Source organism: Nuphar pumila, chromosome 3 (genome assembly GCF_984573655.1).
Source record: "Nuphar pumila chromosome 3, dmNupPumi1.hap1.1, whole genome shotgun sequence".
In the NCBI taxonomy this organism is placed as follows: Eukaryota; Viridiplantae; Streptophyta; class Magnoliopsida; order Nymphaeales; family Nymphaeaceae; genus Nuphar; species Nuphar pumila.
The window spans coordinates 38,645,754-38,789,932 of NC_143251.1; the positions used below are offsets into that span (position 1 = coordinate 38,645,754).

Consider the following 144,179-nt stretch of genomic DNA (forward strand, 5'->3'; position numbering starts at 1 on the left):
AATCGATAGGTTTCACTTTATACTATTCTGTCTGCCGTTCGTTTTAAACTCAATCAATTTTCCGCATATTTCGTCGCGTATTACCGGAATATGTTCCTGCAACAAAACAGGTAATGTGAAATCCAATATATAACAGGAATACCCAATAACATCGGATACGAAGCTCATACAGCGTGGAAACAAGGTTGTTCTCCATTGTATATTGCTTCAATATGCTTCATTACGAATATGCCACAATCGACCCCATTACTTTGTAACGGAGCATCGTCAGCACAGAGCAACATCCACTCACCAATGTCGACACCCATTTGCCCGTTAAGGAATCCCGCCTGTGAAAAAGGGATAATATATTACAGTCCGGTCCACCTCGAATAGCTACTTCACCTTTGGGTACAAGCTTACCAAATGCATAGCATCGCGTTCTATGCCACTGTGGCAGTCCAATGAGTTGTAGCACCATAGTTGTTTTAGCTGAACATTCATCTCGTATAGGACCCAATGGTCTGGATGTTGTCAGAGTGTAGGAAGTAAAATCTGCGAATCGATAAAATCATTTTTCGTTCCAGAGACTTATCGTGATGGGGATGTTACGAATAAACCTTGGATAAGAGGTTTGTTCACTTACCTTTTCAAATTTCGAAATGTCTATGCACTCATCATCGTTGTTCCAACAAGGTAGTGCATCTTCGAATCCTATGCCGTATGGCTTTCGCCGGACGTACATCTGTTGCACGAAATAGCAAGGTTTAACCACCAAGAAACGTGAGTACGTCATGAAAGCAAACAGAACAACAGCGGCACAGACATACCATGAAATACGGGCTGATGATGCGTACTGTATTGCTCGTTGGGTTGCTCTGAATGTAATTGACAAAATCATACATTGTCTAGTTGCACAAAGTTACGAACTTCAGAACATGCAAACCGATGACCTAAAAATTGATAGTGGACAAATACTTACAAAATTACTGATAGTGTTCCCATCTGCAAATTCATCTTGCATCTGCTCGATGTCATCTACGAACTCGTCAGGGCGTTGCCGCCCACCCGAGACTGTGGATGTTGCACGGAGTGCACCATGAGCGTGGTATTCAGGATTGGACATTGAAATTATTGTATACAGTAAACAACACTAGTCCAAATACGACATGAAAAGCCAAATGTTCACTAAACCGCTCAGGCGTTTCAAAGAATATACCTCTTAAGCGCTAGTCCTGGTACTGTGGATGTGGTTGTCTTCTTGTTCAGAGCCGTGCGTGGCCGTTTTGCTGCCATCGTCCACTCCATTGTCAACGTGTCTGGTCGTTTAGCTCCCATCCTCCTATCCGTTTGCTCTGTGCCTGGTCGTTTTTCTCCCCTCGTCCACTCCTCTGGCGCCGTGCGTGGTCGTTTTGCTACCATTGTCCTCTCCGTTGCCGCCGTGCCCGGTCGTAGTGCTCCCATCGTCTTTGGCGTCGTGCCGGGTCGTATTGCTCCACTAGTCCTCTTCTTGTCCGCCATGGCTGGTCGTACTGCTCCGACTGTCCCCTTCTTCGGCGCCATGCCTGGACGGAGATATCGATGACACCTTTGCAACGGAGATACTGAAACGCCGTCCTCACCTACAAAGGTAAAGTCCTTTAACATGCAGCCATTTTTTGAAAACAGCCCGTTAATTAATTGATTGCGTTTAAAAAAAATATAAATACGGCTTTTCGCATGCCGCCTTTTTTTGATAACCGCGCCAAATTAAATGCTTGCGTTCGAAGTATTCAAAAATACGTCTTTCCATGCCGCTCATTAAGTTTTAAATATTCAAAAATACGTTTTCCACGTGTGATTAGACATTCGAACAATACCCACAAATCACTATGTTGCGATGGCACAGATCGCTCTCTGACTCAAAGCACAAAGCTAATTAATTGATTGCGTTTAAAAAAATATAAATACGGCTTTTTTGTAAAAAAAATGTAGTTATTCAATCATACATATATGTGTTCTAAGGCTGTCAAAAAAAATTTATAGTGACACAATCATGCATATTTGTGTTCTAAGATTGTGATTTTTTTTTATAGTGATTCAATCATGCATATATGTGTTCTAAGGTTGCCAAAAAAATTTATAGTGATTCAATCATGCATATATGTGTTATAATGCTATAAAAAAATTTCATGGTGATTCAATCATGCATATATGTGTTCTAAGGTTGTCAAAAAAAAAATCATAGTGATTCAATCATGCATATATGTGTTCTAAGGCTGTCAAAAAAATTTCAATCTGCCATATATATGTTCTAAGGCTGTCAACAAAACTTCATAGTGATTCAATCACTCATATATGTGTTGTAAGGTTGTCCAAAAAATTATAGTGATTCAATCATGCATATATGTTTCCTAAGGTTGTCAAAAAAATTTCATAGTGATCCAATCATGCATATATTTTTTCAAAGGCTATCAAAAAAATTTCAATCATGCATATATATGTTCTAAGGCTGCCAAAAAAAAATCACAGTGATGCAATCAAGCATATATGTGTTATAAGGCTCTCAAAAAAAATTCACTATGATTCAATCATGCATATGTGTTCTGAGGTTATAAAAAAAAGTTCATTAAGAATCAAACATGCATATATGTGTTCTAAGGCTGACAAAAAATTCATAGTGATTCAATTATGCATATGTGTTCTAAGGCTGTAAAAAAAAGTTCATTTAGAATCAATCATGCATATATGTGTTCTAAGTTTGACAAAAAAAATTCATAGTGATTTAATCATGCATATATGTGTTCTAAGGCTGTTAAAATTTTTTTTTGGTGATTCGATCATGCATATATGTGTTCCAAGGCTTTCAAAAAAATTTCTTTTGAACTTATGCACTCGGATTTATGTTGCAATGCCACAGATCGCTCTCCGACTCAAAGCACGAAGTATCCAGCGATGGCAACAAATCCTTTCCTTATCTATTGATTATTTGCATCGCTGTAATCAGCGATGGCAAACAATCGCTGTATTTGTCTTCGCCAATACTTTGTGTGCTATTCTTTCGAGGCGAAGACAAATACAGCGATTGCGAAGACAAAGATCTCTGTAATAGTAATTTCAATTGTAATCATTGCATTTTTGGAAAAATGAGAAGCTTGACTTTTGAACAAAGATCTACGTTTACAAACAAATCTTTTGAACTTGTGCACTCGGATTTATGCTGCGATGCCACAGATCGCTCTCCGACTCAAAGCACGAAGTATCCAACGATGACAACAAATCCTTTCCTTATCTATTGATTATTTGCATCGCTGTAATCAGCGATGGCAAACAATCGCTGTATTTGTCTTCGCCAATACTTTGTGCGCTATTCTTTCGAGGCGAAGACAAATACAGCGATTGCGAAGACAAAGATCTCTGTAATAGTAATTTTAATTGTAATCATTGCATTTTTGGAAAAATGAGAAGCTTGAATTTTGAACAAAGATCTACGTTTACAAACAAATCTTTTGAACTTGTGCACTCGGATTTATGCTGTGATGCCACAGATCGCTCTCCGACTCAAAGCACGAAGTATCCAGCGATGACAACAAATCTTTTCCTTATCTATTGATTATTTGCATCGCTGTAATCAGCGATGGCAAACAATCGTTGTATTTGTCTTCGCCAATACTTTGTGCGCTATTCTTTCGAGGCGAAGACAAATACAGCGATTGCGAAGACAGATCTCTGTAATAGTAATTTCAACTGTAATCATTGCATTTTTGAAAAAATGAGAAGCTTGACTTTTGAACAAAGATCTACGTTTACAAACAAATCTTTTGAACTTGTGCACTCGGATTTATGCTGCGATGCCACAGATCGCTCTCCGACTCAAAGCACGAAGTATCCAGCAATGACAATAAATCCTTTCATTATCTATTGATTATTTGCATCGCTGTAATCAGCGATGGCAAACAATCGCTGTATTTGTCTTCGCCAATACTTTGTGCGCTATTCTTTCGAGGACCGACACCCGTAGTATCTAAGGGAGGATTTGCTTACTATGTTATTTTTTTTATGATTATTCAAGATTTTGTTGGATATACTTCCTTAAACATAAGCATGAAGTCTTTGCATCGTTTAAGACATATCATATGATGATTAAAAATCAATTTAATGATAATTTAAAAATCTTTAGAGTTGATTCCGGAGGAGAGTATCTTTCAAATGATTTTAAAAACTATCTTGAAAACCATAGAATAGTTCATCATAGATCTTGTCCAAAAACACCACAACAAAACAGTCTAGCTGAAAGAAAACATAGGTATATTATTGAAACAACTAGAACTTTACTCATTTCTCAAAACATTCCAAAAAGTTTTTGGGCCGAGGCGGCTCTTACATCCGTTTATCTTATAAATCACTTTTCTTCAAAAAATCTAAACAAAACTTCAGCTTTTAAAATTTTATACCAAAAGGAACCCGACTAAAATAGGTTAAGAATCTTTGGATGTAAATTCTTTGTCCTTACCGACAAAAATGACAAACTCTCACCAAAAGTCATTCCTTATGCATTTCTTGGATATTCTGAAACTCAAAAAAGATTTAGATGCTATGATGTTAAGAACGACAAACTATATGTTTCTAGAAATGTGACTTTCTTAGGAAACATTAGTGGTTTTGAGAAGGATGAATCCCATAAAGAGAATATGGATTACTCTTTCTTGTTTAAGTTACTATCTAGAAATGATGATATTTTTAGTGATGACGAACTCAATTAGTTTAGTAAAAAAGAAAATATAGATGAAGACAATCATCCTCCTTATCAACCTACTAATCCTCCCATAGAGGAAAGTTTATTTATTACCGAGACCCAAAGTCGGAAAGATGTAATAATAAAGAATTAAACAGTAAAAGAATTTCACGTTACCGCAACTCATTATACAATTACAACAAATGTATAGCGTGAAAAAAATGAAAATCTAGGATTTATTCCGAGTCACTGGACGAATCTGATGAAATTTTATAGACTTGTCTCTCACTTTTTATTGGTGGACCGTCTATCCTGGGTTGCCTCCTCGTTCCCAAACCTTGCCTAAGAAGACTGGTCATCATGTCCACCACTGCATTCAATTGGGTCCCCATAGTGCTTACTTCTGTCCTTAATTTCTTATTCTCCCTCTCAATAAGTTCGAACCTTGCGGCAGAGACAGTCTTCTCTTTTGGAGCAAGAGTTCGGTCTTCCTCGTGATTTGTTACTGATGGACTAGTCGTATTAACCAGATCGAGGCGACATTTTGGTTGTAGAGGCTGGGCTACAACATGAGAAGGGACAGTTGGGAGGCATGGGTTGACAATTTTCTCAATCTTCCGATTTCGCCGCATTGGTTCCCAATAGCTTTCGAAATAGAAGGGATCAAATTGTCGTCCTTCAGGATCATACGGTACGACAGGAAAACCACCTGAGTTCCAATTAAATAATTCGTCCCTGTACCGATCGCTCCAATTCACGTGTCTGCCCCCACCATTATTCATCTTCCTTCTCACCTCCAAAGGCTTATTTGGGATAGACTGCCCCAAGCCAGATTGTAGGAGAACTCGACTACCTTGCTGCATCTCGGCTTCAAAATTGCAGAATAGCCACAAATCGCGCCCAGACAATCTGGCAGCCTCCGCAACAACGTCTTCATCATCGCCCCCATCTCCATAAGGTCTCCACAAAACCTGTACATTGGTAATTCTTTTTAATAACGAATGACAAATATATTAAAATTTATTTACGCATGATATGGCAACAACGATATGCACTACGGAAGACAATCCTGCAGCGATGTATACTTAAGAATGCTGAACATTACAACGACTTATAATACTCAATGGTAAATGCTGACGCGATTGTAAACAATTTTAGAACGTTTACCTTGTTTAATTGCAGCCCATCTAAAATGGACTTAGCATTATAAACTGCGACGTTTATTCTGGCCCAGCGACCGATCTTTGGAAAACCACAAATCGGAGGGCCACACCGTGGATGCAATGGGATAATATGTTCCAACGCCCAGGCCTAACAAAAAAAATATTATTAGCAACGCCACAGACTGCAATGAGATTTGTCTACAAATACTAAGAACAAATACCTGAACAAATGACCAAAATCCGCCAACTGTTTTCGTACCATTACTCGCACGGTGGAGTTGACTGTACAGGTGTGCGAGCATAGCGGCACCCCAGGCATAGTTGTCGACTTCGTCTAAGTCTGCCAGGTACTGCAGCCACATGGAACTTATTCTTAAACCAGAACAATCAGAAAATAATGTAAGAGCAAAAAAATATAGAAGGAAGCCGTGCAACTCTTGGTCAGCTGTTTCAGATGCACAAGTAGCGGAGTGGCCTTCCCATTTATTACGAAAAACTAAGACCTTCATTGATATAGAATTGCTTCCACCAGAAATACATTGACTCCATTCGTCCATCGACATTCCTAGAAGGGCAGTGCAGTTTTCCCTTGTGTTATAGTTTGAATGCCGTAATAGGATAGCACTGCCATCGCACTTAAGGCCAGTGATCCTCGCCACATCTTCTAGAGTCATGGTGATCTCAAAAGAATCAAACTGGAATGTGTTAGTCTTATCATTCCACTTATTTACCAGGTGAGTCATGGTATTCCAGCAAGTTTCAAAATATTGCTGGTCCAAAAGGCCACCGAAGTGCATATTTCGTAGTCGGTCCTTCTGATATGCACTCAGTTGACCATACCAAGACAGAACTACAGGCCATTGACAGCGACCTCCGAGCTTTTCACCTGGTGCTCTACTTCTCCTGTGACCTCCCTGTAACACAAAATAACATATTATTCCTACAAATTATAAATTACTTCCATTTGTACTTATAAATACTATTCTACTAACCGCTATAAATAATATCGGTTGCAGACATACTATCGCAGTAATCGCTATAAATATCAATACCTAACACAGTAATCGCTATACCAAAATCGCTAAACATATTATTAAATCTTCGCAGACAGGACGAATATATTTACCTTGGTCGCTATTTTCTGCTGTTCTCGCTCCAACCTGGGACTTTCTGGTGGGTCCACTGCCTCGAACTGCCTTTCAATCTCCATCTCTACCGGCTCCACCGTCGCCTTCATTTTTCTCCCCTTTCTTTTCTCATCCTCCTTCTGCTTCCTTTCTTTGTCCCTATTCTCCTCCTCCTCCTTCTGCTTCCTTTCTCTCTCCTTTTCCGCCTGCTCCTTCTGATTCCTTTCTCTCTCGCATTTCTCCTCCTCCTTCTCCTTCCTTTCTCTCTCCCTTCTCTCCTCCTCCTTCTCCTTCCTTTCTCTCTCCCTTTTCTCCTCCTCCTCCTTCTGCTTCTTTTCTCTCTGCCTTTTCTCCTACTCCTTCTCCTTCCTTTCTCTCTCCCTTTTCTCCTCCTCCTCCTTCTGCTTCCTTTCTCTCTCCCTTCTCTCCTCCTCCTTCCTTTCTCTCTCCCTTCTCTCCTTCTTCTTCTCCTTCCTTTCTCTCTCCCTTTTCTCCTCCTCCTCCTTCTCCTTCCTTTCTCTCTCCCTTTTCTCCTCCTCCTCCTTCTGCTTCCTTTCTCTCTGCCTTTTCTCCTCCTCCTTCTTCTTCCTTTCTCTCTCCCTTTTCTCCTCCTCCTCCTTCTGCTTCCTTTCTCTCTGCCTTTTCTCCTCCTCCTTCTCCTTCCTTTCTCTCTCCCTTTTCTCCTCCTGCATCATTTCTCTCTCCTTTTTCGCATCCTCCTCCTTCTCCTTCCTTTCTCTCTCCTTTATCTCCTCCTCCTTCTGCTTCATTTGTCTCTCCCTTTTCGCCTCTTCCTCCTGCTTCTTTCTTTCCCTTTCCTTTTCTTCCTCCTTCTTCTCCTTCAGCCGCCTTTCTTTCTCCTCGATTTCTTGTTTCCTTCTTTGCAGCAGTTTTTCTACCTGCTTCTTCCTTTCCCTTTCCTTTTCTTCCTCCTTCTCCTTACGCCGCCTTTCTTTCTCTTGCAGTTGTTGTTTTCTTCTTTCCTGCAATTCTTCCTCCTGCTTCTTCCTTTCTCTTTCCTTCTCTACCTCCTCCTCCTCCTTCCGTTGCCTTTCCTTCTTTTCCTAATTCTCCTTCTGCTGCCTTTGCATTTTCTTAGCTTCCTCGAACTCCAACTCCCTCCTTCGCCTTTCCTTGTCTTCCTCAAACTGAGGAATATTCTGTTCCTTCTCTTCCTCCTCCTTATTCATTTGCCTTTGCCTCTCCCCCGCCTCCTTGTGTCGCATTGATCTACTCTCCAAGTTTCTTCTATGAGCCTCCGCCATCATATTGCTAACATCCCTTTCCCACTCCTCTGCCTTCTTCTTCCTCTTTTCCATCTGCTGTGCGTTAATCCTCCGCCTTCTATTTATATTCTCATCAATATTTCTGGCCTTTGCCTTCTCTTCGTCATCCTTGTTCTGCATCTTTCATTCTTCAGAGTTCTTTCTTTGGTCCGCAACCTCGATATCTGATGGATAATCCTCCGCAAAATACGATTCCAAGGCTTTTTCTCTGTCTTCATCGTTCTCAATCTTAAGTATATTTTGGTATCTTTCAAAAACTTTAGATAAATGGGACTGGCGGATCACTTCTCTAATAGACAACCCATAGAACGACGGGGTATCTTTAATCTGATGAGGCGCAGACATTGCTAACCTGCACAACACAATACACGATCATCATCATTAGAAATCGTTGGAATATTTGGGTTCATAATACAAATCCTTGTATAAGAACCAATCTTCAGATTGAAGAAAGAAAACTTACACGAAACTCACCGAAACGATGGGAATTTGGATATTCCAACTATAGAGTAAGCAACAGTAACAACTAATACGCAACAGAAGGTGGCAACGATGCTGCGACTGCGCGTAAGACGGAAACAGATGCTCTGGTAAAAAGGAAAGGATGCTCCGGCAACTGGAGATGAAAGCAAAGAATCTCCGGTAGAGTGCTTAGAGCGAGAAAGGATTTTTTTGAACTATTTGTATCATACAACATAACGCTTGCTACATACGCAAACTCTGCGGAACGTTTTCCCGCGATATCGATGGAGGGCAGTTTTGTCATTTTCACGAACCGACGATTCAGTTTTCTAGAAAGAGGGCATTTATGTCTGTTCGAGGAAGAGGAACCGACGATTCAGTTTTCTAGAAGGAGGGCATTTATTTATGTAAATTTTCAGCGATATCTATTGTCATTTCATTCCCCATTTTAACTTCAACGATACATTACAACCACCTGCGGAACGTTTTCCCGCGATATTGATGGAGGGCAGTTTTGTCATTTTCACGAACCCGATGATTCAGTTTTCTAGAAGGAGGGCATTTATGTCTGCCCGAGGAAGAGGAACCGACGATTTAGTTTTCTAGAAGGAGGGCATTTATTTCTGTAAATTTTCAGCGATATCTATTGTCATTTCATTCCCCATTTTAATTTCAACGATACATTACAACCACCTGCGGAACGTTTTCCCGCGATATCGATGGAGGGCAGTTTTGTCATTTTCACGAACCGACGATTCAGTTTTCTAGAAGGAGGGCATTTATGTCCGTCTGAGGAAGAGGAAGCGAATGGCGGTCAAGGTTACTTAAGTCTTTGCTGCGGCACCAAATTACGATGCAATATGATGGCGACCCACATGGGGATACATGTCGGTCTGCATCTTATACGTGGCGCGGTTTGGAACCCCCGAACATGAGATCTCAGTACCGGCTCTGTAAATAATTCCGCAAATCGCTATAGCGATTTGTAGTGTCTTCTGCAAATCGCTATAGCGATTTGTAGTGTTATTCAGTAAGCAAATCGCTGTAAATCCCTACCCGAATTAGGACCAACTTGTCAGGGCCATATCTCCCTAACCGGAGGTCATATTCCAAATCCGTAAAAAGTGGTGTCTTTGTTATTGAGTCTAGTTTATTTCTGTAAATTTTCAGCGATTTCTATTGTCAGTTCATTCCCCATTTTAACTTCAACGATACATTACAACCACAATCATCAAAAGAAAGATTGCCCAAGCCTTGCCGGATTCTGCACTGTTGCTTTTGAAATTGTTGGGGTCCTCTCGAGCGAGCTCTCCAAGCAATGGGAGTCCCATCATCGCCAAATCTTCCAAGGTGATCGTCATCTCTCCCCACGGAAACACAAAGGTGTTGGTCTCCCAGCACCATGCTTCAAACAGAGCCCTTATCACGTTGGCCTGGCACTTTATGTTCCCTAAGGATGCCTTCAAAGCCCCGTAGATCCCAACCTTGTTCCAACCTCCTCCGAACTTGGGTTCCAGTCGCCGGAACCAGTCGGACAGCGGCCTCATTGCACCTTCTAACCTGCAATTTCCGGACCAATCTGCCCTGCCGGACTTGATTTCGGCTTCGAGGGGTGGCATTTCCATCGACGTCTCAAACGCTGCAACCTCCTCTTCTTCTTCCACCTCTCCAACGGTTGGCTGCAACAGTTGGGCTTCACCCTTCCAAACAGCTATGCTCAGAGCAACATGTCAACGTCCCACTGATAGGGAAAACAACATTTAAATAATGAACAAAACAATAAATTACATATGATCAACTCACACGAGGAGTTGGCAAAACCCGAGCAGGACAAGTAGCAAGCGCATTAGAAACACTGATACTGAACTCCTTCGCATATTTGTCATTATTATAATCATTTGAAGAAACAACCTGCAAATGTAAAGAGTTAGCAGCAAGGACTACGGATCTTACTGGAGAAATCTCAACCCTCTAACTCTCTCTCTCTCCCTTCTATTTCTGCTTCTGTGCACATCCATCAGAAGATCCTACATTGCTCCATCAAGCACCGACTGACCTGCACATTGACTGTTGTGGGTCCTTACTGATGAGCTGCCTCTAAATTTATTCGACTCTGGGTCCTTACTGCACTTGAAGTTGAGTCGTTGTATTTTTTGTTATTCGATGGGTGGTGAGGCCCTCCTCTACTCTCTCAAGACTCTTAGCTTGGGCAATCTTTCTTTTGATGATTGTGGTTGTAATCATCAAAAGAAAGATTTTCCAAGCTAAGAGTCTTGAGAGAGTAGAGGAGAGCCTCACCACCCACCGAATAACAAAAAATACAACGACTCAACTTCAAGTGCAGTAAGGACCCAGAGTCGAATAAATTTAGAGGCAGCTCATCAGTAAAGACCCACAACAGTCAATGTGCAGGTCAGTTGGTGCTTGATGGAGCAATGTAGGATCTTCTGATGGATATGTACAGAAGCAGAAATAGAAGAGAGAGAGAGCGAGAGAGGGTTGATGAGCCCCCGGACCGCCCTCCTGTAAGGGCAAAAGGCCATGAACACGCTGGGAGGAGCCCTCAGACCCCCCTTCTGTAAGGGTAAAAGCTCTGAATCAGACTCCATAACTCTTCAAGTTGAATAATGCTACCCACACTGGGAGGAGCTCTCAGACCCCCCTTTCTGTAAGGGTAAAAACTCTAAATCAGACTCTACAACTCTTCAAGTTGAATGATGCTACCGACGCTGAGAGGAGCCCTCAGACCCTCCTCCTGTAAGGGTAAAAACTCTGAATCAGGCTCCACAACAGTAAATGTGCAGGTCAGTCGGTGCTTGATGGAGCAATGTATGATCTTCTAATGGATGTGCACAAAAGCAGAAATAGAAGGGAGAGAGAGAGAGTGAGAGTTGAATGATGCTACCCACGCTGGGATGAGCCCCCAAACCCTCCTCCTGTAAGGGTAAAAACTCTGAATCAGGCTCCACAACAGTAAATGTGCAGGTCAGTCGGTGCTTGATGGAGCAATGTATGATCTTCTAATGGATGTGCACAGAAGCAGAAATAGAAGGGAGAGAGAGAGAGTAAGAGGGTTGATGTTCATGGCCTCCTCCACGGGAGATTTCTTTTTCGGATAATCCTCCAGTGCAGAGACTGGGTCTTAAATAATCATCTTCGGGGCACTTAAGTCTTTACAACCACTCCTTTTCAAGAATCGTCATTTTTTTTTGCACCAATGGAGGAGAGGGTACTTAAGTCTTTGCAATCGCATCAAACTCCAACGCTAATTAATGCTGACAAACATGGGGATACGAGACGCACATGCTTACATACGTGGTGCTCTTTGGGACCCCCGATCATGAGATGTAGCTAACTGCCCTGTTCGGGGGGGGGGGGGGAACATATAACCTGCTCAACTGAAAATTATATACATAAAATATGTTCGAGCTCGGCTCATTAATAGCAGTAGGTTGAGTTCGTGATTGAGCCTTTTTTTTTGTTTAGCTGAGCCGAGCTTGAGCTCGGCTTGCCCCTGAACGACGAGCTGGCTTGTGTAAAAACATTTAATGTTATTTCGTATGGATATATTTATATATATTTATGTTACACTTAATAATTCATATTTTATGTATATAATTTTCATGCATTCTTCTGTTTATATATTGTAGTTAAAATATATATTACATATAATATATTTTTTTATTAAAATGAGCTCTCTAACCGAGTCGAGTCACAAGCAGCTTGGTTCGTTTACCAGCCCCACTCCTAGCTAGGGTTTTAATTTGAGCCAAACCAGCTGAGCTTGAGGTGTTAAAGCTTTGGCTCAAACTAGGTCGAGTTAATCGAACCTAGCAAGAGTTGGCTTGTTTAAAAAAAAAATTACATTGTTTCAAGGCCAGGATTTCAACTTTAGACCTTTGGAGTGGACCTTGAGTTGGCTTGTATGAAAAAATAATGTATTTCAAAGCTTAAAATAAATTAATTTTGAATCTAAACTTATTGCATGAATGTGATGTAAAATATATTAACATATGTGGATTGCTTCTTAATGAGCCTGCACGAGCAAATGACCTGATCTTTGTGTTTGGTTTGCAGCTTATTAATTAACTAGTTAGGACGAGCTCTTTACAAGAAAAAGGAGAAGCTCTTGTTTTTTCAGCCTTGCTCCTATACTAAGAATGGTAGCCTAGAAGATCAGGTAATCTATCAAATCATTGATTGTTGATGCTATGGCATCTTCACTATCCATTGCATCCATCTCTACGGCTGATTGTGAAAATGGTAGGACTCAGCACGATGATGCTCGTAATAACATCATCAGTGGCCTTCCCGTGTTGTCCTTTATCGTTCCAATCAACCGTGGCAATGTCATAAGATGGGGAAGTTGTGATTTGGCAGATCACCTTATCAGTTTGCACCTGAATTTCTACAAGTGCATTTGCAAAGAAAATGAACTCCAACATTTAGAAAAAAAAATTGGATTTTGAACTAAAAGATTCATCTGAGTTAGATCTAATACAATTGTCACCACCGCCCCTACATACACAACATACATAAAACAACCCAAACTGACCTTGACCCAAGCAACATTGACCAACCAACTTCCAAAGCCTATTGACAGGAATGGCAGTGGACCAGGGGAAAATGGGGCCCCGCCTCGCCTCACCCCGTTTGGACCGAGGATGGAGGACATGAAACGGGGATGAAGGTTAAAATCAAAACCCATGCGAGGATGGAGGTGGAGATGAACTTATGCTTTTTCCCGTCCCCGTCTCTGATCTCCACCTCACACCAAGCTCGACGGGAGATGGAGGACATGAAATGGGGATGAAGGTTAAAATCAAAACCCATGCGAGGACGAAGGCGGGGATGGACTTACGCTTTTTCCTGCCCACGCCGATCCTCGTCTTTAATCTCTGCCTTGCCCCATCTCATCCCCTATCCTTTAAGGGTGACAGTGGACTGAGGGAAAACGGGCCCCACCCCACCTCGCCCCATTTGGACCTGAGATGGAAGACATGAAATGGAGATGGAGGTTAAAATCAAGGCCCATGTGGGATGATGGAGTGGGGGATGAAAAGCGGGATTTTGAGACAGAGCAAGGGTGAAGACCTGTCCTCCCCCTCTGCCTTTGTCCACTGTCATCCCTATTTATTGCAACCAACACTGAGCCAAACACGCGGACTTAGCTCACATCAAACATCATTGACGAGAGGGTTGTGTATGTTCGCCCCTGATGATTCACTGAATCCCACGTCTGTGTTATGGGCTTTGAATGAGCACCACGTATACAAGCACATGGGGCTCGTATTCCCGTGTATGTTGACATAACTTTGCATCGGACTCTGGTGTTGTTGCAAAGACTTAAGTACCCTTTATTGCTATTCTTCTCATAAAGTGATGGTTTGAGAAAATGACAAAAATGCCTTTCATTCAAAAAAGAAAAAACAAATAGTTCAAAAAAGGACAAACATGTCCTCCATCCAGAAAGTCGAGGATGATGTTGACTCTTCAAAGTCTTCTTCTTTTTCTGTTCAAAAAAAGGACAAACATGTTTTCTTCTTCTTTCTCCGTAAAACACTGTAAAACCCTTTCTCTCTCTAGAGAAGAAACATGTTCATCTCGTTCCGGTGACGGGTGTTCTACGAAATGTAAATCCCCCCTTCTGTAAGGGTAAAAGCTCTGAATCAGACTCCATAACTCTTCAAGTTGAATGATGCTACCCACACTGGGAGGAGCTCTCAGACCCCCCTTTCTGTAAGGGTAAAAACTCTAAATCAGACTCCACAACTCTTCAACTCCAGGGAACGAGATGAACACCCGTCACCGGAACGACGGCTCCGCTGAGACCTCCTCGCTAGGGAGAAGAAGACGACGTGGTGGAGCTTCTGCTGGCCATCCTCAGTGCGACTGCACCGACTGGGTTGCTGTCGAGGAGGAGGGCGAGAACAGTGACTCTTAGCTTGGGCAATCTTTCTTTTGATGATTGTGGTTGTAATGTATCGTTGAAGTTAAAATGGGGAATGAAATGACAATAGAAATTGCTGAAAATTTACAGAAATAAACTAGACTCAATAACGAAGACACCACTTTTTACGGATTTGGAATATGACCTTCGGTTAGGAAGATATGACTCTGACAAGTTGGTCCTAATTTGCGGAAGACACTACAAATCGCTATAGCGATTTGCGGAAGACACTACAAATCACGGATTTGGAATATGACCTCCGGTTAGGGAGATATGACTCTGACAAGTTGGTCCTAATTTGCGGAAGACACTACAAATCGCTATAGCGATTTGCGGAAGACACTACAAATCGCTATAGTGATTTACGGAAGACACTACAAATCGCTATAACGATTTGCGGAAGACACTACAAATCGCTATAGCGATTTACGGAAGACACTACAAATCGCTATAGCGATTTGCGGAAGACACTACAAATCGCTATAGCGTTTCGCGATTTACGGAAGACACTACAAATGCTACAAATTGCTGTAGGAAAGCCCGATAATACTACAAATCATTGTTGGAAGGCCCAAAAAAATTTTGGTCCGGAGGGCGCTGCCCCCCGAGCCCCCGCCCGCTGACCGCGCAGCGGGATCCGCGCCCGGGGGGAGCCCCCCGGACCCCCCTCCTGTAAGGGCAAAAACTCTAAATCAGGCACACAAGTAGAGAGAGAAGGGAGAGAGAGTGAGAGGGTTGGTGTTCATGGCCTTCTCCAGGAGGAACCCTTTACCTCTCTTGATTTCTTCTCTACAGAGAGAGGGTTTTACAGTGTTTTACGAAGAAGGAAGAAGAAGATGATGACGATGCAGCAATGTAGGATCGTCTGTTGGATGTGCACAGAAGTAGAGAGAGAAGGAAGAGAGAGTGAGAGGGTTGATGTTCATGGCCTTCTTCAGGAAGAACTCTTTGTTTTCCTTGATTTCTTCTCTAGAGAGAAAAAGGGTTTTACAGTGTTTTACGAAGAAAGAAGAAGAAAACATGTTTGTCCTTTTTTTGAACAGAAAAAGAAGAAGACTTTAAAGAGTCAACATCATCCTCGACTTTCTGGATGGAGGACATGTTTGTCCTTTTTTTGAACTATTTGTTTTTTCTTTTTTGAATGAAAGGCATTTTTGTCATTTTCTCAAACCATCACTTTATGAGAAGAATAGCAATAAAGGGTACTTAAGTCTTTGCAACAACACCAGAGTCCGATGCAAAGTTATGTCAACATACACGGGAATACGAGCCCCATGTGCTTGTATACGTGGTGCTCATTCAAAGCCCCGAACACAGACGTGGGATTCAGTAAATCATCGGGGGAACATATAACCAGCTTTGATCATTGACCAACCACATCATGTAGACACTTGAGCCCCAATAAGTATGAGTTTGGGCACTATCTGAAAAAGCAACAAAATTCATCCACTCCCCCAAAAAAATGCAACAAAATTCATCCACTCCCCCAAAAAAAATAAAGGTCCCAACCGAACCCTCAAGGGGAATGGATATTGGACACCTCATTTTTCTTGACCTAAGATGATATTGATACGAAAAAGATACGAAGAGAGAGAGCAGGCCGGCCATGCTTTTGGACAAAAAACACTCAAACAAAAGGTGTACGTGTCCACTGCAATCAGATGCTAACAAAAGTGATGCAAAAGCAACAGAGAACACGCGTCAGCTAACTGACGGCTCACGTAGTTAAAGTAGGGGAGGGGCCCACCTTATCCCCATGGGAGGTGACACGTTTACACGGGGCCAAGTTGGCCTTGGGATTCCAGCACCTGGTCACTGTCATTGTTGTGGTGACACACGAGAGAGAGAGAGAGATGGTGGAAGCTTTCTTTCTTTCTTCTTGATGGGATGATTTAAGGCAATGTAAAAGTGGAGAAAGAAGGGTGAAGAGAGTTGTTTTTATTCGTTTGTTTCTTCTACCTTTCTTTTCTGATTGCTCAGAGAGAGAAAGAGATGGTTGAGGAGAAAGGAGCGCATGGTGGAGCAGGCATGGAAGGACGGCATGTTAATGCCACAATTGCATCTCTCTTGGCATCCCCACAACGTGACTTCCTTACTTCTCCCCATGGAACCCAGGTTCTCTCTCTCTCTCTCTCTCTCTCTCTCGTACACATACACATAAAGTTGGAATTCATCTCCTTGGACAATAAGTACCACCCACCATATAATTTTTCTCTTTTTTTCTTTTTCGATTTTATGCTTTTGGAACTGGGGTTGGCACAACTTCCATTTGCAGAGAAGATAACAATGAACACTTCAATGGTTTCATGACTAAGTTTGCGTGGAAGCATTATTATCTTGGTATTAGCATCAAAATACCGAGCCTACTAAACAACCGTATAGCTAAGGAACAGTGTCATAATGATTCTTATACCCCCAGGACAGAAGAAACATTAAATCTCCATGGAGATCTAAACTCTTGAATCCCCTTGCAAAATCTAGCTCCCATGGCCAACAATTCATCTTTTATTTCCTAGTCCATTTTTTAGTTATCTCTACTTATATTCACGGAATAAGCCACTATTGAGAGAGAGAGAGAGATGACTTAAAGTCATTAAGGGTCATATATTTTGGAAATATGGATTGACATCCTTGGATGCATATTTTTCCAGGGGATGCTCTCAAAGGGATGAGGGTTTCTTGAATATTGTTGTTTGGGTAGGGAGGAAGAAAAGGCCAATCTGCTTAGATATATCTCTCAAGGGGATGAGGGTTTCATGAATATGGCTCATAAAACCATATCTCATGCATGGTTTTAGTTGGTCGAAGGCATTAAATCTCCTTAGCTTAGAAGTTTTTGGAAAAGGACTCGAGGCATGTGTTGGCTATTTGTCTATATTACTTTGGATTTCAAAAAAAATCCTGAAAGAGGGTAATGAAAAAATCTTACTACTACTTGGGGAAATGCTTAGAAGAATCTTAGGTAGGACAACCATTCTTGCTGGGCGCAGTTGAATGGTAACTGTGAGTATAACTATTAACAGTGCTACGGAAGTACTTCGTTTAATTGTTTGTCTCATAAAGGAGGAGGCATGTGCATATTTCTAACATAATGGTACATCCGATTGTTATATAATATATAGTTCTAGAGAATTTTTTTTGGTATGTTAGAGAAAAGGTCATTATGCGCCTTTATTTCGTAATTAACTATTAATGAAGTGATGATTAGGCATACGGAACAAGATCCTTAGGAAAAGTTTCATCTTTGCTACTGTCATTTACTGTTTCAACTCCTCAAAACAATCAAAGCATTGTTAAAATCCCACTATGAAATTTACCAACTTTTGCATTTTCTCTGTCCTTGTAAACTTAAAGAGAGTCTATAGTAATGAAGCATTGGTTCAGACTCTGCTTAAAGAGATCAATTGCTGCAATAGATTAAGAAAAAACCAAATAAATAAAATTGATAGTTCTTGCTTCAGAACAAAATAGTTCATCCAAATTAGACTACTACATTAAAAAAATCCTATAGAGATAACCTAATGAAGAAAATTTTACAAAGCAAGCATTTATGATAATTATGTTATGTCCTTTTTCCTTCAAAAGAAAATTATGTTAGGTCTGTTAGACAGAAAATAAGGAGGTTTCCAGCTCTAAGCTGACTCAATGTAACAACTACAAGTATCACATTTTAGTTGTCGACAACTTTATGGGGTAGGTTGGATGCTAGTCATTTTGATGGGCCCACGTAAGGATAGAATGATGTGTAAACATGTGATTGCCGGCAAACGCACATGACCTCCGTGTTCCTTATGCAACCCTATGTGGGGCTACCAACCTCTCTTTTATGGGGTTACCAGGTATGTGCATCCCTGTCATAGCATTAAAGTTACTTAGGTGGTCTCACTTGAGATTAAGGGATCCCTTATGTATCACAGCCAATCACATTACTGCATTTTGATTGGGTCTGCATTCTGTTGCTGTGGGGCCCATGGAATGCTCTCAGGTGATTTGTTGGTGTCACATAAAGAGTCAATTAGGATATCCCTGGATCCCCTCTATCCAAGGAGGCATTTGATGGATTTGCAACATCAACTCCTCAAATTGCATTATGCTAGCAATGATCTACTGGTTATCACCACCAAAAAGATACATACACCATCTGACTTCCAAAGCCCAAGGGGCAGTCAGGTTGCAAAATACAGAGGCAGAGTACTACATAATGCAGATTGCAGGGACGGTCCCCATTAGATAAACACATCTTTTCTGTGCAGGTGAAAGTGGAGGAATTGAAAGGGAAGATATTGGGCCTTTACTTCTCTGCAAATTGGAATGCTGCTTCCCAAAAATTCACTCCAGTCTTGGCTTCCCTCTACAACACACTCAAGGAACAGGGTGCCTTGTTTGAGATCATCTTCATCTCCTTTGATGAGAACATGGTTTCGTTCAACGAGTACCACTCATTAATGCCTTGGCTTGCCATACCATTCTCTGATTTAGAGTCGAGGAAGATGCTGAGTGGAAAGTTTCAGATTGAGGGAATCCCTTCCCTGATTTTCTTGGACACTGATATGAAGACAACTCAAACAGAAGGTGTTGATCTTGTATACAGATACAGTGATGAGGCGTTCCCCTTCACTGCTGAGAGACTAGAGGATCTAAGGAAACAGGAAGAAGAGAGGCAATCAAAGCAGACCATTGTTTCTCTTCTCTCAAATCCCTCAAATGGTAGGGACTTCTTATTCACACACTCATCAATGAAGCAGGTACAGGTTGCTTCATTAGTAGGGAAGACTGTGGGACTCTACTTCTCTGCTCAATGGTGCCTTCCATGTTTGAAATTCACCCCAAGATTGATTTCTGTCTATAACAAAATCAAACGAGTAATGGGTACCAAGGATGAATTTGAAATAGTGTTTGTATCTAGTGACAGAGACCAGACTTCATTTGATTCATACTATGAAGTTATGCCATGGTTGGCTGTGCCTTACAAGGATGAGATAACAAGATCACTAGCGAGGTACTTTGATATACAACGAATTCCTTGTCTTATGATTATTGGACCTGATGGTAAAAGTGTAACCAAAGAAGGAAGAAGCCTTATAAACTTGTACATGGAGATTGCTTATCCATTCACTCATGACCATGTCAAGTCCCTAGAGAAACAAATGGATGAGGAAGCAAAGAGCTTCCCTATGTTCAAGCTGCACTCAGGCCATCATCATCAGCTTAAGCTAGTGTCTGCTTCATCTGGGGGTGGGCCATTCATATGCTGTGAGTGTGATGAGCAGGGCTCAGGCTGCGCATACCAGTGCATACAGTGTGGATATGAAGTCCACCCAAGATGTGTTATAGAAGTAAAAGAGGAAGATAGGAGAAACCCCATATAGCTAACCCTGTTATCTTTGTCGTATGGCTTGATTTGAATGGTCTAATATGCTTCTCAACTTGGTGATGCATAAACAAATGCCTCACCCTCTCTTTAACATATAAACTTTGGAAGGGGAAAGTGAAAAATATTTTTATTTCTTTAATATGTGCAAAGAGTTCAACTTGGTACAAATAATATTTGCTTTGTTTTCTTCTCTTTTTGTCCAGTTCTTACCTTTTCTCTGAGGAAAAATGCTGGAGGATAAACGCCACCTTCCATTCAGATAATCAATAATAAAATTTCATCTGATCTCCCTCAAGTGGGAGCCAATCCGGGAGTTTATGTTTCATAATATAATTGGTCATCCTGCCCTTAACATAATATAGAACGTCATAATTTGATGCAGTTTGTCTGGATAATAACATCATGAGCCGCAGAATCTCTTTGAGAATATAATCAAGAGAACCTTTTCTAAACCCATATGGTCTTTTAGAAGATAATCAATAGCACATTTTTTGACCAACCAGGGATTTCATCCAGTGCACAAGCTCAAGCATAGTCTTTTCTGATAAGCAGAGGAAGTACTCATGGAGTTTTATACTAACAGTGTCATAATAATCAAGGTCAAAGCTGCCCCCTTTTTCCCCCATGACCTTCAATTGCGGCATGAACAGTAGCCTTTCATTTGATGCTGAGTGTCGCAACCCGGAGAATCTCTTTAAGAATATAATCAATAGCACCTCTTTAACCATACAATATTTGAGAATATAATCAATAACATCTTTTCTGAACCGTAAAGTCAATAGAACTAATCTCAAGATAAATGAGATCATCTGTGAAACACGCTCCACCTGCACAGGTGAATGTGTTGGATCAGACGTGAAGAGTAGTACAAGGCACCATAAACACAATACAAAAACAGAACTATAAAAGAAAAAACACTTAAAACTAATTTTCATTTCACACCCAAAAGACATCTTAATTACATTATATAAGAGCAAATCATAAAACGTGGCTAGGCCACTTCCTTCTTTCTGGACAGCTTACACATGCACTTTACCACACCTCACTACAAGAAAAAAAGAACAAACTTGCGCCAGAAGTAGCGCCAATAAAGGTCTCCCCGGTACTATATTTTACTGGCGCATCTTACATTCACCAGTAAAATAATTTTTTTCTGGCGCAATTTTGGCGCCAGTAAAGAATCATCACTTGCTCAAACTTGCGCCAGTGATGATTCTCAAAGATAGAAAAAGGATTTTCACTGGCGAAAAGCTACGCCAGTGAAAATAATTTTTACTGTCGGACTTATATAGTGCGCCAGTAAAAGTGGAATATATATATATATATATATATATATATATATATATATATATATATATATATATATATATATATATATATATATATATAACATTTTTACTCAGCTTGAGGCACTCCTCACCAACAAGCACAATATTGAGTAGTGTTTTATGCATGATTGAACCTGAGATTTTAAAACAAGTGTTTTATGCATGAAAAAATTTTCCAGGGTTTGTTTATGCACAGGATTATATGTTAAAATGACCCTACAGACTCCATATCTTTGGTAGGATCGTGGGAACTGGGTGCATGTAATTGAATGGCTATGGTGGCTGGCCACTCACACAAGGTTGGCAGTCACCAACTTTGTTCACACTCAGCTAACCATGACAATCTGAACAAGTGATAAAACTTCACCTCTCAATATAGCCACATACACACACAGTTGTTACATATCAACCAAATAAACTTATATAATAATACCTGTTAGGCCAGATACTGGTTTCATCACACCTGCACTTTTAACAATAGAGATCCGGCTGCAACACTGTCTTCTCTGAAGCATTTAAGGTATCACAAAGCAATATGTAAGTGAAATGAAGTTCAACATTTTGTAGAACCAGAAGAGGATGAAGAAAGATGTAGAAAGCATCATGTAGCTGGAATGTCCCCAAAGAAAATAAAACAGTTCAATTCCTTTTCTTGTTTGTATTTGGTCTTGTTCTCCTTGATCTCATAACAACTGGAAGGTTGCAGTTATAGCAGAGCTGATGCAGAATGTGATGAAAAAATCAATAACACATTCTTGAGAACCGAGCGTTGTAACATATATTATGAACACTACACAACTGGATGCAATTTAATTGGATTCGATTCGGATAAGGATTATCTGACTGCTAGCACTCCCAGGCATATGTAGGTTCTATAAAAACATTTAATAAATTTGAGGAGCACAAATAAATTCAAGATCATGCTAACAAGCAGTGGAACAAGACAATATGTAAGCATTTGAAGATATCTTTATCGGTTAGATAATATTTTTCAGAGAAATTTGGAAGTACAATAATGTTTTAAAAACGTGCATCAAATTCCTTGACAAATAAATCCAAGAGCAGTAACTTACCCATGCTGCCTCTGTTAGATTAAGGTTCAGCTCCTCACTGCATTTATCATCAAAGGTTTTAGTTCTATAAGAAAAAGAACCTCACATGTAAACCAAGTTAATTTCAGATATAGAATTCAACATCCTAGTAATTGCCATCATGATTAATTTTACATAGTATCACACCAAAATAGCTAATTTTTATCTGCTTATTTAGTTATTGCCAAAACAACTCCCATTGATAATGAATACCACACTCGATAAGCAAGAGAATCTCCAGCAATCTCAGCTTATCAAAATCACCCTAACCTTAGTTTCCATGTATATAATTACCCACATCAAACCCCCCAAAGCCAATCATTTATATTCTAACCCTAATTTTCAAAACAAACATTAATCACTCCAGTTGTGTCAACCAAACAAACATTAATCACTCCAGTTGTGTCAAACATTAATCATCCCAAAAGCCAACCATTCAAAACAAACATTAGGAAAAGTCTGGCCACAGCTACACTTTATGCATGACACTAATAGAAAAAATACACCATATTATGTCAAGGCCATTACTAATTTGTCTTACGAGTAGTTCAATAAGACTAACAAGGACAAGTTCTTATCAGAAATCCAGAAAAAGCTATGGTTCCCTCTGTCTCTCCAGAAAATTGAATGATTTTCAATAAAAGTAAAAAGAAAATTGTCTATTGACAGGAAGGCAAACTACCACAAAAAGACAAGTCCTTTCCTTGTATGTCACTCTCCTCCTATGAACAAGACAACAGGACACCCATCTGTTGACTAATTGCTAAATATATTATTTTTTTCTCATGGAGCCCACTGTATTGCGATAAAGGAAAAAACCAAAAGGAAATAGCGGAAGGAAACAATTGTTTTTTTGTTTCCATAAGACCATAATGCCCATCAATAACCTACTTTAGCCTATCCTATATTTTTTTAAGTGTTAACAATTTAGAAGGAGAAATCTTTGCTAGCTAAACATTGTTCTCTAGTTTCAAATATAGAGCAATAAGAAGAACAATCCGCTCCCTCAGTACACACTGCAAAATATGTTCATCATGCCTAATGAATGTCCATACTTTGATGTCAATGAAGACAGGAAATTGCAGAACAAGTGGCAGATGGGCATCACATTAATGTTTCTCTATAAATATGATTTACCTGAGTGACTTGTAGTGCACTCTCGTGTTGTATAACTTTATGTTGTTGATTAGATGAAAGCACACCAAACTGACACAATTCAATTTTCCAGTTTTATGGCACTAAAGGATCTAATCTAAGAATGGACATCGCAACTTAAATCATAATACCGAAGCAGTGTTTATTGTTACCTTTATATTTGCATAAGATAAAAGATTGGATATCAGATCAACTAAGCTCACATGAGTCTTCTCAGTGGATAAAGAATCTAACAGTCTCAAGCTGATCTGTAGGTCCTTGCTGTCACATTGGGTCAGTGTGATTCAACTGTTTTATTTTTATTGATTCACCTGCTTCATAATTGATTACCATGAAGGCTGTGTTCAGAATAGACACAGAAAGCTATTGCAAGTACGGGAAATATACATCATCTCTGTTTGAGTGGTGGAGCAGAATTATATTCACAGGTTAGCAACGAGATAAAAAAGGAATATAAGTAAGAATCCAATTTTCATACATCTTACTACTTCAAAAGGAGAGAGAGCTCCACATGTTGTGGAGGATATCTGGATCATTCTGATTCATTCATATGGTCATTCTAACAGACACATGCAAGCATCATCATAAAAAAACACACACAAATATGACCCTTATAAGGAGAAAAGGGCATGTACTCATAGTGTGGGCACCAGACAATGCAACAATTTCCTACAGAAGGGTGCATGTTAATGAGAAGCAAATTAAAAGATAATGTTCAATACAATATGCAATTTTCAGTTGCAGAAATAATGATAACCTTATCACTGAGACCCATCTTATAAAAAACATCATGTAGATGATCTGCAGGTGAAGGAGGCCCAGCATCTACACAGAAAAAAAACTCTAGTTTTTACATATAAAATTAAATAATAACAGCTTCAACTGGTTCTTATGAACAAAAAATACATCGGAAAGTTTGTTTTCCTAGCCATCCCCATGCTTAGTTCAGTGAAAAACAAACGAAAGCTAAATCTACTAAGCATATAAAAACAGGAGCATGAAGGAATGAATTGGCAATCAAATTACTCCTTATAGATTTCTTACAGGAAGAAAAAAAAATGCATCCCAACTCCAACCGTATCATGAAACTTTAGTTTAATTCATAGCATAAAAGCTACGAAGCATATCCTATGCAAACGGCATGTAGTGGCAATTCAAGAAGCAAAATTTATTTGCAAGCCAGTTGGTATGTGGAAAGCAACCAAGATCATTGAGTCAGAATTTTCAACTAACATCTACAAGCTAATAAAAATGAAACACGGCCAATTATGCACTAACTTGGAAGCCTTCCATCTTCTGGACATTGCTCAGTTGGTATGGGATTGCTAAGGCACATATTTCAGAAGCATGTTTGGCAGCCTGCTGTATTTGACTCATACTCGGCCTGATATTGTGTTTGCAGTCAATTTGGTTTTCAGGTTCATGCACAACTCATCAATGCATCATCTTGGAATAGCAAAGTGAATCCTTTGCTATATTCTGATATTGGAAATTGGTATAAACCTATTACTAATCTCAATTTTCATGGTTTTACATATAATGATTGGGGCAGGTTCAGTAGATGATAAAAAAACACAAGTGGGTTCGTGTTTACTCTTGTATCGTGTGTTGTATCCTGGAGTTAAAAAAAACAAAGCTCCATAGCCTTGTCTTCGTCATAAGCTAAGTATATTGTTGCAACTACAGCAACCTGTCAAGCAATCTAGATGAGGCACATCCTGGAAGATATACAGTCCAAACAAAAACTAGCAACATAAATTTTTTGTGATAACATGACAACAATTTCAATGGTGAAGAATCCAGTGTTCAACGGGAGGACAAAACATATCGAACCCAATCATCATTTTATTCGAGAAGCTATGTCAAATGGCCGGCGAGGTTGGAATCAAGTATTTTTTTCACCAATGATCAATTAGCATATGGATTTTACAAAAGTATCGTCCTAAAAAAAAAAAAGTAATTTCAGGATGTCATTAGGAGTGTAAGTTTTTGCATAAGGGGGAGAAAGTGTAGGTTGATGCTTACTTTTTGTGAAATGAGCCTATTTTTGTGCTTAAGCATCCATCCAATGAAGGGTATGGGCTTTTGATGATATCCAATGTGAATGAGTGTAGTTGGGATTAGAAACAAGGTGGTAGTTATTCTTAATGGGGCTAATTTGTAGCAGTTGTGTAATTATGTTTAACTAAGTTTTAGGAGGCCTTCTTGTGGTTACCACTTTTGTCGATTAACTTGTTCTAATTCGTCTTCTCCTGCGCGATCGAAGATCTTGGGCGTGCGGTTCACTCTACGAGCAATGACAGTGGTGTAACTTGAGGAAGGGCAGGGAGGAACATCAAGCTTCTTTTGAAGACCACTTACTGCCACCCGATTCTGGTATTCCTTTTTCAGTTATTATTATTTTTTAAATATTTTAATACCCTTTCTCTTCTGGTTTTGTTTGGGAATGTGATCGAGGTGCTTGTTGATATAGATGATTGTGCGGAGAGTTTCTTCGTAGAAATGTGTGAATTTTCCTGGTTTCTTTTATTAATATCGATTTTGAAGTCCAGGAAGGTGAGTTGATAGTGATCACCATCATCGTGCTGTGAGTTCCTCAGAGAATTTTGCTGACTCCTTTTGGGTGAAATGTGTGAATCTTTGTTGTTGATCTACTCTTTCTCCCCCCCCCCCCCCCCCCCCTTGTTCGTTCATGTTTTTTTTTTCCCCTCTCCTTGCGGATTATAATGCTCATTTGAGACATTGAGGGCTTGGAGATATAGCAATTTTGAATGCTTATTCTGGGGGCAAGAAGTTTCAATTTTCAAAGTGAAGATTTTAGTGCACCCACTAATGCGTTACGATTGCCATGGGAATAAGAGTTCGGGTGCATGCTCTATCTCTCATGTTTCCAAGTTTTGTGAGTTTGGAAGAGTGAACGTGAAGAATTAATATAACCAAGTTAGGGTGAAGTATGTTACGGCAGATTTCGAAACATGTTGGTTTGACTTGGATGGCACGATGCAGGTACCTGCAACAAGAACATTGAGGAATGGCCACGATGGGGCGGAGCTAATGGAAGTTTAAGATTTGAAATAGAGCTGAAACATGGTGCCAATGCGGGTAGACATGTGCTACTATGAATGTATCGCGTTTTGGATAAGTGTTGTTGTACGGTATCGTGATTTACAAAAATCACGTAGCCCAAAAAAAATGACAAATCGCAAAATCGAGTAGCGATTTATGAAAATCGCGTAGCGAAAAAAAATAAATGGCAAATCGCAAAATCGAGTAGCGATTTATGAAAATCGTGTAGCGAAAAAAATAACAAATCTCTAAATCGAGTAGTGATTTACAAAAATTCTGTAGCAAAAAAAAAAATAGAAAATTGCTAAATCGAGTAGCGATTTAGGAAAATCGTGTAGGCAAAAAAAAATCATAGAAAAGGGTGTTACAAAACCTCGTGTAAGAAACAACCGAAGGAAACATATGAGCGCCATGATCAAACAAAATACTTTATTGATCTTTTTCGACAGTTACAAGAGGGGAAAAAAGAAAAAAATTATACAAGACCTAAAAAAAAATCCGAATCCGGCTCCACAACTCATCAAGTTTAATCATGTTACAGTCAGTGTGCAGGTCAGTCGGTGCTTGATGAAGCAGTGTAGGATCGTCTACTGGATGTGCACAAAGACAGAAAGAGAAAGGAGAGAGGGAGACGGTTGATGTTAATGGCCTTCTTCAGGAGAGATTCTTTTCTCGGATAATCTTGCAGTGCAGGGACTGAGTCTTAAATAAGCATCTTTAAGGTACTTAAGTCTTTGCAACCGCTCTTTTTCTATAATCATCGTTTTTATGGCACCCATGGAGGAAAGGATACTTAAGTCTTTGCAACTGCACAAAACTTCGACGCTAACTGATGTTGACAAACATGAGGATACGAGTCGCATGTGCTTACATACATGGCGCTCATTGGGACCCCCGAACACGAGATGTAGCTAACGACCGTCTTGGGGAGGGGGGGGGCATATAACCTGGGCATATGCAGACTTGCTTCACTTCAATTGGCCAGTGCCACAACTATTGAGGTCCTCCTTTCTACTTCACATTTTATGGTTTATTTGAACATTTTCCTCTGTTGCCATCATTTCAAAAATCAGTTTTTTTTTTCTTTTTTTTTTATCTTTTAAGAGGCCAAAGGTCCCAAGATCCCCATGAAGTATGGGAGAGTAGATGTTACAAGTCCTGGGACATGTCCTAGAAACTTGTCTATGTGTGGGTACGACCAATATATGATTAACGCGGTGTGCTTCTACAGAGATGTTCAACAATTATTTAGAAAGTTGAACGCTCAAAAAGATTCAGATGTATAACCACAATTTTGAATTGATTGAAATTTATTGTTTTGTTTGCTTTCCACTTGAAGAAGTCACCACCCGGGTTTGGGGAGGACACGAGTAGAGAGGGTCAAACAAGCGGCTTACACACATTTAAATGGGTTCAACTAAGGGGTTCTAATACGCTGGAATTTAGTGTTCAACAATGGGACTTTAAACCAGAATTATTAAAGTCCGAACAACCCCAAATCTGGTCAAGATGTGACCGGTTAGCTCTTTGGGGTGTTTCACCAAACAGTTGGTGAGTGTCCCAAGTAATTTTTGAACAATTTTTTCTCCTGTCACACTATCCAACAACCATATATCTTTTTTACTGTCATTTAAATGAGTACAGGTAAGAAAAAGATTGTTATCTTCTTCTACAACATTGGCTTCTTGTTTGGCTTTCTCAAAACAATTCACTTCAATGTATCCAATTTTTTTTGCAAAAATGATATTGTTTACCTTTATGGTTCTGAGTTCCCTTGTCACCATTCACATTATTTTGATAGTTAGGTCTCTCATGACCTCTTCCTCAACCATGATAGCCACCATATCCATGACTTTTTGTTTCCAACTCTTAGCTCACTTTCTCCATGCTTTCAACTTTAGCTGAAAAAGTTTGCTCTCCAATATTCTCTACTTTCTTATTTATATGCTAAAAGTGATTTCATTTATACATTAAGTGTGTAAACCGAGAGATCCTTACATTTATCAATTGCAATGACAACATAATCATATTTAGAGGGTAAACTTCACAAAACTCTTTTAACTAACTTTTGATCACTAACAAGTTTACCAAATGTTCTCATCTGATTTACGACAACAAAAAGTCTTGAAAAATAATTTTAAATTGACTCACCTCCTTTCATAAAAAAATGTTTCAAATTCTCTACGTAGAGTTTGAAGCTTTACTGTTATAATCTTCTTATCGATGTGAAACCTTTGCTTTAATATGGTCCACACCTCTTTCAATTTGGTAGCATTTGTAATCCTCGAAAATATGGAATCTGTCATTTTGCTACACATTAATAAAGCCTTTGCATCTTTTTTTTTGATATTCCTTAACATCAACCTTTTCTATGAATTTCTCAGCAGCCTTAGTAGGAACCTCAACTTCTGCATAACCATTCTCTACCAAATCTAATAAATCTTGTAAAATGAAAAAAAGTTTTCATTTAAATGCTCTATAATTCATAATTTTCACTATTAAAAATTGGTACCAAATATTGTACCAAATTCAAAGTATTTGAGTTGAAAGATATATTGAAATATTTCACAATTTTACCTCTTTATAATGCTTCTTAATACACCTTTAATTCTAATTCTAATGAAGATCACTTACTCCAGTCCGATCTTCATCATACGGATTTTACACCCCTTTTGATTACAACATAGAGCTCTGGTACCACTTATGTTGGATCATAAGTGAAGAGTAGTACAAGGCACCATAAACACAATACAAAAAACAGAAGTTTAAATGAAAAAACACTCAAAACTAATTTTCATTTCACACCCAAAAGACAAAACTTAATTATATTATATAGGAAAGCAAATAATAAAACATCACTAGAACACTTCTTACTTTCTAGACAACTTACATATGCACTTTACCACACGTATAACCCTTCCTCAAGAGACTTTGGCCCCCAATGGCCCTAAAAACCAGCAAGCCACTTCCTACAAAAGTGGTAACCACAAAAAGACCTAAAACTTAGCTAAACACAATCCCACAACTGCTAGAAATCTACCCCACTGGAAACAACCACCACCTTATTTTTAGGCACAACTACACCCATTTATATTCGATACCATCGTAAGCTCATGCCCTTCATGGGATGCTTCAACACAAAAATAGGTCAATTTCACAAAACGTGAGCATCAACCAACAGAATGATCCTTGATCATTGTTACTAGCAACGGTGGAGTATGGGGCTCTGGACAATGTTATCAATAATTGGCTTGCATTGATTTGTATCATATCGGTAAAAAAATGATAAAAACCTTTTTGGGAAAAATCACTCAATGGGTTTGACATTGATTTTATGTTGTATGTGTTTGTTATTGATTTTAGTAATTAATTTGCATACTATATAGTTTTTTATTTGGGGTACCGCCTAGTCTCACCTAGTCCCCAACTAATCTTTTTAGGGCTCATGACTCACTTTTGACTACTTAGTACCTGGCCTAGCTCATTGAAAAAAAAATAGGTCAATCTTGGACCTGATATAACAAAAAGTATGGATCGAAGCCCCGATTGCCTGATTGCTTTAGTGTGTCAAGTGAAAGGGACTCAATGCGATCTACGAGGTTTGAAATCAATCGCTCTATACATTTCCAGCGGTTACCTTGCCCCACACTCATTTGATGTTGCTAAAAAAGTTTGGCTTGCATTTGTTAGACAATCACCTTAGCCTGTTTGGCATGCTTACAAATTTATTCCGTAATATCAATGTTAGAAGGCATCATTTGCTCCATTTACACAATTTCACTATGATACCAATATGTTAGATCCTCCAAAATATCTGAGGTAGATGGTTCAGAAAAAGACTTGAAAGGTAGATCCGAATTTTCAACAAACGAGTATTGTAATTTGAGCCTGAATGATAAGAGAATTAAACTTGAGATTTTTGGATCATGAGACCTATGGTACACATGTCGATGGTGTTGAACTCTGTTGGACATGGTGGAGAAGAGGCTCGAGGTTTCTCGTGGTTGCAGTTAGGGCAAAACAATGAAAATTGTCAAACGATTAAATCAAGTAAGGGTTTTGGTCTAGAATTAAAAGGACTTGGTCCAGGGTTTAAATGATGACCTAGGAACATGTGTAAGGGTTTGATATATGTTTTAAACATGAAGAAAGGTTGTTGATGGTAAAGGTTATCAATTTAGAAAAATCAAGTATTTCAGATACCAAGTAGGATACAATTTTGGATTTTAGGGTCTATAAAACTAATAAAAGTTATTCTAAAGCTATGGAGAGGATGTAAGAGTACTTTGGAGGTCTGTAGCAGACTAAGATGGAGTTCTCACATTCTAAAACTCGAATACACAATCTGTAATACGAAGATGCTACTCGACTCACCGAGAAGGTAGAAATGCATAGTACGAGATGTTGAAAAAGCTAGAGCTCCTAAAGAAGGTTGGACGGCTAGCCCTTAGGGGTTTGGTCCACTGTGAAACAAAGAGGATCAGAAGGGGTGTGAGAGAAGAGGGAGAGTAGAGAGAGAAATGTGAGAGAGGGAGGAGAGAGAAGAAGACGCCTAGAGAGGGATGGCTAGAGGGAGAGAGTTCTAAGAAGAATACCTCAATATTATTTAATGCATAAAGAGGGGTCCCCAACCCTTTCTTTATAAATGGAAGGTTTGAGATAGAGTTCATACTTAATCAACTAATACAGAAGTCAAAGAATTCTACTACAAAACAAAAACTCGACTAGAGAAATGATTCTAGAGCCTACCTCTGTCAGGACTCCTACTCTAATGAAAAGTCCTATTAATTAAGAAGAAAATATCAAATAGACTTTCTTCTAATTAACTTGAGAAACATCTAGAGAAGAGAGTCGTCTCACCATGTTCTTCCAATTAGACCTTCTCATGTGGGCTTCCTTGAGTGAGAGTGTGACTCTCTTTAACTCTAACGTAGACATGTGTCAGACTCTCTTTTCTTTTAATATAGACATGTGCTCCATGATTTTTTCACATGTGATCACAGCATGTTCCGAGCCCCACCTTGATATGAGAAGCATTCTCTCGTAGTTGAGGTAGCGTTTGGATCTTGAAAACTCAGGAGTTTGTTGGATCTAGAACTGTAACAAAAACTGTCCCAAGATCATACACTTAGCGCTCTACCTGCCATATTTATGGTCACTATCCTGACATCGTAAAACCCTGCGGGCTTTATCCTTGCTGTTAAGAAGTTGCCACGCTTTTGCTTGAGCAACAGAATTTGAACCTAGATCGCCTGCCTAACCGCCTAAGCCCCATCCCACTACGCCAAACCCCTTGCAGTTATAAGTTGCAACTCTGCAAGACGATAAGCTTTCTTATATTATTACTCCTAAAAGGAGAGGAAGTGCGAATCAAAGTAAAAGAAGCACGACGGCTCTTCTTCTCCAACTACCTTGTCGTTGAAATCCCTAATTCCGGCGGCCGAAGAGAAGAAGGAGGTGGGAATATTCCGGTGATCCTTTTATTCCTCTTTCGACGAGCAGCGTATGGACGCCGGAGAGGAAGCTCGGGCTCCGGCGATGGGATGGGGCGAGGTCGTCTCAGAGACTGTGTTGCGCCGATACGGTTCGCTCCCGAAGAAAGGGAAGCCTCAAGGAAGGGAGTCTACCGTCCTCGCCGCCTTCCTCCTTTCCCCTCCCCTTCCTTCTCGAGGTAAAGGACATTTTCGCCATTTTCAGTTTTACTCTCGGCTCGTCGCCCTAGCTTCTTAAAAAATAACGTCCCAAAAATATCGGAAGCTCGATTCTTTGACGCTGATAGTATTTTTCTTAGTAGTTTAAGTTATTATTCAGATTCTCTTTTTTTTTTGCTTGTTTATGTGCATTATGTATGCTGTTGGATTTGTATTTTTCTTAGCTTTCAATTATATATGTTATTGGATTTCTTATCATTTTGTTTTAATGGTTTTTTCTTCAGAACTCAGAGTTGTGGCATTGGGCACTGGAACAAAATGCCTTGGGGGCTCGCTTTTGAGTCCACATGGTGATGTTCTCAATGATTCACACGCAGAAATTATTGCAAGACGAGCGCTGATGAGGTTCTGAACGTGCTTATCCTTATTTATTTTCACTTTCAAAATAAAACCTTCAAAATATTTTTCCTGTCTCTGGTTGGTTGTCGTTGGAAGCGTACTGATAGTTCCTGGGCTCTGTTATCGCTTTTCGTTGTTATGTGAGCTAAATTGATTGCAACTGGGGGGAATCTTCATGGGCTAGAGGACTTACTCCAATCCCATATTGACTTGGCTATGTCACAACCATATACCAGTTGAGTTCTGTGGACAAATCACCAAGTCCCAAGACAATTAGGCAATAATAGGGCTTTGCTGAGTCCAGAGTTAATGCTCTATCCAGTTTTCATTTGTTGGTGTAACTATGTCACCCCTGCGATTCAGGTTCTTCTATGGGGAGATAGCACGCCTCAACAACTTGCATGATGATAAGATTTCTGACACCACTGATCTGCTCTTTGAGGTTGCAACTGATAGTCATGGAGGCATGGAATATAGAATGAAGGTTGGCTGGCAATTGCATTTATATATCAGCCAGTTGCCATGTATGTTTTTTTTTGGTTTTATATTTCTTTATTTAATTATTATTACAAGCCATACTGGAACTACTAGTTATGGTTTCTAAGGATATGCTTCATTTTCAATGCTCTCCCTCATTTATAATTCTCTTGCTTTTTAATGCTTTCAATTAGGTATTAGAGTAAAATTATCCACCATTTGCTATAAATCAATTTTTAATAGCGGCATTAAGCCAAAATTCAATCCATGATCAGGTTATTGGCTTTGAGAAGCAGATAGTGTTGACTAGTGGTGACCCCTATGTTACCTTGACACTTCTAGAGGTCAACGTGTTGGACACCGACACTCCTAGACACTTCATTTTTAACATAAAAGTGTTTCAGAAAAAAAATGGACACTTGGTGTCACGTGTCCAACACTTTTGAGTATCTTAAACATAAAGTGTCTAATGTCGAAAACTTTGTGTCAATGTTGTTTAAAGTTTAAACCATATTTTCTCTCCATATATTTTATTGCAGCCTAACTTCACGAAAATGAGTCAACATGCCCCTTTTCTATGCAAACGGGCTCTCCCTCTTTCTCTCTCATAATTGTTAAAGGAGTCAAGCCAGTTAGGAAAAAACTCTCTCTCTCGCTTAGTCTCATTTATGAACTAACTCTCATTTTTCACAATTTTTGATGAATTATGTGGTGCAACAAAGAAGAAAGAGAGAACCGAGCATGAATCACCTAGTTCTTTTATTTTTTACTGAATTACTTTTTTCCCTTTCTTTTCCCTGTATATATATATATATATATATATATATATATATATATATATATATATATATATATATATATATATATATATATATATATATATATATATATATATATATAGCCGTGCCCACATATCTAGTTTTTCAAAATCTGTCGTGTTCGACACTTCGTACCTGTGTCCAACACTGACACCCGTGTCAGTGTCCAAGTAACACAAGTTGGCACAAAAGAGGCTGCTTGGATTTGATATTGAATGTTGGTGATCTATCTTGTATCCGGACCTTAGTTGTCAGACGTGGCCTAGGTGATCTAGGCGCAGCTCCGTCGCCTGGGCGATGGTGGGGCCCTATATTGCCGCCTAGGTCGCCTAGGCTTTTTAATTTTTTTTTTTTGAAGACATCATTTGTTTTCTTCTTCGAGAAGAAGAAGAAGAAAGAGAAGACAATATACATGTTTCTTATTATGTTTTTTTTATTTTGGGTACCGCCTAGGCCCCACCTAGGTTTTTTTAGGGGCTCACCACCTAGGCTCCACCTAGCGCCTATGACAACTAAGATCCGGACTATCTCTCATCAACAACGCTACAATGCTTCCATCAAAGAATCTCCAACATCTATGATTTTATAATTACACTCAGTGGTTGTTTTAGACAGCTACAACATTCTATTAAAATTGTTTGTGTAGGCAGAGATGCCTTGGACATGGGGAATGCGTTTATCTGTTCTAATCCTAAACGTGGAACTAAAAGCCATACTGGAAATACTACAAATTGTAGTTTTGAAGCGTATTTTTAAGTTTCAGTGCATTCCTTACAGTAACTGTTCTCTTCATTTTCCATGCTCTCAGTTAGGTCTCCGGGTATAATGCTTTGTACAAGACAGAATTTGCAATAATACATTTTTCATACTGGCATTAAGCAAAACATGAGTCCATGATTAGGTTATTGGTTTAGAGAAGCAGATAGTGTATACTTGTGTTGGGCCAGAAAGGCTGCTTTGTTTTGGTATGGAATCTCGGGTGAGACATTTTGTACCCAGACTCTCTATCAACAACACTGTAATGTTTCCATCAAAGAATCTTTAACAATGATGATTTTTAAACTTAACTCAGTGGCTGTCCTAAAGAACTGCAATATTCTAATGAAATTGTTATTTGTGTAGGTGGAGATGCTTCGAACACAGGAGTTGTGCTTATATGCAACGATAAATGCAGAGCCAACTGTTCAACTTCTAAAGAGAATGGTGGGGTAAGAGATTCTTCCTCACCAGTTCAAGATATTAGAATAGCTCGAAGGAAGCCTGGTCGGGGTGATACAACTTTTTCTATGAGCTGTTCTGATAAGATAGCACGTTGGAATGTTGTAGGCATTCAAGGTTTATATCTCAGTTGCTGCATTAGTCATTATTTTCTTTGTTGACGAGTCAATATTTCAAGGACTGAAGTTGGAATAGTTGGCACTGCTTCCATGTGTGTACCTTATTGAGCCAAAAAGGAGAAAAAATTGTGCTCTCTCCATTGAATTACCAGTACTTGTGTACCAGTTTACAAGTTGTGGCTGCTTTGTCCTGATTTTTCAAACTTTTTTCATTATATTTTGGAAATCTTTCTGTTAGACAACATGGTCAGTCATGGAATCATTTTGTGCAATTTGTCAATGCAATTCAATCTATGTCAATGCAATTCAGCCTGGTCCAAGCTCTAGCCAGCTTTTATAAAACGGCTTCTAGAAAAAAAAAGAAACTCGCTACTAACAGCATTTGAGAAATTAAAACAAATTCTGACATAAAAAGTTAGCGAAAAATAATTCTGCTTAAAAACAAACCATTAAGATAAAGTCATTGGTAATGAATGTAAAGTGTTAAAATATATTATATATACACCTAAATATGTATATATAATATATATTCTTGATGTTTAGCTCTACGTAAATCAAAATACCCTTAAAGGGTATTTTGGTCATTTTATTCTGCTGCATAGTTTGTGCCTAATATGGTCATACTTGTAATTGTTATTTTGATAATTTTTATTTTTTATTATTATTGTAATATGTACACTTGTCATGGGCTTTATTGGGAAGACAATAGAGCCCCGGGGCTTTATTGGGAAGGCAAATATAGTTGTGGGGACCATCTCAACAGCTATATTTCTAGCCGTTGGGGAGGCCCAATCTCTATACTGGCCTCCCCACTTCATTATAAATAGGGCATTTTAGCCCAAGTGTAAATCATCTTTTTGAAAGGATTATTTGTTAATAAGATTTTGTTTTTTTAAGTGTTCTTGCCTTTTGTGGCTTTTGCGTTAGCATTTTGAGTGCATTTTATGTGTTATCCTCTTGTTCCTTTGTGGACTTCAAGTGTATTATTGTTGACATCATCAAACATCAACTATCTCACAAGAATAATGCAAAATATTAAATATCATGCAATTAAGAACATGCCACAAGACTCATACTTTCACATTACATAAACAAAAACAAAATAACCAAGTTTGTGAATACTTAAGTGTTATTAAATAACCATATTTTTAAAAAATATAACCTCAATCATCATCATCATTATCTTGTTCTTGTTTTTTTTTTCTTCTTCTTCAACATTCACATTGTCTCCAATATATGTGGGTTTTTCATTATCTACCTCCTGTGCTCCTTCCATGTCGATCTACTGAATGTCCTCTTCATTCAAAATGTCTGTTTCTTCTTAAACCCATGCATCCAATACATCAAAAAATTTTAAACTAATGAGATCAATTTTTTTTTGTCTCCTTGATATAACTTTTCTATTTGCGTAAAAAGATGACATGAAAAAATTAAAATTAGTTGAGTTTTCTATGATATAAAAAAACTTTAAATAAACACATGAAATGATAAATAAACTTTATAATTTTATATGCCTCTGCCTCAGTCGTAAGTTGTCGTGAACTTTGACAAGGTCATTGAGCCTTTTGTGCTTCAATCTATTTATTCTTTTTGTATGGATTTGCTCAAAGATGCTTCAATTTCTCTCGCATTCACTTGCACCACAAGTTTGGCCAAGAATGTGAATGACAATAGTTGCACTCAACTTTCATTCATTTTCACTTGTTACTTGAGTGCCCCTCTGCTATGCTAGATCATTTGATGTTATCTTCCCCAAAAAACTCAAGAAGAAGCAAATAATAAGGTTTTTTACCTTAACCCACTTCCTTGAGTGGAAAAATTGTGAGAATGCACTCTTATTTGAGCAAATCGCAAAATCCCTCTCCCTTGCGCACGGATCGGCTCCCGAATCGTTCTCACGACTCATAAGGTGCGTAGATTAATAGCCTATACATAAATGAGAGTGTTAGACCTCAAGAGGTCTTTAAAATCCCCCTAAAAAAATGATACGACCCTTTTTAAAGTGTGTTGAAGGTGTATCATACGATATGGTACGATACAAGGATGTATCATACAATACATACGATACACACTCGTATTACGATATGAGTGTGTATCGTATCATTATTTCTCATAGTATCGTACCGTACCGTATCGTAAGATTAGTATGACACTTACAATATTAATTTTTGGAACATTTACCTTATTTTGAGTTTGATTGTGTTGAAATAAGGAGGAGACATAACCTTCTTCATGCTTTATTTAAAGAAAGGAGGGTTAAAACTATTACTATCAGAGATCACATGCTCCACAGAGTGACATTCAAGTGCAAAATTGTGAGAAATCAGATGTGGGAGTCACCTTACTATCGTAGCAAGAGATAGAGAGAGAGGTAAGAGGGAAGAGAGAAAAAAAATGTTGGGCGGCAATGATGTCTTCTCTCCTTTCCATTGATATTTATATGTTGTACGAGTGGTACAATACAGTACAATAGTACAATACAGTACAGTATGCTGTACAATACAGTACAATACAGTACAATAGTACAATACAGTACAATATGCTGTACAATACAGTACAGTAGTACAATACAGTACAGTATGCTGTACAAGTGGTACAATACAGTACAGAAATATATTCATTTACATATACATATTTAACAGCCTCCCTCAAGTTGAGGATGATCTTCAATCATGCTCAACTTGCCCTTAAGTAACCAAAATTGATGACTAACCAATCCTTTGGTGAAGATGTCTGCTACTTGGTCTTCTGATCTGACATACGAAGCCTCAATTTCTTCTGTTTCAATCTTTTGTCTAACAAAATGCTGATCAATCTCAATGTGCTTCGTGCGACAATGATGAATAGGGTTAAAAGAAATATTAATGGCACTTTTATTATCACATAAAAGCAGAGAGGAAGAGATAGGTTCATTCAACTCTTGAAGAAGATGCCGTACCCAAGTGACATCAGCTGTCCCTGCTGCCATTGCCCTGTACTCTGCCTCAGTGCTGGATTTAGCAATGGCCTTTTGTTTCTTACTACTCCAAGTGACAATATTTGGGCCAATAAAAACACAATATCCTGAAACCGACCTACGCTCATCAGGGTCCCCACCCCAATCTGCATCACAATATGTAAGTAAACGGTGTCCTGTAGTGAAGCTTTCATCTTTGTGATAGAGCAATCCATCTCCAATAGTCCCTTTCAGATATCTGAGAATACGCTTAATACATTCCATATGACAATCAGTGGGAGCATGCATAAACTGAGATGCTTGATTTACAGCATAAGCAATGTCAGGTCTTGTAAATGTAAGATATTGCAACATACCAACAATGCGGCGATATAAAGTGGAATCATGATATAATTGTCCTTCTTTTGCACTAAACTTATGATTTAAGACAGATGGGGTGTTGAGAGGTTTACAATTAATCATACCAATGGTGTGAAGAATGTCAAGAGTATACTTGTGTTGACTTAGAGTGAGTCGATCATCTTGTCTATCGACTTCAACTCCCAAGAAGTATCGCAATGGGCCTAAGTCCTTCATCTTGAATTTGGCCATGAGTAAAGACTTGACCAAGGCAATATGTGCATCATCACTCCCAGTGATAATGATGTCATCAACATATATAAGAACCCAAGTAGTAACATGATCATTCTTATACATAAATAAAGAATGATCAAGTATACTCTTAGAAAAGCCATGCTGCTGAATTTCCATGGAGAAACTCTCAAACCAAGACCGAGATGCCTGTTTTAAACCATAAAGAGACCTTCTCAATTTACAAACCCATGTAGCCGCATCATGTTCACTATATCCAGGAGGTTGCTCCATATACACCTCTTCCTTCAAGTCCCCATGTAGGAACGCATTCTTGACATCCAACTGGCTAAGAGACCAACCATGCTGAAGTGCCAAAGTGAGGATCACACGAATGGTGCCAATTTTGACAACAGGGCTAAAAGTTTCCTCATAATCTTGCCCATATTGTTGTGTGAATCCGCGTGCAACAAGGCGAGCTTTATATCTTTCAATGCTACCATCTGGTTTACGCTTGATCTTGTAAACCCATTTGGAACCAACAACATTTCTATCAACAGGTCGAGGAACAATATCCCATGTATGACATTCATGAAGTGCTGCCATTTCTTCGTTCATAGCTTCAACCCAAGCTCGAGAATGGGCTGCCTGATGGAAAGTAGACGGCTCTTTCTCTTTGGCCACATTGGTTAGAAACAACTGAAAGTCAAGAGAAAAATTGTTGTAACTAACCCAACGATGGATAGGATGCCTTTCACGTGTGGATCGTCGAAGAGGGGGAGCCTCGTGAGATGGAGTTGAAGGGGCTCCTCGACGGGCATAAACCAAACCTGAAAACCGTGAAGGTGCATCCTGGATGATGGAGTTGTCTGCTTCAAACTGAATTGGTTAATCAACAACAGGATCTCTGATAGAGTCATATAGCAAAGTATCACAAAGCCATGGATCATAAGTAGTTTGCTCATATACCTGAGAAGTATCACAAGTGCTGAAATGGTCATCATCAAAAACAACATTTCTAGACACCTTAATCTTACCCAAAATAGGATCATAACATCTATATCCTTTATACCCATCGGCATATCCCAGAAATCTGCATTGAACTGCTCTGTCCTGAAACTTGTTACGTAAAGAATGATCCACATGGACATAACAAATGCATCCGAAAGCATGCAAATCATCATAAGAAGGGTGAGAACCGTGAAGCAAATAATAAGGAGACTGATCTCCTAATAATTCCATAGGCAACCTGTTAATGATATGCACTGCAGTGTGAAAGGCCTCAGTCCAAAGAGAGAAAGAAATATCAATATTGTGCATCATACTTAACGCGGTTTCAACAATATGCCGATGCTTACGTTCTGCTACTCCATTCTGTTGTGGAGTGTAAGGACAAGAGGAGTTACGTGTGATGCCATGGTCCTTTAAATATTCACTAAAATCATGAGATATGTATTCTCCACCACCATCACACTGGAAATAAGTGATATTTGAATTGAAAAGGTTCTGAACAAGAGCATGGAATTGTTTGAAAAGTTTGAACACTTCAGATTTAGATTTCATAAAGTAAATCCAAGTGTAACGAGTGAAAGAGTCAAGAAATAACACATAATAACGAGAGCCAGATAGAGATGAAACAGGAGCTGGGCCCCAAACATCAGAGTGAATAATTTCAAATGGCTTGGAAGCTCTTTTATTGATACTTTGAAAGGGAAGTACATGACTCTTGCAGACATTACAACTAGGACACTTATGATCTAATTTGACTTTGGGAATAAAACCCTGAGAAAACAATTTGTCAAGGAACCCTTGACTACAATGACCTAACCGACGATGCCAAGAAACTGGCTTATTACATTGCATAACAGAAGAAGACTGACTCAAATAAGCAGGAAAAGATGGAGACACGGTAGATGACGTCTTCAAAGTCCCGGGGGCTGCTTCGAAGACGTACATGTTTCCGCGTCGTTCACCCTTAGCGAGCATCTTCTTGGTTCGAAGGTCCTTAAGACAAACAAAAGACGGAGTAAATTCCATGGATGAATTTGTTTCATCAACCAATTTAGAAACAGATAAAATGTTTTTCTCAATGGCAGGAGTGAGTAAGACATTTTTCAATGGTAGTGTAGATTGTGACAAAGAGAGAGATGCATTTCCAGTATGAGAAATAGGGTGGTGGGAACCATCTCCCGTGACAATAGTGCCAGTGCCAATATAAGGAACCATGTTGGAAAGTTTACCTGCATCAGAAGTAACATGTGCGGCTGCTCCAGAATCAATATACCAAACTCCATCATTATTCTGACGCAAATTCATGTTGTTAAATGCAGTCATCAGAATTTGTTGCACATCATGTGGCAACCCTGCACTCTGTCCCTGATCAGTACCCTGATGTGCTCGAAAATTTCCCTGCGGCTGCCCCTGAAACTGTCTAACATTCATCTGTCCAGCTCTTGGTCCTGGCCTCCCTGCCTTGTTGCGATTCTGTGGGTTGTGCCAACAATCTGCTTTCACATGGCCACGCTTGTTGCAATGGAAGCAAGTAGGGACACGGGTACCTCTAGTGGCAGGTGGAGCAGTAGGAGTAGGAAGGAGTCCTCCACGGCCCATATGAGCAGCAGGTGGACGAAATGAGGTAGACCCAGATGTAAACATGACAGGATGAGGATCATCAATAAGATGATCTTGAGTCAAACTAACTTCATACTGTAGGAGTTTGGCCTGTAAATCCTCAAAGCATGGAAGTGTAGAGGCAACCTGTAATGCAGTGCAAAACATACGATATTGGGGCCCAAGGCTTCCCAATACCTGCTGAACAACATCTCTGTCAGAAACAGGATATCCAATAGCGGCCAACTGATCAATGATAATTTTGATATCCCCTAGAAATTCAGTAATGGTCTTAGTTCCCTTTCGCATAGATTGGAACTGCCATTTCAGTTGAAGTGCACGTGATTCAGAAACCTGTGAATAAGAGTGAGCAAGATGTCTCCATAGTTCTGCAGCAGTAAAATGGTCAGAGATAGTTTGTAATATACGATCAGATAACGTGGCAGTCAAATAGGCAACCACAGATTGGTCCTTCTGAAACCAAACATCATATGCAGGATTTGGAATAGCAATGCAACTCACCTTCCCATCATTACCAGTTACCTCTTGCGTAATAGTCATAGGTGGGGCGGGTGATCCCCCATCCAGATGCCCGGAAAGACCATGACTTCGGATAAACGGCAGAATTTGGCGTTTCCAAAGTAAGTAGTTATCATGAGTTAATTTGTGAGAAACAAGTTGAGAAAGAAATCCGGGGCTGATTTTAGAATCCATAAGGAAGAAGATCAAAGATGAATCAAACAGCACGACAGAAATTCGTAGGTTGTACGGACAGAACCGTACGGACAGAAATTTTTGAGTTTTGGAAATCACGATTTTTTAGTTAATCGTGCAGAATGTACGATTTATCAACTATATTGCAAGAAATAGATAAGAAATCACAAGAAGTTTGAGAAAAGAGGCACTTTTGAGAAATGAGGGTTCCCAAATTTGGGGAAAACAGAAATTAGGGTTGATAAAATTGGGGATAACAGAATATGTAAGAAGGAAAAGATGCACGATATGAGGAAATGAAGAAACGACGTCGAAATATAGTGATTCAACGGAGAAACAACAGAGAAAAGATGAAAAAAAAACACTTTCCTTGAGAACGCCCAAAAACGCACGTCAAGGTCCTTAGGGGCCTTCCAGATGATCGTGATTACCACGCCCTTGGCTTTGATACCATGTGAGAAATCAGATGTGGGAGTCACCTTACTATCGTAGCAAGAGATAGAGAGAGAGGTAAGAGGGAAGAGAGAAAAAAAATGTTGGGCGGCAATGATGTCTTCTCCCCTTTCCATTGATATTTATATGTTGTACGAGTGGTACAATACAGTACAATAGTACAATACAATACAGTATGCTGTACAATACAGTGCAATACAGTACAATAGTACAACACAGTACAGTATGCTGTACAATACAGTACAGTAGTACAATACAGTACAGTATGCTGTACAAGTGGTACAATACAATACAGAAATATATTCATTTACATATACATATTTAACAAAAATGACAGATTTGAACCAACATATTCAAGGAGACAGGAAGGAGTTGTAAATATTCCATTTTTAGAAAGAATTGAGCAGGAAGATATTGATCATGTAGAGGCTAATCCTGATTCCCTTCTAGTTGATTCTGTTGATGCAACTCAAGCCATCTCTCCTATCCTCTTGGTGTGTTGTAGTTCCTGTATCTCTATTCCTCCCACCTGCTTTGTGTCATATGAAACATTCTTTCCAAAACATCATGCATTTCTAGCCTTAATCTATCCCTATGTTGAGCCTACCTCTGTAGAGGCAACTTCTTAAGAAGAATGACAGAGGACAATGTCTGAAGAATTAAGTGCATTGAAAATAATGCAGACTTAAGAGCTTGTGAAATTGCCTCGTGGGAAGAATGATGTAGGACGAAAATGGGTCTATAAAATTAAGACTAAGGCAGATGACTCTATTGAAAGGTATAAAGTTCGATTGGTTGTAAAAGGATATAATCAACAATATCGAATAAGCTCTGAAGAAACATTTGCTCCTATGACACATATGACATCTATTAGGACGTTGCTTGTTGTGGCTGTTCTTAGATCTTAGAGTTTGTGGCAACTAGACGTAAAGAATGCATTCTTGAGAATGTAATGTATGGAGTAAGGCATGTAATACTCAAACAGGTCATAGTAGAATCCAAAAGGTGGTGTGTGAGTTGGGTAAGAACTCAAAAAGTCACCCTAACCACACGGTTAAAGGTGGGGTCTTATTCTATAAGAGATAAATTTACTTGCAGCTGGAGAGCGATGCGATCCGAGATCTTTTGCCTAAGGTTAATGACACTCCAAGTGGAGGACACAGAGTTGTGTTCAAGACTTACCAGAGGTTAAAAACCTTCTTTTATTGGTCGGGCATGAAGGGATATGTCTATGAATATGTGCGCCAATGCATGGCTTGTGAGGCCAACAAATATGAGGTGATGAAATCGCCCGGGTTGCTATGACCTTTGCCGATCCCCGAGCGAGTGTGACAAGACATCTTTATAGATTTCATGGAAGCTCTGCCCTTATGTGAGTGGAAAGATGTCATCTTGACCGTGGTGGATAGGTTTTTCAAATACGCTCATTTCATCAGATTTCCACAAGAATTTTCTGTCGAATTGGTAGCTGAACAATTCATGAGCCATGTGGTGAAGCTCCACGGTATGTCCAAGAGCATAGTGAGTGATCAAATTTGATCTTTTAAAGTCAGTTTTGGACCACCTACTTCAAGTTGAGTGATACCAAACTGAATTACAGTATTGCTCACCACCCACAAACGGAGATCGTGAATAAAATGATAGACTTATTTTTGTTGTTTCGTAAGAGACCATCCGAACAAGTGGCACCACTTCTTGACGTGGGCAGAGTATGCCTGCAACACAAGTTATCATTCTTCTATAGAGATGACTCCATTCGAGGCATTATATAAGTTTTCTCCCCTGTCTGGAGCTGCATATGAGCATGGGAGTGTTGCATCTCTCGAGGTTGATCATGACTTAAAAATGCAAAATAAGATTCTCGCTACCTTGAGGCAAAATATTTCGAAAGCCTAATAGTGCATGAAGTAGATCTATGACAAGGGTCATTCCAATTACGCATTTGAGGGAGGAGATTGGGTGTGGCTGAAACAGAGGCCTAGAGGTCAAAAGACTCTCTTAGGCCGAGACTATCATAAGCTACTGCCAAAGTACTACGGACCATACCAAGTTGAAGAGCAATTAGGGAAACTAGCCTATCATTTGACACTCCCTGAAGAGGTGAAAATCCATATTATTATCTATGTATCTCGCCTTAAACCATTCCATGGTGAGCCTCCAGTAGTTGTGGATGTGCCCCATGATGAAGACTTTGAGCCTCAACCCATTGCCCTACTGAAGACTAAGAGGTTGCAGACGTATGATAAGATGATGCAGAAGCATCTCATTGAATGGGAGCATGGTGGAAGGGATTTAACAATGTGGGAATAGGAATTCGACTTAAAAAGGAGGATCCCAAATTTTGGACCTTGGGGGCAAGGTGTACCAGAGTGTGGTGGAATTATTATAGTCCGAAATCTATAAGAAATGTTAGATACATTTCTTTAGGATCCAAATGCCACCTAATCCAATCAAGGGGGTCTCCCAAGTAAAAGTGAGGCCAATATAGGTATTATTTTTGATAATTAAGTTAAAGGTAATTAGGATCCGGTTAGGGAGAGATCCCTTTTAGCCTAACTAACCCCTTTCTAGTATAGTTCTGACTATCAGTTAGAACCTAGTTTTGGCAGTTAGAGGGTATATAGAGTAAATAGGTTAGATTATATTTTTTAGATTGGAGCTGGACCTAGACCCAAGACACACACTATAAATAGAGGCCTAGGGTCCCCTTTTAAGAGTTGTGCAATTTTATGAATTGATTTTCTCTCTCTCTAGTCGTCCCTCTCTCTCTCTCTCTCCCTGACACGTTTGGCATCACTCTCTCTCTTTCTCTTTTCTCCCTGTCCTCCCTTTGAAGAGTGCAAATTATAGGGGGAACTGCATGGTCTTAAACAAGCTCCAAGAGCTTGGTTTGAAAAATTCAGCTCAACAGTCAAATCTCTTGGTTTTGTACATAGCCAACATGATCCAAAGTTGTTAGTGTCATCTACAAGTCAAGGCAAACACATACTTCTTTTATATATAGATGATATGATTGTCACAGTCGATGATGCTAAAAAAATTTAAGATATAAAAAGGAAGGTGGCTAAAATATTTGAGATGAAAGATTTTAGAATTCTAAAGTATTTGTTGGGTCTTGAGGTGGCATACTAAGAAGATGGATCTATTTGACTCTGCACAAATATGCTACTGAGTTAGTATCAAAATCTAGATTGGTGGATGATACTAAGGTGGACTTGCCTATGGAAGCCAATGCGAAGTTAAGAGCAATGGATGGAGAAGAGCTAGATGATCCTGTTTTATACAGCAATTAGTTAGAAGTTTGATTTAACTATATTCAGGCCAGATATTTCTTATGTTCATGTGGTTAGTCAATTCATAAGTGCACTAAGATCACTACATCTTGCAACTGTGTTGAGAATAATTAGATATGTCAAGTATACCATGCAGGATAAGATGTTCTTTTCCTCATTCACTTTGTGTGATCTTTGAACCTATTGTGATGCAAATTTTGGAGGCCCTACCAGAGATAGATCGTCTACCATTGGATTTTGTGTGTTCCTTAGGAGCTCATTAATTTTATGAAAGAGCAAGAAACAACAAAGGGTAACACTATCTACAAGAGCAGAGTACAAGGCTATGACTCAAGTTAAAACTGAACTCATATGGATTTGATGGTTTTTTTAAAAGATTTTGGTGTTCTTATTTATGAAAGGACCCCTCTTTTCTGTGATAATATGAGTGCAATTCACATTGCCAAGAATCCTGAATGTCATGAGAGAGTAATGCATATTGAGATCAATTGTCACTTTACAAAGCGGGCTTATGAAGATAAAATTATCTCTCTCATGCATGTGGGGTCTAAGGATCAAATTGCCGATGTATTCACAAAAGGTCTTCCTCCAGTTCACTTTAGAACATTTCTTATCAAACTTGGAATGATTCCGTTAGCATCATCTCAAGTTTGAGGGGGAGTGTTGAGATGTATTATGTAATATGTTTCTTTACATTCATTCTTGATATACCCCTCTCTTATGTACATATCATTATTTATATGGGTATTTTTCATCCTTGTACAAGTTAGTTGTAAAGGGTCAACAAGTTTTGTCTTTTTGTGCCTTGAGGGGTCGACCCCCATACATCTTGTATTCTCCTTTTTGTAGCTAATGGAATGAGGTATTCCTCTATCATCTTTTTTCTTGCTTTCTCTTCTTGGATGTTAGGGTTTCTGAGGGGGGGGGGATGTTTGGGTGCAACAAAAGAAGATTACATTGACATAAAGAAAGAGAAAAAGAATTCAGATTTTAATTAAAAAAAAGAATGACCATAAAGTATGCTTACATCAGCTACTTAGAAGGTTGATATCAGCAATGGACCTACAGCTACATGCAGGAAGAAGCAAGTAAACAAAAGCAAAACAAAGAAAGGAGAGGAAGAAGAAAAGAAGGAAAGAAAGACAAGTGAAACAATAAGAGGACGAAAGAATAAAGAAAAAGATAATAAAACTATATCAGAAGAAAAAAAAACAATGGAACAGAAAGACAAGAATGAAAATTCTTGAAAATAATAGAGAAAAGGCAATCTTGAAGAAAAAAAGAAAGAGTGAAGAAGAAGAAAAAAATATAGAAGAAAAGACATAGAATACCTAAGACCAAGGAAGAGCAAGCAACTGCTCCAACAGCCTGCAACCAAAAAAATAAGAGAGAGAAGGGAAAACACAGCACTTGTAACCCCAAAAGTTAGGCAGGGGTACCCATACTTAACAGGTGGCACCAAGAAAATGAGAAAGCTGATCTCTACATGATTATGATTCTTTGAAGGGAAAACAACGATATAGATATTTCAAACTGCATCTTTATTTGGGTTAAAAGTATTGTACTTGAGAAAGATATTTGTTTGATCTTGTGCTTAGGTTTGTCATTTAGCAGTTGGGGGAGTAGGGAAGTAGTTGCTAGCTTTACTGTCTTATATTATTAGATGTCAAATAGTTATAGTATAATGAAAATCTAGATCTATTATAATGAAAACTTGGATCTATATTTGAATCCCAGAACAGTCCTGGAGTTCAATTCCTGCATCATTATATTTCAGTCTGCATTCTGATGGTCTTCTTAGGTTCAAGCTATCATGTGTTCTCATAGTCGTTATATTTCCATCTGTATTCTGACGGTTTTCTTAGGTTGAAGCTATCATGCGTTCTCATAGAATCCTTTCAGTTTTCAAAACAATTTACCTTCTGCTTATCTCATTTTTTATCTTTTCTGACAGGGGCTTTACTTTCTCATTTTATTCTGCAACCAATATATTTATCATCCATTACTATAGGAAGGTCACCTGGTTGTATGGACTCATCATGTACTGTTGGTTTTGAGTCAATCAACTTGCAGAATCTAAGAAGGGCTATATATGATTGTGTTCTTCCATTGTCCAGCAAACTACCAAGCCCATTTCAAATAAATAAGGTGAATATAATTTTCTGGTGAGGTTTGGAGAGATGAACAAAGTTGAGCTCTGACATCGTTGCCATTGCAGCCTATTATTTGGGAGGCTCCAATTCCACCTGAGGATTTTCAACAGTCCTCCACTGATGCATCCAACCTGACATGCGGGTAGACATTTATACTTGATTTCTTATTACCAATGTCAAATGTGGCATCTATGGCAGTAGCTAGAGTTTACTGTAGGTGATGATTAATGCACTTTTCAAAGGCTAGTGATTTCATGCATACAAGTTGATATTCTTGCCACTAGCTGGCTCTGATATTATGTAAGATTCTTGGAATCAGCTAAATGAGGCCATGTTGACTATGGACTGACATTGGGAAGTCCAAGGGTACATTTGCTTTATCTCATGTTATTGAATTGCATGTGATTCCATCTCATGTGATTTGGACAAGGTGATTTGGAATCACATAATCAGTGTGTAAAATGTGATTTTGAATCTCCCTGTTCTATTTTTCTCGTGTTTGTTTGCACGTGAGAAATGAGCCAAATGAGAATCATTCACTCACAACTGTCAGAGAACTATTCTCATTTGGGGCCAAGTAACATGCCCCAAATCTGTATGCAGCTAGCTCATACATTTGAAAAAACAGTTACTCAACTTTAGTTAGTTTTAGACTTTTAGTTAACTCAGCTTTAGTTTCTTAAATTGCTAGTCCAAGTTCCATTGCTTAAACACTTGTCAATCACCAGACTCGACTGGATGCTATTTGCATTTGTCTCCCATTTACTTGGTGTGGGTCAGTTAGTTTACTTATTTCTGCTTGTTAATGGACACAATAGGTGTCCAATCTGCAGGAAACTTGACAGTGCTCACCATTTTTTCAAGTCTTGAGTTAAGGTTCTCAAAACAGGTGTTTGTTAAGCACAAAAATCTCACTGTTCATGTTTTCACAGTGCATAAGTTATTCTTTGACATGCAGATATTCTATATGCTGGAATGCTTCTGGCTTACATGAAGTCATTCTTGGAACAACCGGAAGAAAGCAAGGCACCTCAGCAAAAGGGGCACTCTTCCGATCTACTGAGTCATCTTTATGCAAGTAGGTAAATTTGCCATTTAGGGTATGTTTGCAATACCTTGTGATTCTTGGATTTTCTCAAGATGGTGTGATTGTAATTCACAATCACAACACTTTCACAAGGTTAATGAAACATGAGAAAGTCCAAGCTGAGACTATGATTGCCAGCTGTGGTTGTCCTGCCTTGAATCTTGTGAAAGTTGGTCACAAGATTGACCTTGTGTCCAATAATGACAGCTTGAACTTTCTCAGCTGTGATTGTTCATCCCACTTGTGACTAAAGAAAATGTTCCCTTAGTGTTTCATTTTGGATGAACATGTGCAACTAGAACACCCAATATCATTGTTCTATGGAATTTATGTAAAAGGACATACCATTATTTTTGTCTGTTGTCTTGTATCATTGAATGCCACAAAAACCTGTTTCATCTTTATAACTGCATTTATCATGTAGGAGGCGTCTGTTGGAACTCTTTGTTTTGTTGGGACATGAGTATTCAGGTGGACTTCAAGCTAATAAAATTTCTTATTATGAATTGAAGGTGAGATATTTCCCTGTCTTTAGGTGCTCCAAAAGCTTCTCTTCTCCATTGTTATGTTTTACATACAGATATGTTACACATGCAGACATACAGTGTATGCATGCATTAAACTTCTATTGCTTCATGTGAATGTTAACAAGTTTGCCACATTGTTTCCCTCAATGGCCCAAATCCATCATGGTTTCATACATTCAATGTTGCCACAAAGGTAATTGCACTCTGGAACAGCAATACATCTTGCACTCAGGAAATTCAATACATCCTATAATGTTCTCTTGATAAAGTTACAAATATGAAAATTGCAGTGGCAAATAGTGCATGAAACAGCCATGAGATTTTGAAACGTGTTGGAAAACCTTGTTAATGTCCACATGAAACTATATTGGCACTTTATATATATATATATGTATATATATATATATGTATATATATATATATATGTATATATATATATGTATATATATATATATATAATGTGTGTGTGTGTGTTGTTGGAACTTGATATGGGATATGGACAGTATTGGATCTGTGATTCAGATCCAATACATTATGTTTATGCTGTAACTGATTTGTGTTATTTATGTTTTACATTATTGCCCTTTCAAATGTATATGTTAGCTGTAACTTATTAAGGGCATTTTTGTAATGTAACCTGATGTAACTGTTTCTCTATTATAAAGAGGGAATAGATTCATTTTTCCCTGGTTGAGGAAACGTGAGGTTGCAGCCTTATCTCTTCTTCTCTATTTCTTGCTACTTTCACATGGTATCAGAGCAACGTGGAATCGATCTGCGCTCATTGGGATTGGCCTGAAGGTTAGCTCCGTGTCCTTTCTTCTCTTCCTTTGTTCTTCTTTCTTTCTCTTCTCTTCTGTTTTCACGTTATATCAGATCTGGGTTTCCTCCAAACCCTAATCTCAAAATTCAAATCCTCTTTCTCTCTCTATTCTTCTTGTTTTCTTTGTTACTTTTAAGACAGATCTGATCACATCAGATTTGGTATATCGTTCTTCTTGAGATTTAATCTGCTCTCTGTCCTCGCCAATTTCTTTTAGATCTGATCTCCTTTGATCTAGATCCACGTCACTTACCCTGTTTAATTAAAAGGTCATCCCAAAATCAGATCATGTTAGACCTGATCTGTTTTTCTTGATTATCTTGGTTGATTAATATCTATTTTTCTGACTCTTTTAAATCCACATTCAGATCTCATCTCTGATTTGATTTTCTTTTCAGATTGTTTTCATTCTTCCTCCTTTAAATACCCACATCTTTCTTGATTTCTATTTTATGATATTTGGTGTTACAAAAAAAAACCTGATATGCATTCATATCGTTTTGGAGTTTAAATTGCTGCTGTAATTCCTGTTGCCAGCCCTAAAAAAAACGTGGCCGAGTAATTCAAAATTTGCAGCTTACTTTTCCTAATATAGATGTGAACTCCTCTTGGTCCATCTTATCTTCCAATTTTCTCAACTTATTTATGAAAAATTAACAACTCCAACTTTCTGATGTGGAAACATCAAATTGTTCCTTTCATTCGGAGTCACCATCTCTCAGGTCATCTCAGTGGGTCTGTTCCGATTCCACCAGAATACCTCATGCAGGAAAAGAAAGATGAGAAAGGTGTTGTACTGTCTGCTACTGCTATCAGAAATCCTGAGTATGTTTCTTGGATGAGAGGGGACATACATCACATCTACACTGTCCCAAGGGGTCCTTCTTGCCATTCCTGATGACGCACTACCAGACAATTGTGATCACATCTAGCATATACCTACTCCCTGGGCTCGGAATCCAGAATAATGTTGTTCAAAAAGGAGTTTCATAGTCTTAAGAAAGGGACTATGAACATCATGAAGTACCTGAACAAAGCGAAGTCAGATACAGATCAGCTGGCTCTGGTGGGGTCAGAAGTTCTGGAGAAGGAGATTGTGCAGCAGATTCTTCTTGGATTAAGTATCATGTGTTGTCTACTACCCAACAAAACCTTCCCACCATTCCTACTCTGAATGATACAAGAGCAAAACTCTAATTTATGAGAATACCCTTAAGGGTTTGGCTGAAGAGACAAATACATGAGATTCACATGAAGTGTTTTTTGTTGGTATGGGCAGAGGCATGGACAGAGGAGGTCAATGAGGAGGAAGAGGACGTGGATGGGGAGAAAATAAAGGAGGTCGTGGGATAATACCTTTACCTAATACTCCCCTAATTAATCAAGGTAGAGGTATTCCCACTTGTTACATTTGTAAGAAACTTGGTCGCATTAAAGCAAATTGTTGGTTTAAAAATGATCTCAGGTACAATACATAAATGCCTCATAACAGAAATCATAATAAGCCTCACAATTCAGGGCAACAGATAGATGCATAGCAAACTTCATCAGAGCAAGGTAGAGCAAGGTACTGTGGGCAATCAGTTATTGTTGGCAGCCCTCTCTGGTCTTAATCTAAAGCAAAATGATCGAGTATGGCATATTAATTCAGATGCTGCAAGCCACATAACTGGAGATGAAGGTAAGTTCATAAAATTGGTCCGTTATTCGGGTAACTCAAATATTATAACTGGTGATGGAACTCGACACCACATCACCCATATTGGAAGTGCGTCAATTCTTTTTTCTAATTTTGTTTCCCGTAATCTTTCTAATGTCTTAGTTTCCAACATAAAAAAAAGTTACTCTTTGTTTCCAAGCTCATTGATGATTCAAATTTGTGTGTTATCTTTACACCTGTTTATGTGAAGGACCTTCACATGAAGAAGACATTCGCTGATGGAGAACGTATGAGAAACATGTATGTCTTTTGAGATGATCCATTCTGGAAGCCTGTTATTCGTGTTTCGAAGCCAGAACTGCAGTCTAAGATGTCTTGTCTCTTGAACACGTCTGATAAAAATAAGCCAAATGTATGGCATAGTCATTTGGGTCATTGTAGTCGGTCATTTGTTGAAAGACTGGTTTCTAACGGTCTTATTCCTCATTCTAGTTTAAGTTCTGAAACGAATAATGTCATTTATCCTAATTGCCAATTGTCTAAGAGTCGTGTACTTCTTTTCAATATTTTGAATAAAAGAGCTTCAAAACTCTTTTATATTATTTATTCTGATGTTTGGGGTCCTGCACCCATTGCTTTGCACCCATTGCTTCATCCATTGGTAGTTGATATTATGTTTCTTTTATTGATGGTTTATCTCACTTCACATGGATTTACTTTATGAAACATAAAAGTAAAGTGTTTTAAATTTTTTAGAAATTACATGTTTTAGTCATAAATCAATTCTCAATGTCTATTGTTAACTTCCAATGTGATGATGGTGGAAAATATTCCTCTATAGAGTTCATTTAGTACCTTGAGAATAATGAAATCAATCGAAGAGTGTCTTGTCCTTCCACTCCACAACATAATGACATTGCTGAAAGAAAGCACTGCCTTGTCCTGGATGCATGAAGGAAAGGTTCATGTTTATTTATGGAATGAAGCTTTTCATTCAGTTGTGTGTTATAAACAGACTTCTAATGAAAATTATGGATTACAAATGTAACGACCCCAACTCCTACCCGTGAAAAAGTGACATTTTTTTTTTAAACAAGTGTGAAAATATTCTCAGAGACTCGAGACCTTTACAGTTACAACACCTCCACAACCACAAGGGATCTTATACTCATCTTTCAAATCAAACCAAATTTTATTTAAGTGATATAGTCTGAGACATAAGCAAATGAAATATGAATAAAGCAGAAAGAAGAGTCATGCTGTCCAAAAGAAACGTCTGCCCAGAAGTTGCACAACCTTCGTAGCTTCTCGCAAGGCTAGTCACCTCACTGGGTCTTTGAGGTTGCGAAAAACACAAAAGTAGGGGTGTCAGAATCCCAAGAATTCTGTGTATAAATCCCTCTAATGAAACAAATAAGTAAAGAAAACATAAATAAGATTCATGCAATATTTTAGAGGGATGCAACTATGATAAGTTCATAATTCAAGTAATCATTTAAGCAATAAAGAACAATTGCAAAGTAAGAGAAAACAATTATTATCAATAAAGACATGTATCATGCAATATAAAACATATATTATGCAATCACCCATATATCATAAGGGAACAAGTAAATATGCATGATCTAATGCATAGCAGGAATATGCATGATTTTTATGCACATGTATGAATAAATTATTATCTTTTATCAGAGTATTCTTTCCATATACATGCTAATGCACACAATTTAAGTTCCTCTTTTTATTACCGTTGTCCGCAGATATACCAAACAGATAAAAATTCCCGATGTCAAGTAGGGTTCTTAGGGTAACTTAACACACGTATTTTATTACTTAGTTCCAAACTTAACCCTCGACCGAAACAACCTTCGGAACATTAGACCTCTATATCTAATGTCGGGAGACTAAGGACCTTCATATCCAATAGTATCACTTCCTTAATATACCAAAACAACAAGTGTGTCTACACACCACCCTCAGGTAAAGTGACAGATTCTCCTTAAAATCATGGCCGAAAGAAAGAACCTCAATATCGGGTTTAGGGGTAACAACAATGCACACAAAATTTTTGTATCTTCACGGTTCTCCAAAACCGCAACTCTAAGAGTCCCATTCTAACGACGAGATATCTCAGAACGTATATTACACTGTTCTCTTTCTTTATTTTTTATTAATAGTCATTCCATTAATTTGCAATTCAGTATGCTAAATTAGTAATATAAGTTCGCATATCCAAATGCGAAACTCATCATGGGACCACAACTCGCGGGAAAACATGGAATAATGCAATATAGTGAAATAGTATCAATGTGACTTTTGCGATGCATTTAAACAAGTAAAGAAGAAGCAATCCACGCTCGAAGATCACACAACCCGCAATGATTTATTATTTGATCAACAATGCATCATATGCAAAAATCATGACAACATGCAATGATGTTACATGCTTTTTGATGCCTATTTATATATTCTAACTTAACAATGTGCATGAAACAATAATAGTCATATGCATGTGCATAAGTTCACACATTCATGTTAAGTGTATGCTTCCATTCAATACACATATTCATGTCACATACATTTTTTCATTCATGAATCATTCTCATTAAACATGTGCGCATGCATGCAATTATGTACAACTTTGTAATTATACCTTGAATTAAGCATGGCGTACTCAAGTCAAACGAGTAGAAACTTCATGCTTAACACACATAAGACCAATGTCATTATCACATTCATTTTATGTGTGCACATGCACTTGAAACAACTTTGAAATAATATATTGCTCAAGCATGTCATATCAAGCCAAAGCATGTGGAAAATTTCATTCTTAGCATGTATTAAAATCAAAATACCTACACTTAACAAAATTTGGGATTTAACATGCATGTTGAATTTGAATTCCAGATTTAAACAAACATAAAGTGTTAAAGAGTACATTTTTTTTTGAAGTAGGTCAATAGCTTTGCCGACCCTGTCGGCTGAGGGTTCAAATCCAACCCAGCTGAACCCCAAACAACTGGGTGTAACAGGCCACACGCTTGTCACAACCCTCAAGAATGTTTAAAACTTTTTAGTTTTAGTTTTTTTTTTGAAGGGCACCAACCTACCCAGCTGAGCCCACTCGGCTGGGGCCTACAAGGCCTGACAGGCTTGCCAGCACCTATTTGGGTGCTGGTGCTGTCCAGGTCTGCCTGACCACCCACTGAGTCTGCTAAAAAAGAACTCTTTTAAAACCCCCTTTTTTTTCTTTTTTTTGTTGTATAAAATAGTCCAACACCTAACCTAGCCGACCCAGTCGGCTGGGGCTTGGCTCCAACCCAGTCGACTTGGCTCGGCTGGGCCTGGCAGGGTACCATACAGCCCAAGCTGGGCCTGTGCACCACCTGCCAGTGCCTGGCAGTCAGCCAGCCGCTCTGCTGGCTGCCAGCCAGCCCAAACCACAAAGAAACTTTGTTTTTTTTTTCATGCCCAGCTAACATATGGCTGGGCTAACATGAGTGGCCAAGGCCTCAGTTTGGCTGGGCTGCCAGCCGGCCCCAAGGTAGCAAATAAGTACCCAACCTACTGGCAGTCGGTTGGTTTTTTTTTTTTCAAAACCCTGCCAACACCCTGCACAGGCTGAACCTGTGCAGGTCTGCCAGGGCCTGACTGACCAGCCGAGTGTGACTCGGCAGCCCAGTAATAGCTGAAAAACATGGGCAAAGAAAAACCTCATTGTACAGGAACGTAAACATGGATATGCATACATAACAATTTCATATGGTCAATGATCATATAATTTCAGGCGTTATGCTCAATAGTCATGTATTATCAGAACTGCCATCAATAACACACCTATGCTGATTTTTGCATTCAAGACTTCACATGATTCAAAAGAGTAAACTGAACATGCAGACTTAATACATTCTTTTTAATATAATTCCAGAAACACGATTTCTATTTTAACATGGAATTAAACTTGCTCATAAATCATTTTGGAAGCTCAAACACCCTAGATCGGCGGCTCATCCAATGTATATATATATATATATATATATATATATATATATATATCCCCAAAATAAATTTTGAAAGAGATGAAAATCCATTAGTTTTAACCATGGATCTTAGGGTAAACATTCAGGTTTACTCATTCTCGTGGATTTCTACTAAAACATTGCATGAAAATTCAATCCATGCTCCTTTTGTCATTCAAAACAAGAGAGAAACCCGTACATTGATCGTGGATCAAAAAAGAATAAGAAAATAATGATATAAAACATGGATGGCTGGAGAAATAGATCTCCTCCTCTTCTTACTCCTTCCTCTCTTTTCCTCTCCTTCTCTCTCCTCTTTCTTTTTTTTCCCTCTTTTTTTTTCTTTTCTTTTTTATTTGAGGTTTAAATAGACCAAGAGGAGGGTGACGCCCCCTGCTTCTCCAGCACTTTTTAGATGGGCTGGAGATGGAGAGTTTCCTCAATTTGCGACTCTCACTCTCTAGTTTTCAAAAAATTTCAAAACTCTTATTTTGACTTTTTCAAAGTTTTCAATTTTTAAAAGTCATTTCTCAAATCTTCTTAAGTCTTCTTAGGCATGTATAGGGACTCTATTAAGAAGTCCCAAACAACCATAAAAATAAAATTCGGAATTGAATAAAATTAATTTATTAATTATTAAATATTAAATAATAAATAAATATCCGAAAGCTTCCAAAAGTTGCCATATTAACTTGGGAGGCTTCTTAACACTAATTAACTTCAATTTAAAGCTACAAAATGAATTTAAAGTTGAAAAATCGTTGGGCATGGGTTTGGATTTGGATCGAGGATCCAAATCCATTTTCAAAAATCCAAATGGGTTTTGAGCTGGATCAATACCAGATTAATATGGGTTTTGAATAAAGTCTAGATCCATATTAATTTGGATCAAATTCGATCCGATCCAAATCCGGATCCAAAGCGACAAACAACTCTTTTTTCGAAAAATGCGATTTTCGGATCAACCGGAGCCCAAATTCAGAAAAGTAAAATATCATTGTGCTCAAAATTCTGAGGCACATCCAACGATATATGACACGAACATAAATCCTGAATTTCGCCCGAAAATAACTCGAATTTAGCTCGAATTTCACTTGAATTTAAAAGTAAAAAATAAAACTTTTTCTCACGTTTTAAGTGACTCGTTTAAGCCTTGACAATGAGACATGGGCCAAGCCCAGACTCAGGCATCGGCCTAAAATCGAGAATCTAACGATTTTTCTTCTATACTTAGCCCAATTTTTGAAAATCTCAAATTTAGCTAAGCGTGAAAATACATGATATTACAACAACTATCCTTACTACGTTCTATTTGTTTATCATCCAGATTACAACATGCTACATGCCTATGGTTGTCTTTGTTATGTTCATGTTGACGGTACATTGAGAAATATGTTTGATCCTAAAGCTTATATGTGTAAGTTCATTGGTTACTCTGATGATCATAAACGTTTCAGGTGTTATGACATCAAGAAAAAGAATGTTAGAATATCCAAAAATGTTATTTTTGATGAAACTTCTTTTTAGCTGAGTGAATCCCTAATCTCCTTTGCTCAAGGTTCGGCTAGGAAAGGGTATTACACACCTTGGCTAAGTGATGAGTTGTACTCCCAAGCAAACAATGATGTAAGCATCCAAGAGAAGTTTGTTGAAACCCAAGGACAACATGCTGATACACAAGGTGAACATCAACAAATTCAATAAATTCCATAAGATTGTGATCATGTCATGGATGGCAGATTTAAAGATGGGTATGTCTATCAAAGGAAAAACACTATCGGTTCACAGTCAGAAGAAGATAAAAACCCCCAATTACCAAAGTGATGAAATTCATATGATTCACAATCAGCCTGAAATTAGAAGGTCAAACAGAATTCAACATCTAGTTCAGAAATGGGTCAATTATCAAAATTTCAACATTGAGCATGAAGCATTTCTCATAGGAATTTAAAAGCATGTTGATTGTTCCTATACTCAAGTAGCCCAAAGTAGGTGTGTTAAAGCCATGAAGAAATGAATCCCTGCATGAATGCAATACTTGGGAGATAGTGAAATGGCCTCCAGACAAGAATGTAGTTGAGTCAAAATGAGTTTATAAAATCAAATATAAACCTGATGGGAGTATAGAAAGATATAAAGCTCGATTCGTCGCCAAAGGCTTTACACAATAACATAGTTTTGATTATGATGAGATCTTCAGTCCCGTTTTCAAAATGAGGGCAATCCGGGTAGTGTTATCTCTTGCTGTTGACCATAGATGAATTTTAAATCAACTGGATGTCAAGAATGCATTCATACACAGATAATTGAAGGAAGATGTTTATATGGAGCAGCCACCTGGATACAATGAGAATGATCCAAAAGTCTATGTTTGCAAATTAAGGAGAGCAGTTTATGGTCTTAAAGAGGATCATGGTTTGAGAGTTTTCATTAGAGATACAAAAACATTGGGTTTTACAAATCACATTTGGACCATTCATTGTTTATTCACAAAGGTAAAGGTTACATGATTGTTCTCCTTATATATGTTGGTGATATAATTATCACAGGAAGTTCTGAAGAACATATTGAGGAAATCAGAGGCGTGTTGGGAGAAAGATTCAAGATGAAAGATCTTGGGAACTTAAAATATTTTCTTGGAGTAGAAGTTGATTGAAAGAAAGATAAGATGATCTTGTCACAACAAAACTATACTCTTGATCTTTTGAAGAAAACATGTATGCTTGACTGCAAACCTCTATTAACCCCAACCACAGTTCACTAGAAGCGGAGGATGGAGAAAGGAGAAATATATAAAAATCTATGTCACAGGGATTCGGCTAGCAGGGTGCCGCACCCGCGTCGACGCGACTCGACGCGGGTGCGGGTGTAGGTGCGGCACTGGGTGCGGTCAACCCGATCCTGGGTGCGTTGACCGCACCCAGGATCATTTAGGTCCTTTTTTTTGGATTTTTTTTTTTAAAATTTGCCCTCTAAAATGGGCTGCGAAATTTTTTTTAAAAAAAAATCAGCTGACAGCTGTTGATGGGCTGCGAATTTAAAAAAAAAAAAAATCTGCTGACAGCTCCTGTCAGCTGCTGACAGGAGCTGTCAGCAGAGAAAATCGGATTTGAAAAGGCAGCTCCTGACAACTCCTGCGAATTTAAAAAAAAAAAAAAATCTGCTGACAGCTCCTGTCAGCTGCTGACAGGAGCTGTCAGCAGAGAAAATCGGATTTGAAAAGGCAGCTCCTGTCAGTCTTGGCAGGAGCTGTCAGCAGCTGACAGCTCCTGGCAGGAGCTTTTCAAATCCTTTTTTGCGTAAAGGATTTTCTCTCTCCCCTTTATATATATATATATATATTACATTTTTGCCCCTGCCGCACCCCCGCACCCGGGTTTTTTGGAAGTGCCGAATCCCCGCACCCGCACCCGCGCCCGCACCCGCACCCATGTGACATAGATAAAAATCCTACAGAATATTGGAGCATTGTGGGAATGCTGCTATTTTTTGGAATATCTTGTACATTGCTGGATCAACATCGTCCTCATCTGAATCATGTTTCCGGGATAATCTGAGAGAGTTCACTTCCTCCACTTCGCTGTCATTGCCTTGCTGAGCTGCTTTCCTTCCTCTCTCGTTTGAACCATGATAGAAAGCCTGATGTTTTTTTGTAGAATAAAGGAAGGGTTCAGACCTTGGGGAATTTTTGAAAAAAAGAGAGATGATGAAGGAGATTTTAAAAGATTTGAGAAGAGGTCTCTTGATAAAAGAGATCTTTAGATGAGAAAATAAAATTTTGAAGACATATTTGAAGATTATTGTTTGAATCAACTGAGTCTTGATCAAAACTTGTTCTTATGGTGGCTCTTTGATCAGGAGAATCTCCAGAAATTTGGAATTCACCTGTCATGACAATACAGCTGAGTCTTTTTCCGACTTGTACAGGTCCTACCTCACTGGGCCAAATAAATGCAGGCCGTCTGAGCCAGCATAATTTCAAGTTTCCATCAGACCCATGATCATGCATGTATGCTTTTGCTACACAAGATGGCAAAAAATCCTCTGGTCAGGATTAGATAGGAACTGTACGTCATTTTGTTCATGAATAAGACTCTAGCCATTTTGCATGTGCAGTAGAACTTCAATATAATACATTTGTAGTTTTTTTTTGTTTTCTTAGGAATCAGCTTCAAGTGTTGATGTTACAAATATTGTGCTAAAATGCTTAATTTAGTTTCCACTCCTAGAGAAACGAGTTTGAAATGGCTTTTTCCTGAATAATTTCAATATGCAACTCTTTGAGGTGTCTAGATCTGGAACACATAAATTGATAGATATCCATGTACCTACTTTTTGTTCATTGCTTATGCTGTAATATTCGGTTGTGCAGTCTATGGCTTGTCTATACAGATCGGCCTTGCAAGTTTTGTATGACAGCGCACCTTTCCAAGATTGGACCAAGAAACTTGCGGAGCTCGAACTGTTTTATCTCTGTAAAATTTGAAATCTGGGCAATTCAAAATCCAAAAGTTTTTAGAATTGTAAGGGTTGGAGTTGATGGTTGCATTGACCGATGCCGATCTAGCTTCAGTTTAGCTGATAATGATTTGTCAGAATCATGGCAGGCAGAGCGGTTAAGCTTACTCTTCATAGAGTAAATATGTAGTTAACATGGCAATCGAGCTTTGTTTTCTTTGTTTTTCATCAAATTTCATGTTATTGTATTTTATTTTCTCTTTTGTGCCCTGGAGGGGAACCTCAGTCTTTCCTCAGTGTTGTACATCCAAGAACCTCAATTATATGGTAACGTTTGGTGGCATAGTATCTTTCTTTATGCAAAATTAAGATGTCCACAAATCGCGATGCATGATATCAGTCATTTTATAGTTCAGATAATTTAGAGATTATTTACATGAAGCTAATGCCCTGCATGCGGTTACTGATTTTTACCTTGAAGCTTACTTCAACATGAGACCAAGATTTTGAGGTGTGCCCTTCAACATGCCAATTGTCAATAATGTGCTCTTAGGGGGCGTTTGTTACACTCCAATTCAAGGGAAGCTTCTTCCCTTTGAAATGCCACTTTGGAGGGAAAGTGCTTCCCCATGAAGAAGAAAGGTATGAACCCATTTTGACAGAATCTTTTTTTTTCATTTATTATGTGGTCCTATCACATTTTTCATGAACGTGCTTGCTTCATTCATTTTAAGAAAGAGGTCCTATTTTCTGTGAAAGAGAGCCTCTTTGATAGGAAAGGGCATGAAACAAACACAATTGCCAGACTTGGTGCTTTTCCTTTTCCCCACGTTTGGATTCATGCTCAATGTGTCTTTGTTGGAGCCTAAGTCAAGTTCCAAACACATGGGGTTTATTTGTTTATATCTGTTTTTTGCTGTACGAAGAAGACTGTATATGGAGTTTCCTTAATTGATCCATTATTATTATTTTTTCTTCTCTTTCGGCTAACTCATTGAAAAGATTCACACTTCCTACAACCTTTTGTTCCGATTTGTGCGGATCTCCCAACATTTGCACAATTATCATGCGGACATAATCATTGAGAAGATTCACTTGATAGTTGTGTCGACATTTATCCAAAAAACCTAAAAAATTATAGAGTTGGAGGATAACATATAGTTAGGGTTCTCTTGAAGGGCAAAAAGAGTTGTGAAAAGAAAAACACAAGTATTTATAGTCTTAAATCATGCTGCTATAAAATTTTGGAGGTTCATAAGATATTTTATGCGAATGTTGAAAAGTTTTGTAAATATGACGTGAATCTCCTTAGTTTGATTTTAACTATATTTGAAAGTATGTTGCAATTGTATGGGGTTCCATACAAATATGTTATAAAGGGTAAAATGGTATTAAATAAGTTAAAAATCAATAATTTTGAACATGTGCAAAATTTTGACATATTTCTATGTACATGTTTGTCATCATTTGATGACAGCTAACCCTGGATCAATAGCATTCATTAAAATTGATACTGACAATATATTTATGTACATGTTTTCTATCCTTTTAAGCATGCATCGATAAGTTTGTCAACGGATGTCCACTTTTTATGGTAGATGACACCTTAAAAGAAAAATACATGGATATTTTGGTGTTTGCCAACATTATTGATGCTTTTGATGATATATTTTCTGTAACATTTGGGGAGGTGGATAAGGAGTCAAAGAAATTATGAAAATAGTTTTTGAGGTATTTGAAGAACCAAATAAATATCTACGATGATGATAAACCCAAGATTAAACAATAGTTGACAATTATCTTACACAGACACAAATGGCTTTTGTATGTTGTCTCTCGCACATGGCATAACTATCATTATGGATATTGCATGAGCACCTAATTGAGAACTTTTTGAAGAAATTTGGTGCACCACTTAATACATATTGGTGGTGCGCTGCCAAAGCACCCACGAGACAATATTGTCATTTTTATATTTCAAAGATTCATGAGCAAAGTGAAGAAGCATACAATATGTTGCTGATAAGATAAAACCGATACACTGATAACAATTAATTTTTTGCTAGAAGGTATGAGTGCTTAACCTCTAATATAGCGTAGTGCTTTAATTTATGGATTTTTTACATACGTGACAAACCCTTAATCCCACTTATTGAGAAGCTACACCTAATGTTGATGAATCTTTAGGAGAAAATGACTAACAGAGAAAAAATGACTAGTATTTTGGTGCATGAGGTAATTACAAAGATTAAAGAGCGTCACATAGAAGCACAAAAGTTACGTGTGGTGGTAGTGCATTGCCTTTACCATCGTTACAAAGCCCATAACCGGAAGCACAACTACTATGTTGATCTTGAGAGTATGCAATGCTCTTGTTAAGGGTGGCAAGTTAGCGGGATTTCTTACGAGTGTACCATCACATGCATTTTATATGAGGGTAATCTTTTAGATGATTATTGCACCAAGTTCTATACAATTGAATCATATCGAGTTGCATATTATATATATCCATTTTATCTGATGGTCGATAATGTTTCACACGTCGCTTCTCTGACTTTTATTTTTATTTCACCACCAATGCCAATTAAGAAAGCAAGGCGACCTAAAGTGAAGAGACAGAGAACAAAACATAAGGAGGTGGTGTCATATAAGTGCAATGTATGTCACGCGTTTAGTCACAACAAGCGAAAACATGATTAGAAAGTAATGTATTCGATGCATTTACAAAGTAGTTTATGATATGCTTCTTTGTAGTTTACATAATATTTTTTCAATATTGTGCTTTTTTTGTTCAAGTACTCATTCGGTTTAATGTTGTATTACAGGTTAGTTTGTGGTAATGAAGGGTCTAAGCCAGAGGAGGCACTTGCACTTGTGTATAAAAGCTTATGAAGGTGACCACTGCACGTGCGACAATAAAAGTTGAAGTTTGATTTTTGTTTTTTGAGAAAAATAAATTATATACATATATAATAGAGAATGCATTTGTGTATATAACAGTAAATGCATTTGTTTGATCTTATTTTTGGTTTGATATGTGTTGTTTATGTAATGGGTGATTGCTTTGTTTATTAGAATCAATTATGTATAATGTGTATATAACAAGGAATGAACATGTTATGTAACTGATGATTTTCGCATTAGGAAGGAATTTTGCAAGGTATATGTGAATTTTACTTTTTTTTTTATTTTTTTTTTAAATTCTTAAGGTTCATGTGAATTTTAGTTTACTTTTTTAAAATCATAAAAGAATTTGGCTTTGGTATTGTAAAATTTCTTAATCGCATCGCGCCAGTATTGCGAAAAGTCTTTTTCTTATGAAATCTCAAAATTTTTTTGCAAGAGATTCGCTGAAAAAATCACTGGAGGGGGGCCAAAATTTAGGGTTTGCAAAAATATTGCATCCAGATGCAAAAATGGGTTGAGAAACAGAGCATACACTTTAACAAAATGAAGTTGCTCATACATGCATTCATTCCATTTTTCACAAAATGAAGTCGCTCATACATTGCATTCATTCCATTTTTTCAAAAAATGAAGTCGCTTATACATTGCATTCATTTTATTCTTTTACAAAAATAAAGTTACTAATACATTTCATTTATTCTATTCTTTTACAAAATAAAGTCGTTCATACATACAAAAATGCTAGTTCTCAATGCGTCATTGATTGAGAGATACATAGACTTTGTGTTGATAGAGAGAAAACAAATATATCCTGCTATCACAATTCAGAGCGGATGGCCTCAAGAATGTTAAATATCTCACCCATACCACGTGATCAAATGCTGATTGCGAATTTCATTTCTTATCTCACCCATACCATAAAATGCCTTTACCGAAAAAACTCATCATCAATAAAACGTTGTCAATCTTCTCACCGCCAATGATTGGCCATGAGAAAATGACAAAATTTTCACTGGTTGGAGAGCACAAAAAATCTAGTTTTTGTGAAACCCTAGCTTTGCTTTTATACTATTTGTAGAGAATTTTGCAACAAAAAGGAATTTTGCAATACTAGTGCTATAATTGTTCTAAAATTTGCAAGATATAAACTTTTGCAATACTAGAAAGGATTTTTGCAACGTGCATTGCAAAACTCATCACAAGTTTCACAAATTGTTTAGAATTTTGCAATCCTTTTTGGAAATTTGCAACCTCATATGGGATTTTATTGACAAGTTTTGTGGGTGTATTATTTTAGTATCATGACGTACGAAAATAAAAATTTTGCACTTACGAGGGGTAAAAGCGACAAAAAAAAATTGAGAACTTGCGATATTGTCTATTTGGCAGATTTGGTAAATTATGAGGTAATTTCAAAAATACAATTTCTTACCGTACAATATAGTCATCTTTCGATATATATATATATATATATATATATATATATATATATATATATATATATATATATATATATTTGCTACTATTTAGAGTACGTGTGATCTAGCTAAAAAATCTTAGGTGCAAGTTGTATCTACTCATTAAGACCTCACAAATGTGTTCAACACCTTTTGTGTGATAGGAAACACACTTTAAATCATTTTTTTAACATAAAATACTATTTTTGGTTAATCAATTTTTTTGCACACTATGAGCCACTTGTTCTAAAGGCCATGAAAAACCTACTAAAATGTTGCAAGCACAAGAAAGTTGAAAAAGTGGTGTTTTCTACTAAATTATTTGTACAAACAATACTCTCTCTCTATATATATATATATATGTGTGTGCGCGCGCGCGCGGGTCGCGCATCATTGAATGACTCAACCATCAAACAATCGTCGAAAGTGAGTGGTGATGATGCGTGTCCACCAGCTATAGAAAAAAAACATTTAGTGGTGCAAGCCATTAGTGGCGTGCAAAAAACATGCTAAAGCCTCCAAACCTCAAACCTTTAGTGTCACTTTCACGCACCAGTAAAGGTTTTTTTTTTATTATTTTGTTTAAACTTGCACCGGCCGTACTCACGCCTGATGGAATGTCAAACTTTTTGCAGTACGATGTTACACCCTTTTATATATATATATATATATATATATATATATATATATATATATAGAGAGAGAGAGAGAGAGAGAGTGTGCAATGTATCATCCGCCGATATATGGTCGGACAACCTGTCGAACTGAGGTTGCCGTTCGATCAAAATTGGATGACCAACTTGGGTCGTACTTAAAGCTGTCCCGTCCCCCCTTTGGCACCCTCTTTTCTCTCTCTTCATCCCCCACTCGTCTTTCCCTCTCCCTCCCTCTTTCTCCTTGGCTGAGCACCCGAGTACGCAACGGCGCCAGAGCACGACTGAGACTCTCCTTCTGTCTCTTTTACCCCCTTTTCTCTCTCCTCACCTCCCACTTAGTCTCTTCCTCTCCCTCTCTCTTTCTCTTGTCTGCTGAGGAGCCGAGCTGTAGCAGTGTGAAACCTACTCTGGAAAGAGATCGAGAACATGACTGGAACCCTAACACAATCGGAGCAACAAACAACCCACCTTGTAGCTCTCTTCTCTTCTCCATTGGACCAATGCCGATAGCCATGCCGAAGTGAAAGCAATGTCGTAGCATGACTAGAACCCTAGCACAGTTCCACCCCATTCTACCGGTTGTACAAACTACAAAGAATACCTTCAGAACCCCAACTCCACCCGAACTGCCTCATCTCATTGAGGGCATCTACGCACTCTACATTCTACGGTGACAACTATACTTATTTTCTACTTAATGGACATTTCAGATTGGGTCCAACCGGAGGTGACTAGGTTTGACACAAGGCACACCAAAGGACAAGAAAAAGTGAGGGCTGTTGCGGAAATGTGAAGAGTTCACATTCATTATGAAATGTGAAGGGTTTTTCTTCTCCCCTATACAAAGAGGTCCTTGATATCTTGATGGGTTTGGTTGATCTCTTTCGCACATTGAGTTCAAGGGCCATATTCACCTTTCGACTTGATGGCCTAGGCTCATTAAGGGCGTCGATAGGCTAAGGAAAACACCAACCACCCATGTCTATGCGAGCTTCGACCAGACCAACAATGTTATCTTTTGATAAGTTGTGTTTCCCATTTGACTGTTCACCAAAATTGGGTTATGGGCCGACTCTTCACGCTGTCGCTGCGTGTGTGGGTGCATTGGCACACTCTGCCAATGTGTAGAGTTGCCGGAATCTAGTTTTAGCCGGGGTTTTTCTGGTGCTCCCACGAGGTACCCTCCAACCATCATAAGCAGACTACCATCGACAACGATTGGGCTTAGTAGGCGGCGAACGCCGCCAGAGCCCGACCATCGCAGTCGGTGGCAAAAGCCCGCCGCTGGTGTCAACTTCTGTCTGTTGTCTACAACTGGATTGGGGGGGGGGGGGGGGAGGGAAGAGGGGGGCATAACCCCATCCGCAATTGACGGTTCTGACATCGCGACCATTGACGAACAACCCTACTGTCGGGGGGCGACCACTAGTGGTTGGCCGACGCCAGAATCTCCCTGGGCTGACCCCGTTGGTGACGGTTGGCGACGAAGGCTGGATGTAGTTGGACCATTGGGGGTCGGTTCCCAGAAAAAAACGAAATTCATTTGGTTTGGGATTCTCCCCCCCCCGACAGCTAGCGAAGGGATGCTGTCACCGGCGGCATCTCGGCTAGCCGTCAGTGGTTGAGGTACCTTCCAGGGCCTCACCACCGCCGAAACCGCCAGCGGTGGCTGGCGGCCAGGGGTCGGTCATCTCCGGCGGCAACTGAGGCTGCCAGCCGGTGGCGGCTGCCAACGGTGGAGGCGGAGGGTGGTGCGCCACCTTGTGAAATTTAATGCTCTACGATTTTCTGACAAGGTGGGCATTGGGTTCCACTATAGAAAACTACAATGGATCTTGCCCCTCGGGGCAGACCTGATCCAGATCCAAAACCTATTTTTCGGATGGATTGGGTTTGGGCCCACTTTGATGGCCCCGATCTAGGACCTGAACCTAGTAAATGACTTTCGGGTGGATTGGTTTATAAATACGATTTGGGGACCCAATCCGGACCCAGACCCATTACAAGTTTTGGGTGGATCAGGTCTGTTCTTATCCCTAGTATACCTAATTCAAACCTGTTGGGTGTGTCGGGTTTAGGTTTGAACCTGATCCGATGTGATTCAGATTTGACCCGGTATCCAGTTTGAGACTGTGTCTGGATCCAAACTATGTCTAGATCATGGGATCCGATCAGGGACCCATTTTAGATCGGATCTGGATCAAGTCAATATCATGAGATTCAACCTAGGATCCATTGATACTAGATCTGGATCTGAACCGAATCAGATCAGGTTTGAAACCGGGTAAAGAGATGAATTGATTCTGTGACCAATTTGGGGCATTCTAGGACTGGTTCAGAGCCTTTTCTGAGCAGTTCTAATCAGGTTTTCACTGGTTTCTGCATTATAAGACCCCATTTTCTTATATTTGAGAAAGAACAAGGGTTTTCTCATTTGATTTTAGGGGTTTATAGGCTTTAGTACATGTTTGAGACTGGTTTGGTTGTTGGGACCGGTTCAGGACCTTGGTTGTCCAATTTGAGGTTGTTTTAGACCGGTTCGGGGTATTTTGTGACCGGTTTCAATACTTGAACCCCCAAGTATTACCTATAAAAGCATGTTTTTATCATTTTCTCATACTTTATGTGTATTTATTATCATAGATGCATGACTCATGCATGTATTTTATGTTGTTTTCAGTTATCCATGATATTTAAGCATGAATTATGAGTAAATTCATGACATATGTGATATGTTTCATCAAAATTTTATTTGTGCATATGAAATGAAGCATGAATTTGTATTTTTGATGTTATAATACATATTTTGTCATGAATATACATGCATTATCACGCGTGCATGGGCATGCTCTATAATACAAATATGTTTGTGGTAAAAGATCTCGATTAACTGACTCATGTAATCACCAACGTGATTTGATTTATATTGATTGACTATTCTTTAGACCATGTTAAGATTTGATATTGCGATTGTGTGTGACTTTATGAAACAATATTTCTACCTAAAGGAAGGTCATTGTGTTCCAAATTCATACAGGGTGTAATAGTAAGTATGTATACTAGCCTATAAAGCATGTTCACACTCAAATGTACAATATTGAATTACCTCTGGTTACATGATCTGCTAGTTTTACCAATTGAAATCAATTCCTTGAGAATTAAGGAGATAAAACAACTTTGAGTGTTATCATTTTTGTTAAAGTGAAATGATAATGACCTTATTATGCTTGTCTCAGAAAAGGTGAATAATAAAGGGTCTCAAATTTACATTTTCAATATGAGTCATGTTTGAGCATTTATATGATTTTTTTCTTTAGTTCTTATAGTATCAGGTTCTTTGATCATTAACTGTTTTAATAATATTCCCATATTAGACAGATCATTTTTTTTGGTTTCGAAAGAAATAGTGATATTCACTCAGAGTTACATGGACCTAGATTTGACTCTTAGAGTTAATAAACCTCTCGCTCTTATAAAGCAGAATACAACCGATCAGAAGGCTATATCTGATAAGTGAGAGCGCTCAAATAGACTTAGCCTATTGCTTTTACAATCAAGAGTGACTAAGAACATTTGAGGCACCATCCCTCACTATAAGATAATAAAATTTTTTTTTGGAGCCATTGAGGCTCAGTTTGTCAGTTCTAATAAGGCTAGGGCTAGTATCCTGATGTCCAAGTTGGTGTCTATAAAATATTTTGGTGATAATCACATTCGATAACACATCTTGAAAATGAGAAACATTACATCTAAGTTGAATAACATGAAGTTCTTCATTTCACTCTTTTCTAGTTCATCTGATTTTGACCTCGTTGTCTATTGAATACAGACCCTTTAAGATCTCTTACTACATACATAATGATGAGTGGTCCTTCAATGACCTCTTGACTAAGTGTGTTGAAGAGGAAAAAGATTGAAAAACGAGAAGGTGTTCAGTCCATATATGGCTTCTTATAAGGAAAAGTCTAGGCCGAGAGAGAAGAAGAGTTTATTCAAGATGAAGAACAAGATTTAAACCTCTGAGGAGAGTTTCAACTCTCAAGCGAAAGCCAAATCTCAATCAAGCGGTTCTTCTATAAAGTACTTCTTTTGCAAGAAGAAGAAAAATAAGGTGGACTGTCTGAAGCATAAGAAATAACTTGAGAATAGAAATAAGGAGTCATTCATTTCTCATGAGTGTAATTTAATCTATGTTCCATTGCATAGTTGGTAGATTGATTATGGTGCCATGGTGCACATTGCCAACTTTTACAAGTATTTCTAAACAAAAAGGAACCAATGAAGCATGGAGAAAGCATTTTATCAGGAAACAAAATGTGTTTGCATATCAAGAACGTTGGGACCTGCAAAGTTGCGTTGGACTTTGAATTTATTTTGGATTTGGTTGATACTTTTTATGTTTCATCCTATAGTCAGAACCTCATTTTTATTTCAAAACTTGATAAGTTTGGGTTTGCATTTAAGTTTGAAAACTCCAAGCTTATTATTGTTAAAAAATTTATTTTTATTGGTTTGGTGTGATGGTTTATATCGTTTGAAAACCAGATTTCAAATCCGAGAATCTCACTTCATTGAGAATACAATGATTGACAATAAACGTGGTTTAAAGGATTATCAATTATATTTGCTTTGGCATCAAAGGTTAAGACACATATCGACTGATAGAGTTAAAAGACTTATGAAAGAAGAATTTTTTGGATCCTTTGATTTCATGAAAACTGAACCATATTTTGATTGCATAAAGGCTAAACAATTCAACACATATAAGAAAGATGTCAAATGTAGCAATAAAAAATTAGAGATTATGCATACGGATGTTTACAGGTCTTTTTCTCCGTGTTATATGGGTGAAAAATATTTTATCAACTTTATAGATGATTACTCACAATATATATATATATATATATATATATATATATATATATATATATATATATATATATATATATATCTACTTATTATTTGAGAAATCTAAAGTCTTTTGAGTTTTCAAGGACTTCAAGAAAGAAGTAGAGAAACAAATTGGTGAAGTTATTAAAATAGTTAGGTTTGATAGAAGTGACGACTATTATGGACATTTTACTAAGATGAGACAAAAGGAAGGGTCATTAGCATGATTTCTAAAAGTTGAAAGCATTGTACCCCAATACACCATGCATGATAGTGCTTACTAGAATGATGTAGCTTAAAAGAGAAACTATATGCTTAAGAAAATGGCTCGAGCGATGTTAAATCACTCAAACCTTCTCTTGACTTTGTGGAGTGAAGCTCTTAGGACAACAATTCACATATTAAACAAGGTTCCTACGAAGGTTGTTCAAAGGACTCCTTATGAGTTATGAACTGATAGAAAACCTTTCTTGTCATATATGCATATATGGAGATATCCAACTGAAGCTAAATTGTATAACCCACATATAAAAGCCTTTGATCTTAGGATGACTAGTGATTTTTTTATTAGTTATCTAGAAAGATCAAAGGGCTTTAAGTTTTGTTGTCCAACTCATACACTCAGATAGTGAAAATAGATAAAACAAAATTTCTTAAAAATAGTTATATTGGGATAGATACATCTCACAATTTTGAATTTGAGGAATTACAAGATTCAATTTTCATACATGCAAAGAAAAAAGACCCAATTTTCTTGATCATTATCCCTTTGAATAATGCTAGAGAAAATCTGGTCAATAAACATCAATCTCAAGCAGAATAAGTTATTGATAAGGATATACAGCAACATGATGCAATTCATTTTGAACCGCTTATAACACCTGTATGGAAGTCCATGAGGACTAAAAAATTTGCTATCCATCTAAATTAATGTTGTGTATTTACAAGAGCTCAATAATTTTGTAGCTATTGATGATTATCCTTTAACCTTATAGAAGCCATTGAAAGTGAAAGATCGACACATTGGATTAATGCCATGAAAGAAGAGCTTCATTCTATGGCAAAGAACCATGTGTGAGATCTTCTACCTTGACCTGATAGAGTAAGACCTGTTGGTTATAAGTGTGTCTTTAAGATAAAAAAAAAACTCCAATGGGCTAATGGAGAAGTACAAGGCTAAGCTCATTGCAAATGAATTTACATAGATGAAGGGCATTGATTATAATGAGACTTTTTCTCCCATCTTAACTAAAGAATCATTGAGAATAATTATGAATCTCATAGCTCATTTTGATTTAGAGCTAAATCAAATGAATGTGAAAACAACTTTCCTAAATGGGGATCTTGAAGAGGAGGTATATATGCAATAATCTCCTGGTTTTAGTATAAATGACTCAAATAATTAGTTTTCAAATTAAAAAAATTAATCTATGAACTTAAACAAACCTTCCACCAGTAGTATAAAAAGTTCAATCAAGTAATTTTGAACTTTGAATTCACTAAAAATATTGTTGACTAGTGTATATACCTTAAGGCTATCAGGAATAAGTTCATAATTTTGGTTTTATATTTTGATGGTATTCTTCTTGCAACTAATGATTTGAGTATGTTATATGAGATAAAAGAATTTTTTTCTCATTTTGATATGAAAGACATGGGTGATGCCACATGTGTCCTTGAAATTGAAATCCATCATGATAGAACTAAGGGTGTCCTTTGTCTCTCAAAAAAAAATTTATATCTTTAAGGTTCTTACAAGATATGGGATGAAGAATTATTCTCCTTGATCAACACCTATAGTGAAATGGGATAAATCGAGCCTAAAGAAATGTCCTCAGGATGATAATAAAAAGGCTCATATGGCAACTGTCCCGTATGCTTCAACAATTAAGAGTTTGCAATACACACAGACCTACACATGACCAGATATCACATTTGTTGTGAAGATGCTTGGTAAATATTAGTCTAATCCAGGCATTGCACACTAGAAAGCAACGAAGAAGGTTATATGCTATTTACAAGGAACGAAGGATCATATGTTGTACAAAAAAAGTTGACCACCTAGAGGTCATTGGATACTCTGATGCGGATTTGATAGGATGTCTCAACAATAGAAAGTCTACTACTAGATATATTTTTCTACTGACAGATGGTGTCATCTCATAGAGAAATGAAAAATAGTCTACAACTGCAGCTTATACCATGAAGACATAATTTATTTCTCTATACGAGACTTCATCTGAGGCCATTTAGATAAGAAACTTTATTATGGGTCTTAAGATTATGGACTCTATTGAGAGACTACTAAAGATCTTTTGTGATAATGAAGTTGTGTCCTTAAATAACAACAAGAGCTTTACCTCGTGTCGATACATGAAGTTAAAATACTTTATTGTTAAATAAAGGACAAAGAACCATTTAGTGTGTATTTACACAATCAGTACGAAGGAAATGACTGTGGATCTCCTTACTAAAGGGTTAGCACCAGGATTATATTTTCAACATGTAATGGGGATGAGTCTGTTTGATTTCTTTTTATGACAATACATTATAGTTATATGCACTCACATTTATGAAACTAAATTGATTCTCTATGGTTTTGTGCAATATTGACTTTATGTAAAATATCTCTCATTTGGGTAGAGAGAATAACAAAATAACAATATTAAAAAAGACTAATAGAGTGGTTTATAGACCAACCCATTCATAAAGGTAATCTTAACATACTAAAATACTGAAAATAAATAATATTGTAGTGCATGAAAATATGACATCTCGTATAGAGGTGTTCATCTCCATGACTCATATGATTCATTCTTGTGATATAATGTAGCATGTGAACCTACATAAAAATTAAATTGAGATAATGGTAAAAAACCTTAATTATGTGCTTTTCCATGTCAATGGGTCAAGTGGGAGAGTATTTAACATTTCAGATTGAGTTCAATCGGAGGTGACCTAGTTTGACACAAGGCACACCAAAGGATAAGGAGAAGTGGGGAGGGTTGTTACGTGAATGTGAAGAGTTCACATTCATTATAGAATATGAAGGGTTCACATGCATGAATACCATGCATTTATCCCCCACTTCTTCTCCTCTATATAAAGAGGTCCTTGGTAGCTTGATGGGAGCAACCAAGGGGTGATCTCTTTTACACATTGGGTTCAAGGGCCCTGCTCACCTTTTGACTTGACAACATAGGCTCATCGAGATTGTCGATAGGTTGAGGAGAATGCCGTCCACCCACATCTATGCGAGCTTTGATCGGACCAACAATGGCATCTTTCGATAAATTGCATTTTCTATTTTACTTTTCACCAACACTTCCTTGCTGATATCTTGTTGAAAGTTGGAAAGAATATCAAGTTTAATTTTTGATGTATTTCCCTGGTTTGGATTTGTATAAGGGTAAAAAGACGATATACTCTCAAATTTGACATATCAATGGGTTCTTCAACTTTACCCAAAAGATCCATTATAAGTACTTTTCTTGGTCAATATGAATGTACTTTTTTTTAATACAAATATGAATTTATTTTTTTAGTTCTTGAATGAACCTGATTTCCTTTGCATTGCCCTTGCATCAAAAAGTTTTTGAGTCAAGTTTCCAACTTTCCACTGTGTTTTAATATTGTTAGAGATCAAATTATACATCTGACCCAAACTTTTTTGGGTCAAAAGAGCTGCACATTTTCCTTTGAAATATATATCTCAAATCCTCAAAAATTGAAAATTTAAGAGTCTTAGATTTGGGCATGCCCCACACCACATCTAGCAGCTCCTCATGCTATCTCAAATCCTCATATTTGAGATCCACACCCTCATTGGAGTCTACATGGCATTGTTCCAATGGAATCTTAATTTTCAACCTCCATCAGTCTCTGAACCTATACCACTACTGTAAGGGCCTCCCCTGTGGCCAGTGGGGTGGTTGTGAGGATGTTGAGATGAAGACATTGGATCAAACCTCGCTGGCTTACGGATGTGTTCGTAACTTTCATAGGTGGGCCACATAAGACAGAGTGGTCGTAGGGCTCCACCCAATGTTTTTCTCACTTCAAAAGCCCTATGTCACATACAAATAATGTTTTGAACACATTCCTATTGACACAATAAGACATGCACGAGCATGCTAATATGGACACAATCATGCACTACTATTATTTTAATCCTACATGTCATAAAAGCTTATGGGAGGGTAATAGGTGTAAAAAGTTAGATGTTTCATGAGCTTTTTTAAATTGACATCCTTACCACTTATTCTAACAATATCATTAAAATTTTCTTTACCCAAATTTTATATAGTTTTCCAAAAAAAAGTCTTACTTATATGACCTTATATAAATTTTCAAAAACTTTTGAATTATTATATATAACTCTCTTTTTTTTCTTAATTGCCATAGTAAAGTTGTGTTAGAACCTGGTCTTGGAGGGAACATATTCTACAAAAGGTTCCCAAGAGGACAACAAGTTTAAATACAAATAGGTAAAGGAAAGAAAGGGACGACTGGCCTGGGACACAATTCCCAAGGCAAGGCACCTATAGGGTAGGAGGGAGAAGCTTAATCCCACGTACTCTGTGAGCTATGCTAAGATGTATAGAGAGCGACTCTTAATCCCTCAAGCCGTAAAGCAAGATCAAGAATGAAGAATAGATGAACTCTCAATAATCTTCATTAATTACAAAAAAAAATACAATATCTATTTATAGTGTCCTATTAAAAAATATAACTAAATCAAGAAACCAAAAAGATAATAATTCTAATCCAAGAAACTCAAAAAACCAAGATACATAACAATCTGTTGTAACATGAGCTCCCTTTGATGATGCACTCTTTGTTGTCGTTTGTTGTTGTCAGAGCACCTTTTGTCGTAGTCTACTGCCGCCAGAGCACCCTTTGCCATTGTCTATTGTCGTCGGAGCACCCTTTGTCGTTGTCTGCTCATGAGAAATAGTTGAACTACCAAAGGAATTAGCATTTTGTCTATTGTTCATCATGATACTAGGGTGCAAGCGTCAAACTGAGTAGACAGTGAGTAGCGATTTACAACAAAAATCAAATCATAAAGTAGCGATTTGTAGTAGAAATGAGATCAGAGAGTAACGATTTAAAGTAGAAATCAGATCAAAGAGTAGTGATTTACAATAGAAATCAGATAAAAGAATAGCGATTTACATTAGAGATCAGATTAGAGAGTAACGATTTACAATGGAAATCAGATCAGTAAGTAGCGATTTACAGTAGAAATCAGATCAGAGAGTAGCAATTTTTACTGTAAATCGCTACTCTCTGATCTAATTTATACTGTAAATCACTACTCTCTGATCTAATTTCTACTGTAAATCGCTACTCTCAGATCTGATTTCTACTATAAATCACTACTCTCTTATCTTATTTCTACTGTGAATCGCTACTCTCTAATCTGATTTTTATTGTAAATCACTACTCTTTGATCTCATTTCTACTGTAAATCACTACTCTTTGATCTGATTTTTACTATAAATCACTAGTCTCTGATCTGATTTCTATTATAAATCGCTACTCTCTGATATGATTTATACTGTAAATCGCTACTTTTTAATATGATTTCTACTGTAAATCGCTACTCTCTGATTCGATCTATGTTGTAAATTGCTGCTCTTTGTCTACTTAGTTCGACGCTGCCATCATTATCTCTTCTGTAAATCGCTATTCTTTGTCTACTCAGTTCGACACTTGTACCTTGATATCATGATGAACAATAAACAAAATGCTAATTCTTTTGGTAGTTCAACTATTTCTCATGAGCAGACAATGACAAATGGTGCTCCAACGACAATAGACAATGGCAAAGGGTGCTTTGACAGTAGTAGACTACTAAAAAGAGTGCTCTGACGACAGTAGACGACGACAAAGGGTGCTCCGGCGATAGCAGACAACAATAAAGGGTGCGTCGTCAAAGAGAGCTCTTGTTACAATAGATGGTGCATTGTCAAAGGGTGATCTGAAATGTTTAGGGCAAAATATTGCAAGGAGCTCCTGTTATAGCAGAGGAGTTTACTACTTAGGGCGAAAACATAACATTTGGACTTTAAAGAGTTAAGATCATCCTCCATTTTCTGGATGGAGGACATTTTTGTCCTTTCCTAGAATCATCGTTTCATGGCAAGAATAGCGAGAAAAGGTACTTAAGTCTTTGCAACTGCAACAAACTCTGATGCTAACTGATGTACTCGGACCCCCGAAGACACATTTGCGTGGGGGGAGGGGGACATATAACCTGCTTCGACATTGTCTCCCCCTCTCAAAGCTCTCAACACCCTCTCTCAACTCCCACCTTCTCCCTCCTGCATGTGCCACCACCATCCCCACCGAAGGCCGCTAACCGACACCTCCCTCTCTGTTGGAACCCCCATACCAGGAATGGCCCCCCTCCTCCAAACCTTCTTCTTTTTTTTGTTAAGCTGCTACCACTACTGTTGATCGCAGGTGCTGGCCGAAGGCCACCCAAAATCTAGGTAACTCCACCACCCTCTGCAGCCACTCCCATAACCCTTCCTTCGTGGCTCTCTCTCTCTCTCTAGCCTTTTCGGCACCGCCTAGCGGTAGCAGCCATGGCTGCTGCCAATCTGGATTAACTCGAGTAGGGCTAAGGTTCCCTAGCCCTCTGCTGCATCACTTGATGCCTCTCGAGCACCTTCACTCCCTCCCTCTCTGTCTTTTTTTAAGCAGTGTTGCTGCCTCTCAAGTATCACATTTGAGCTTATCTCGGCTAACACTGAGCCTAGCTCAACCCCTTTCTGTGCTTGGCTAAAACTGAGCTCAGCTCGTCATTGACCCTAACCACCCCTCTTGGGTTGATGCGGCTCAACCGAGCTGAGCTCAACTACAACCATGCCCAGCTCTGTTCCTTCACATCTGAGCCCTAGGATTAGGTCCAACCAAGCTTGGCTCGGTCAAAGATTTCAATCTTCCCCCAGTTTGGCTAAGGCTCCTCCATGAGTGTTGAGCTCATCTCGAGCTCAACCAAACCTGGCTTAGTCGAGACCTAGCCGGGCCACTCACCCCTTTCTTCGCTTTTTGGCTTAAGTCGAGCTCAGCTTGGCTTAATCAAGTCGAGCTCTGCTCGAATAACATAATTGACTAACTCGATCCATTCCAAAATTGAGTTAACTTGAGTTAAGCCTCAACAAGCTTAGCTCACTCCGGTCAACTCGAATAGGATTCAGGTTTGACCCCAACGCTGCAATAGTCGCCTCTTTCTTCAAAAATAATTGTTAACCTTTATTCTTTATGCAATTCGATAAAAATCTTTTGAGCGCTTCAAATCGATGCAACTTACGAGATTTCATAGCTCTGGCATGAATGCCGAGGCACGAGCAAGCTAGTACCTATGCTCGGAATTGTTAAAAGTTTGGACTATCTTTGAGGTAGAGAAAGATAGATGCGATGATGGTGATTGTGCACTTCTAATATATGTATTTATATTTATGTCAAAAAGTATACATATATTATTTATTATTACATATATATATATACATATACATATACATATACATATACATATACATATACATATACATATACATATACATATACATATACATACGACTTATTTAGAGTACACAATTTTGTGATACTCATGCTTTATTTAAATTTTGCATGAACTCATTTAAAGTATGTAGAAGAAGACCTGATAAACCCATTCATCCTCATTTTCTATCAAGAGAGAGGATATGAGGTACAAACTCTTATAGACATTGTTGTTAACAACTATACTCCTCGAGTGACAGTGACTCGATGTCCCCAGTCATCGGAGTTAGGGAACAAGGCTACCAACCATCCTAGGTAGCAGATGTCACAACTTCTGCATAAGTTAGGATGCATCATCATTTATTTCTGCCTTTGAAGAATTCTCTCTCAGTTGTTAGACCATCCGCTTTGGATCAGACTCAGCTTGGCATTTGGGTTATCAATTTACTCAAAATAATAAGCCCCAGGAATGGTTTCAGTTGTTTCTATGATTTCATCTTGTGAGTATTCACATGTCGGTAAATATCAAAATAAGACACGATGCACAAACTCATTATCCGAAATAGAAAGGATACCATGCTTACACCAATTTGTGGATCGTTCAGTTACATGTGATACAATATTTCTGAACCATGATTAATACTTGTATTATCTTTGTACAATTGTATAACCTCATCGTACCTACCAGACTTTCATGAGTCTAACCCATTTCATGGAATACAGGTGATGAGTAAACAATTGTTTCAGACGATGGCATGATGACACGACGGTATCAAGAATCCATTCTCTCTATTGTTCATACATGAGCATATTTTGACATTTTGTATAAAGACTTTTATATAAAAATATTTCTATCCAAATCTTTGTTTAAATATTTATAGTTTTGAATGATTTTGTGAAAATATGAGCTCAAATCTAAGACATTTGGGGACCGAAGCCATTTGTTGGATTTTTTGTCTGTGACCTGCCTAGGGTTCGCTAACTTGGTCTTTTTGAACTACTATTATGCTAAACAATCATTTTAACTCTGAAAAAAGATTGACTATAAAATTTTTATTTTTTTTAAAATTTTACTAAGTTAAAAATTTTGGGATCTTATAACTAGCCTTGCATGTCTTTAACCTAACCCAATTTACCTTAACCCTAAATTCATTTTCAGTATTGACTTATAGTCATTTTATCATATCTTACTTTTCAATGACCGTAGGAATTTAGTTCCGACACAAAACAAACCAATATAATTTAACTAATTATACTTACCTAATCCTTGCCACAATTCACCAAAAAATTTCAGAACCTAGCTAATTCACATACCACTGTGAATAAACTCAAATTTGGCTTAAACCTTGTCTTAAATCTACGAGATAGTAGCATAACAATTTTTCTGCTATCGAAAATTCAGGATTCACACTTGTCAAGCACATGGTGAATTGAAAATTACTGTCATTCAAATCCACATTGTGTGAGTTGGAGTACAATTGTGGAACATGAATTTTGAATTGAGTATCTAGAAATCTAATGTAGAACTTGAAAAAATCAAGGCCCTTGAAAATAATATTTGGGTTCTCTATAGTTATGTGAATGAATAATTCAACACAAGAGTTGAACCATGAGAATTTAAGTGTTTGAAACTTCTTAATAAAGCAATCAAACATCTCTACTACACACTTTGCAGTGCAAAAGTTTTAGAACAAAATGCATTCACTTCATTACTCATGGAGGACTGAGCAAAGATGATAAATTTTTTTTTGACATAAGAGCATGCATGGTATGATTGAAAATGGGAAGATAGGAAGGCATGAATCGTTGCAGATCAAATTTTTTAAGTAGACATTTCATCCTTATTTGTGGGACCATACCATATATGCTTATCTATGGACCGGACAATGGATCACGTCAATCTTAATTCTTTCTTTACGGATCCAACTATGAAAGAAGAAAAATCATTTGAGAAGTCTTCCCAAATTTGTAAAATTAAAAATCTTATAGATGTAAATGAAAATTGTAGTGAGCATAAAATGTTTGACCTATACTTTATAATACAGAGTGACAACCCAGCCACAATTGTAATCCCACGTACACTATATTGAAAGACAAGAAAGAAGAGAGGAATGAAGTGGTCCACTTGGAGAAACCAAAACTCTCCCATGCCCATGTCAAAAAAATTATTTGTCTAAGATAAATTAATATGAGCAAAGAAATCGGAATCCTCATCATAAAAAAAAAAATAATAAATGTATTTTTTTTTTAAAACTGGGGTTATGCAGACCCCCACCAGTTATTATTCAACGTACCACTAGGTTTGAACCTGCAACGTCCCACCAAAGGAGACGTGCACTGACAGCTCCTACCAACCACCCTTGTAAAAAGAAAAAATAAATATTCATCAGCACCATGAGATGAGGGCTAGTTGACTACTGTATTTATGTGCGTAAATGCAACGCTGGAAATGGGTTTGGAGCTTGGACTTTGGTTTGGATAGCTCTGACCTTTAGATCCGTACAGCTAACTGGACCCCTGAAGCCTGTCGGTGGATTCCACCTTTCTCTTTTTATCTTTGTCATCATCGAATTGCATTCTTGTTGGAATATAGCATATTGAGATGCTTGATAGCTATAGCGTGCGTGTGAATCAAGCTAAGCCTTACAATGCAGTCTTTTCATGGACTACCGTGATATGGTGTAGCTGGTTTATAAGGACTAAAATGAGTTGGATCATGTTTGAACTAAAACTGTATTTAGTTTTTGCAGAAATATATTACTATAATTGTTTGTAGTACAAACAACTAAGCAACTCTCTTTTTTCTTATTTTTCTAGAAAATTTGACCCCATAAAATGTGATTACATGGTCGTTTAGCAAGGATCAACATTTGGATTTTTTTGGATTCAAACATTGGAGCAGATTTTTTAAAAGATTAAAAAATCAATGACTATTTGTTTTCTTTATAATCTAAAGGGCCCTTCCCCTAATCACCCACTACACCTATAGCCGATCATGGAGGAGATGAAGCAATTGAGAGAGAGAGAGGGATGAAAGTCTGCTATGAAAAAGAACAAGAAATGAGAAGATTGAAGGAGAATTCTCATTAAAAAAACCCAAATGAGCCAATCTCAAGCTTCGAGAGGCAAGACCCACATCTAACATCTACTCTACAAAGAGAGAGACCAAAGAAAAGTAATTCTTATTAAGAAAAATCAAAGCATATAAAATAGCACTAGTATTGTGGTATTTATAGACTCCATGACCTTAAATGACTAAAGCACTTCTAACTAAACCCCCAAGTAACCCCATATACTTTCCATAAATCCTTTGGATCCAAATAAAAAAAATGAAGAGATCCACTTGATAACCCACCCAATTACAAGAAGATCCAAAACAAAAAAGGTTGCCAAAAATAGTATGCTATCACTATCACCCTCTTTAAATTTACCTTGTCCTAGGGCAATGCATGTGTGTGTGTGGCTGGTCCCCTTCTTCGTAGCTCACTTTTGGCTATTTAGATCTTCTTTCATCTATTTGCATAAAGATGTGGATCATCTCAAGTCTTAATTATCATGAGTGTACATTAGGCCCCTATCTCAATTATATTTAAAAGAAATTTCTACCAACTTTATTGAAATTTTATTCATACTATGAATCATATCTATGAGTCTTTTATTACTCTACCCTACTAGAGCAATCATCATCTCCATATTTAGTGAAAAAAGGCATTGATCTTGACTCTAGGTGCATAGAAAAATCTCTCAATCTAAGGTTACGTTTGGCTGATCCTTTCAAAAAAACATGACTCTCTAATTTTCTTGAAATTCACAATCACATGGGGTCTCGTGTGTCTTAAGCAAATTAGAAAGTGACTCATTTGCAAAGGCAAAATGAGATTCACTTTCTCATGGCTTAACTTTTTTAACGTTCGGCTGCTTACACAAATCAGATACAATTTCTCATTCAGATGAAAAAGTAAATCAGAATGATCCAACCGAACGTGCCCTAAGTGTGCTTTCAAAGGCAGCCATATATGATTTCATCAACAAGGAATAGGGGTGTCAACGGGTTCGACCCTGCTAAAATGGGTGGGTCCAAATCTAGATTTAACTAAGTGATGGGCTATCGAGTTTGTATTGAGATCTGACCAAAATTTTATAAGAAAAACCATACTCGATTCTGATAAGAATTGCATAAACTAAACCCAGCTCATATTGACAAAATAATATTTTTTAAGTTTTTACATTGAAAAATTAGGGATCTTAATTGGAATTCAGGTAGGACTTAGGTTTGGTATAAGATTTCATAAATTATACCCAACCCATTTAATAATTGGACCTCATGAGACCCCATTCTTTGTAACCAAACCTTGACCCGTCGTACCCAATCCCTTCACCTAACAAGGAAAATGATTGCCTCCATATGTCACGTGGGCACGTTACATGGATGACATGACACACGCCATGACACGTGTCAAACACCACATGGGTACCTTTAAAATTTGAATGCCATGTTGGGTCCATGCTAAACCGCGTGCTAAATGGGTTGTTCGGGCTTCTTAGGTACTTTTTATGTGGTTTTTGCCCCCATAAATGTGTTGTCGATTTACTAAGAACTCACATCTTGCTTTTTATGCGGTTCAGGCCCCATAAATGTGTTGGGCATGGTTGATTTACTAAGAATCCACACCTGAATCATGTGTTTTCGATGAAAAAAATGATGTTTGGACAAATAATTTTGACCGTTGATTCTTTAAACTTTATAAAAACTGACCAATGTGTTGGAATCAAACTCTTCAAGAGTTTGATTCCTCTAAAATCAAGTACATGGATTACATTTGTACAGTCAGAATTTAAAAATAAAATGAAAGAAGCCCGAAAAACCCATTTAGCACGCGGTTTAGCACGGACCCATTACTCTATTATATATATATATATATACATAAATTTTTTCTCTCGTTCACGTGTGTGTATATAAAAAATGGGTCCGTCCTAAACCAATTAGGGGTTAAACCACATGCTAAATGGGTTTTTCGGGCTTCTCTGATGCTTTTTATGCGGTTCCGGCCCCATAAATGTGTTGGGCATGGTCGATTTACTAAGAATCCACACCTGGATCATGTGTTTTCGATGAAAAAAATGATGTTTGGAGCCTTGAACATTTACAAAGATTGTGGACCGTTGATTTTTTGAACTTTATAAAATCCCACGAATGTGTTGGAATCAAATGCTTCAAGAACTGATCCCTCTAAAATCAAGTACATAGATCACAGCTATACGGTCAGAATTTAAAAATAAAATAAAAAAGCTTGAAAAAACCCATTTAGCATGACATTTAACACCAAAATTGGTTTAGCATGGACCCATATATATATATATATATATATATATATATATATATATGTATATGGGTCTAACCCACAGCCCAACCTGTGTGAGCCCACTTCGGGCTGGTCTGCCCCAAAGGCGTGGCTCCATATTGGTCCGGCCAGCCCATGTGCCGCCTAGTTTATTGCCCACCTATAGACACGGGGACCTCAAGGGTTTTACCAACAGGAGGCCAGCCAATTTGCGGTTGGTGATGGGTATTCCCTTGAACTGTCAAAATTAAAAAAAATAGAACAAGTATTGGCAAAGATAAAAAAAAAAAAAAAAAAGTATGGATTATGGAAACGCTATCTTTTAAAATTACACGTTAGCTGAGAACCTTACTTGGTAATAACCATGACCGTAAACAAACACAAAGATTGATGCTAGTACATTATTACTACATGCAATCAAGAAGATATATAGCGCTCTTTTTAGGAAGCAAAGCAAGGAATACGGTGGCACTAGAAAGCCAGTTGTCAACTTTACAAAGTGGCGGGGCTCTGCTTAAATCTAAAGCATCTGATCTCAAATCTGTCTCTACCCATCTTCCTTCCTTGCTCTATACTTCATATTCTCGTTCCCACAGTCCCAATATAAGACCAACAAACTTTCTCTCATCCTCTCTGTTTTCTGAACCATACTCATCAATCCAAGAACTGAACATCTCACTAATTTGCTTCACAAAAAGATGGGTCTCTGCTTCTCAAAATCAAGTGGTGAAATTCCAATCTTCTCAAGCAATTGGATGCCAAATGGCGCAACTAGTGGACAATCTCAAGCTCAAAACAACAAAAGACCAACCACCAACAATCCTCAACAAGATGAAAAACAGAGTAAGAACAGTCAGAAAGAAAGTTACCCAGTTGCAAGGAGCATGTCTTCATCTGATGCTTCTAAAACCATTCTGGGTAAGCCCATGGTGGACATAAACACTCTGTATAAGATGGACAAGGAGCTAGGAAGAGGCCAATTTGGTGTTACCTATCTCTGCTCCGAGCGATCGACCGGCCTTCGTTACGCCTGCAAAACTATAGCCAAGAGCAAGCTGATCAGTAAGGCTGATGTACAGGACATGAAGAGAGAGGTCCTCATCCTGCAGCACCTCACTGGGCAGCCCAACATTGTGGAATTCAAGGGGGGCTATGAAGATAAACAGTCTGTTCATTTGGTGATGGAGTTGTGCTTGGGCGGCGAGCTTTTCGATCGGATAATCGCCAAGGGGACCTATTCGGAGAAAGCGGCGGCGATTATTTGCAGGCAAATTGTGAATGTGGTGAATGCTTGCCATTTCATGGGCGTCATTCATAGGGATCTAAAGCCAGAAAATTTCTTGTTGGAGAGTAAGGACGAGAGTTCTCCTATTAAGGCTACCGATTTCGGGTTATCCGTGTTCATTGAAGAAGGTCAGTTTCTTCTGATTAAAATAGGAATTTGATGAAAAGTTATTTTTTTTATTCTTGCCACTGATAATTTCTTTTGATATTCTGCACTTACTTTCATATGTTTCTCCTCAGTTGTGCCTGCTGTGAACTCTGCATACGTTATGCTAAAATGATTTTTACCTTCTCATCATGGCTGCATTCTGTATGATGGCATTCCTTGCAATGGATGTTAGAAAAAGTAAATTCTGCTATCTAAATTAGGTAGAATACCAAGATTTTGGATATCCCAAACACAGTCTGTCCTCTAACATCTCACAATTATGTATCAGCTGCTTCACATAATTAGTGAGTAGATTTCTCAATAATTTCCTCTGTTGCCAATAAGTGCTAGAGTCTGAATGATGTCTTGGGCATTTTTCTTACAAATTTTAATGGTTCACAAACTCAAAATGGCCTTGTTTTTACATTTTCCCTGTATCAGGGCTAGGAGGTATGTTATGTTCAAAGTAATGTGAGGGGAAAGGATTTGAATGAAAGGAGTGCTGTTTCTGTCAAAATAATGATGCGATAGCAGGTGTTGAGGCAATTTATCCTTTACTGTGGTGGTTGCTGATCAATGGAGAAGAAACCTATAACTGCAGGAATCTCACAACTGCATTTTAGATCTGTGGTGTAATCTTTGACATGTCCTCAAGCCTGTTATTCTTGTTCATTGTTGTTGGTGTCAAACCATGGAATTGAAGATCTTATATCAATGACTTTTTGAGTTTTTGGCTCTCACAGGAAGGTGTCATTCATGAACAAATGCGTTTTGAAACAATGTTAAAAGATCTGGATAAGTTGCCATATATGACTGGCACAGATATAAGTTAATAGGGAACAGAGGAAAAACCAGGTTTCTTCACAATCTCTACAAGGCACTTATGGATAAGCATAAATGTGGGCATTTGCATGATCTAGCAAATTAACAGGCCTGCTTGAGAAAAAAGTTTACACTGCTTGTGATACTCCAGGAAAATCAATTGGAGTATGTTGGCAATAATAAGTATATAATTGAATATTTATATTGGTTAAGTTTTGAGGAACTGATGACGCTTTTACTTTCATGTTACATTGGAATGCTTTCGCCTAAGAGTACATTCACCATGATCAATTATATTCTGTCCTAATGCTATGCCATGCCAGATACATGACATTGAAAGTACAGTAGGATCAAGGCAACAAGGAGGGGGGGGTGAATAGTGCTTTTAAATATCGTCTTTGGAATTATGACGTATTTTGAAATTTGCAAAGCAATCACATATAGAATACAAGAATTTATCCTGGTTCGGTCTTTCTCGACCTACATCCAGTTCTCAAGCAAAAGCCGCTTAAGATTTCCACTATCAACCTTATGTAAACAAAAGAACATACAGACCAAATCCGGTCTCACTTTCAGTAACAATCCTACTGAAAGCAAACAACTTCTTTAAACCAAGGAGTCCTTTTTTTTTACAGAAAAATGAAATAATCAACTTACAATCAACCTACGAGCCCTTCTTATGAATGCAAATGGAATGCAATTGCTTTTGAGGTTGTTGAAATACTCAACTCACGAATTCATTGTCTCTCAAAGGAATTTGAGTGAAAAACTGGAGTGAAAATATCAAGTGAGTGAGAAAACAAATATGAGTGAAAAACAAAGAATAATTCAATGTAATTCGATTGGATTTGATTCAATTTGATGTTTTTGAGTGTGGAATGCACTCATATTTATAGTTGAAAGATTCCATTCGTTGAGGGTATGAAAGGTTGTCAAAACAGTCTATTTTGAATGATCAAAATGTTTGAAAAATGAAAAAACACGCATTTGAAAAGTTACAGAAAAATGACAAAATTAGTCGACTGAAACAATAGTCAGTCGACTGAAATCAAATATTAGCAGACTGATAGTTATCGCCAGTCGACTAATGTATTTAACAGAGCCGTTTGAAAATCTGAAGTTTGAAACTTAGTCGACTGAAGAAAAAGTTAGTCGACTGAAGAAAAAGTTAGTCGACTGATAATATCATCAGTAGACTAAAAAATCTTTCAGTCGACTGCTGCTAAAATTTTCTGAAAATACATGTTCTGTCTGGTTGACTGATAAAATCGTTAGTCGACTGCTGCTAAAGTTTCCAAAAAACAGACATTCTGTCCGGTTGACTGATAAAATCGTTAGTCGACTGCTGCTAAAGTTTCCAAAAAACAGACATTCTGTCCGGTTGACTGATAAAACCTTCGGTCGACTAATTTTACAAAAATAACGTTTTTGCTTTGAAAATTTGGCGTGAAGAGGTTGGTCGACTAATAAACATGAAAAATTAAGTAAAGAGTTTTCTAAAATGATTTTCATGAAGGGTTTTTTTAGAAAAGCTTTTCTAAAGATTTTTTAGGTGAAATGCAATTGAAATATGCACTCTAAGGCTCTTACAAGAATCTAAGACTTTTAATGAATTTTACATTTGTACACTAGTCTTCATAGATTCTTCATCGAATTCTTCAATTCTTGTCATCTTTCTTCATTGCCTTAGCTGAAATGCAGTTGATTCACTTGTTTATCATCAAAACCTTGTACTTGAAGTATCGTGTACGACTTTATTGTCGTAACAGACATATGGATAGATTTGATAGTTGTCTGGATGATGGTCATGCACTTTTGACTTATCTAAATAATCTTCTAATATTATAAAAGCAGAAGCATCTCTAATATTATAAAAACAGAAGCTAGTGGAAGCCAAAAAGTTTTTCCTTTATTACTTTTTCTCAAATGACATCCTTATCATGAGTTAATGGAATTATAAATTTCTCTGGGCATTTGTAATTTTCTTTTTCAAAAAATTAATGTGTTACATGGTATGTAATTTTTGCATAAAAACTAATAGTTAGATATCTAATTGGGTAACTTTTCATATATCCAAAACGTCTCTCTCTCTCTCTCTCTCAATTTTCTGAATCCCCGTGTCCTACTTTTCATTAAAAACTGCCTAACCTCATGTAAAAGTAAATATTGAATGACTCTACCAAAATGTCATGCCCCTCTCTCCTACAGGCTAGGTTTCTCTCTCCTTCATAATTTCCCAATGTTATGCTATTTTTTTCTTTACACATTTTACCATTTGTTTTCAAATTAACTATTTTCTTTGTGGTTCTTTCTCTTACTAGATGGATGGGTAAATAAGATGTTGGTTAAGTTTTTAGAGCTTTCTTCTTCAACTGCAAGTGGCATAAAAGGGTATTTATTGGACTTAATAATTTTCATATGCATGCTTCTAATAAAAATATTTAAGTTTAAATATATACCTATTATATATCTTCATTAATTTTATTTTTTCATAATAAATTTTTTAACATAAACCTCATTCATCTAGAGCCTGGCCATATGGTCGAGCTGCTATACCATGCTGGTACCAATAAAATTATCTATTTATGCTCAGGGATGAAATTTGGAATGCCAACTAAACTTGATTATTGCCCCAAGGGGGGTTGGCATAGTGGGGTGGGGCCTTAGCTACTAGACGTGCAGTTAAAGTTTGATTCCCGTGGGCATCGTCCCTCTGCTTAAGCCAACGCCCAACATAGGCCCCGGGGGTGGGCGTCCTAGCCTCGGAGTTTTATGCCACTGACATGATGAATGAAGATATGGCAGGATGAGTCAGCGCGACCAGTTCTTCGTGTCGGGAGCAGTTTTTTCAGGTTATAAAAAAAAAACTAAACTTGATTATCAGTACCTTATGTGGGGATGAATTGATCCTATATAACACGTTTGGTTTATTTCGTATGGTGTGTGCCTCAGTGTTGGACATAGGCAGGTGTTTTTCTGCTGTAACAAGGTTTATGTGTCAATGTGATTGCTTATGGTCATATACTCAATTATGGGAGGTTGATGTACCACGTATTAGCCCACATTCTTGTCTTCTCAACAATTTTGGAACTTGTAATATGAATGGTGCTTGCATGGAAGTCAGTGATTCTTTTATGTAATCCATCTCATAAATCAATGTCAACTAGGTAACATTTCATGCAATTAATGGTAGTTTTAGCTCTAATACCTGACCATTTTATTGGTTTCTTCCAGGAAAAGTGTACACAGAAATTGTTGGAAGTGCCTACTATGTGGCTCCGGAGGTATTACGTCGAAACTACGGGAAGGAAATTGATGTCTGGAGTGCTGGAATTATACTGTACATCCTTCTTAGTGGTGTGCCTCCATTTTGGGCTAGTAACCACCTTTGCCTACCCACAAACTTCTTGAATCTTTCACTTTCATGTGTGCTAATTTCAGATTTCCATCACTAGATGTGAAAATTCAGATGTTAGTATTTTTTTTTGCCAGAGGCGGACAGAGACATTTTTGATTTGATCTTAAAAGGTCAAATTGATCTTGAGAGTGAACCATGGCCTTCTATATCCAGGTCTGCAAAGGATCTAGTGAGGAAGATGTTAACACAGGATCCGAAGAAACGCATTACAGCTGCCCAAGTTCTTGGTTAGATCTTTCACTTCACTTGTAAGCGTCAATTGTTTTTCCTATTCGGTTTATTGCTACCTGCAATAGTTTGAAAATAAACTAGTAACATCACCAAGAAATTATTTTTCATCAGCGTTTACATGTTTTGGTGGTTATCCAGTGATAAACTCTTTAGTCCTGTTCAGCCAACCTTGGTTACATCTACATAAACCAACAATATGAATGTCAGCAAAATCCATAGCTTGATATGAAGACAGTGTCAGAAAATTATAATGAGTCACATACTTACGTTTGTTTTCCATGATTGGCTTCCCTTGCTTTCACATCAAGGCTTCATGAAAAGAATATAACTTGGATGCTGATATGAATTAGATCATCCATGGATCAAGCAAGATGGCATTGCGTCAGACAAACCCATAGGCAGTGCAGTTCTATCTAGGATGAAACAATTCAGGGCAATGAACAAGCTAAAGAAACTGGCACTTAAGGTGGACTACAGTACTCACATTATTAGTTTTTGTTAGTTATATGACATCAATCGATCTCAGATTTCGGCCTTTCTCTAATTGTCTTGTAGGTTATTGCTGAAAACATCTCAGAGGAAGAGATCAAGGGGCTGAAGGAAATGTTCAGAAACATTGACACTGACAACAGTGGTGCTATCACCTATGAAGAGTTAAAGGCTGGTTTGACTAGGCTAGGATCACAACTCACTGAAGCTGAAGTGATGCAACTGATGGATGCTGTTAGTTACCATTTAACTGTTAACTCTTTTTAATTTGATAAGCTAAAAAGCAACAGTTAGTTTGAAATGCTTTCTTCATGTGGTTTAGGCTGATGTTGATAAAAATGGTACCATCGATTATATCGAGTTCATCACCGCTACCATGCATCGGCATAGGCTGGAAGGGGAAGAAAATGTGCTTAAGGCTTTTCAATACTTTGACAAAGATAATAACGGGTCAGTGTGCTTTTTCACAAATGCAAGCAGTTGGATTGTTGTACTGATAAATTTTGCACTGAAATTACACTAACATTATCGATTGCATTCAGCTAAAATAAAATTGTCTCAAATTTGAAGGACTCTGTTGACATTTTTATCACCTTCTCTTTTGCCAGTTATATCACCAGAGATGAGTTATATCAAGCTATGAAAGATTATAGTATGGGAGATGAAACCACTATCAAGGAGGTTCTTGATGAAGTGGACACAGATAACGTAACTTGTTCCTTGGAATACTTACTAGAAATTGTTGGAAGATTTTTGCTTTAGTTAGCCATTATCATGTCTTTATGTTGTTGTTCTATATTATTAGTGTTCCTCTTGTACTCTGTTCATACATGTAAAGATGTCTAGCTAACATTCTGAAATGGGATTCTATTCAGGATGGAGTCATCAATTATGAAGAATTTCTTGCCATGATGAGGAAAGGAATTCATGAATGAGGAGCTTTCTTTTCCATATGTACTGAAATTCATATAGAACAAGGTATGATGCAAATTTACGTGGCTGTCGCCTAAATAAGATTTGTTGAATGGAGTACTTGATATGTATAGTAACATAATAAATCTCAAATTTATTTTATCAAAAAATTGCAGTGGTCTAGTTCAGAGCATTCTGCAGCATGACAGCTTCAGATCAATTTTGTTATAATATTGAACCATCAGTACTAAAGAGTTGACATATGCACACAATCGAAATAAGATTAACGGTATGTCTATTAGTAAGATGGATTTGGAGATAAGCTAGTTTTCCGCAAGTCTTCTCGTCACCTGCTAAATTTATTGAGAGTTTAATCATGATGAATTTTGAAAGCATAACATCAATATAGAACCACTCAAATTTTAATTATTGCCTTTTTGTGCATTCATTTTTTCATGATTTTCTTGATGTTCTATTTTTATATTTTTATTATAAAAATAGAAGGTTCTCAATTGTGAGGGATCAAATTTGACATCCTTGGATTTGAAAACTAATGACCTCTGGCTTGAACCTCCAGGTCGGGCTAAAGAACCATGTGTTTCCCTTTGAAATATGTATATTAGAGGCACATTTGTTTTTATCACAGCTGTGATTTCTCAGCCTGTGAAAGCTAGTCACAGGTTCACACCTGTGACAAACTTTCTTAAGTTAGGTGTATAGAATGGCAGGTGACAATCACAATCACAAGTTCAACTTTCACATGTTTGTGTTCTCCTGTGAAAGTTCTATCATTATCATTTGTAATCACAAGAACTTGAGAAAATCCCACTTTCACAGGGCATTTACAAGCGTGCCCTAGGTCTTCAAAAGTGAGAGCAGTTACCACCATATTGTATATTTTGTTATATTTCATCACCGCCACACATCTTACATGTCTCAGAGTTTACTAGTGAAATGTGTGGCGGGGATTGAATATTACTGATTATTTGTTATATACAGTATAACCGTAGCTGCTCTCCACGCGACATCAGATCCTTGGAGTTGAGATCAGAGGTAGGGATGTTAATGAATTGGATTATTTCTGATATCCAACCGAATTTGATTCCGTCTAGTTGCATTTGGTAAGCCAAAACCATATCTGATTATAATCGCATGTGGATATAGATTTGTTTTTTTGCTACTGAACCCAACAAATAACAAATATCTGAATTTGTTTGCATGTAAAAAAGTTGATCTTGTATCTTTTGACCGTCCGAATCTGAATTCGAAATCGAATCCATTTAGCCTACATCCAATTAGTCGGATATGATATTGGGTCATCCAATCCGAATATGAAACATTTATGTCCCTAATTAGGGCTGGGAAATGACATTAGCAGCTCACCGTTCAGCTCCGCTCACTCAGAAATTGAGCTTGGTGAGCCGAACTATGAGGCAGCTCGTTCAAGTAACTGAGCCGAGCATGAACATGGCAATCTGAGTTTCGACATGGCTCATTTTACATATTATATATTTTTTACACATGTTATGTATATTATATACATAAATAAATATTATGTATGTTTTATATATGCATTACAAATATATTAGATATATTTTATATATTATCAAGCTTTAAAAAATACTTAAAACACATTTTTTTAAAAAATGAGCCAGCTCATGATTGACTTGCAAAACTCAGCTTGTTACGAGCTCGGGCTTGGCTCAGCTTATGATGAGCTCAAGTCAGACAGAGTAAGGGTCTAGCCTTAACGAGCTGAGCCCGAACATCCCAAGCTCGGCTAGTTTACCAGCCCTTTCTCTAAATCACACGTTCTCAAAATTTTCAACTGTCATGGTTCCAACAGATGCTTAACTTTTCATTCAAAAATAAATAAATAAAAGCTTAATTTTCAACCTCCACGTGTCCCTATATAAAAATCGAAGCAGCATCTTAGCATATGCACACACACCAATGATGATGCGCCCTCCTGCCACCCAATGCAACCTGAAGCTCAGTCATCCACATTTTGACATCTCCAATACCAACCAGTCCCTCTTCTCACACACAAAAAGCTTAAATTCTACCTCACAAGGATGCATCAATCACTTCCAACAACTCAAGCAAACCCACACACAACTCATAACCGCAGCACAGCCCAACAATGCCACCAAGCTCTTGGCTTCCTTCACCCACTTGGCCCACCAGCCAAGCTTTCCTTTGGAGAATGGTCAGCATCTCAACTCCTTCATGTGGAACACCATCATCAAGGCCTCCCTCCAAGATCACAATCCCCACCATGCTCTTCTTCTGTACCATCAAATGCTGACCCAAAATTTCACTCCTGACAAGCATGTGTTTACTTCTTTAATCAAGGCTTGCTCTTCCATTGATTCCGCGTTCGTCGAAGGCGTGACCGTCCATGCGCAGATCATTGTATCTGGTTTTGGTTCTGATCCTTTTGTGGCTAGTGCCTTGATTGGGATGTACTCTGGGTGGGGCTCTGTTGGGTCCGCATGCCAAGTGTTTGATGGAGTTGCTGAGAAAGATACGGTGATCAGGACCGCTATGTTGGTCGGGTATGTGGTGAATGCTGATGTCGAGGGAGCACGACAAGTGTTTGATGAAATGCCTGAGAGAGATGTTGTAGCTTGGAATGCTATGATATCAGGGTACGTCCAATGTGGGTTGTCTTCGGATGCTCTGGAACTCTTTCATAGGATGCTGCTTTTTAATGTGAGGCCCAATTATATCACACTTGTCGGTGCGCTTTCAGCTTGTTCTCAATTGGGTTCCCTTGCTCAAGGCGAATGGATACATGCTTTCATTGACAAAGAGAAGATTGAAGGTTCTGTAATGCTGAGGAATTCTCTTGTTCATATGTATGCTAAATGTGGTAGATTGGATTTTGCCTACCGTTTGTTTGTAGATGGAGAACCTAAAAATCTAGAATCATGGAATACCATGATGACAAGCTTTGCGATTCACGGATGTGGGACTTGTTCCCTGTCTCTCTTCTCACAGATGATCAAGTTAGGCTTGCAGCCTGATACGATTACGTTCATGGGTGTGCTTATGGCATGTAGCCATGCAGGTATGGTTGATGATGGTTGGAAGTGCTTGCTTATTATGAAAAGGGTATATAAGATAGAACCAAAAACAGAACATCATGGATGCATGATTGATATCCTTTCTCGTGGAGGATATATAGCAGAGGCTTACAATTTATTAATAAACATGCCATTTGACCCAGACATTTCAGTGTTGGGAGCTTTACTTCATGGTTGCCTGATTCATGGCAATTACAAGGTGGGATTGCACATTGCAAAGGATCTCATTAAGCTGGATCCGGAGAATAGAGGTCGGTACGTGACTTTATCAAATTTGCTAATGATGCTTGGTAGTGGGGAAGTTGCTGTCAGTGTAAGGAGATTGATGGAGGATCCTGAGGTTAAGAAGTCGTCAGGAAGTAGCATAATCGAGATCGATGGAGTTGTTCATGAGTTCATTGCAGGGGACAGATCACACGGCAAGACAACAGAAATATATTGGATGATTGATTTGCTTCATAACAGCTTAAGATCCTTGCATCACCTTCTTCTGCATTAAAAATAAGTTCGTGCTTGTACTATTCAAAAAATCCAATAAGATTGTGCTTGCATGAAGAGATCACTCCTGAACCCCGCACAAAAAGGTACCAAAACTACTGAACAATAAACCAGAATTGAAATTAAACAAGGAACAAAAAACAATAACTACAGTTTCTGAAGAAAATCTTTGAACTAATTTCTCTCTCAAAAGATTAAACTGGATCTGAATAATCGGATCTGGAACATGTGCGTGGTCTAATGCATAGACCCATTGGACCATGCTAAGTTTGGATCAAGTTAGGGAGGTGAACTAAATCTCCACCTCAACCTGATCTATCAGCAGGTAGATCACTTTGACTAGGCTTTGAATTCGTAGAGGAGTTAGGGTCTTAATGAAACAATAGTGAAACGAACACAATGCCAACAAAGGGCTTTAATAAACTCACTTAAGGTTGGTCACTAATGGACCAAATACAATCTCAAAAGAGATAAAAACAACAAACAACACAAGAGACATGCAAGCCTATAAGATGGGAAAAAACTCTAGAGAAAACCCTCAAATGCTTCTAAGAGCATTGAGGAATAACAAGGGAGTGATGCTCTATAGAGCATCACTCGAGCACATGGGAGGCAATCCAGCTCTTTGGACTGTCTTCCAACAGTCATTATTATGACTGTTGGGTGGCAGTCCAACATCTAGTTGGACTGCCTCCCAACAATCATATTTTGACTGTTATGCAATATGACTGTTGTGCCTAACAATCATAATATGATTGTTGGGTAGGTTATTTATTACAATGCTAAATTATATTTCAGTTCCTAGTGGATTGTGCTATATGATAAAAAACAGAAATACCCTTATCAGGTATTTGAATACAATTTTATTTTTAACACTCCTCCTCAAACTTATGGAAAAATTACATAAAGTTTGCTAAGAAGATACAAAAATTGAGACTGTGGAAGAGCTTTGGTGAAAAAGTCTACAATCTGAAATTCGGACTGAACATATGACTATGTAGGGATGGGGGGGGGGGGACAAGGTCTCCACCCCCGCCCCGCCTCCCTGGCGGGGATGGATTTTATCCTCCACCCCCGCCTTCATTCCCGTTTCATGTCCTCCATCCCCGATCCAAACGGGGATGAGGCGGGGCGGGGCAGGGATATTGTAGGGAAAAGTGGTCGGGGCGGGGATCGTGGCGGGGACGGGGCGGGGCGGGGAAAAGTGCACGTCCATCCCCGCCTCCACCCCCAGACAGGGATGGATTTTAACCTTCGTCCCCGCCTCCATCCCCGTTTCATACCCTTCATCCCCGGTCCAAACGGGGCGAGGCGGGGCCCCGCTTTCCCCCGGTGCGCTGCCATCCCTAGTAATAGTTCTCTTCAAATATTCTTCGCGAACATAGTGACAATCCATCTCAATGTGTTTTGTTCACTCATGAAATGTGTGATTGCTAGCTATATAGATGACACTTTTATTATCACAACATAGCTTTGAAGGTTCTGAGACATTAACACCCATGTCGGAAAGTAGTGCTCTCATCCACACAACTTTAGTGGTTATGTTAGTCATTGCCCTGTACTCAGCTTTCATAGAGGATAAAAACACTTTCTGTTATTTTTTGCATCGCCAAGAAATGAGAGAATCACCTAAAAATACATAAAAACCAATAGTTGAGTGACGATTATTGGGATCTCCTTCCCAGTCAAAATCAGTGTAAAAAATAAGACTTAAGAATGAGGAAGAGGATAAGAATAATCCTTTAGATATAATTTTCTTGATGTATCGAACTATTCTTAATACTGCACTCATGTGGACGGTTGTGGGTGCATGTTGAAATTGACTTGTAGAATGTACGACATGCACAATATCTGACCTTGTAATGAACATGTATATCAATGATTCAATAAGTTGTTGATAAGGGGTTGAATCATCTAATAGTACTACATCTTCAGCTCACATTTTTGCATTTATTACTTCAGGAGTATCAACATATTTTGTGTCAGTGATTCTTGAACGCTCAATAATATCAGCTGCAAACTTAATTTGAGATAAAATGTATCCTCTTGGTGAGTAGGCTACTTCAATTCCTAAAAAGTATCTCAAAAAACCAAGATCAGTCATATCAAAGGATTTTTTAAGCAAAATTTTAATATCTTTAATTTCCTTTTGATCATTCTCTGTGATGATCATATCATCAACATACAAAAGAAAAATGATCAATGAGGTACCTGTAGATCTCACAAAAAGAGCAGTGTCGGTGTAATAAGATTTAAATCCAAGTTTTAATATCGTACCACTGAGCCAATCATACCATGTTTTAGGGGCTTCTTTAAGCTTGTATAGGGCTTTTTGAAGACGAAGGACCATGCCTTTTTCAATAGACATACCAGGAGGAGGATTCATGTATACTTCTTCTTTTAAGTTTTTATTCAAGAATGCATTTTTAACATCTAACTGATATATCGGTTATTTTCAAATGGATGTTATAGCAACTAGAGTTCTAACTATAGTCATACGAGCTACTGGGGCAAAGGTCTCTTCATAATCTATACCATATTCTTGAGAATATCTTTTTACAACAAGTCTTGCTTTATATCTCTCAAGATACCCGTCACTTTTTGTTTTAATTTGAAACACCCATCTACACCCTATTGTCTTCTTTCTAATAGAAAGAGGTTGAATTGCCCAAGTGTGAGCCTTGTGTAATGCATCTAATTCAATTTTCATGGCTTCAATCCATTTGTTTATATTTTTGGCCTCGTTATAGTTGAATGGTTCATGATAGAAATGAATGGCTAGAAGACATGCCCTGGAGTTTGGTAAGAAGGATTTGTATGAGACAAACCTACTTGGATGCCTATGTGTTCGTTTTGACCTTCTAACACTAGTTTCTTCAATATTTGTTAGTTGATTATATCTGTCAAGGGCACATGGATGCTTCTTAGTATTTCATCTAGAGTATTGAAGAGGATCTTGAGATGGTTCACTACTTGAGTCATTAATAGACTCAAGGCTTCAATATCATTACTAATACCTTTATTGGGTAACAAATCAAATAAGAAAGCATACTCAGATTCTTTCTTGGGAACTTCAAATCCATTGTCATTTTCTAGAAAGGTAACATTTCTAGAAACATAGAGTTTATTATTTGTTTTATCATAACATCAATATCCTTTTTTTATTATCAACACAACCAAGAAAGACACATTTATGGCTTTAGGAGAGAGTTTGCTATAATTTTCAAGAAGCACGAAGCATTTACAACCAAATACTCTTAGCCTTTTTAAATCAGGAGAAATTTTAAAGAGTTTTTCAATAAGAGATTTGTTTTCCAAAGTTTGAGAAAACATTCTATTTATTAGATAGACTGCGATTAGGATAACTTCAGCCCAAAATTGCTTTGGAATTTCTTTTAAAATAAGTAGGGTTCTAGTAGTTTCAATGATGTGACGATGTTTTCTTTCAGAAATCCTATTTTGTTGAGGTGTCCTAGGGCATGATTTTTTATGCATAATTCCATAATTTTTTAGATATAATTGAAATTCATTTAAAAGAAACTCTCTTCCATAGTCAGAGCAGAAGACTTTAATGTTTGTTTTAGATTGATTTTTAACTAGATTATGAAAGTTTTTAAAACATGAAAAAACTTTTGATTTGAGTTTTAGAAAGTAAATCCAAGTATGTCTATTAAAATCATCTATAAATGTAACATAGTATGAATAACCACATTTTGACATAACAGGAGCGAGACCCCACACATCTGAATGCACTAATTCAAAAATTTTATGTGTCATAGAGGTTTTAGACCCAAAAGCTATTATTTGCATTTTTTCAAGTATATAATCTTCACATACAAATTTTTTATCTTTAAAAATTTTTTTCAAAAATAGAAAAAGAGATAATTTGGATATACTTGGGTGTCCTAATCTTTTATGCTAAAGATCTATATTAATGTCTTTGACATGATTATAAAATGAGTATTTTGGTAAACATAGGAAATCCATGTAGTAAAGGTCTCCTCGTCTATGGCTTTGCCCAATCAGCTTCCTTGACTGGAGATCCTGCACCCAACACGCCTTAGATGAAAAGAATACTTTACAACCATAGTCAGCAATTTGAGAGATCGAAAAAATATTTAAATCTAGTTTGGGAATGACTCACTTTTGGAACAAAGATTTTTTTTTGAAATATCATCAAGTTTCCTAATCTTTTGACTTTTAAAGAGGTACCATCGACAATTGACACACATGAGAAATATGATTTAGTGCAATCAAATAATAGAGACTCATTATGAGTCATGTAGAAAGAAGCATCCGAGTCTAGAATCCAAGAGGTCTTACCTTGAGGAGACGAGGAAGAGATGGTAGCCCCAGATGTAGAAGGTGTAGCCTTGAGAAGTTGTGAGATGACTTCTGCTATTTAAGCAAGATTTAATTCATTAAAGTTGCCCCCTTTTCTTGATTCTTGAGGTTTTTCACTTAAGATGACCACCTTTTTAAATTTAGGATATTTCGGTCTTATATGTCCGGGTTCCTTATAATGATGACAAATAATTTTACCTTTGTATCCTCCCTTGTATCCTCCTCCATTGTGTCCTTCCTCATTGAACTTCTTCTCAAAGTGAGGTGGTTTATATGTTTTCACAAAACTTTTGGGTCTTGCCATGGCAATGACCTCATCATTAGAATTATGCATTCCAAGTCTTGTCTCTTCTTGACATATTTGAACAAGGGTCTTACTTATAGAAGAAGAAGTGGTCACATGAAGTAAGAAAGATCTTACTTGCTCAAATTCTGGTCGAAGGCCATAAAGAAAGGAGAAAATATTTTCTCTTTCGATTTGAGTCCTCATATCAATAGCCAAACCTTTTCATTTTTGTTTCAACATGGCTAATTCATCCCACATAAGAGATAAAATACCATAAAAAACTCTTAAACTTTTATCTCTTTGTTTTGAATTACATACCTTGCCTTGGAAATAATAAAGTCTAGCCATATCTTTTTTTATAAAGGTACTTCTTAGAAATCTCCATGCGTCACATGCCTTTTTGAATTTGATGATATTGGTGGCGATCTTGAACTCTATGATATTCATAAACCATGAGAGTATTTGTGCATTGCTTGCCTCCCAATATTTCAATTTATTTTGGTATTCTTACAAGGCTTTTTCTTTTTCTTTTTCTTTTTCTAACAAGGCTTTGACTTGATCTCCTTCTCTTCTAGTCAATTTGAGTTGTGGTTCACTAGTAAAACCACTAACAAAACCCCACAAATTTTTTTCTTTGATATGATTCTCTATAGCCATTGCCCACATCAAGTAGTTGTTTTTATTGAGTTTTCAGGTAATGATGGTGGCATACTCTCTTTCTCCCATAATGAATACTTGAGTTTAGAATAGAAGAGATAGGGAATGATCAATGATCAAAAAACACTTCCTTCACGAGATTCTTCTTCTTTCAAGAGCCTAGCTCTGATACCATGTAATGAAACAAGGTACAATGAAACAATAGTGAAACAAACACAATGCCAATAAAGGGCTTTAATAAATTTACTTAAGGTTGGTCACTAATGAACCAAATACAATCTCAAAAGAAATAAAAATAGCAAACAACACAAGAGGCATACAAGCCTATAAGATGAAAAAAAAACTCTAGAGAAAACTCTCAAATGCTTCTAAGAGCATTGAGGAATAACATGGGAGTGAGACATACCAACACATGGGAGGCAGTCTGGCTCTTTGGACTGCCTTCCAACAATCATTATTATGACTCCTAACAATCATAATATGACTGTTAGGCAAGTTATTTATTACAATGCTAAATTACATTTCAGTCCCTAGTAGACTGTACTATGTGATAAAAGACAAAAATACCTTTATTGGGTATTTGAATACAATTTTATTTTTAATAAAGGTGTTCTGTGTAGGAATTTGGCTCAAAATTATCTCTATATATTCCTTCTATTTGCTAGTTTTTTTTAAGTTTGTGGGTAATGGGTTCTTTACAAAAGTTGTAGGAACTTTCATTGTCCTTATATAGATGGGTGGTGCTTTAAACTGGCCCTCAAGGGCATTAGATCTTGGGCTTGTGCATCACTTTATTCTTGGACATTGATCTGCATCATGTTGTATAGGATTTAGATCTTGAACCCTAGCATTAGGACACGAGGCATCATGAGTCTGCTCTGCGTCACTATGTTGCACTTTAAAAGAAGTAAACTTTAACATTTGACTCTCTTCTCAAAACCACCACTACAAGGGTTGCCCACATGGCCAGTGGGGTGGTTGTGAGGATGCTGATATGAAGGCACCAGATCAAACCCCACTAACGCATGAGTGTGTGTTTGTAGCTTTCAGAAGTGTCCTACATAAGGCAGGGTGTTCATGGGTCCCCACCAAGGGTTTTTCTTGCTTTGGCAAGGGTTCCTCATCATAAAAAAAGAAAAGAAAAAAACAAGACTTTTTTAAAACCTTGATTCAGTTATTTTGAAATTCTACAGTGCTCGTGACACATTTGATATCTTTTTGCAGAAGTGATTCAATATCTAAGAGAATCTTTCTCAGGTGATTTTTAATCATTGGTCAATCCAAGTGAATCATTTTCTTCCAGAGTTGAATCATTTTCTATTTGTCTTTTTCTCATACAAATGAAAGGGAACAAAAAATCTCACATTTACAAACATGAGTTTTTTATTTTTTCTTGAGAATCATTCTCTCCAAAACTAGAGAAAGATGATACTTAGAGGGTCTAATCAAATGTGCCCCTAGTATGTTGAGAAAGGAGAAAGTGATTCTACTTGAGAGCCAATTTCACGTTCCCTGATTTCCTTCCCCTTTAATAGCATGTGTTGTTCATGGAATTGAAATCTGGAGAAAGGTCAATTGATATTATTAGGAATTCCATGTCCTTACATTTAAAAAGCAAAGCAAAGCAAACTCTTGAATATAAGGGACTTGCATTTGACCCCTCAAATGGAACAACCAATAAGGGGTGAGCAGGGTAGTTATGAAGGCGCTGGATCAAACCCCCTTGGTGTGTATGTAGCTTTTGAAAGGTGGCCATGTGAGGCAGGGTAGTTGTGAAGGCATTGCGATGAAGGCATCAGATCAAACCCCCTTGGTGTGTATGTAACTTTTGAAAGATGGCCATGTGAGTAAGGGTTGGTTATGGGCCCCACACAGGGTTTGCCTCGTTGAGGGGTGAGTCCATTAAGTCATTTGGTTCTCGACAAGGGTTCCTTGTTACCAAAAACCAAAAACTTGGGACATTAGAAATTTGGTTGAACACTAGGGGTACATTTTGTTGCATGAGATTTAGAAATTGAATTTCATTTGAATAGTACCTAAAAAACAATAAAACATAAAACTTTTTTGACATAGAGCCCCAAAAACATGTCTCATAAAAAGTGAATTGACATAGAACCCAAAAGTAAGATTTAGAAATAAATCTCAATTTTGTGATATTCACTTTCTCATGAGATCTCATGAGATTTTGAAAGTGACTCTTTTGAAAAGTACTTTCACTCAAAATGCATCCAAATGTATCCTAGGAATGTAATTTACATGCTTTGGCACACAGATTGTATTGCAATTGCAAGTGTGAGTTCTTATTCTATGCACTTGAAACATCATGGTGGAGACATTGATGATCAATTTGAGTGAAGAGAAGGATGTATTGTTCCTTAAAATGTGCTAGGGAAATAGTACGAAGGACACATGCAATAGTGAGATATTTCCCTTTCAAAGTATAAAAAATGATCGTAGTATATGGCTAATTTGACACATTTTCTGAAATGCCTTACAATTTTCGCTATTCTCATCATGTCAAAAATCACAAATATCTAGTTTTAAAAAATCTATTTTACCCTTCACACATGTGGACTTCCTAAATATATGTGAATTTTTTCTCAAATATGTGATTGTTTTCTGCATAATAGTCTATGTTCTCAAATCTGTATCTCTCTGATTCAATATTGAAAACTTGCTTTTAGAGTCGTTGGAAAGCTAAGTCACAAGACTGTAACTTTTATGTTTTGAGTCATAATTGAAAACTCATCTAGGGTTCCCATTTTAGAGTTCAAAAACTAGAATAGAAGTATTTTCTACAGACTGAAACATGCATGACTGCACCTTTTTTTACTGCTCTATACTATTTTTTGACCACCTGCGTTGAAAATCGAGAAAAATATAAGAAAAAAAGATAAGGCAAGATGTTAGTTTTTCAATGCACCTTAATTTGATGAGCGGTTGGGGAAAAATGTTCTTTGAAAGGTATATTGTTTAGTTCTAGTTTTCAGAGCATGCTTTTATTTCAATCTTGAAACTAAAAAATGAGAATCCTAGGGGGGGGGGTTCAGTTAACACTCAAAACAAAAATATTATAGGCATATGTTTCAACTTTTCAACGACTATAAAAATGTAGGTTTTTGATGTTAGATAAGAGAGATACAAATATCAGAATAGAGATTGTTTACAAAAAATATATATGTGATTTTTTTCATAAATATATACGAGTTTTCTCCTATATATATGTGGAGTTTCTCCTATATATGAGGAGTTTCTCTTAAACATGTAAATTTATCCTAAATATGTGATTTCCTCCTAAATATATGTGAAGTTCCTATTATATATGTGATTTTCTCTTAAATATATGTGGAGTTCCTCCTATATATATATGATTTTTCACACAAACACATGATTTTCTCTTAAATACATGCAATTTTCTAAGTTTAACAGGATGTTCACACCTATTTTTATGCAAAAATCTAAGGTATATGCCAACTTAGTTAGATATTTGTGAAGTTTTGAGGTTTGAGTTTAACAGGATGTTTACACTTATTTTGATGCATACTTTCTCATTTAATGCTTATATTTTGTGCGGACTTTCTCTTAAATACATGCAATTTTCTAAGTTTTACAGGATGTTCACACCTATTTTTATGCAAAAATCGAAGGTATATGCGAACTTAGTGAGATATTTGCGAAGTTTTGAGGTTTGAGTTTAACAGGATGTTCACACTTATTTTGATGATGACTTCCTCATTTTTTGTTTATATTTTGTGCAAACTTTCTCACTTTATGCAAACTTCCTCATTGTCGCATATATTTTATGTAAACTTTCTCATCCTTGCATATATTTGATGCAGACTTTCTCGTCTTTGCCTATATTGGACAGTCTATCTTTCAGATAACGTTTTCCCCCAACCTCTCATTAGATCAAGTTGTTCTTGGTAGAGTTGAAAAGCTAATGTTTCGATCTATCTTTTTTTTTTCTGTTTTTCCGATTTTCAGCACAGGTGATCGAATAATATTATAGAATAGATAGAAAAGGCATAGTCATGCTTGTTCATCTCTTATTTCAAAAATGTTTTTGGGGTTGTATCTCAGTATCCGTTCACTATTTTTCAGTGAATCAAGTGTTGTTGAAAATGTATTTCTGTCTACTTTGTTTTTTATTTTTTATATTCTTTTAAAATCCTTCAATTTATAGGTCAAAACACTAAAGAGTATAGTTTTTATTCTGGTTTTGTAACTCAAAACATGAACCCTAAAAAGGTTTTTGGTTTTGACTCAAAACATGAAAGCTATAGTCATATATCTCAACATTTCAACAACTGTAAAAACATAAGTTTTTAACACCCAATTGAAGAAATATAAATATGAGAAGAAAAATTATTTTGTAAAAAACAATCACATATTTGGGAGGAAGTTTACATATACATAAAGTTAGCATGTGCTAAAGATAAAATGGTCTTTTTAAATCAAGATATTTGTGATTTTGAACATAGAAAGAATATAAAAAAATTATAGGTCATTTTATAAAACGTGTTAAATTAACCATACAGCAGCAGCATTTTCCGTGCAAAGTACATACTGCTAATATCCCTTTATGTACAATTGTGTGTTTCATCTATCGGCTGTTAGGAATCAAGTGGGATTTAGCTCGAATATTAACCAACTAGACTTGTTCAAAGCTAGGTTCATATTGGATGTTCAAAAACATAAACCTCACAACTGAAACACCTTAATCTACATTATTGTAATTTATTAGTACGATCAAAGGAAACCCCCCCCCCCCCCACCCCCCCCACACACACACACAACCACAGGCACATGCATCTTCACTTGAATGAAAAGTATGGAATTCAAGTTGGACAAATGATTCACTAGCGAGATATTATTCCTGCCTTTAAGATCCAAGATATACATCTTTGGTTAGCTGGTCAAACTTCAACATCTCATGTTGATTCTTTATTTATACAGGTTGAGCCTATTGTGCAATGTCACGGACACATCATTTTGGCTGCGTGTCCTTGGTGACACAGCGGACATGCTGACATGGACATCGGCATGTACAATATTATTTTAATATACATCTTAATTTTATTTCAATATACATTTATTTTTAATGTTAAATTTTTAAAAAAATAGTTTTTATTGATTAAAAAATAAAAAAATATGTGTCCTTGTATCCCATTTTTGAAAAAAAATTGGAACTTTTGAGTGGGATCCTAATCTCACGTCCTTGAGTCCACGAATCATTGTGATATAGCTATTTAGTGTATATCCCGAAAATGGATTATTTTTATAAAAACTAAAAGTCACTAGTTCACTTTTGGTCAATGCTCTAGACTACCTAAGAAAAAAATTAAGGCAACTTATCAACCAACCATGGCTGTAAAAAGTTAAACTTTTCTTGCTTCTGATGGTAATAATAATGAGTGCATTATTGCTAGAAGAGTAGGAAACCGTGAAGACATGGAAATTTGAACCAAAAAACTATCCTACAAGCTACAAGTTTATGGTTAAAACAGCTCCACGGAAAAAATGTCAATTTCATTCCTCATAAATCTAGATCAGAATACCTCAAAATATCCATGGTTTATATGCCTCTAGAGGTCATTATAAAGCTTGAAGTCCAAAATATCCTTGTATACTTAATACAGAAAATCAACAACCCTAAGATATCTTTGCAAATTTAGTGACAATTCTCATACATGCTTATTTGAATAAAACATCCAACCTAACACCCTTTGTATATCACCGAATGAGTGATCTGACAAAAAAAGTTGCTATTCAATGGGTCTAGCTGCACCAAGAAACAACACTTCTCAAACCTAACCTGCTCAGTGTTAAACTCTATAGGAAAGTTCCCTCTTGGTTTAGGTCATCTACTTGGTCTCTCTGTAAATGGCTAAAAACCATAGTCAAACTTCGGTAGCTCGATCGACAACCGAGCTCATCAATGGGTATCGTGGACTGAGGTTTTTTAACCCTTTCCGGAGTCCGGTGTCATGAGTCTTGGTAGGTTATCATGAGTTTGAGATTGAGACAATTTGCACCAAGCCTTGGTATGCATGTTTTAATGTTGGCACATTGAATCACCTTAGTTCCACATGGTTGAAAGATTGATATACATAAATCTTTCATGAACAAAGGCCGGACTTACAGTGAAATCATCATTGCCTTCTTGCACTGTGATGGTGACCCTTCTAATACTGAATATCTGAAATTCTGGTGAATGTTGGGAGTGTCTAGGTCTACTTGAGGCACTTCATATTCTCAACTGAACATGAACTTATCGGGTATACTTGGACTTCTGCATTCTGATCAGGTCATGGGCATAGCTTACCCTAGAGTTGGCTTTACTTTTCATTTGCAATGATTTGGTTTCATAACTTACAACCTGCCATTTAAGTGTCTATTGGACTCCTGACTTTATCAGAAAGTTAAGACCATCACAATTAGGTCTCTGATTCAGGGTGCAGTTTCTCCATGTAATATACCCAAACGAGCCTGTTCGTGTAAAGTAATCTATGCTATTTATTACATAAGATCTACATATAACATTTTTATATTACACTTAAAATTATATATATTTTATGTATTACACAGATTACTTCAGAATTTATATATATCCTACATGAATCTTTCTCTATATATTTATATTCTATGTATTCTTATCTTTATGTATTATACTAAAAAATATATATTACACATAAAATATGTACATATTTTATGTCACCCAAGTCGAGCTGAGCCAAACAGCCTGTGTTCGGGCTCGACTCGTTTAAGCTGAACATGGCTCAGCTCGCCAGTTATACGAACTTATCACTAAGCCGAGTCAAGCTTCACAGTTGGTTTACCAGCCCTATAGTTCTTCGAAAAAAAATCCTCTAATCTTAACCAATCAATATGACATTCGTTAGAGAATTCGAATAATCCCAATGACCATTAATCATATGAGGATATGCCAAAAGATTACTTTCAAACAAAATTCAAGGTAATCTTAACTGTAGTTATATGAGTTTTATTTATTTAAAAGGCTTTATAGCTTTCATCAAAATTTGACTTTGTGTACCAATTATCCTAACATCTAGGGTTCCACGACGAACCGAGTTAGTTCGAGCTAGGCTTGTTTAAGCTCGGTTCAAGGTTGATCATGAACATAAATGAGCCAAGCTTGAACACAAGTTCAGGCTCGGTGTGCATAAACAAGCCCAGCTTGATCAAGTTGCTGAACTCGATTAAGCTCGCATAAAAGTATATATACAATATGTTTGCAAAATAAAACCATCATTGTTACCTTAATGGGTAGGGCGTTAGTCTCTTCCTCAAAAGGTGCTGAGTTCAAATTTCACGCCTTATAAACATTTTTCCCTGTGTGATAATCTAGGGGTTTAGTATGTGTAAGCATTTCTGGGTCATAATAAACTAAATACACAGCCTAAAGTAATGGTGGGTCATTAATTTGTGCACTGTTTGGATAGGTTGGAGATCTAATCCCACCTTTTCAAAACCCTTTACCAGTAAAAACCTTTTCAGAACGGTCAAGCTTGGAACCTAGCCGAACTTGAACATGGACATTATGAAGTGAGCCAAGTTCGAACAGCTGGCTCGACACGAGCTCAGAACCTAACCGAGCTTGAACATGAGCATTTTGAAGTGAGCCAAGTTCGAACAGCCCAGGCTCAGCTCGAACTCGGCTCATATGCACCCCTCGCATCCAAATTAACTAGCTAGGTTCTACACACATGGGGACCATGATCACGTGATGCCCCCATAAATATCAATCGCGAGCCATCTATTATGGTTCCACATGTGATCATGATCCACCTCGGACCATCTATCATGGCTCTACATGTGATCATGTTTCACCATAAATGAAAATGGCATTTTTGCTAAAATTATGGAACGGTCCGTGGAATTTTAATGTTTGTTCGTTGCCTTAATCTCTTAGTTTTCCTTTTTCTTATATTTTAGAACCAGCTTAGAACCTTCAATCACAGCAAAAGGCCTCATATTTTTAGCCTAGGTTCTCCTAGAAGCTGCCAAATAGATACATACTCTTATTATTACATTAATTAACTTTAAGTTAAATCTCAGTTAAATTGAGTCAAATGACAATAACACCTTAAAATGACTAAAATCACTACCCTAGAAAATCTTTGGGATTCATAGCCCATGAGAAGTATAGTCGGCCACGTACTGTGGGTGTATCCCCCTATGGCCATGCATTATTAATAAACATGTGTGACCGACGTCGGTTCCATACTCTGTCAATGGAATTGTGGGGTTTTTCCTTTTCATTTCATGAGAAGGAAAAAGCAGAGGGTGTTGCGTGTGCACTTCTGGAACACGCACTGTAGCTACAGTGCATGTTCCAGGGTCCCCACTGAGTGCCGCGTGACGCTCAATGGGGTGTACGGAAAGCCATACATCAGCTTGCAGAATGTACGACGGTGTATGACTCCCCCGTATACTCCATTAAACGTCATGCGGCGCTCAGTGAAGACCCAGGAACATGCACGGCAGCTACAGTGCATGTTCTTGGGGGGAACATATAACCTGCCCGCAGGAAAAAGAGAACAGTGAGGATAACACTATAATCAAGTAAGGTCTTTTTTGGGACATTTCTTTCTAGAATTCCCCAAAAGGGTGCAAGTAAGGTCTCTTTTTAGGGCATTCCTTTCGGGAATTCCCTAAAAAGGGGTGCGTAAGAGCTAAATGAGCTGACCAAACTTGAAGCGTGCAAGCTTGGGTTTAATAATGAGACCGAGTTCGAGTTGGCTTGTTTATAAAAAAAATGTATTGCTTTGAAGCTGAAAGAAATAAGATTAAAAAAAAATACATGTAAAATATATTTCATATTACGTAACCAACTTATACAAGTCAAGTCGAGCTGAGTACCTATGTTTCATATTGAGTTTGACAAGCCCATTTTACGAGTCCGAACAAGCTCTTTACGGGCCTGACGTGAGCCGAGACATGAGTTGCTGGATCGGTTTGCTTCCCAGCCCTAGTTAATTGATAAAATATGATCTCTATTTGGCAATTTTCAAGAAACTTGTAGCCATATCAGGAAATTTGTAAAAATGAGAGCTATTTTTACAATTGGTGTCCAAAGGTTGGCACCCTAAATGAGATTGTCCTTAAAAAGAAGTCCAACCTCTACGCTGGCGAGATCTCTCTCTCTCTAGACCATTCTTCTGCTGCCCTGTTTGCACCAATCTGTGAAGCACAGCAATGGAGAGCTCCTCTGCGTCTGTTTATTCGATCGGTTCTTGGGGTGGAGAGAGTCAGAGATGGCCCTGGTGGTTTGTCTGCCCTTGTGAGGAAGGCCAGATCTACGCCATTTTCACTTGCGTTTTTGTCACAGTTTTTAGCTTCTGCTTCTCGATCCTACTCTTTTCTGCTCCTGCTAGTGCTGTTGCTTTGCTCCATGAACATAATTCTTTGATTTGTAAGCACAATATGTACAATGTTTTTACTCTTAGCCAATGTGGTCAGTCTAGGTATCGGACCTGAATCGATTTTAAAGACGATCCAGAGAATCGGCCGAATCTGAAGCTGTTACCTGAGGGTGATAACGAGGAAAATGATTTATAACTTCTGTTTTTTTCTGATGCTTCACAGCGACACGTTATTTAGGTTTCTGCATCCTGTTGACACGAGACATCCCGCCCGACAGGGTGCACATTATTTTAGTGTTATTTTAATGTTTTTTTGCGTAAAATAAAACAAGCAATTTTTTTTTAAATTAAAAAATAAAAATTTGAAAATTTGATTCCTCGTATCCTAGTTTTAAAAAAGAAAGATCTGCGCATTTGTATGCCGTATCCGTATCCGTATCGAGTCCTTAAATGTGTCAGTGTGACCGTCTTCTCGGTATCAACCTCATCAATTTAACGTTTTGACAGCCACAAAACAAGTAAGAACAGAGCAATAAAAATCTGCAATGGAAGAGTAACTTCTGTTGGTTCTCTTTGGTATATTAATAAATTACTATATGCCACTGGTCCTGACTCCAAGTGAATGCAGTATTAAGCTAGCATGTCGCCCCAAGGTGGTTGGCGTAGTGGTGTGGGGGGCCTTGGCTGCTAGATGGGCAGTCAAGGTTCGACTCTCACGGGCGTCGCCCCTCTGCGCAAGTCAATGCATAGCATAGGCCCTAGACGTAGGGGTCCTAGTCTCTGAGTTTTACGCTGCCAGAACGAGGACCCTAGGTATGGCAGGCTGAGCCAGCGGGACCAGGTCTTGGTGCAGGGTGGGGTTTCTTTGGGTTATAAATTCAAAAAACAAAAAGAAGCTAGCATGTCAGCAATGTTTGTATGCTGTTTGATTCAAGTGTCCTTTTGGGGTACCACTTGCGGTGCTAGAAATTACTGATCATGTTTCCAAAAGTCCCAGCCTACTACACTAACTTGTCACCATATTTTGCATGCAGTGGGCTCGGTGATCTTGGGAGGGAAAAATGAGAATGTGAGCTTCCTTCGTGGGGTAGGGGTTGGAGCCCTATCCGGCGCCATACTTTCAATGGAGATATTAGACTCTTTGTCTTGCATTCTCTTCCATCACAGTCCAGGGGCACCCTCCTCCTAGTGGTTAGCACCATGTCATTTCTCAGTAGCTTATGTTGTACTTAACCTTTATTTTTTTTTTTTTATTATTATTCTAGTGGTGGATGCTATATGTCACACGGACACTTCACTTGCAATATGTATCCGTGTCCACTTACACGGCTTGACATGACTAACATGGGCAAGGACACTAGACATATCGTGATTGTTTCATAAACACAATCAACAGTATCCCTAGCTTCATCTATTTTTTATAATTTTGGTTGTATATTTTATTATTTATATTTTTTTTACATTTTATCATCAATTACATTTCATTTCAATTTTTAATTTTAATATATATATATATATAAAGAGAGTATTGGTTATACTATAGAGTAACGTACTCTCTAGCTAAAACTCATAATCGTGAGTTTTGTTTCATCAATGTGGCCCTGTAGGTACCAACGGGGGCTCCCCTTGTCTGGTAGGAGCAGTAATTGCACGTCACCTTGTGTTGGGCAGTTGCAGGTTCAAAACCCAATGGTGTAGTTGTATAACTGTTAGGGGTTTACCTAACCCCAGCTTGCCTTTAAAAAAAATGACCCTATAGTTGTATTCGTCAACGGTCCACTTACTAGAGAGACACTTTTTTTTATCATGTAAGAACATGATTTTTTCAGTCATGAATTTTTCGCATACTGTGCTGTTGAATTTTGAAGATTTTAGAAATTCTGTTTATGCAATGTGATTGGATGCTAAAACATATTTTTGACTAAACATTCCATATAGATCATATCTATGGGGCTTGATCCATTAAAAAAATAATAAAAATGTGATGGAATGAGGTTTTTTACTAGAGGGTATGGTACACTCAAGAGTAGCCTATATATATAGGAAAATGGGAAGATACCTGACCCCATCCATACCCAGCCTGTACCAGATGGGGTTTTAAAAAAAAGCATCTTTGTTCGAAGTTCTAACCTTACAGATGTATTCTACGTGTTTGTTTTAATAAGAATCGGGTCTTGGATCACTTCATTTCAATGCATGGACATGTGTTTATAAGGTTTCGAAATGAATGGTCTATAATTTTTAAGACTTTTGAGGTTCAAAAACCATGTTTTTACCCAAAATGCATGTTCCAAGAGTCAATTCCTATGAAAACAAGCACGTAGAACACATCCGTAAGGTCAGATTTTGAAAAAAAAAATCCATCAGGTATGGGGTCGGGCAGGGATGGGTCAGGTATATTTACAATTGCTATATAAATAAATATATATATATATATATAAGATGGGAATGGTTCACCCCTCCTTCCCATCAAAATCGATATGTTAGATATGTTTGGTAAATGTGACCATAAAAATGTGATCTCCATAGTTGAAAGCATATGAATAGTCTCTTGGATCAAACTCTTTTAATGTGTAATTTGAATTTTGCAAAGATCCAAAAATCAATGATTTTGATTAAAATTTTCTATGTTGTAAAATATTACTTTCACTTAGAAAACTTTGATCCAAGAGTATAACCGTATGTTTTCAATCATAGAGATCACATCTATCCAGTCAGATTTATTAAAAAACATATTTAACATGCATATTTTGAAGGGGGGACAAACGGTGGACCATCACCTTCTCTCTCTATATATATGTGTGTGTGCTGTCTATTTTACCATCCTATCTATTAAAAATCATATATGCAAACTGTCTAGTCAACTTAAACCAGTAGATGCAGTCAACATGGTTTGTTTGTTAGGAATTGCATCTTGGATCATGTCATTTTAACATAAAAATATGTTTTGAGTCTAAAATTCTAGTGCATTATGAGTAGTTGATTTTTTTTTATTAATTGAAAAACAGATTATGTGGTACAATATCATGCTAAAAAAAACATTCTTTAGCTTTTCTAAGCTTAGATTCATTTTAAAAAATGAAAAAACATGGCTTCTTTTACTAGATTGTACGTCATGTAGATGTCCATAGCCAGTAATTGCCCATATATATGTGTATGTTGTTTGCAGATCTCTTGAGTGGTGCCAATTGTATCCAGTGTCGCATCATGTTCTCGTGTCTGTGTCATGTGGCATTCCGTTAGATGTTAGATTAGGTTTGGTGGTGGCACCTACACGTATTGTTTCAAAACCACAAACTCTTACTGTCCCTACAGAAACTGCATGGAGGCCCAACTATTTCTTTCTTTCAAATTCTTGGATATGGAACCAAATTACTTGCTTGTTCTTCCATTTTTGCTATTAATAGAAAGAAAGCTGAAAAGCAAATGGAAGTCTAGGCCCCAAGGGAGGTTGGTGTCGTGGGTAGGGCCTTAGCTTTCGATTCCCATGGGTGTTGCTGTTAGGAAAATTTTAAAATTGGTGATTTTTTTCCACCAAAAGTGATTTAAAAGGTTTGGTCTCATATCCAAGAGAAATCAGTTTTTTTAGTGGTTTAAATACAGGCTCTGTTCTCTATTCTTTACTTTGGTAAGCTTTGAGTCTTTGGGTGGCTTGCGGACGTTGCTGTGCATCGTGCAACAACGGATGCGCTATTCACGCGTACGTGCGTGTGTGTGTGTGTGCAATGTGGCGTTTTGATGGCGCACTTCGCACGCTTGAAGCGGTGCGAGGTGCAAATGTCCGTTTTGACTTTTCGGTTTTGTGTTTTTTGGCCGTTTGAAAGGCTTTAAGTTGCATGCATATCGAGTTAATGTTGCATTGTGACTGTTGAACGGTTTTGAAGGCTTTGATTAACAGTCAAAGGTGGGTGACCGTTCAGGTACCTTTTCATCCTATTTTTAAACCGTCAGATTTATGACCATTAATCTCATTTATCACAAAAACGTTTTGGCCTCTCTAAAAGTCTATAAATATCTTCTATTTTCGTCTTTTGAAAACACAAAAGAATTTTCTGACTCTCCAATCTTCTTCTTCCTTCTTCTCGATTTGGCTTGCAGAGTTCATGTGTGGGAGAGGTCATCTGTTCTTGGAAAGTAGTGACTCTCTTGAGGTTCAAGCCTAGTTGTATCCTGGGAACTCAGTCGCAACAAACCTCTTTTCGCTTCTTTGGACTTCCCGGAGTGGGGCGATTGAAGTTCTAAAGATAACGATCTTAAGAACGCGTCGTTCACGCGCACGCGCACATGTATGCGCAATGTGGCGTTTTGATGACGCACTTTGCACTTCGCACGCTTGCAGCGGTGCGAGGTGCAAATGTCCGTTTTGACTTTTTGGTTTTGAGTTTTCTAGCCGTTTGAAAGGCTTTAAGTTGCATGTATATCGAGTTAATGTTGCATTGTGACTGTTGGACGGTTTTGAAGGCTTTGATTGACAGTCAAAGGTGGGTGACCGTTCAGGTACCTTTTCATCCTATTTTCAAACCATCAGATTTATGACCATTAATCTCATTTATCTTAAAAACGTTTTGGCCTCTCTAAAAGTCTATAAATATCTTCTATTTTCGTCTTTTGAAAACACAAGCAGAATTTTCTGACTCTCCAATCTTCTTCTTCCTTCTTCTTGATTTGGCTTGCAGAGTTCATGTGTGGGAGAGGTCATCTGTTTTTGCGAAGTAGTGACTCTCTTGAGGTTCAAGCCTAGTTGTATCATAGGAACTCAGTCGCAACAAACCTCTTTTCGCTTCTTCGGACTTCCCAGAGTGGGGCGATTGAAGTTCTAAAGATAGCGATCTTAAGAACGTGCCTCTATGCTTGAGATCTCTTTTTTGAAATCCATTTTTCACAAGGTTGGACTAACAGTTGCCCCTCTGCGCAAGCCAACATGTAGCATAGGCCCTGGGAGCGGGAGTCCTAGCCTCAGAGTTTTAAGCTGTTGGGACAATGACCGTAGGTATCAAGACTGAGCCAGAGTGACCAGGCCCTTGTACTGGGTTGGGTTTCTTCGAGTTATATATCTAAAAAAAATGAAATTCTAGTCAAAGCTCATTTTCCATTATACGAAGGGCTCTTTTTATTTTCTTAGCTGGGCAAACTACCTCTTCAGCCCCTGATCTTTTCTTTGATTAGTGTCGTGTTCATTCCATGCACACATTCCAAAAATTACAGGAGCTATATTCTGAGATCCAGATAGCATATATTCAAATATGGGTAGGATCCAGAACAAATGTGCTAGCGTCTATTCGGTTTTGGGTTCAAGCAGATTGGAAACTGTGGTAGGGTTTGGTAGTTGAATCAATTCTATCCGATCCATTTTATTTATTTTTTTCATTTTTCAGGTATATATCCTGGCCATCGGGCAGGGCGGGCCGATTCAAATTAGGCCGGGTCCTTGTGTAATTTACAAAGGATTCGACAAGCATGGCCCATTCAATGGGTCGGTCATAAAGGGCTTGGTCCGTACTCGATCCGAGCCCAAGTATAACTTTGTCAGGTCAAACTCAGACCAAGATGGAGGTTGGGCCTGTCGGGCTGTTATCAGCCCCCTAATCAGGCCAGCCCGATGACCACCCCTGACCAAAAAGGTTTAGATCTCAACCGATTCAAAATTTCATACTGAGATCTAATCTGATCCAGATCCATTGTGGAACGCTTTAAAAAAACGGATACACTGTCAAGTCAAGCCTGACTGGCCCCAAATCTGACCTCTTTGCAATTGACAGAGCTATTATCTTTAAAATTATAAGATACTCTGAAGATGTGGTTTGTTTACTAAGAATTGTGGTCCTAATAGTTTTGGTTATAAAATGGTTTAGTTATCTTTGGGTAAATATTGGCTACTAATGAAGGTGCGGAACTAATGAGCTATATATATATATATATATATATATATATATATATATATATATATATATATATATATATATATATATAGTGCAAGTTGTATCGATTGAATCTGACCATATAAATGATGGTTTGATTGTTAAGGATCAAGCCTTGGATCGAGCTTTTCTGATGTAAAAATGTAATCTTTTGAGTTATGAAATTTTGACACATTGTAGGGCTTTTGATTTTTGAAACTCTTTGAAAGCCTAATTACTTGTCATATCACATGATTCAAAACAAGTTTCTTACTAAATAAACCGTCTGTAACATTTGATATACAAAAAGATAAAAAAATTTAAAGAAACTCATTAGTTCTGTACCTTCGTTAGCAGCCAATATTTACAGGTTATCTTCCCTACTTCAGAAATTTCAAACTATGTTGTCTCTATCAGCGGATTCATATCGATCAGAAATCGATACAATACAGGGCTGATTTGGCTTGTTTTTTTTTTAAAAAACTCAAAAAAATTGTCGAGTTTTTTTAAATTAAAATTATTTTAATAGTTTTGTGGCATGTGTCATTTTCTGGTTCAAAGTTGGCCGATTCAGTTCAATTCAGCTCGGAATCGAAATTGGCCAATTCACCTAAATCATTTTCAATATTGACAACATTGATTTCAAGGAGGAGTTAATTCATGACTTCATGGTGCAGATCAAGTTATCTTGTGGCTATGCAAGCAGAAAATTTGTTCAAGAACGAGTTGTTCGAGCCATATATATATATATATGCTGCACTACCAAGACAGGTATACACAGTTTCTAACTATACCTAGGAGTGGACATGGGGCCGTGTACCACTACCTGGTTTGAGATGAGTTCGATCCAAGTCCAACCCAGCTTGACTAGCTAAACATGCCCACCCAAAGTGAAAACTTAAAAGGGTCCAGCCCCACCCAGCCTGTTTATCTGTTGGCCTTAAATGACCAGGCTTGACCCAACCCAAAACCGACAAGAACCTGGGTCGGGCCCTAACAGGCCTTGAGTTGTGCTGGGTCTGCTGAGTCTGCTTGGTCTGGTGTCCGCGACTCACATTTTGAAAAATGACTCACATGTCCCAAGCATTGATTTAAACCAAGATGTGGTACTTAACAGTACTTGAACCTCTTGTAAAACAAACCTCCTAAAAGCAGGTGAATGAGTTGGAGGACGCCCGAGACATTTTTGAAACTGATACACGTCCAAAGGGAATGTCCCTATTTTCGCTTGAGCAACTCAGTAAAACTAAATTTAATGCAACTCACAGGGATGGTGATAGCAAATCAATTTATGCTATATGTTTGCACGTTGGTTAAAAGTAATTTAGCATCACATCAATCTATTTTTTCAGTCATTTTGCTCTTTCGATGCCTTAAAAGCTTATTTTGTATTTTTTTATCCAGAACATCATTAAAAACAATAACATATTTTACTATATCTAATTATTTTTTTTAGACAAAAAAGAGTTACATTAATTTTATCATTTTTTTTTAAAATTTGCATTTTCAAAATAAAAGACTCACTCTACTCAAAAAAGCAAAGTATGTACTTAGTTACTTTTAAAGATATTTTAGCTATTTAATCATCCGAATGCTAATGTTAATATAGATATTTTAATGTTTGATGAATATGCTTGTGTACTTTGTGGATCGAATTTTGTGACTAAAGAAATGACATTATCTATGAAATTGAAGGACTTGCAACATGGGGAGCTTGTAAGGAGATTGCCTCATTTTTTCCACATTTTCCATCTTGATTGTATTGATACATGGCTTGCAAAGCATAGCTCATGCCCTATTTGTAGAATATACTTTGGTGACTGCTTGTAAATTTGCATAGAGAGAATGTGATCGCGTTTCCAAATTTTGTGGCATTGGGATTCTTCCTCGTCAGTGCAATATATGCATTCATTCTTCTATTCATGTATATATGTGTTTGTGGCGTGGGTAGATGGAACATATACATGCATGAACACATGTATGAATGATTTTTATGAAGACACATATATATTACTCATTTATAGGACTGGTTGGCCCGCAGGTGGCTCATGGCTCAGACTAAATGGTGGGGCCTGAGCCTAGTTTTTGAAACAAGGCCCAACTTGAACCTTCTTAAACCCAACCCGACAAAATCTCGAGCCAGCCCGCAGATTAACGGGTTGGCCCAATTAGGGCTTCTTATATATATATATATATATATATATATATATAGAGAGAGAGAGAGAGAGAGAGAGAGAGATAGTAGGTGTCAAATTGATGCATGCGCTAAATGGGTTTTTCTGCCCTTCTGGTGTTTTTTTTCTCTGGTTCGACCACATAAATGTGTTGAGCATGGTCAATTTACGAGAAATCCATTGGATGAAGAAAATGATATTTGGAGCTTCAAAATTTTACAAAGATTTTGGACGGTTAACTTTTTGAACCTTATAAAAACCCACCCATGTTTCATAATTGAACGCTTCAAGAGCTGATCCGAATAAAATCAAGGGAATAGACTACATTTGTACTGTCAGAATTTAAAAATAAAACAAAAAAACTTATTTAACACCTACCCATTACTCTATATATATAGACACACAAAAAGTGGCAGGTGCTTAATCCATCTGTGCTTGATGAAAACGCGCATGCACTAACTGTCCATCGTGCGCGTGATAAACTTTCAGCGTAAAAAAATGTGAAAAAATGATCAAAACCATGCAAAAAATACAATTTTTGGGTCTTTAGCATCACTTCAGAAGCATTGCTAAAACTAAAAAAGGATGCATGTGTCTTTTTTTAATTTGTTTTTAGCGGTGTTTTTAAACGTCGCTAAAGACCTAAAAATGCATTTTTGCATGGTTTTTCAGTGCTTTTGCAAAGAAAAAATGTTGAGCATCCATTGTTTGAGCAATGGACGCTCAACAATAGTGTGTTTTCAACGAGCACTATTGCTTAAGCACCTCTCTCTCTCTCTCTCTCTCTCTCTCTCTCTCTCTCTCTCTCTCTATATATATATATATATATATCATCAAACCAGAATCAAGCATGCCTTGGACTTCTGATTTAGTGTAATCTATAACATTAGTGGCAGTCACAATTGCCGTTAATGCTTTGGGCAAAGAAACATGAATTACATGGCTATGTTCGTCGCTAATTCATGTAATATGTTAAAAAATATTTCATGTCAATTAGAATGTGACACATGTTACAACCATTAAAATATTATTAAAATTTAGTTTTAAGCATATTTTATTTATTAAAAAATAACTGATTTAGGTTAGTATCATATTGATTTTGTTAATACTATATGTATCAGCCGACAACACAACTAAATTAATTTAAGATCAAGTTATATATATATAGAGAAATTGGTAGTTGCTCACACGTTAGATCACATGGTCATAATTTAAAAATAAAAAAAAGTCTGAAAACCCATTTAGCGCATTCATTTTGCACCAGCTACCAATCAATATATAGATAGAGTATATGGGTCAGTGCTAAACCGTGTGCTAAATGGGTTTTTTTGGCTTTTTCGATGCTTTCTATGTAGTTTTGTCCCTATAAATATGTTGGGCATGGTTGATTTACTAAGAATCCACACCTGGATCATGTGTTTTTGATGAAAAAATTGATGTTTCGAGCTTAAAAATTTTACAACAATTTTGGATAGTTGATTTTTTTAATTTTATAAAACCCACCCAAGGAGCTAAACTGCATGCTAAAAAGTTTTTTTGGGCTTTTTCATTTTATTTTTAAATTTTGAACGTACAAGTGTGATGTATGTACTTGATTTTACGCGTTTGATTCCAACGCACTGGGTGGGTTTTTATAAAGTTTGAAAAACATCGGCCTAAAATCTTTGTAAATTTGTTAGGCTCCAAACATCATTTTTTTTCATTGAAAAAACATGATCCAGGTGAACTACATAAAAAAATATCAAAGAAGTTTAGCATTGACCCACATATATATATATATATATATATATATATATATATATATATATATATATATATATAAGTGTGTGAATCTTAAAGTGACATAACACCAAGATGATTGTTATGATTGATTGAAAGAGCAAAAAGATCTTTTTGTATGCTTACTTAATAGACAAAGGCATAATTTGGTACCTTGAAGCCGGATTTAACTAATTTTTGAATCCATATAAGTTCTACTACTTAAGTAAAATCCATACGACAAATTCTTAAAGAATGAAGTCAGAGTTCTCTCTCAACTTTCCCTCTCTATGCACCAAAGGCATCATCACGGGAACACAATGTTAGCCAATGCCTGCTCATCGGAAGCCCCTTGCTCGCCGGTGACGCTCACCGGTGCCTGCTCGTCGGTAGCCCCCTGCTCGCCAGCAACTCTGCCTTCTCCCAACCTTCAAACACTAGTATTTCTCTCTCTCTTTCCCATAAACCTGACTCTGGCTTCCCCCACCCCTGCTGCTCGCCGGAACACTAGAGGCACCCTGCTACATCGCCAGACACAACACGCCCAAAGCAGTTCGACCCCCATCTCTCTCGTAGCAGCCATCCGGACCCATATTCTTTATAACATTTGATTTGGGGTGTTTGTTCATGCTGCAAGCACTTTGAAATTGGCGGAGATAAGAAGGGAAAAGGAACCTCTCTCTTTTAGTTGGGATTGTTTGCTTTAGATTGAAGATGGGCATTGTCCTGGACATTGTGGTTCTGGTCAATGATGGGAGTAGGACTTAGTAGTATCATGGTTACGTGAGATTCAAGTATGTGTTAATGGTTTTGAACGCAAGTAGCAAAAAGCATTTCAGAGGTTTTTGTTTTTTTTGGTTGGACCTCATGAACTAAATATGGTGGAATGCCACCTTATATGAATTTTTGTTCACTTTGTTTTTCTTTATCATATTTTCTTCTGTCCATGTTGAGCTTTGTTAAGTTTCGTGTTAGTGTTACCCATAGTTCATATGGGCTCCAACAACGCATCCGAATTACAAGTCACTCAATCAACTTGGTAGCAAAATGATTTATTTAGAACTTGTTTCCTGCCATGTCTAAACAGTTGAACAAACCAGTGTGTTGATCATTGTACCAAGGATCAGTTGATTTCATCAACCTGTTTATTTCGAACTGAATCATCTCATGTTGGAATATCCTGCCATGTACCTGGATCCTTCTACCAAGGATTTCACACCAACTGAACCTCCAAGAACCAGAACATACTTAGTAGACCCAATCTAATCAACCTACATAAACGCTTGGAGCAGTTGAACCGCTGATCATGATACCAATAATCTGACTATCTGAGTTTAACCGAGTGAACATGCCTGGACTAAACTATCTTGTCATAATTCACTCACTACAGCTAACAAACATGCAAATTCAACAAACACATTCAACATTTTTGGTGCCAAATCTGAATTCAACAGCATCTCTCTTCCTATGTACTATAATTACAAGAGTTACATGTCTAATTGATGCCAGGAACTTGAGGATGCAAAGTCATTTCGTGGTATTCTAAAAACTTCAAAAGAATTTCATCCATCAGAAAACAAAGAAACTATAAATTACAGAAGCAGCTTCTCAAAACCTTTTAGATGAAAGTAAACTACTATCTTTAGGTGAATAACACAACCACAAAGATTAAATGTTGTTTGTGTGCATGCCTGAGTGAGTGATATATATATATATATAAGAGAGAGAGAGAGAGAGAGAGAGAGAGAGAGAGAGAGAGAGAGAGAGAGAGAGAGAGAGAACCATCATCCATGCAAACATTTTCTGTGGCACAAACAGAAGATACAAACAGCTCTTATAGCACTTGCAAAAGTTCATACAACCAGCAGCCTGACCATGGGCTCCATCACAAACCAATACAGAACTGTTCAACCAATACACCCAACATTTACAACATCAAATCTGAGTTTAACAGTGTTTCCAAGTTCTTGAAGGTTCAGCTGTTTATTTTGAAAATTCCATCCGGGCACATGGTAGAAGGATCCGTGTTCAGTTATATGTAGGTTTATAACTCAGATGATTTCGTCAACCTATTTATTTTGAACCGAATCATCCCATCAACCTGCTTATAACAATCTAGCCTATACACAAACAACTAATAATAAAGAAACAACCAAAATAAGAGACAACCTGATTCTTCACAACATAACCTTAAGTTTTAACAACGTAATGGAAGTCTTAATAGCAGCACAAGTCCAAGCATAAGTTTTACATATCATGACATCATCTATCAGAAATGTAATTTCTGAGCTTATAACAAAAAAATGCAGGCATGCCCTTTGCTCATTTCATCTCTCTATCTGCAGATCCCATAAACCTGTTATGCATCATCAAACGGTGTCCACGGTTGTAAGAATTTATAAGGATCTCCCAGATACGTAGGAGAGATCTCTGAAAAAAACTAGAATTCATTTGGTGTCCGAAGGTAGCCCAAACAGATGCTACATCAGGCAGCAGATTTGTTGTCCTGTGTATAGGACTTGTTTTGGACAGACTCGATGGAGAAAAATCCAGTAAAACAAGTTTAATCGAATGAGCCTGATTTTCAAACAAGGTCTAGTTACTCAACGGAGGATCAGAAAAAAAATAAAACAAAAATTTTATGCCTTACCTGTGAGGCTTAGAAGCTAGCCCAAATTGGGTGAGTTTCTGCATATATTCAGAATCTGCACTGTGCCTAGACAAGTTCACTACAGAAAATCTAGAAAATTAAAAAGGCAGTGAGTTTTTAAACATTTTTTTTTTGTTGAAAAGTTGAGTATGGTTATCATAGAAAAATATGTTTGATTGATTTTATTTGCAGAATTAGGATCTGTTTGAATATTGGGTTTTAACATGTATGGTCAGGATAGAAAAATACACTGCAGTCCAAAAATTTCTACGGATAAAAAAATTCTACGGATAGCTAGGATAAAAATTTTCCAAACTTTCACTTGGATATGAAAGTTGACATCCCCTGTTATGTCTAGAAATTTTATTGGATTTATGTGAGCTCTGTAGGGAAAGCTGTTGAGTCATGGATAGTATTTTGACTAGTGAACCATGTTCTAAGTTACATGTTTTTGCTTAGACTTAAATAATGTTTAACTTGCATATTCTTATTGGCTAGATTATGCTATAAAATTTATGTCCAAGTGGCATGTAAGTATTTTATTTTAGTTATGCATGATCGCATGTTTGATCCACATGATAGCCTATGGAGTTTGGGCACGTAGATGAATCATGTGAATGCAATGCATAAATGAGTTGCTTGCATAAGTGTGGGGTTTATGTTATATGGGTTTAGATTTCATGCCTTATGATGTGTGAGTTAAAGAGTATGTTACTGTTGTAAGCCATGAAATGCATGCATACATAAGCTCACAATCGAGTTAAGTCAGGTGTCAAGGTGCATCTAGTAATTGAAAAGGGTAAACATACTCATTACACACATATGAGCCTTAAGGATGTCGAACTCAGGTTTGACCTGAAGCGGATGCGAAGGTCTGACGTATGAGTTATTCGAATGGGTTATCTTAGTGAGCTAATGATACCTTGAAGCATATATGAAAGTATTGAGCTCACGCCTAGTGAGGCATTATAATAAATTACCTCGAGTGGAACCTAGTGCTTAGGAGCTCAGTGCTTAAGGCATTGAGTTTAGAAATGAGCCTAGTGTCATAAACACCCAATAACCCATTTGAATCCAGTTTTACCTTGGAGAGGGTAGGGGTACACACGACCAACTTAGCATGTTGTGTTTTTTGGAGAGCAAAAATATCTCTTAATTTTCAGTCATCAGTTGTAGAGAATCAAACTACCAATGAAACCTAGGTAGGTAGTCTTTTGCTATGTAGAGTAGGAATAAGAATTCTGCACAGACCACTGTGAGGTTCTCACGGCCTCCGGCCACTCTAGTGTTTATTTTAGACTCTTCATATTCTTGAAAAAAATAAGACACCCAAATAAATATACAACCCTTGTGATAGATGAGTTGAATTAAAGTTGTGAGAGTATACCCCTTGGTAAAGAAAGAAAAACAATATAATAATGTGTTCAAATGGTTCACAACATTATGTTTCTTTTTTGTCTTAATATGGATTTCATGCATATTTGTCAAGTCTGCATACATTGATTATTTCATCTGGCATAATTGATTTTTGTGATCTAGATTACTAATTTTTTTACCTATGAGTAAGAGAGGTTTGTAAATGCCTATAGGTCTATTGTGATTCTAGATATTGTAATTTTGATTTGTACATTCTTATGCTATGCAATAATCTGTGTTATAAGTACTTTGACTTCTTGTAAAAAATACAAGATTTATGTGGTTGATTTTTCTTTATGTTTATGAGTTAGAATAACCTTACTATCATTCAACGACCTGATGCATATTATGCGCAGACAACCAATGAGGTTGTCTTGCGAGGACAGGAGGATCAAGGTTATGCCAGACCCTTTATAGATTTTTTTAGGGCTTTATAGTAGATTTTAGATAAACATTAAGATTTTGATTGATTTGAACTTTTGATTTAAATATAAACTCTGGCCAATTCAATATTTGATATGTCTTTAATTAAATGAAGAGTTTGATTTAAATTTATTCTAGTCTCGTATGTGTGTGTTTGAGATTGTAACCTGCCCGATTTTCAAAAATGATTTTCTCGTGCATCCTAAAAGCGATAAGGGATTTAAAAATAATTATTTTTTTTTTCAGTTTAAAAATTGGGACGATTAATTAAGTAATCTTCTTAACTTAGGAAACTAACACTCTAGGCCCATGTAGATCATCTATAAGAATAGGGGGCTCACCTAGGGTGACGTCCCATCCTATGAAAAAACCTAATTTATTAATTTACTTGATTATTCACTAATTAATTAAATAAAAATTCAAATTCAATTAGGATCAAAATCATAAAAAAATAAATTCAATAGGGGCCCATCGACGGTGCCTGGCAACTCGCTAGTGGTGGACAGTACTCTCTCTCTCTCTCTCTCTCTCTCTCTCTCTCTCTCTCTCTCTCTTGTTGGCTGAAAATCGACAGCTCTCTCTCATGTTTGCACCACGGCCAATATGTCGACTTTCTTTCTTTCTTCAATCGTCGAGCCTGCAACCCGCCTGAGCCTGACAAGAAGACCGTCTCTTGCAGTGCTTGCTGCCCCACCAGCCATGAAAGAGGATCTCAATTGTGCCTGTGGAAGCTAATAGTAATGGTGGTGGTGGTGGTGATGGAAAAGGGAGGGTGTTATGTGTTCTCCTCCGAAGATGAAAGGTTTGCTACAGTGTGTGTCCGGGAGTCCGAATGAGCGCCACGTATATAAGCACGTGGAGCTCATATCCCCGTGTGTGTCGACATCACTTAGCATTAGAGTCTGGTGTAATTGCAAAGACTTAAATACCCTTTTCCACCATTCTCTCCATGAAACGATGGTTTGAGAAAAGGATAAAAATATCCTCCATCCAGAAAAGGGAGGATGATCTTAACTCTTCAAAATATCCAAATGTTCTGCTTTTGCCCTAAGCAGTAAACTCCTATGCTGCCAGCGGATCACTCTTTGACCACACACAATCTGCTGTAATAGGAGCACCCTTTGACGATGCACCCTTTACTGTCGTCTGCTACCGCCGGAGCACCCTTTGCCTCATCTCGAGTCTAGGTTTTCACCTTGATTTTTAGCTTGTGTTATAACACATTGTTGCCTTCTCGTTCCTGCCTTGTGTTACAAAACATTCTCGAGTTCGTTCCTACCTCGTGGAGATAACTATAAATCGATCGATTGGTTTGATCATTGGTGGGCGTCATAGGGGCATTTGTCGGCCATCTCTTTTTACAGTCTTCTCTTCTTTTTCATTTTTGTTAGGCAGTATGAAAAAAAGCAATGACACACAAACATTCCAATAAGTGCCATTAAGGCATTGTGAGTACCTTTCCATGTCATCATGCTATTGTTGAAGAAAGTATGCCGTCATGAGTTCGATTAAGGCGTTGTTTTGTTATTGCAGGTGGATGTTATCTTTTTGACGGTTGGAAAATTAAAGATATTTGTAAGACGCTGAGACCTATTAACAAGAATGCTTATTTACAAATGCGAGGAAGGGCCTCTACCCCATCTGGTATCATCCATTCACTCAGTATATGCAATGTAACGCAAATTGTGGTTGTAGTAACATATTACTAATTTGTGAGATATCATTTTGTTTTTTTAATATCGATTTGTAAGCTATTATGCTAAATTTTCATATCGATTTGTAATACATTATGTGATATGTATATCGATTTATAAGATATTATGTGTTTTGTAGTATCGATTTGTAAGCTATTATGCTGAGTTATTGTATCGATTTGTAATATATTATGCGATATGTATATCAATTTGTAAGATATTATGTTTTTTCTAGTATTGATTTGTAAGATATTTATAGTATGATTTTCAAATGTGTGCATGCAGAAATACATTATTGCACGCTTGCAGTAGCGATTTGCGTATTCAAATCGCTGCTCATTTAGCAATTTTTATTGCAATCGCTTCACAACATCATAAATATAATTAAATCATTGACATATGAATCGCTATCGTCAACACACATATACGATAAATCATTTCCTTTATTGGCATGGTAAATAACAACTTGATGCATAGTATAAGCAAATAACAAATCATTGTTGCTTTTATACTATGATTCATTCAATCGTTTCTTTGACTTGCTTAACCTTATTGGTATCCATTGTTATCTGCATCTTGAATAAATCATAGTAAACGTATGCGCTGGCTAACGCAAATTGATATCTTGCTTATGACTGGTGAGTTTATCATCTAGTTACAATGAAGATGATGTGTCACAATCATTGGAAAGTTATGGAGAAGTGAACATTTGTACTAATGATGCACCTAAAGAAGTGAACATGTGCACTAATGATGCACATGATAAGAATGGTGCAGGCATTGGATTCACTCTTGACTTGAATGTTCCAGCAGAAGAAATGCAATTCGATATTGAGGTAGACGATCATGACAATACACTTGATAAAGGTGCAAGCACTGGGAATGTACATGATAGTACACTTGACTTTATTCACATAGAAGGAATGCAGTTTAATAATGAGGAAGCTGCATATAAATTTTACAATAATTATGCCTTAAAACTTGTCTTCAGTGTTAGAAGGTATTCTTGATCAAAGAATGAACAGGGTGTCGTAGTGAGAAAGACATATGTTTGTTCTAAGGTTGGAAGAAGTCAAGTAGAATTTCAAGAAGGAGCAAGTCAGATTCAAGATGTGGATGTCCAACGAAAATGGTGTTAAGAAGACTTATGAATGTAAAATATATAGTTCATACTTTAATTGAAGCGCATGCTGCAATTGCTGAAATGGCTGATAGCGTCGGCATTGCACCAAGAAAGACATACAATTTGTACGTGCATATAGATGATGGTCGCGAGAATGTGTCATTCACACATATGGATCTAAGAAACCACTTGAGAAGAAAGATGACAGATAACATGAAAAATAAAAAAATATGTTCTTTGGTTGATTACTTATAGAAGAAATCAAACAATGATCCTGGTTTCTTTAGTGCAATACAACTGGATGAAGATGGATATGCTGTGAATATGTTTTGGGCAGATTCAAAGTTAAGAGTAGATTATGAATGCTTCAATGATATGCTTATTTTTTATACGACAGTGAAGATTAATACTAAACAATGGCTATTTGCGCAGTTTATCGGAGTGAACCATCACTCACAGAGTTGTATATTAGGCGGTACTTTTTTGTATAATCAAACCACAAAAAGCTTTGAGTGGTTGTTTAGAGTATTTACACATGCAATGAATGAGAAGCAACCTGAAGTTGTACTTACAGACGATGATCACGCAATTGCGGCTGCAATGTCTCATATATGGCCAGATGCATATCATCTCCTATGTTTGTGGCATATCTTTCAAAATACAGTAAAGAACATAGAACACATATTTAATCAGAAGACAGGGTTTGACAAAAAGTTTACAAGGTGTGTACTTGAGAGCGTAGACGAGGTCACCTTTATGTCTGATTGGGAGGAAATGATTCAGATGTACGACCTTGAAGATTGTGTGTAGTTATAAAATTTATATGCAGATAAAGAGAAGTGGGCATTGGCATATGAAAGATAATACTTTTGTTTAGGTATGATAAGCAAACAAAGAGCTGAATCTATGCATGTCACACTAAAGAAAACCTTATATTCATGTTTAACAATGTTTCACTTCATGGAACAATATGAATTATTTGTAGACGATCTTAGATAGAATGAGCTTGAACAAGATGTGAAATGCTTCAATACACTCTCTGTAACTTTGGGCATGAAAATATTGATGCAACCTACAGATCTGTATACACTAACTGTATTTGAATGGATTAAGGAGGTTATATAGGCCATGAATTACAATATAGAATGACGTGTGAAAACTGAGAATATGCACAAATATCATATTCTATGAGAGGGCGAAGAACATCTCAAAAAAGCAAGAAGCACATGTTACGTATAATATTGATAAAGGAATAGTTAAATGTACGTGCAAAAATTATGAATTCAAAAGTATTTTATGTCGTCATGTATTAAAGACACTTAATCAAGAGAAGATACAAGAAATACCTGAGTCATATTTAATGCGAAGATGGATGAGATAAGTAAAGATTGAACTACTAGATACAGATAATGTCAATCAATCTGGTGTTGATGGAAAGTGCTACATAACCTCCCGTTACCAACAACTATGTAGGTCACTTATGCATGTTGCAGATTTAGCATCGAAAAGTGAAGAAGCCTATGTATGCATAAGAAAATTGTCAAGGGAGTTACTTGAAAACGTGTAGTTAATTTACCATCAGTCTGTTGTAGCTCATGAAGACCAGTTCAAGAAAATGAGAGTAAACAACGGAGGTAAAACTCATACTTCCCTTGACACTCATGAGAAGTTTCACCGAAGCGTAAACATCATCTTCAACAAGTCAGGAGTCAACGTTATAAATTATGATGAAAAAAATCACCTAGCGAAAGGTATCAAAAGGAATCTTGCCTCTGATCGCAGTCGCCGGAGAATAAATGGTGCACTAGAATTAGTTGGCAAGAAAATGTCTAAGAAACAATCAATCCCTAAGCAAGAATAATCAAGCCCTTCGCATGAACATGTATATAATACATTATATTGTTTCTCATGTAAATTGCATTATATGCAGCTTAACAATATCTAACTTGCGTAATTTCCAACATGCAGCAATATCTTACAGATGTGCGCTACAATGTTGGAATCTTTAATCCTTCCGACCAGTCTGAGTGAAACGATAACATTAGTTTTACAAGTCTTTTGGTATTTAATCAATGTTGGGAGGATGTTTGTATTTTTTGTGAAACTTAATGTAGTGTCTTGTATTATTTTGTTTCATGACAGGCTCAGTTCAATTTGAAAGTGAGCTATGGAACACAAGAATCGCGTGTGCATTTTGTTTGATAATGTATCCTTCATATATATAAATCATTGTAATATGTATCCTTCATATGTATAAATCGATGTCTCATCTAGCATAGAGAGCTATAATTTTGATACCGTAGGTAAATCACCGTTGTTAAGTGCTTATACCATTAGTAAAAATCATCGTCTCATATAGCCTTCACATATACAAATTGTTATCCAAATTGGAGCATGATGCTTTTTTTTTCTTCCTCTAAACGACGATGATTTAACACTTCAAATTTAGGGACAAAGTTTTGGAATAAATAACATGCATCAACCTATGAAATTTGTCAGGCCTACTTGCGAATTATGGCAGTCATATGAAGAGTATTAAAGATGTGTTTTTCATGGTTCTGCTTGTCTTTCTACATTAAGGTCAATATATCTACAATAGATCATCTTAACAAATGCTTTATAACTTTTCTTTCTTTCTTTCTCCCCTTTTAATGTAGCTTCGGTTTTACTTTTCATTTATATTGCTTCTGCTTGACATATAACTTTTTGCTGTATTTATGCACTCTGACTTTTGTGTAAAAAATTGAGACATGCAGATTAATGCATCTTCATCTGATGATGGCTTAAACCTTTATGATTCTGGACATCGTTTCGAACATGTTCAGCTTTTGTTGGTTCTCCTCCGTTCCCTTCCATTTGCTTCAAGAACATTCCAAGCTCAAGCCATACAGGTATTTATAATCTGTCATTTCTGTTTATTGTCTGCTAATTGATATGTTTTGCATCAGTCTCATTGAAATGTTTTCCAGGGTAGATTGCATGTGATCAAGGCTTTGAAGGGCCAAGCATTTGACTTGGGTGATTAAGTACCTCCCATTTTTAAAAAAGGAATAGGTGAAAGAGTCATTACTGCAACAGATTGGAAAAAAAATAGTGATAGAATTAAGAGGGTGGAAAATTTTGGAAAACAACTATGAACAAAATGAACAGAAAAATAAAATTAAAAGAGATGATAACTAATACAAAAGTATATGGTGTTGTGGTTTTGTCAATGTGAACATGAATCAACAATATGTACAAAAGAATCAAACAAATGGGGACATGGTAGAAGGACTAGCTAATCCTAATGAGGGAGACACCAGAAACCAAAGATTTGAGTCAACAAATACCTATTAACTCATATGCATTATGCGTTGTCTCCGAGTATCAAAACAATATGAGTAATTGGCTGGCAAACATGAGTTAAGACATCATAAAAAAAGCAGATACAGGAAGTAACTCATATAGGTATCAAAGAAGATCCTGTCAGCAAGTTTTGTTGAGGGACAAATGGTTCAAAAACATGGGTGGTGGGCAGTGACGTCATGGTGTCAAGTCAAATAGTGGTCTACATATACTATATGATATGTAAAATATTACTTAAAAGAGCTCATGCAAGTCTAGCTGAGCCAAACCAAGTACCTATTGTTGTTCATGTGGAGCATGTCGAGGCTATTTTATGAGTTTAGATGAGCACTTTACAAGTCGAGCTTGTTTCCCAACCCTACCCACAAGTGCATGCGGGACTTTAGACTTGGCTAGGGAGTCTCTCAATTTGTCCTAAGATGAATGGACATCTTGAGTTTGTAAACGGGTGGTGCATCCCGTGGAGAAGCCAAAGCATAAAAAAGCTTTTTTGGTGGACAAGAAAAATTAATTATACATAGAAGTTTTATATCGAGCGCATCAAATCAAAACATGGCATGGTCAACATTGCACCTTTCGACAACAAAAAAGTGAAAATGATGATTTTTCTCAATATTTAAAAAAAGAGTGATTTTGGTTCATATTCATAAGATATGAATGCTTTGAACCTCACGAAGGACATGGCATTGGATAGAAATGATTGGAGGAGAAGGATTCATGTGGAAGACCCATAATGATTTTCTTTGTTGGTTTATATCGCCGACCCCAATTGTTTTGGGATGAAGGCGTAGTTGTTATTATTGTTGTTGTGTTTATATCGCCGACCCTAATTGTTTTGGGATGAAGTTATTGTTGTGGTTGTTGTTAAAAAAAAGTGATTTTATAGTGGTATGGTGGTACACGCTCTAAATGCAAAACCTAACCTTTGGAACATGTTTAACATGTATTTACTATTTGTATATGTTAAAGATCCTTTTAACATAATAAATAAATCATGTTAAACACATTTGTATCATTAAATCTGCCATTTGGGTGGCTAAGATTCATACAAACAACAATGTGTACTGCCTTATGGTATCATGATACATAACCACTTTATATTTTCCCTTTAAAAAGAAAATTGAAAGAAAAGACTTTAACATCTTTGGTCTTTGATCTTGACTCAATGACAAAGATGCAAAATGGGTTGGATCCAGAGTGAAGTTTTTTGCAATTTTTAGTTGTTCGGGATCTAATCTGAATTCTTGTGTATTTAACTGAGATCCGAAACCGTTTGCATTTCTAACCGGTGAGACCATTTTGTAACGTCAATGCATGTTGAGAGAGAGAGAGAGAGAGTCTCACTTTCAAGTTTAAACACTAAAAAAATTATTAAAAAAGAAGAAGAAAATATCCACTTTGTGAAACCGTGAAAGTCATCCAAACAAAACAAACCCCCAAAAAAAAAAAAAAACGTTCATAGACATCGCGTGTGCTCACTCATCACTCTCCGTTCCGTATTTGCGTTGCCCAACAAACAACAATCCACCTGCGGGGCCCACAAGAATTCCCGTCATTAGGGCCACGTGTCGAGCTTCCAAGGCAGAACAGAACCCTCTCCGGCAATCTCCACGCCTGGTCCCCACCCACCAGCTTAATGGCCCACAGTGGGCCCAGAGGTGAGCGAGGAACACGAGCACTCGAGCAAAGCAACCATTCGGTTTTTGCCAAGTGGCCCCCCCTTGCACAAAGATCAACAGGTGGTCCCCACCGCACTCATTCCCCCACTCCGCTACCCCCGGCCACGGGGGCTACGACGAGAGCACGCACTCCCGGGGTTTGACCCGATCCACGGATCGACCCGGCACGGAACCGGTGGAACTCGTGACACACGAGTCACTCGCACGTGCGACCGTCACTTCCCTCCTCCCTTGGGGCTCTGCTTCGTTTCCTCCCTCATGAACTGGTGCAGCGTCTCGCGGGCTGGGGGTTTGTTGGTGTCCGGAGAATGGGCGACGGCGGTGTAGGAGGAGAAGGAGGAGATGGTGGGTGATTGAGGGGCGAGTCCGATTCCGGCGGGAACCATCATCCCGGAGGCGGAGAAAACGAGCTGTGGAGGCGGCTGCTGCGACGACGGAGACGCTCCTGCCTGACCGCTAACGGGAAGCATCCAGATGGCTTCGGAGACGGCGTTTGGCACCACCGCCTCCCCGCCCACCGCCAATATGGGCCCGCAGATGCTGTGCGACATCACCGACGTCGAGAACGGAACCGCCACCGCCGGTGGCTCCGCCGTCGTGGTGGCGGTGGGTTTCCTCCGGCGCTTATTTTCCGGGGTAGAGGTGTCTCCGGAGGAGGACGAGGAAGAGGAGTGTTCGGTGGGGACGCGTAGGGCCCCGTCGATTGAGGAGATGGCCGGGATGGTCCCCGTACCGGTGGCGGCGACGATGGCCGGCTCCGCCTGTTCCAGGAGCCACCTGATGGTCTCTCCGTCGGACCGGTGGCCGAGCTCCCTGGTGAGTTGGAAGATCCTGGCCGCGCAGGTGGGAGGCATCCGCACCCTCCGCCCCCTCCCTTCCACCTTGGTGTGGCGGTCCTTGGCGGACCCCCGCCTCCTCGCTGCAACATCCGCCGGCTTCTCCTCCTCCAATTCCGGCGGTTCCTGTTTGGCGAAGGCCGCCACCACTGACGACGAGCAGCCGGACGACGTCCTCACGCGGCGGCGCTCCTTCCCTTCCTCCGACTCCATGGAGAGGCTCGCCCACCTTCTCGTATGCGCGGGAGGTAACCCAAACGGAGGGGCGAACCGTGTCCACTTAGCTTAGCTTCTCTGCAACACCACCCTTTCTTCCTCCTCTTCTTATTCTTCTTGTTTTCTAAAGATAAAGTAGAGAAAGAGGGAAGATGGATTCTCTGAGGGAGAAACCGACCGTCTGCACAATGGCAGGGCGTTTTATTTTATAGCAATACTATGAGGATGAGGAGGGGCTGGCGAGAGAGAGAGAGAGAGAGAGAGAGAGAGAGAGAGAGAGAGAGAGAGAGAGAGAGAGAGAGTTTAGGCTAGAGAGAGAGAGAAAAATAGTTTCATACTTTTTTTCTGTTTTTTGTGGATGACATTTTTCCTAATTTTAGGGAGAGAAACTTAGGCTGGGTTTGGAATCTCAACACCAGCAGAGTGGATTCATGAAATCCACAACTTTTGCCTCAGTTTGGGATGAGAGAAAAACTGAAAATCATGGAATTAGCATGGCAGTTGTTGGTGCCAGTTTCACCATTCGACTACCACTGTGGAGATGGAGAGGTGGTAGTCGGCTGATATGCTGTGAAGCAATCCACATTGGTGATGCTTCTCAGGAGGTCGAGCCCAGCTGCAGCAAGCTTCTCTCCAATTAAGATTGTGGATTTGCGTGCAATTGCTCTTATAATCACCCATCTCCCTCTCTCTTTTTGCACAAGAGACAGAGACAGGAATGAGAACAGGGAAAAGTGTTTGTTAAGAAGGTGGTCTCAAAGAGGGAGGAGAGAGAAACTATGATGGAATATATATTCTTTTTTGGAGAGAGAAACTATGATGGAATATATATTCTTTTTTTGAGAGAGAAAGCACTTATCTTTTTTTTCATCCAAAAAGTGTCTATAGGATCTTTTGGATGTTAGCATACAATACCAAACCAAATCCAAACAAATATCTAAATCAAAAGTGAGTGGTAAAATTGAATCTGGATTAAAAAAGTTATGGCAATACTGGACCGTGATAAAACATATAAAATATAAGTTTTTCACATGTAAAAAATGAATCATTATCACATTTTGATCCAGATTTGAATTAGAACCAACTTAAACTGCCAATCCATTTTTTTTTTTCAAATCTGAAGTCACAATTGGATCCTAGTGTGAAAATCCATATCCAACGTATGACCTGGATCATATATCCAATGCATTTGCAATCTTAAACTCAATAAACTATCACATTTGTATATTTGTGTGGAAACTGGTAGCTAGAAATGCAACTATGAATTCCATAGTTTCCTAAACAATTTGAAAATGTATTAGCTATTTCTGCACTGGAATTTTGATGGTGCTCCTCCCAAACAGGCAAATGAGAATTTCCAAATCCACATTATTTGTGGACCTTATTAGCCTTGGTCACTAATCATGTTTTTGAATGTAGAGAAGGGAATGGTCTCACCACTCGATGGTCCATCCCCTATCCTCCCTTTCAAAAATTGTATATTAGATGTGTTTATGGGCAAATCTCACCATATGAATGTGATCTCCATGGCTGAAAACATATAAATAGACTCTTGGATCAAACTTTTTCTGATGTGTAGATAGGGTTTTCTGATATTCCAAAAATCAAAATTTCTAAAATTTTTAAAATTTTTTATATTATAAAATCTAATCTACACAAACAAATTTTGATCCAAAAGTCTAATAATATGTTTTCAACCATGGAGATCACATGTATACAGTCAGATTTTATCAAAAAGCATATTTAAGATAAAAATTTTGGAGAGGACAAGGGGTGAACTATTCAGTGGGTGGAATAAAATGTGTTATTATTATTATTATTATTATTATTATTATTATTATTGTGTGTAGGAGTGTATGGGAGCAATTTCTGGCTTGTGGAATGGACCAAGATGCATTTTTTGTATTTTTTATTGCAAATATAAATTATAGTATCTCAAAAAATATATAATAAAATAAAAAGAAAACAGTTTGTTTCGGCTACCTCATAGTCCAAGTGAGCTGAAAATCTTAAGTGCAGGTTATATCGATCCAATTGGACCTCATAGATGTGTTCGGCATGGTCTAGATGCTAGGATTCTACTATTGAATCATATGATTTTATTAGCCGAAAAAATATTATACATGGTAGGATACTGATTTTTAAAATCTCATAAAATCCTGCTTATATAACGAAAGTGAAGTACCCAAGAGCCAATTATCACTTACCAAACTATGTATATGACATCTATAAGTTTAATTTCATGAAAAAAAAAAAACAGTAAAAAATATTTTCATTTTTCAAGTAAATATGGTTATGCTTGGTAAAATACAATGTGGCATAGAGCACAAGCATCTAAATGCAATTTATGTTGAATCTATTTGGTAGGTTAGGGCCATACCATGTGGTCCGGCTAGTACAAAAACAAGCCTTAGATTGGGCCTTTATGATGTGTACTTCTTCTAAAGAATGATAGAAACAGATTGGGACAAAAATACCTTTTTTAACAAAGATATTTAGTTTCCCAATGATATATTATTGAATGCTAGGGATGAAAAAGATAGTTACAATTAAAGCGATGATAAGTACCCAAATATTCTTATTTTTTTAAATGTACTTGATGTATATATTAGGATCCATTAAAATCTCATTATGCGGGGGATGAGGATAAACCAAAATTAGCCCCTTAATAGGGAGGTCTCTACTTACCCCGTGTTCAAGTTCTCATGTGAGCACAAGGCAAAGCAAGAGGCTCCCTGGGGGATTGAAGAGTTTTTTTTCTCTCGAAGATACTGCCCCATGATCTGAGCCCTAATAGCATTAGCTCTGCTTGCCATACTTATGGTCACTGTCCTGGCTGCGTAAAACTCCAAGAGCTTACCCTTCACCTCCAGAGAGTCGCCACGCTTCTGCTTGTGCAGAGGGTGCTTGCGAAAGTCTACGCTGCCAGAATGGTGACTATAGGCAATGCAACCCTAAACCCTAAACCCTAAACCCTAAACCTTAAACAATTGTGAAGTGGTGGTTGCATGCGTTGTAAGCTACCATTAAGCTTACATTTCAAGAAATGAGAGGTGATCGAGCCAGATTCAACTCTGGTCTAGAGAACTTATCCAAACTGCACCTAAAGAGGTCATGAAACCAACTTTCACATCCAATCACTAGGTGCGGTAAATAGCTACAAGCACATGATTTCTAAGGCCTGCTTTCGTGGAAAGTTGCACATGGGTCCCACCAACATGGCTAAGTCTGATGTTGGAACCGCACACGAGAGGCAACACACTGCACTTCATGTGCTAAGCCAAGAGCTACAAAGGAATGGATGCTTATGCCATCTTAAAAGTAGGCAGCATAATTGTCAAGGTGTTGTGTCAAGTTGAATGCTCAGGATCGAATCCCGCTGGCGCATGGGGGCTGCCGCTGCTTTATCATGGTTGGGACACATACGGTTAGGGTTGGGTGGTTGTCCTCAACTCGGAGTTCTACCTTGCAAGGAGGCTGGCATATTAAGTGACCTGATTTTCAATGAGTTTCTTTGTCATAAAAAAACTGTTAACTTTTGCCATTCCTATCGACAAGGGCTGCCTCATCTGGTAGAGGCGACATGTGAACAACACCAAGTTGATAGGGCATCATGAGTTTGAAACACAGTAGTGTTCCTTGCCCCAAGGTCGAAGCTAGATTACTTCTCAGTGTTCGGGGTTGCAGGCAGGACCTCAAGGGTTTTATCCAAGGAGGCATGACAATCTGCATGTTGTCAGTGATAGGGAGGTTTTTACCTTGACTAAAAAAAAAAACACAAACCTTTTGCAATTCCCATATTCTTTTGCCAAGGTGATATTTTGGTAGCTTTTGTCTAAGGATGGCAGTCGACCAGGGCGGAGGTGAGGGACAAGGTTCCATGTCCTCTATCCCTGGTCTAAACGGGACAAGGCGGGGCGGGGCCCGTTTTTCCCCAGTCCACTGCCATCCCTACTTTTGACCTTCCTGTAAAACTTTAGTACCCTATAATTCGGATCACACATTTCCCTAAGCATTTGGTATTCAAGAGTTTTTCGCGTTGATCGAATCTCCACATTCTTCTGATAGAGATTTGAAGATGTTTTTGTGTAAAACGATGACATGTAGATTCATGGAGCACATATTTTCTCAGCATGTTCTTGTAATTGTTGGACTAAAATAATCCAACAAACACTTAGGCTTGGTTTGTAATGTCAGACTTTCCATGGGAATGGAGACATACTTCTAAAAAGGGCTGTCTACTCAATCCATGCTAAAGCTTTCATAGGGGGAGGTATGAATGAGTTTACGTATATAATATGGTAGGTGGTTACAAAAATTGGTGCTCACTTGTGCCAGTTTGACACTTTTCCAACATGATGATTTCACGTTTGTTTCATTCATGGTCAAAAAGAGGGTTGCCAACTTAGTCTTTTCTCATATAAAAACAAACGAGGTTGTTATTATTTCACACACACTTTCATGTGAAAGATCCCTTTAGATCAAAGTAGTGCTTTTTCCCACCTGAGTTGAACACCAGGTGGGAAAAAGAAAGGGGCTCACACAATTTTACATGAAACAATGAGCTTGAAAAGAAAAAATACAAGGATTTCCACACGCACACCCACAGAAATTGGGTTTTGTACAAAGCTTACATTCTCCCCAAGAAAATGCTTTTCAGTTTGGAGCGATGAGACAACCATTTTTTTTATGAGGAACGGAGAAACCACTATCAGGATCAGAAACCTAGTCACGCTGACTGTCTGCCGTACTTACAGTTACTTTTTCGACTGTGTAAACCGGTGACACACTCTTTACCCTCGTAGAGTCACCTTGCTTTAGCACAATCAAGGGACATAATATCCTTTCCTTTTCATACACCCATGTTAACGGACCCTAACCCAGAGTTAACGGAAACACATAGACTAGGGAAAGTACGCTTCCCGAGTCATGCTTCAGAAGCGCAAAATGTGGTGCTTTCAAAACGCGTGGGAAAGCACATGTAAAATGCAGGAAGTGTATTCCCCTTTAAAGGGGTACGCGTCCCTCTTTAAAGGGGGACTAGTCTCCCCCTTAAAGTGAAACACATTCCTCTTTAAAGGGGGGGGGGGGGGGGGCAGGGGGCACCCTTTCATTTAAAGGGGGGTGTGTTTCCCTTTAAAGGGAGACACATTTTTTAAAATATCTAGTTTGCCCTTTTTAAAAAAGAATTTAACATGTGAAAAACAAGAAATTAAAAAAAAAAATTGAATAAGGGAAAAATAGATATTTTAAAAAAATCATGAAAAACAAAAAATGAAAGAGGGCTTAAGGTTTTTGTTTTTCACCTGACTCCTCTCTCTCTCTCTCTCATTTTTGGTCACAGGTGACCTCCTTCTCTATTGATGTTCGATGACCGACGACCTCCTCCACTAACGTCCGACAATGTCTTTGTTCAGGTACGCTCTCTTTCTCTCTATTTCGATTATCTCTTCTCTCATCCACTAACGTCCGAGTCGTGGACCGACTGTCGGACAGGGTAAGTTTCAATTCTCTCTCCTCTCACCCACTCTTGCCGGCAGGGAGCCCCCCTTGCCTCCCTTGCTGCCTGATGACACAGATGGTGGGGTGGGGCAACGTTGAGCCCTAACCCATTTGAGGTTCGAACTTGCAACGTCCTAACACAATGTGACGTGCACTAACTGCTCCTGCTAGACAAGCGGAGCCCCCATTGGTTTGGATACTCTGGTTACACATTTAGTTTTGGGTTAGACCGAGTGTTCATACCCATTGGGTCAAGTATATATGTGACAGTCATGTGCAAATAGGTTCAAATGGATATGGTTGTAGATACAGGGACGTGGCAATTTTTATGGAGTTCTCCATTTAGACTATTATCGAAGGGGATATGGAATAGGTGTAAAAAATGAGTATCCTTGCAATGTAGGGCTAGATTGAAGGGGTAAACTATCCCTTGGCAGATTACATGAACATCAATGTTCTCAAGCATTTTACGCATAAAACAAGTTGCTATAAGATTAATGCACACATCATTTGTCAAGTAGGTGTTAGATTGAATGCCCATATGTTGTTTTATTTGCTTTACTTTGATTGGTTTGATACCAATCCAACTACTAAACATGACATGCTGCTTGTGTCTATATAATCAACTTATTTTTTTATCTGAGTGCAGTTATTTTGTATTTTTTGTAACTAATTTAATTTTATGAGAGAGGGTCTAAGTATCATTTTTTCCTTATTGAAAAGATGCATATTCTGCAAAACCAAAAGATAAGAGAGCATAAATAGAAGGCTTCTCAGCTGCTATAAGTCTAATGGACTTATTTGCAAGATTATGATTTACCTCTGTTTCTTTCTTTCTAACAGGATTTATGATGATATTATATAAGATACTTAAACTAAAATTTCTCTCCATTCATATTGAAAGATGACTCAATTCTGGACTTGTTTGTTGTTTTTCTTGGCTTATTTATAATCTCTTGAATCTATGGTGTTGTTTTTTATTTTTCCAAATTCTGATTCTTGTATAGATTTTTAATGCTAATAAAAAACTAAAAAGTTGTTATCTTTGACTAAAAATATCAGCAATCATAGGTGGGATTAATTAGGCAAAAGCCTAAGGAATTTGGATCATGTTGGTTGTGTTAATGTCTTTGTTACCCCATTCATTTAGTCTAAAATATCATAGTATGTGGGTGAAGGTTTGTCAACAAAATATACATGCATAAATTATAAGGAGTTCTGTCTTTTTTCTTAATGAGCTACTTTTGGATGTTGGCATGCATTTTGGTGTTAGGAAGAAATACGGAGTAGCTGTGAGTAGCTGATGTACATAATTAATTGGATTGACACATTGTGTTTTCTATGAAGTGAAGAAAAAAAGTCAAGTTGATCATGCATGTGGTCTCATTGTTACAAAGCCCATGAATGCTTCAAGTTTAATTTTTTATTTTTTGGTGTTTAAGATATCTACTGATTGTTTATTTTTGGTGTTTAAGATATAAATTTATAGAAACATAGATATTTCACAGTTTTACCTCAAATAAGTTTGTTTTTTTTGTTTTAGTAATTGGTAAATTATGAGAGTAATGATTTGTGTTCTTTACTCTCCATCCTTTGCTGTTAATAATAGCTTTTTTAAAGTGTTTTAGGCTTATTTCTATACTTTTATGATGCAGGTATATTTGCTTGTTTTTTGTTTCGTTAATGACCATCACAAACTACGATCATGAAAATTATGATGATGATGATCGTTCTTTTTGCAATTTAGAGCATAAATCATCTAGTGTTATTGGGAATGACAATGCAAGAAAGGGCAATGAGTCTTTTGATTGTCCATATCAGTTTGAGGACAGAAAAGAAAATTGTTTTGATGAGAAAGATGAAGAAGAATATAACTTGGATGACTACTATTCTGAAGATGACCAAGATGATGAAACACCTAGCATGCATAAAACAACAGTGCTATGATGCCATGTATTGAAACAAAAGAAGAGTGGGCAAAGAAAGCAAGGTGAAACTCAGGTTTTTATGTGTAGGCACTGCAAAAATATTTATCATGGGTCATATACTCAAGTTTTTGCACATCTCATGGGAGCTCCAAAGGGATAAAGTGTTGAGATTGCCTTTTTCCTGTAGTTACAAAAAATGCAGAATTGGCAAGAAAAATTAAGAGGCAAGTTCGATGATTGAAGGTTTCGTCAAGTCATTTGAGTTGAGGAGATCAAGAATTGATAAATTGAAGCCTATTAGTACGACTACATCTTTTAGTGGAAGCTAAAACACAGTTCATATTCATGATATCTTTAAAAAGGTAGAAAGAGATGATGTAGATCATAAAATTATTAGATTTTTGTTTGCAAATGGCATACCTTTCAATGTGCTTCAATCATCATATTGGGAAGAGATGATATCTGCAGTTAGTAAAGTGCCTGGATATAAACCCCCATCATATGGAAAAACGCAAACAATGTTACTTGACAGTGAGAAATAATGTGTTTACAGGGAGTTAAATGAATTTCAAAAAAAGTTTAAGGAGTTTGGAGTTTCTATTGTCTCAGACGGTTGGACAAATATCAAGAACAAACACTTGATAAATATACTTGCATCAAATTGTTTTGGCTCGATGTTCTTATATGCAAGTAATTTTTTAATGTGCAACAGTCAGCTGCAAATATTGTTGAGTTTTTTAGGAGGGGATTTAAACTTGTGGGGCCTTCTAATGTAGTGCAAGTGATTATAGACAATGCATCAAATTGCAAGTTAGCAGGTGAAGAATTAAAACAAACATATAAGTATATTTTTTGGTCACCTTGCGTTGTGCACACACTTAATTTGATCTTCAAGGATTTTGCACATGAGTTTCATTGGTTGGGAGAAACATATTTACAAAGTAAAGAAATTGTGAAGTATATCACAAATCATTCAAAAGCACTAGCAATCTTTAGAAGCAATGAAAAATTAAAGCTAATAAAGATTGCAAAAACAATGTTTGCTTCACATTATACTACTCTGAAGTGCTTGCTTGATGTGAGGAAGAGCTTGAGGCGCATAATCATTTCAGATAGATGGAGCGAGTGGAAGCAATCATGCACTGATGAGAATATGAAAAAAAGAGTTGTTACAACATAAACAATTGTTCTTGATGAAGAATACTGAGATTATGTTCGTTTAACATTATTGATTGCAAAACCCATATATAAGATGATTAAATTTTGTGAGCAGGAAGGCCCTATAATTAGTGAAGTGTATGAAGGCATGGATAACATGTTGGGAAAAATCAAAGACAATCTAAAAGGATAACCAGATTTGTATGAAAAGATTCATAAGATTGTCTCATATAAATGAGATAGAATGAATGTGTCTATCCATAGTCTAGCCCACATGCTTACTCCAAAATATTACGAGTCAGAGTATCTCAAGATCCCAGCAGCAACAGGAGTCAAATGAGTTTCTCCTGGTAAAAATTTTATTCTATCTATTTAATAAAGTTTAATGATTTAATTAGTTTATTATTTCATTTACATTTTCTTGCTATAGTTGTTAAGCATTTTTTTTCTGTAGAAAAGGATAATGATATCTTAGATGCTGCAATGCTTGCGCTTGAAGTCATATCTTCTGGAAATGAAGAGCTCTTTATACTTTATAGGTCACAACTTATGGCTTTTGCATCAAGAAGTGAAAGATTTAGCCGAAATGCAGCAAGAATAAATGCATTGAATCCTACAATGACGGTCCCTGATTGATGGCGTTTTTATGATGGTGATGCACCTGAGTTAGAGCATTAGCCATTAAGGTTTTATCTCAACCTATTAGCACATCTTCTGCAGAAAGAGTGTGGAGTACCTATAATTTTATTCACAATGTTAAAAAAAATAAGCTCAATGAAGATTGTGTTGATACCTTGGTGTATATTCATTCCAATCTTCGATTGATTAACAAGTATAATTAAAGTATTGTACTTTTGTTTTGGTATTTTTTTTCTCTTTTTCTATCATTGATTATTTATTAGCATTCATATTTTATATTTTTTTATAAAAATGTGCAATAATCACTACAAAAAAGGACCTAGTAAAAAATGGGATATCAATCCAGAACTTTCTATTGTAAAAGAAAATATGTTGAGAATAGAAGAGATGCGTTGAAGAGATTTGGATGATAGTGCACAACAATCAAGCATTATTTCCAAATCCAAACCCAAAGATGCACAACCAAGAGCTTCATTGCATTCAATAATCATACATACAAATGAGGTTGAAGAAGATACAAATCAATCCAACAGAGCTAGTAGAACTAGTGCAGATATACAAGAGCGACCATAAGTTCCTCAAGGTCAGATTGATCATTTCTTTAGTAGGAGACCTAGGCAAGGTATGTTGATCTTGTGTTTTTTATTTTTACTTTCTTCTATATATGTATTTTTATATTTTAAATTAAGTTTTTTAACATATTTTAATTTTTTAACATATTTATTATAAGAAATGAAAGAAGAAGCATAATACATGGTCGTGGAGGACAAGGAGGACGTGATGATGCAGAAAGTTCTCGATCTATTGTTGACCTAAAGGGAAATAGAAAGATGACAGATTGTTGATTGTTGGCAATGAAATGAACTCTTGAATTTTTAATTATTCTTTTGATGATGTAGTTGGAGTAGCCCAACTTAGAAAATTTTATGTTATTTTTTTTGTCATGGTATTGTAATATTTTGTTGGTTTGATATATACTTTTTATTTATAAGCTTGCATGATGAAGTAAAGTAGTAGATTATGTTAATTTTAAGTTTACACTTTACAGTTTTGAACTTTATAGCTTATAGTTTACAGTGTAGGACTTTATAACTTAAAAATTTAACCATATCTCTATATAATCTTTGAGTTTATTGATTTCTTATTTTTTATATTGCAGAGATCATAAGATTTATAATAATCAAGTTATTTGATTATTTGATTGAAAAATATATGATTTTTAATCAAATTTATTAGTTTTCTTAATGCATTATTTAGTTCATGCATGCATTTGTTAAATGGTTGCAACATGAACGTGAATTATGATATTATCTTAATGTATTATTTTTTAAATGCGTGAAAGTTGCAATATGATGCATTTGTTAGATAATTGCAACTTATATTATTTATTGTCTTAGATACATGTTTTATTTTGTCAATGATGACATAAATCTTATTTTTTGATAAAATAAAAATATATAATTATATTTTCGCTAACCTTTTGATTCTTATTCGTTTTCCACTCGAATCCTATGTCGTCACTTTCTTCGCTTCCTAGGTCGCTTCCGGTTCACTTCTTAAGTCGCTTTCGAGACGCTTCCTGCTCCGCTTCTAAGTCATCCTGCGTTTTCTGCTTCCTAAAATTTTAGAAGTGCCTCGCTTCCCGCTTTCGCTCCCCATATCATTTTCCGCTCCCGCTTCCTTGACTGACAACTCTGCCCTAACCACCCGTTGAGAAGCCAAAGCCCCCTCCGAATACACCAAACCCCTAAGGGCTGATAGGAACAACCATTTGTTCACATTTAATATATGGGCCTGGACGCATCTTCTGTACCTGCATGATTATTCCAACTCCCATTAAAAAGGACCATTTTCATGCCAAAATGGTTTTCTTTCCTATATTTTAGGGTGAAACCAACACCTCATTAGAACAAAAAGGGGAAATGAAAAAGATAGTATTCAAATGCAAAATGCATGAACCGACAATGGGTGCAATAAAATTGTAGCTTTTGAATCACTTTCTTATTTGTCTTGTCCATAAATTAAATTTATAGCTGACAAAGTACCTTCAAGCATCTTCTCATGCCTGATTTTAAGTTTTTAAAGTTTCCTCATGTTTATGACATTAGATTCCTTTATTCCTAAGATTTTAAGTATTTTTTTTTGAAAGGCAAGCTAGAGTTAGGCTCCTACCAGAACAAAAGCGGCCCCATGTGGCAGAGGGTTTCGATCTTGGGCCTTCAGCTTGACACAAGACTCCACTTACCACATGGGATACCACCTTAGTGGTAAGATCTTAAGTACCAAATCAAGAGTATATCATTGGTTTGGCTGTCCTTTCATGCCCTAGTCTGCATCAAATGATTGGTATGTCTGCATAGATAAATATAGATATAGTATAATGATGCTTTCATGGTGAATATTTTCAATTCATGTTGGTGAATCACAGATGAATTTGACAAGTTTATCAGTTTATCAGTCTATCATAATTATTTTTTTTCGATAGGCAATCTGTCTATCAATTTACAAAAGGGAGGTAGTCAGGCTGAATCATCCAGGTGTAGGGTTGTGACTTAAATCATTAGCAGGGCATACAGAGGAGTGGTGGAAAGGACATATACAATTTATGCACAAAACACTTTTACTGATGTTTACACGGAGAAACCACCCCCGGAACAGAGGCCTAGCTGCGCTGGCTCTGCCTGCCATACTTACAGTCACTGTTCTGATA

General features: G+C 37.5%; 4 protein-coding genes across 6 annotated transcripts; all 4 read left to right on the forward strand.

The window, feature by feature from the left end:
- The first annotated feature begins 16,613 nt into the window (after positions 1 to 16,613).
- Positions 16,614 to 20,244, forward strand: LOC149842638 (putative nucleoredoxin 2). Its single transcript, XM_090001524.1, has 2 exons — positions 16,614 to 16,796; positions 18,935 to 20,244. Exons 1-2 carry the CDS (start codon positions 16,674 to 16,676, stop codon positions 20,048 to 20,050), a joined length of 1,239 nt encoding a protein of 412 aa, XP_089857650.1. The 5' UTR covers positions 16,614 to 16,673; the 3' UTR covers positions 20,051 to 20,244.
- An 11,805-nt stretch (positions 20,245 to 32,049) lies between these two features.
- Positions 32,050 to 61,072, forward strand: LOC149842639 (denosine deaminases acting on tRNA). 2 transcript variants are annotated; one of them, XR_016430798.1, is made up of 11 exons: positions 32,050 to 32,366; positions 32,631 to 32,751; positions 33,109 to 33,269; positions 35,163 to 35,375; positions 47,928 to 48,121; positions 48,192 to 48,268; positions 49,085 to 49,204; positions 49,638 to 49,725; positions 51,843 to 51,949; positions 52,029 to 52,244; positions 60,615 to 61,072. XR_016430798.1 is itself a non-coding variant. In XM_089999337.1 (9 exons), exons 1-9 carry the CDS (start codon positions 32,201 to 32,203, stop codon positions 60,726 to 60,728), a joined length of 1,254 nt encoding a protein of 417 aa, XP_089855463.1. In that variant the 5' UTR covers positions 32,061 to 32,200; the 3' UTR covers positions 60,729 to 61,072. The 2 variants fall into 2 exon arrangements, 1 of the variants encoding a protein (XP_089855463.1); XM_089999337.1 differs by lacking the exons at positions 51,843 to 51,949; positions 52,029 to 52,244 and having other exon boundaries at positions 32,061 to 32,366.
- A 23,036-nt stretch (positions 61,073 to 84,108) lies between these two features.
- On the forward strand, positions 84,109 to 91,052 carry LOC149842640 (calcium-dependent protein kinase 2-like). 2 transcript variants are annotated; one of them, XM_090001525.1, is made up of 8 exons: positions 84,109 to 84,880; positions 88,956 to 89,099; positions 89,214 to 89,366; positions 89,721 to 89,836; positions 89,926 to 90,093; positions 90,182 to 90,309; positions 90,468 to 90,567; positions 90,735 to 91,052. In XM_090001525.1, exons 1-8 carry the CDS (start codon positions 84,166 to 84,168, stop codon positions 90,792 to 90,794), a joined length of 1,584 nt encoding a protein of 527 aa, XP_089857651.1. In that variant the 5' UTR covers positions 84,109 to 84,165; the 3' UTR covers positions 90,795 to 91,052. The 2 variants fall into 2 exon arrangements, with proteins under 2 accessions (XP_089857651.1, XP_089857652.1); XM_090001526.1 differs by having other exon boundaries at positions 88,956 to 89,078.
- A 1,675-nt stretch (positions 91,053 to 92,727) lies between these two features.
- Positions 92,728 to 94,359, forward strand: LOC149842641 (pentatricopeptide repeat-containing protein ELI1, chloroplastic-like). Its single transcript, XM_090000708.1, has one exon. It carries the CDS (start codon positions 92,728 to 92,730, stop codon positions 94,357 to 94,359), a length of 1,632 nt encoding a protein of 543 aa, XP_089856834.1.
- Positions 94,360 to 144,179: the final 49,820 nt, after the last annotated feature.

Excerpts from the sequence above, each read along its gene's own strand:
- LOC149842638 (XM_090001524.1), top strand. The coding sequence starts at position 16,674 with ATGGTTGAGGAGAAAGGAGCGCATGGTGGAGCAGGCATGGAAGGACGG. Across the intron at positions 16,797-18,934 it reads CTTCTCCCCATGGAACCCAG|GTGAAAGTGGAGGAATTGAA; the intron begins GTTCTCTCTCTC and ends TTTTCTGTGCAG.
- LOC149842639 (XM_089999337.1), top strand. The coding sequence starts at position 32,201 with ATGGACGCCGGAGAGGAAGCTCGGGCTCCGGCGATGGGATGGGGCGAG. Across the intron at positions 33,270-35,162 it reads ATATATCAGCCAGTTGCCAT|GTGGAGATGCTTCGAACACA; the intron begins GTATGTTTTTTT and ends TTATTTGTGTAG. Across the intron at positions 48,269-49,084 it reads GCATCCAACCTGACATGCGG|ATATTCTATATGCTGGAATG; the intron begins GTAGACATTTAT and ends TTTGACATGCAG.
- LOC149842640 (XM_090001525.1), top strand. The coding sequence starts at position 84,166 with ATGGGTCTCTGCTTCTCAAAATCAAGTGGTGAAATTCCAATCTTCTCA. Across the intron at positions 89,837-89,925 it reads TAAAGAAACTGGCACTTAAG|GTTATTGCTGAAAACATCTC; the intron begins GTGGACTACAGT and ends ATTGTCTTGTAG. Across the intron at positions 90,568-90,734 it reads ATGAAGTGGACACAGATAAC|GATGGAGTCATCAATTATGA; the intron begins GTAACTTGTTCC and ends GATTCTATTCAG.
- LOC149842641 (XM_090000708.1), top strand. The coding sequence starts at position 92,728 with ATGATGCGCCCTCCTGCCACCCAATGCAACCTGAAGCTCAGTCATCCA.